The 132,986-nt window shown below is 36.7% G+C and overlaps 8 protein-coding genes and 2 long non-coding RNA genes across 17 annotated transcripts; 5 read left to right on the top strand and 5 right to left on the bottom strand.

Moving 5' to 3' along the window:
• The first annotated feature begins 48,082 nt into the window (after nucleotides 1-48,082).
• LOC110864252 (wee1-like protein kinase) lies at nucleotides 48,083-52,000 on the top strand. The gene is made up of 10 exons (XM_022113281.2): nucleotides 48,083-48,559; nucleotides 48,730-48,796; nucleotides 48,882-48,951; nucleotides 49,178-49,396; nucleotides 50,025-50,092; nucleotides 50,176-50,285; nucleotides 50,430-50,470; nucleotides 50,556-50,704; nucleotides 50,799-51,152; nucleotides 51,696-52,000. The coding sequence occupies exons 1-10, from the start codon at nucleotides 48,273-48,275 to the stop codon at nucleotides 51,792-51,794; spliced, it is 1,464 nt and encodes a 487-aa protein (XP_021968973.1). The 5' UTR covers nucleotides 48,083-48,272; the 3' UTR covers nucleotides 51,795-52,000.
• Nucleotides 52,001-53,406: 1,406 nt separating this feature from the next.
• On the top strand, nucleotides 53,407-57,075 carry LOC110864253 (vacuolar protein sorting-associated protein 28 homolog 2). Its single transcript, XM_022113282.2, has 2 exons — nucleotides 53,407-53,598; nucleotides 56,196-57,075. Exon 2 carries the CDS (start codon nucleotides 56,219-56,221, stop codon nucleotides 56,846-56,848), a length of 630 nt encoding a protein of 209 aa, XP_021968974.1. The 5' UTR covers nucleotides 53,407-53,598; nucleotides 56,196-56,218; the 3' UTR covers nucleotides 56,849-57,075.
• A 5,673-nt stretch (nucleotides 57,076-62,748) lies between these two features.
• LOC110864254 (rho GTPase-activating protein 2) lies at nucleotides 62,749-64,761 on the bottom strand. 2 transcript variants are annotated; one of them, XM_035974288.1, is made up of 5 exons: nucleotides 64,399-64,761; nucleotides 63,990-64,110; nucleotides 63,543-63,893; nucleotides 63,212-63,440; nucleotides 62,783-63,158 (listed from the first exon to the last, which is right to left on the bottom strand). In XM_035974288.1, exons 1-5 carry the CDS (start codon nucleotides 64,695-64,697, stop codon nucleotides 63,115-63,117), a joined length of 1,044 nt encoding a protein of 347 aa, XP_035830181.1. In that variant the 5' UTR covers nucleotides 64,698-64,761; the 3' UTR covers nucleotides 62,783-63,114. The 2 variants fall into 2 exon arrangements, with proteins under 2 accessions (XP_021968976.1, XP_035830181.1); XM_022113284.2 differs by having other exon boundaries at nucleotides 62,749-63,440.
• A 17,295-nt stretch (nucleotides 64,762-82,056) lies between these two features.
• On the top strand, nucleotides 82,057-88,996 carry LOC110864255 (nodulin homeobox). 4 transcript variants are annotated; one of them, XM_022113287.2, is made up of 18 exons: nucleotides 82,057-82,361; nucleotides 82,472-82,542; nucleotides 82,909-83,040; nucleotides 83,415-83,573; nucleotides 83,638-83,721; nucleotides 83,828-83,944; nucleotides 84,029-84,220; nucleotides 84,310-84,435; nucleotides 84,503-84,598; nucleotides 84,688-84,843; nucleotides 84,924-85,197; nucleotides 85,582-85,704; nucleotides 85,788-85,857; nucleotides 86,706-86,766; nucleotides 86,845-86,970; nucleotides 87,048-87,179; nucleotides 87,270-87,304; nucleotides 88,412-88,996. In XM_022113287.2, exons 2-18 carry the CDS (start codon nucleotides 82,498-82,500, stop codon nucleotides 88,827-88,829), a joined length of 2,346 nt encoding a protein of 781 aa, XP_021968979.1. In that variant the 5' UTR covers nucleotides 82,057-82,361; nucleotides 82,472-82,497; the 3' UTR covers nucleotides 88,830-88,996. The 4 variants fall into 4 exon arrangements, with proteins under 4 accessions (XP_021968979.1, XP_021968980.1, XP_035830180.1 ...); XM_022113288.2 differs by having other exon boundaries at nucleotides 82,059-82,361; nucleotides 82,912-83,040; XM_035974287.1 differs by having other exon boundaries at nucleotides 82,117-82,361; nucleotides 82,448-82,542; nucleotides 82,912-83,040.
• A 2,069-nt stretch (nucleotides 88,997-91,065) lies between these two features.
• LOC110864257 (putative E3 ubiquitin-protein ligase RF298) lies at nucleotides 91,066-94,284 on the bottom strand. Of its 2 annotated transcripts, none has more exons than XM_022113289.2 (3): nucleotides 94,032-94,284; nucleotides 92,298-93,661; nucleotides 91,066-92,226 (listed from the first exon to the last, which is right to left on the bottom strand). In XM_022113289.2, exons 2-3 carry the CDS (start codon nucleotides 93,651-93,653, stop codon nucleotides 91,780-91,782), a joined length of 1,803 nt encoding a protein of 600 aa, XP_021968981.1. In that variant the 5' UTR covers nucleotides 93,654-93,661; nucleotides 94,032-94,284; the 3' UTR covers nucleotides 91,066-91,779. The 2 variants fall into 2 exon arrangements, with proteins under 2 accessions (XP_021968981.1, XP_021968982.1); XM_022113290.2 differs by having other exon boundaries at nucleotides 92,298-93,655; nucleotides 94,032-94,228.
• Nucleotides 94,285-101,874: 7,590 nt separating this feature from the next.
• On the top strand, nucleotides 101,875-110,766 carry LOC110864258 (methyl-CpG-binding domain-containing protein 4). The gene is made up of 2 exons (XM_022113291.2): nucleotides 101,875-102,097; nucleotides 109,974-110,766. The coding sequence occupies exons 1-2, from the start codon at nucleotides 102,041-102,043 to the stop codon at nucleotides 110,457-110,459; spliced, it is 543 nt and encodes a 180-aa protein (XP_021968983.1). The 5' UTR covers nucleotides 101,875-102,040; the 3' UTR covers nucleotides 110,460-110,766.
• Nucleotides 110,767-111,374: 608 nt separating this feature from the next.
• Nucleotides 111,375-115,808, bottom strand: LOC110864259 (CSC1-like protein At4g02900). Of its 2 annotated transcripts, XM_022113294.2 has the most exons (12): nucleotides 115,548-115,808; nucleotides 114,593-114,932; nucleotides 114,353-114,514; nucleotides 114,132-114,267; nucleotides 113,964-114,065; nucleotides 113,755-113,874; nucleotides 113,597-113,677; nucleotides 113,155-113,495; nucleotides 112,838-113,083; nucleotides 112,095-112,419; nucleotides 111,783-112,016; nucleotides 111,375-111,714 (listed from the first exon to the last, which is right to left on the bottom strand). In XM_022113294.2, exons 2-12 carry the CDS (start codon nucleotides 114,904-114,906, stop codon nucleotides 111,466-111,468), a joined length of 2,310 nt encoding a protein of 769 aa, XP_021968986.1. In that variant the 5' UTR covers nucleotides 114,907-114,932; nucleotides 115,548-115,808; the 3' UTR covers nucleotides 111,375-111,465. The 2 variants fall into 2 exon arrangements, with proteins under 2 accessions (XP_021968986.1, XP_021968984.1); XM_022113292.2 differs by having other exon boundaries at nucleotides 114,353-114,932.
• A 2,089-nt stretch (nucleotides 115,809-117,897) lies between these two features.
• LOC110866028 (replication protein A 70 kDa DNA-binding subunit B-like) lies at nucleotides 117,898-122,878 on the top strand. Of its 2 annotated transcripts, XM_035974284.1 has the most exons (12): nucleotides 117,898-118,232; nucleotides 118,473-118,616; nucleotides 118,724-118,769; nucleotides 119,134-119,349; nucleotides 120,250-120,685; nucleotides 120,953-121,074; nucleotides 121,213-121,297; nucleotides 121,387-121,525; nucleotides 121,629-121,840; nucleotides 121,915-122,230; nucleotides 122,335-122,415; nucleotides 122,509-122,878. In XM_035974284.1, exons 9-12 carry the CDS (start codon nucleotides 121,632-121,634, stop codon nucleotides 122,593-122,595), a joined length of 693 nt encoding a protein of 230 aa, XP_035830177.1. In that variant the 5' UTR covers nucleotides 117,898-118,232; nucleotides 118,473-118,616; nucleotides 118,724-118,769; nucleotides 119,134-119,349; nucleotides 120,250-120,685; nucleotides 120,953-121,074; nucleotides 121,213-121,297; nucleotides 121,387-121,525; nucleotides 121,629-121,631; the 3' UTR covers nucleotides 122,596-122,878. The 2 variants fall into 2 exon arrangements, with proteins under 2 accessions (XP_035830177.1, XP_035830178.1); XM_035974285.1 differs by lacking the exons at nucleotides 117,898-118,232; nucleotides 118,473-118,616; nucleotides 118,724-118,769; ... (3 more) ...; nucleotides 121,213-121,297; nucleotides 121,387-121,525 and having other exon boundaries at nucleotides 121,629-121,718.
• Nucleotides 122,879-127,994: 5,116 nt separating this feature from the next.
• On the bottom strand, nucleotides 127,995-128,624 carry LOC110945122. Its single transcript, XR_002595041.2, has 2 exons — nucleotides 128,351-128,624; nucleotides 127,995-128,263 (listed from the first exon to the last, which is right to left on the bottom strand). It is a non-coding gene; the product is annotated as an uncharacterized LOC110945122 (long non-coding RNA).
• Nucleotides 128,625-130,838: 2,214 nt separating this feature from the next.
• Nucleotides 130,839-132,281, bottom strand: LOC110945123. Its single transcript, XR_002595042.2, has 4 exons — nucleotides 131,839-132,281; nucleotides 131,571-131,760; nucleotides 131,414-131,465; nucleotides 130,839-131,281 (listed from the first exon to the last, which is right to left on the bottom strand). It is a non-coding gene; the product is annotated as an uncharacterized LOC110945123 (long non-coding RNA).
• Nucleotides 132,282-132,986: the final 705 nt, after the last annotated feature.

Raw genomic sequence — 132,986 nt, 5'->3', positions numbered from 1 at the left:
CCCGAATCCCAAAATTGTTTAATTTTGTTTGTTTGACCCACATAACTTGTTTAAACTTGTTATTTAACTTTCAAAATTAACTTTTAAGTTGGTTTTGATCATAGGTGAATGTCAAGAGTGCCCGGATGAAGATCAAGCTCGATGAGGAACCGAACACGATAAAATACAAGCTTCCGCGCGGCGTTTCGTCGTATCTTTTAAACGACGAATTCAATTACATTAAGTTGTATATTCTTTTAAATTGTAAAAGTTTTAACTAACCTTATCTATCAAAATTACATGTTTGTTTTCGTAAACTATACGAAAACTGTAAAATAATAACAAGGGTGTTATAAGATCAAATTAACTTTTATTTTAAAAGCTCAATTACGTTGAAAATTTTCAAGTGACATTTTATGGAATCCTTTTTAAAAAGCTTATAGATAAAATTAGCTTGTATTTTAAAAGCTTAATTACATTAGAATCGCCAAGTGGCATTTTATGGAATCCTCGTCGAAGCCTCTTGTGCCCCGCCCTCCCTTATATACATATTCTTAAATTGGACAAATTAATTCAATATTATATATATTCTTTTTAAATGTAAAAATTATTATTATTTTGATAGTTTTATTTATCATTAGTGATTACTATACTTTTTATCATTATAAATTTATTATTTTTGTTTTTTTTTTCAATTAAAATAACTTTATTGTCCTTAAAGAAATATTAAACTTTTATACAAAATATGAAATAGCTAAACAAACCTTATGACATATGCAATGTAATTATTATTATTATGCATTATAATATTTATGCAAATATGACATATAAATATATATTATTAGTGAACTGAATAAGAAAATATCATGTGGCATTAATAGAACTTTTGAATGAGAAAATGATATGTGGTACTAATAGGACTCTTTTATTAGAATTAGATTATGTATATTTAAGGTAAAGTGAATTGGCTTCATCTCCCTTACTAACCAATCATAATAAGAAGTCATTGTACAAGTCATTTGATTTTGTGTCACACCCCGACCGCGTAAAACAACAAACCGCGGCGGAAACGTCGGGGAGTCGAGTAACAGAATCATTATTCCATAACACATGGTATTTAAAGTTTGGTTTTACCAGAAGTAATGTTTACATTGTATTCACTTAAACTGAAAACATAAAATAAATTAAATTGTCTTGCTTGATTTTAAGTCACTAAGGCCCAAGTCCGCCTAAGTGTAGCATGATCAACCTCAAACATTAGCTCCTGAAACACATGTGAAAATAGGTACGTCAGCATAAAAATACCTATGAGATACATAGGTTTTGTTGATGAGGATTCATGTAACACCTCGAAATTTTGTGTCCAATAATGTGTTAACACGTGTCATAAGTTTACACGTGGCATTAGATATTAAATAAAGGACTAAAGTTGACAAACCTCGGAAGTATGTAAATTCGAGGGTTATAAATGTCAACAAAGGGTAAATATACTATATAATAACCCTAAACGATGCTCGTACCTTCAAACGAATAAATCATGGATCGTACGGAAGCGAAACGCAGAAGAAAGTGAGAGATTACAAGCTGCAGGGGTTAACTGTGTCAACATGTTTAATTATACCTCTGAGTGACCCTTTGACGAACCCGAGGCTTTGTAACAGTAAAAATACGCTCACTAGAATGTACTATATAAATTTCTCGAAGTTCCGTTTTAAAACGAGAAAGTTATGATCAAATTCGTACGAGGGGGGTTAAAAGCGTCAACAATAAAAGTTAAGGCTTTCCGGATAGTAATTAAACTACCCGGGGACTTGACAGTGCGGGTAAAAGACACGAGGCCCTTAATTGTAATTAACCGAGGGCTAAATCGCAAAGTTACCCCTTCAAACCCGAAAGGTCAGGTTAATGATTACGAAAGATTCGGATAATCATTACAAAAGATTTAAAAATCTTTGAAAACAGGCCTCAGGCGGCCCGCCTGAGTGAAACTTATAAGTTGAAGCGGGCCGCGAGCCTCCTGCATATACGCGTTCTGATATTAAGATTCAGGCGGCCCGCGTGAGCCCAGTCTGAATCTTAATGCGGGCCGCGTGAACCACCCAGATGCAGAAACTTTGGACAGATGCATGATTTGAGCTTGTGAACGATCATTGCTGCATTAATTTAAGCATGGGCGCCCTCTACATGCCCCCTAGCACCCAGGGCCACCTGCTGATCATCCATGCTCCCTTGTAGGTTGAGTTGTAGTGATCTTGTGCTTGGAAATTCACTATAAAAGGCACTACATTGCACACTAATGAATCACACCTCAAACCTGCATTCTAACTCACTTCTAGAGCTCCAAAGCTTTCCTCTATCATTCTAAATCGTGCACTAAGCTTCTGTAAGTATGCCAACCCTTTTATGGCCTTGTTTTTGCTTAGTTTAGCTTAAAAGTCAATCCGTCGTAACTAACGATTGACTTTGCGATAAACCACGAATGGTCCATTGATTTGTCGAATCAAAGATAGTTATATGATGGTAATCATGTGGGCATTAAACCCCTAAAAGGGCACCCTCTGATTCCCACTCTAACTAGATCAAATATCGAGTCAAACGTGCTTAGAAAAAGTCAACAGAAATGTCATTTTGCGATTTCTTGCATAATCTGTAATGTAGATGATATCTGACCTGTTTGAACACTCATAAAACATGATAATAAGTATATAAACTAGTCTAAGCTTGTTTGATCCGACCATTTATTGTTTTGACCCGGTTCGGAGCCGAAAGTCGCAAAAGTTTGATTTTTGCATTGACTTCAGTTCTGACCCGTTAAAGTTTGAAATAGATATGCCTTAGGACTCTCTTAGAACCAGGTTACATGATGGTATAAACCTCTGTGACCGGTTCGTTGTTTGTCCGAGTCTTTTACACATTTCCGTTAAATGCTTAAAAGTGGACCGTAACGCCCTTTTTAAATTAAAACGAGAATTTCGGACACGTGAAAGGATCATGACCTTGGTTACTGATTTCTAAGCATGTCCCTAAAATTTCATGTCAATCCAAGGTCCAGAATAGGAGTTATGCTAAATAGCGCAAATTGCGAAACTTTAGTAAGTAAATAGCGCAATTAGCATAACGCCTATCTAAACCCGGATTTCGACACCAAACCTTTTACTCCCTGTTGTAAAATAATATTTTGGGATTTTTAAAGATTTTTAATTATTTTTAACCTGCTCATAACCTGCGGTTATGGCAACGGTTCGGTAAATACCGAATACGCCCTTTTCGGCCATAACTCGAGTTCTACAAGGTCTTTTGACCCGATTCTAGTTGCTACTGATTTTAAATAATAAATAAAGTATTTTAGACTTTATAAACTGTTCGGGAAACTCAGATTTCCTGTAGAACTCTAAAACCTCTTTTATAATCTTTAAAAAGACCAAAATACCCCTACGGGGCATAAAATGAACTTAAACTCGTTACGGGCATTACGGAAGGTATCCTACTGATACCACAACCTCTTTAAGGCATGTTGACTTAGGAAAACAGTGTAGGACTCTTTCGGTTACCCGTTGCGCCTTTTGCGCGCACGGTTCGGCTTATGTAACTAGTTTACATAAATTAGCCGAAACGGGTCAAACCATATTGTTTGGACCCCAAAATCCAGAGTATGATTATTATACCCATATAAAACAAGTCTTCAAACTTGTTGGGTCAAAATCACACTCCATTCACGGTTTTCGCCTTTCACGCGATTAAACCGTAACTATACTTTGAAACCAACCGGTCTAAGCTATGGCAAATATAAAGACCCGTTAGGATTCTAATAGGATATTTTAAAACCTTCGTTCCAGAATAGGAGACCAGTAAAAGCTATCTGTGATTTACTCAATTAAGGATTATACTTGCAAAGGTAAATACTTTTAACTTATTTTCCGTTATGCGGGCTTGGGTTACGGTATCTAAAATACCGCTTGGTCGGGCAATTGACCCCAACTCATTAGTAGTTGGGTATTATCAATGTGACCCGTTTAAAAACTATTTTGTTGGCTTAAAGCCTTTGGGGGCTTAATGACCATGTCCCGGATATCCTTGGCAGCATTTACGAATGGCCACGACCTTGACATCCCGGTGTAGGCGTACACCCGGCATTATGTCTATAACTATAAAAGTGTAGCCGTTGGTTACCCGCCACGGTATTATATGCTATGTGGTGTGTCTATTAAACTTAAACCCGACACGACTCGGGCGACCAAACGCATAGTAACATGTAATTCTTTACAAGATTTGATTATAAATTATCCCAAGTTATAAAGAGTTTGTGCCTTGAGCATTTAAACCAATTTTATCAAACATTTTACAAAAGTGTCAGTTGAATGTATTTACCAGTGTAAACTGACGTATTTTCCCCAAAAAGACTAAATGCAGGTACTAGGCGTAATTGGCTGGGATTTCTCCTTAGCATCATTAGAAGTCTCGCAAGCTTAAGATGCCTGAAGTCTGTTGAACAATATTTTTGATATTATTATTTGATCCCCTGTGGATTATTATTTCAACAATGGTGATACATTGATATTACACTTAAGTTGAAATATATTATCTTATTGCTTCCGCTGTGCATTCATATATATTGTGTGGTTTGACTATATTGTTGCCAACTATGTCACGGTAATCCCCCACCGGGCCCACCGGTGAGACACTTGGAAATTGGGGTGTGACAGGTTGGTATCAGAGCCAACACTGCGTGAATTAAACACTAGCCTTTGTGCTTAATCTCAGTTACACAATTGCATATATTTGAGTTTAGACAAGAACATAGGACAAATTCGAATTGTTATTCCAAGTTTGTCTTTTTATTGTTATTGTTATTTAAAGTTTTGAAAGCAGGAATATGCCACCTGCAATCAGACGAGGAAGAGGACGAAGAGGCAGAGGAACGATCATTACTCACAATGATCATGAAGCTGGACCTTCGAACACGCGAGCTCCTTCCAGTACAAGGAGTGAAGAACCACAGAGACGAAGAAACCTTTTTAAACCTGCGAGACATTCCACCTCGCATAGCTCAACACCCTCATACCGCCATTCATTTGGACCAGATTCGGAAAATAATCCCAATAACCCTCAACCATCCTTTTTACCTCTACAGCGATCTGCTTCGCAGCGATCTGCTTCGCACCATTCTTACGGCGATCCATCACCTTTCTTCGTAGGACAGTTTAACCCGGCGGATTATGTCCAAGAGCCTATAGGGTATAACCCTCTAGGACCAGAGGATCACTTTTCTGAAGATAATGCAGTGGATATGGACGAGGATACAGACCCCGTCGAGCCTGCTAGGGGAACTCCCACTCATCCAATCGAGATCTCGGATGGGTCATCCTTCCATGGAACGCCCTATCAAGGTCCCGATAGCTACCAGGCGAGGTTTGACCAATGTAATTGGTACTTTACACCTTCACATCATTACTCGCCTCATGATCAACAACAACAACAGGATCCTTCTGAGATTCGCGGTTTGTGGCCGTTACGCCACCACCACCGCCACCGGTTCAACCAGTAATTCCAGATCCGCCAAGGCGTAGAAGATCAGGCGCACGGATGTCTACCCGAGGAGGGGAATTTCATTTCAGCACCCCTCGCCACTCGAGTGCTAGTCACTTTCCGTCAGTACCTGAAGAAGGACCTTCAAGTCCAGTACAGGAGGCGAACTCCACACCAGTTGCACCATCTTCGCCACCATTTGGGTATGACCACCCAATACCTGCATACACGGGTCCAACGGCATTCAACCCGTTCGAACAGCCGTCGCACACGCATTACAATTACAACTATGATCGCGACCCATATGTGATAGCGGCTAGGTATAATGCCCGCTATCCCGACGGAGCTTTTGGAAACCTAGGGATACCAGATTACTCAGCTCATGGGTATCCAGCACCTCCTAGACCTCCGGTTCCGCAACCGGCACCACAACCACGTTTCTCTCCTCCTGAGCAAGAAGAGATCCTCCACCAATTAAGTTGTGTGGAACAAGATTTCGAGGAAGAACGAAAGAACAACAGGGGATTCCTTAAGGGTCTAGCGAACCTGTTGAAGGGTAAGAAGAAGAAACGTGACCATTAGTCTATATATGTTCTAATGTAATGTCTATTTTAAATAAGTCCCTGCGTGGACATTTATCACATTTCAGTCCTTACATGGACTTATCTTTTAGTCCCTGCGCGGACGTCTATCTTGTATTTGGTCCCTGCGTGGACTTGCTTTGCTACAAACCTCTGCGTAGGTAGTTATTTATTTAAAAGTCCCGTTTAGGGCAGCGTGTAATCGTATTTGAGATTTATGGAATGTTATGTTATAGATTTCATTTTGTTATTACTATATATGAAATAAATCAAAATCATTCCTTTTTTTTAACTTAAATCTGCCTAAGTAAAGAATCTAAAGAGTGAAACCTAGCCAGGTGTCTTTTAGACCCGGCCAAGATGGTAAGACCTGATTAAAAGATTCAGAATTCCAGTTAACCTCTGAAATCATGTTAACGTTCATGGCAGATGTGTTTCGTTAAAATCGCACGCGTCATTCTTGTATAAAAAAAAATCCTTCTGAGGATTCCAAAGCCCAAATAAATGATATAATAAATCATGGGTTAAATCATCAATAAAGATGATCATCTGTTAAACATCCATTAGCGATGTAGTGCCTACGGGCCAACCTTATTAAGCATCCATTAGTGATGTCGTGCCTACGGGCCATAATTATTGTCATATAAGACAAAAGACAGTGGTGGTCTATGACTCCCTGTCAGAAAGGGTAAAAGGACTATGGTTCAAACCTTCATACCTTGATTCTCTGTAATCTCGGCTAATATTATAATAACGTCCTCGTGACTAGGCTTTTGTGCCAATAGCAATATTATTTGTAATTATGATAAGTTATATTCAAATCCTAAATAAAAGTGAGTAGTAAATTAACCAGATATGGTCTCTGTTACCATGGTTAATGAATTGCCATAAAAGGCAATTCCATAATATACTCCTAAATAAAATTTTCGTTATCTTCTGTAACAGATTTAAGTTACCATGGCTGATCCCAGTGGAGAAAATAGCCACTCGAAGGAAGACGAATATGATAACGCCCAAGTTCATCTGACGGGCGCAGAGTTGAAAGCTCTTGTCGATAATGCTGTCAAGGCAGCTCTGGATCGACAATATGAGGAATATACTGAATCTCGGAGCCGAACTATATCCAAACCACCCTCAAAGCCAAAAACCCACACAAAATCTCACAGCAAACCACTGTCTAAGCCTAAAAAGGACGATGATAATCATTCGTCCAATGAAAACAGTGTCCGTCAAGAAAGGATATATACTGACGCATCTCGCGCCGGAGGCTGCACCTACCAGTACTTTGTGTCGTGCAAACCCCGGGACTTCACTGGGGAGAAAGGAGCGGTAGATTGTATGACGTGGCTCGACGAGATGGACACCGTAGTGGACATCAGCGGCTGTGCGGAAAGAGACGTGGTAAAGTTTGTGTCTCAATCTTTCAAGGGCGAGGCCCTGGCTTGGTGGAGGGCGTTGGTTCAGGCCTCGGGAAAGGCTGTTCTATACAGCATGACATGGGAGGAATTCGTTTCTCTCATCAAGGAGAATTACTGCCCTCAACATGAGGTGGAAAAGATAGAATCTGATTTTCTATCATTGGTGATGACAAACCTTGACTGCCAAGCTTACCTGACGAGCTTCAACACAATGTCCCGGTTGGTTCCATATCTGGTAACCCCGGAGCCAAAAATAATCGCTCGTTTCATCGATGGGTTAGCCCCCGAAATAAAGGCAAGCGTGAAGGCCTCTAGGCCAGCGACCTTTCGATCTGTAGCTGATATATCTTTGTCCCTTACTCTGGATGCGGTCCGACAAAGATCGCTAAGGAACAAAGAAGCTGAAAAGAGAAAGCGTGAAGATGAAACTTCACGGAGGTCGGGCAAGAAACACCGTGGAAACGGTGATAACAAGAGGGGGTCGGAGTCAAGGAAGGATGGGCAACAGACTGGTGAGAAGCCCAAGTGCAAGACTTGCAAGAGACATCACTTTGGAAAGTGTAGGCTCGACTCAAACTCGCAGACTCAGTCGAAGTCATATGCATGCGGGTTGTGCAAGTCCAAAGACCACAAGACCGTGGACTGCAAGAAGATAAAAGATGCTACCTGCTATAACTGCAGCGAGAAGGGGCACATTAAAAGCAACTGCCCTAAGTATGCCAAGAAGCCTGAAGAGGCCAAGAAGAACAATGCTAGAGTCTTCAGGATGGAGGCAAAAGAAGCAGTGCTGGATGACAACGTAATCACAGGTACTTTTCTCGTAAATGATATCTTTGCAAGAGTACTTTTTGATTCGGGCGCTGATAAGTCTTTCGTAGATCATAAATTTTGCAAATTGCTGAATATGCCTGTCAAAACCTTAAATGTGAATTACGAGGTAGAGCTAGCAGATGGCACCATAGAAACCGTCTCCACTGTGTTAGATGGATGTGTGATATCCATTAAGAACCACTCTTTTCCTCTATCTCTACTTCCCTTTAAATTGGCCGGTTTTGACCTAGTATTGGGTATGGACTGGTTATCTCACAACCAGGCCCAAATCGTCTGCAACAGAAAGCGGATAGTGATAAAGACTCCGGCTGGTGAATTGCTTACCATTCAGGGAGATACCCAGTACGGATTGCCTGAGCAAGTGACTATTCTCAAGGCTTCAAAATGTCTAAAGAAGGGTTGTGTCATCTATATGGCACAGGTGATTATTGAAGAGCCTAAACCGAAGATAGAAGACATTCCCGTCATTTCGGAGTATCCAGAAGTTTTCCCTGAAGATCTACCTGGGTTGCCACCAGATAGGCAAGTGGAATTCAGGATCGATATCATCCCTGGAGCAGCACCTATTGCTAGAGCACCTTACAGGCTAGCGCCAACCGAAATGAAAGAGTTGAGGACCCAGCTGGATGAACTACTAGCTAAAGGTTTCATCAAACCTAGTTCGTCTCCCTGGGGAACACCTGTCCTGTTTATTTAGAAGAAGGACGGATCGATGCGTCTGTGCATCGATTATCGCGAGCTTAATAAGGTCACGATAAAGAATAGATATCCCTTGCCGAGGATCGACGATTTGTTCGATCAGTTACAAGGGGCAAGTTATTTTTCGAAGATTGATTTGAGGTCAGGCTATCATCAACTGAAAGTCAGAGATGAAGACGTACATAAAACAGCATTTAGGACTCGCTACGGTCACTACGAGTTCCTAGTGATGCCTTTTGGGCTCACAAATGCACCGGCTGCGTTCATGGACCTCATGAATCGCGTTTGCAAGCCGTACTTGGACAAATTCGTCATCGTTTTCATCGACGACATTCTTATATACTCGAAGAACCGAGCTGACCATGAGAAACACCTTCGCTGTATTCTCAAACTGCTACATCATGAGAAACTCTATGCCAAATTCTCCAAGTGCGAATTCAGGCTACGAGCAATCCAATTTCTAGGACACGTTGTCAGCGAGCGTGGTATTTAGGTGGATCCCGCTAAAGTAGAGGCTGTCATGAATTGGCAAGAGCCAAAGACGCCTACTGAGATTCGTAGTTTCCTGGGGTTAGCAGGATACTACAGGCGATTCATTGAAAATTTTTCAAGGATTGCTGCGCCCTTAACTTCCCTGACCAAGAAGAAGATAAAATTTGTTTGGGGCCCTAAGCAGCAAGAATCCTTTGATATTTTAAAGCAAAATCTGAGCAACGCTCCTGTGCTGACACTACCGGAAGGTACCGAGGAGTTCGTAGTTTACTGCGACGCATCACACACCGGCATGGGATGTGTGCTCATGCAGAAAGGCAAGGTTATTGCCTATGCTTCAAGACAGTTAAAGGTGCACGAAAAGAATTACACCACTCATGACTTGGAGCTGGGTGCCGTTGTGTTCGCACTAAAACTGTGGAGGCATTATCTATACGGTATCAAGTTTGTGATCTATTCTGATCACAAGAGCCTTCAACATCTGTTTAATCAGAAGGAGCTAAACATGAGGCAACGCCGTTGGATGGAGACTTTAAATGATTATGATTGTGAAATCAGATATCATCCCGGCAAAGCGAATGTAGTCGCTGATGCCCTGAGTAGAAAGGAAAGGGTGAAACCCATCCGAATCAATGCCAAGAGCATTGAAGTCAAGAATAATTTGATTGAAAGGTTGTTAGCTGCACAGCGAGAAGCTGTGTTGGAAGCTAACTATCCTAAAGAGAAGTTAGGAGTAACTGAGGAGCAGTTAACTCTTAGCAAGGACGGAATTTTACGTTTGAATGGACGAATATGGGTTCCAATTTATGGAGGACTACGAGATGTTATCCTCCAGGAAGCCCATAGTTCCAAGTATTCTGTTCATCCTGGAGCAGATAAAATGTATCAGGATCTAAGGGCAAATTATTGGTGGATAGGCTTGAAAAAGTCTGTAGCCGCTTATGTAGCAAAATGCTTAACGTGTGCGCAAGTCAAGGCTGAGCATCAAAAGCCATCTGGCTTGCTACAACAGCCTGAACTTCCTGAATGGAAGTGGGAATGTGTAACTATGGATTTTATTACCAAGTTACCCAAGACAAGGAAAGGAAATGACACAATATGGGTTATCGTTGATAGGCTGACTAAATCAGCGCATTTCTTACCAATCAAGGAGACTTATAGCTCCGACATGTTAGCCCAGTTATACGTTGATAAGATTGTAGCCTTGCATGGCATACTTGTGTCTATTATCTCCGACAGAGATATTAGATACACGTCACATTTCTGGAAGAGCTTCCAGTAATCTTTGGGCACACATTTGAATTTTAATACGGCTTACCATCCTCAGACAGACGGTCAGAGTGAGCGTACTATTCAAACGTTGGAAGACATGCTACGTGCATGTGCTATCGATTTGGGTGGTAGTTGGGATAAGAACCTACCACTAATCGAATTCTCCTACAACAATAGCTACCATACCAGCATTAAGGCTGCGCCTTTCGAGGCATTATACGGTAGAAAGTGTCGATCGCCTGTTTGTTGGCGGAAGTTGGAGATGTCCAGTTATCAGGACCAGAGATAGTCTTCGAGACGACGGACAAGATTGTCCAGATTCGAGACCGTCTCAAAGCTGTCCGAGATAGGTAGAAGAGTTACGCAGATCCAAAGCGTAAAGATTTTCACTTCGAAGTAGGTGAAAAAGTGTTACTTAAAGTATCACCCTGGAAGGGGGTGATGCGTTTCGGTAAGAAAGGCAAACTAAGCCCGAGATACATAGGACCTTTCGAGGTTATCGAACGGGTCAGGTCAGTTGCCTATAAGCTAAACTTACCAGAGGAGCTCAATGGAATTCACAATGTGTTCCACATCTGCAATCTAAAGAAGTGCTTCGCTGATGAATCATTGGTGATCCCACACACAGATGTGCATATAGATGAGAGCTTAAAATTTGTGGAAAAACCTTTGTCGATTGAAGATCGACAGGTGAAAAAGCTTCGAAGGAAGCATGTACCTATAGTAAAGGTCAAGTGGGATGCCCGTAGAGGTCCCGAATTCACGTGGGAAGTTGAAGCCACGATGAAAGAGAAATACCCTTATTTGTTCGAGTAAATCTCGGGTCGAGATTTATTTTAAGGGGGTGAGGATGTAACACCTCGAAATTTTGTGTCCAATAATGTGTTAACACGTGTCATAAGTTTACACGTGGCATTAGATATTAAATAAAGGACTAAAGTTGACAAACCTTGGAAGTATGTAAATTCGAGTGTTATAAATGTCAACAAAGGGTGAATATACTGTATAATAACCCTAAACGATGCTCGTACCTTCAAACGAATAAATCATGGATCGTACGGAAGCGAAACGCGGAAGAAAGTGAGAGATTACAAGCTGCAGGGGTTAACTGTGTCAACATGTTTAATTATACCTCTGAGTGACCCTTTGACGAACCCGAGGCTTTGTAACAGTAAAAATACGCTCACTAGAATGTACTATATAAATTTCGCGAAGTTCCGTTTTAAAACGAGAAAGTTATGATCAAATTCGTACGAGAGGGGTTAAAAGCGTCAACAATAAAAGTTAAGGCTTTCCGGATAGTAATTAAACTACCCGGGGACTTGACAGTGTAGGTAAAAGACACGAGGCCCTTAATTGTAATTAACCGAGGGCCAAATCGCAAAGTTACCCCTTCAAACCCGAAAGGTCAGGTTAATGATTACGAAAGATTCGGATAATCATTACAAAAGATTTAAAAATCTTTGAAAACAGGCCTCAGGCGGACCGCCTGAGTGAAACTTATAAGTTGAAGCAGGTCGTGAGCCTCCTGCATATACGCGTTCTGATATTATGATTCAGGCGGCCCGCGTGAGCCCAGTCTGAATCTTAATGCGGGCCGCGTGAACCACCCAGATGCAGAAACTTTGGACAGATGCATGATTTGAGCTTGTGAACGATCATTGCTGCATTAACTGAAGCATGGGCGCCCTCTACATGCCCCCTAGCACCCAGGGCCACCTGCTGATCTTCCATGCTCCCTTGTAGGTTGAGTTGTAGTGATCTTGTGCTTGGAAATTCACTATAAAAGGCACTACATTGCACACTAATGAATCACACCTCAAACATGCATTCTAACTCACTTCTGGAGCTCCAAAGCTTTCCTCTATCATTCTAAATCGTGCACCAAGCTTCTGTAAGTATGCCAACCCTTTTATGGCCTTGTTTTTGCTTAGTTTAGCTTAAAAGTCAATCTGTCGTAACTAACGATTGACTTTGCGATAAACCACGAATGGTCCAGTGATTTGTCGAATCAAAGATAGTTATATGATGGAAATCATGTGGGCATTAAACCCATAAAAGGGCACCCCCTGATTCCCACTCTAACTAGATCAAATAGCGAGTCAAACGTGCTTAGAAAAAGTCAACAGAAATGTCATTTTGCGATTTCTTGCATAATCTGTAATGTAGATGATATGTGACCTGTTTGAACACTCATAAAACATGATAATAAGTATATAAACTAGTCTAAGCTTGTTTGATCCGACCATTTATTGTTTTGACCCGGTTTGGAGCCGAAAGTCGTAAAAGTTTGACTTTTGCATTGACTTCAGTTCTGACCCGTTAAAGTTTGAAATAGATATGCCTTAGGACTCTCTTAGGACCAGGTTACATGATGGTATAAACCTCTATGACCGGTTCGTTGTTTGTCCGAGTCTTTTACACATTTCCGTTAAATGCTTAAAAGTTGACCGTAACGCCCTTTTTAAATTAAAACGAGAATTTCGGACACGTGAAAGGATCATGACCTTGGTTACCGATTTCTAAGCATGTCCCTAAAATTTCATGTCAATCCAAGGTCCAGAATAGGAGTTATGCTAAATAGCGCAAATTGCGAAACTTTAGTAAGTAAATAGCGCAATTAGCATAACGCCTATCTAAACCCGGATTTCGACACCAAACCTTTTACTCACTGTTGTAAAATAATATTTTGGGATTTTTAAAGATTTTTAATTATTTCTAACCTGCTCATAACCTGCGGTTATGGCAACGGTTCGGTAAATACCGAATACGCCCTTTTCGGCCATAACTCGAGTTCTACAAGGTCTTTTGACCCGATTCCAGTTGCTACTGATTTTAAATAATAAATAAAGTATTTTAGACTTTATAAACTGTTCGGGAAACTCAGATTTCCTGTAGAACTCTAAAACCTCTTTTATAATCTTTAAAAAGACCAAAATACCCCTACGGGGCATAAAATGAACTTAAACTCGTTACGGGCATTACGGAAGGTATCCTACTGATACCACAACCTCTTTAAGGCATGTTGACTTAGGAAAACAGTGTAGGACTCTTTCGGTTACCCGTTGCGCCTTTTGCGCGCACGGTTCGGCTTATGTAACTAGTTTACATAAATTAGCCGAAACGGGTCAAACCATATTGTTTGGACCCCAAAATCCAGAGTATGATTATTATACCCATATAAAACAAGTCTTCAAACTTGTTGGGTCAAAATCACACTCCATTCACGGTTTTCGCCTTTCACGCGATTAAACCGTAACTATACTTTGAAACCAACCGGTCTAAGCTACGGCAAATATAAAGACCCGTTAGGATTCTAATAGGATATTTTAAAACCTTCGTTCCAGAATAGGAGACCAGTAAAAGCTATCTGTGATTTACTCAATTAAGGATTATACTTGCAAAGGTAAATACTTTTAACTTATTATCCGTTATGCGGGCTTGGGTTACGGTATCTAAAATACCGCTTGGTCGGGCAATTGACCCCAACTCATTAGTAGTTGGGTATTATCAATGTGACCCGTTTAAAAACTGTTTTGTTGGCTTAAAGCCTTTGGGGGCTTAATGACCATGTCCCGGATATCCTTGGCAGCATTTACGAATGGCCACGACCTTGACATCCCGGTGTAGGCGTACACCCGGCATTATGTCTATAACTATAAAAGTGTAGCCGTTGGTTACCCGCCACGGTATTATATGCTATGTGGTGTGTCTATTAAACTTAAACCCGACACGACTCGGGCGACCAAACGTATAGTAACATGTAATTCTTTACAGGATTTGATTATAAATTATCCCAAGTTATAAAGAGTTTGTGCCTTGAGCATTTAAACCAATTTTATCAAACATTTTACAAAAGTGTCAGTTGAATGTATTTACCAGTGTAAACTGACGTATTTTCCCCAAAAAGACTAAATGCAGGTACTAAGCGTAATTGGCTGGGATTTCTCCTTAGCATCATTAGAAGTCTCGCAAGCTTAAGATGCCTGAAGTCTGTTGAACAATATTTTTGATATTATTATTTGATCCCCTGTGGATTATTATTTCAAAAATGGTGATACATTGATATTACACTTAAGTTGAAATATATTATCTTATTGCTTCCGCTGTGCATTCATATATATTGTGTGGTTTGACTATATTGTTGCCAACTACGTCACGGTAATCCCCCACCGGGCCCACCGGTGAGACACGTGGAAATTGGGGTGTGACAATTCATGACTTGAAAGTTAAAATAAATGTTTAACAAAAACTAATCATGAACCTTATAAAATGTTTTCTTTTATAAAATCATATGAAAATCAATATGAAAACCAGATGATATAAAAGAATGATGTATGGTTAAATAAATAACCAAATGAAATGTATTGTATAAAATATGTCATGTCTTGAAATAAAATATCATGTCTTGTTTTGTATAAAAGAAGTCATGTCTTGTCCTTGTCGAAGTGGTTTAGATAACGTCACGATATGTAATATAATAAAAGCACTTATATATAGGAAGTACCAGTGGTGTATCCACCATACTTTTATCATATTACATACGTCTCGTTATTAAATCACTTACCAATAACCATCAAATAATTGTCTTGTTTAGACCAATGTCAAATGTCATGTATAACAATGTCTTGTGTGTCAATGTCATGTATAAACCATGTCTTGTATAACAAATATCAAGTAATAACTAATGTCTTGTATGGTGAATAAAAAGTCTTTACTCAAACCACATGTAATAATGTCATGCATAACCAAATGTCTTGTGTAACCAAATGTCATGTACAAAACAATGTCCTTGAATAAACAAATGTTTAAATCAAAAGTTATGTTTTGAAAACCATTGCTTTTATTGTTATGAACATTTATGTGGTTTGCTATCCGAATACACTCAAGCCTTGTGACTGTCGGATAAACCCTTATCAAGTCAAAGGTTTATCAAAATGTTCATCAGATTCTGTCGTTCCCTAAAATGTCACTTCCAAACAAACCTAGGAAGCGGGAACGGGATTTATCAAATCCTATGGTACCATTACATACTACCGGTCGGCATGATCAATGTTAATGAATGTATCTTGTCTCGTTAAACATACCAAATGTCATAATCAATGTAAGCATGTCATGTAAAATGTCTTTAAAACCATGTACTAGGTATGTTAAGTCAACATACGAAGTATAATGTCCATGAAATCAATGTGCTAGATATGCTAACTCGACATGTGTAGCAAAAGTATCTATGAAATCAATGTGCCAGGCATGCTAAGTCAACATACGAAGCAAAATGCAAGTTAAATCAATGTGCTAGATATGCTAAGTCAACATATGCAACAAAAGTATCATTGAAATCATTGTGCTAGGCATGCTAAGTCAACATACGAAGCAAAACATAATTGAAATAATGTACTATATGTGTACTAGATGAACATAGCATGTATATGTCATGAAAGCATGAAAGTAACAATAGGCACAAGTGTTTCACCCTAAAATATTTGAAAGCAATAAAAGAGGGGACTATGTACTCGCTTGAGATTGCTTAATAGTCTTGAAATAAAGATCAAATAAAGCTTGAGGAATCAAGGAATCAAACGACACCTAATATGGATAACTATGTTAATAATCGGGACACTGATCGGTGGATTGGATAGAATGAGGTTTCATAAATCAAATGAGTGTTGGAACTCATATAAATGATTTAATAAGCCTAACATTCTGATTAGAAAGCAATCCTAAGTGCTTGTGACCCATCACGACTCATTAGGGTAGTTTACGCTACTTTAACGTGTCGTTTGCGTAAATATAAGGTCGGATGGTTATATGTGTCATATGATAGTCTTACATGCCGAAACATGTTTGAAAATGTTATTATATCAGTTTAGATGTCAAATATTTGATAACATATGCTTAAAATGAACTTATGCGCAAAAAGGGCATTTTCGTCATTTTTAATGGGCATATAAACGACTTATCAAATAGCTAACCAAATGAAGTGGCCATAAGGTATAACCTCAGTAGGTTATTCCCTATGCAACTATGGTCACAAATATGTGTTTGGTCGGATCCTAAGATCGACCAAACAGGTCGGATTCGAAAGTCAAAGCGGTGGTCAAGACCGCTCGACTTATGATCCTAAATAAGCACTAAACTAGAAATGACGAGTTAAACATGTCAAAACATGTTTAACTAAGTTGGAAAACTGATTTGGTATCAAAGAAAGTGTTTTGATACCCAAAAATAGTTCCGTCATTTTGACCGAAACTCGTCACTTCGACTAGTAAATGTGGTAATCAGTAGGTATAATTGCAAGAGATTATGACCATTGTGATTACGATCACGTTGCAAAGTTTGATTGAACTTTGACTTAACCAATTCATGAGATGTCCCTTAGGGTACTTGTGTGTTGGTGGTGGTGGTGGTGTAGTTGTAACATTTGTTGTCACTTTTGTAGTGCCAACAGATGTTTGCACAATGGGAGCAGCGGTTTGAGTGGTGGGTGTTTGGATAGTTGTTGCAACGATGCTTTTTGGAACCTCTGTTGAAGAACCTTTGTTATCTTGAATTTTCTTTCTTTCAATGATCTCCTGCACTGTTATATGTAAATTAGCTTCCCTTGTATCTTTCCTATTTTCTTTCTCTACTGCCTTAGCAATCTCTTCTTTTCTTGCCTTTTTAAGTGCAACGATGTCAGACATTTTTCCAGCCTTTTTGACCAGAGGTGAGAGCTTTCTCATGCATTCTGCCTCCCCCCCTTTTGCCATCATCTTGATATTTAGGGAGAGTGAGAGTTTTAATAGTGTTTTTAAGGATAAAGTCTTTGATGGCTTTAACCTCTGCCTGAGTATCTTTGTACTTGGCATCCACCATTTGTCTTATCAACTATACATGCATGTTTTGTTTTTCTTCTGCAGCTTGCTTTTGAAGGTGAAGATATGGTTGAACATGTTCTCACGTTTCTTTTGCAATGTCTGCATTTATTGGTGGAGGTCTTCAGTTTTGTACCAAAGTTTTCACCATTTCTTTGATTTCTTCAACTCATGATTCCAACTTGGTGACTCTATCCGTCAATTCTGGATAGTTTAATCCATCACCTAAGTTAATCGGATTTTCTGAATTCCCACCAGAGGTGGTTGTACCTAGTTTCGAACTAGATGCCCCTTTTTCTTAGTACTGGGGACTTCCAACTGGTGAGGAGACTATTGTCTCAACAGTGGTTGCCTTCAAAAGGGTCGTAATGATGTAACCATTGTCCAACGGTTAAACTGTTGTCTCTACATTTGTAGTAGTTGTCCTACTTGAAATACCTTCCAATTTCTCTTGAGACACAGGAGGTGTTGCCTTCTCTTCTTGTGGAATAGCAATGATTTTTTAGTGTTAGACCCTAATACGTTTTAACCAAAAGTCGCAGCGGAAATTCGTGCCGTAAAATTTCTTTCATTACTGATGTGTGTAAAATGCAACATATAAATTACATCAAATGAGGCATAAAACTAACCATTTTTAAGTACTAATGTTGGAAAAAGAGTGTTTTTGTCTTCTTTTTTTATTTTCAGGATTAAATGAGCTCAAATTAACAAAAGAAGCAAAAAGACAGCTAAATCTAACATAAATACAAGAAAAGGAACATAAGTGGATTGCCCGACCCCTCAACAGCATCCTCCCACGCAAAATAGAGAAGGCAGAAGACTGAACACGCCCCGTGCTCAGCCAGCACGGGACCGTGCCCAAGAAGCAGCAGAAAAGACAAACCTATAGAAGCTTCTATTGCCCACCACAGGGCCGTGCCCAGTGAACACGGGGGCGTGGCGAAAGTACAACAGGCGCATTAATTGTAATTGCGAATTACAATTAATGAAGAGAGAGAGTGTCAGACAGGCACGGGGCCGTGTCCAGCGGACACGGGGCCGTGCCCAACCTTCTGTTCAGCCTATAAATAGGAGTGCTTGGTTTCATTGCAACTCATCCCTTGGCACACCACATCTCTCACACTTCATCCGCCACCCACCACCATCACAACACCATCATCCATTGTCCATCATAGAGTGTGTGAGTCGTCTCGGGATCCAAGATTGATCGTAAGAGTTCTTGACAATCAAGGCCATGTTTGCCTAAGTCTCTTACATTACTTGGTGAAGACAAGTGTTTAGTATAATACTTTTTATTTTTATTCTTTTGCAATTTTTATTTGGTTTTGTATTAATGAATTTAATAACTAGTTGCTTATGTTGAAGGTGATCTTTTCTTATCGTTTGTCCGTGGTGTCTTGGCATTATTTTACTGTCTAAATAAAATAAAAGATTTTCACCATTCATATCTCCACGGTCTATATGGAGGTATGTTGGCTACCTGGTCGGGGGTTAAGGGAACGGTTTGGTAAGGGTCTTGCCCTTGTTCAGCGTTTAGAGGTCCTGCAAGGGACCTGGGTCAAATTTAGTAGGGTCTCCTTCAATACCCATAGGTATTGGATGGCGGGGATCCAAACTCTTTGACCCCCTCATAAGTTAACTACTATTAATACTATAACCCGGCTATTTAGGACTGTATCCCTGCTGACTCAGACTACTTAGTCGAGGGTAACGTCACCTCCAAAAGAGGGGCCTACCATAATTTGCATTAATAACTTAATTCATTATCTTTCAATAATCCGACCCTTTAGGATTGTATCCTTGCTGACTCAAACTACTGGGTTGAGGGTAACGTCGCCTTCAAAAGAGGGGCCTACTACAATAACTAAGATAATCTCTTAAACAAGTGCAAAAGTGCAAAAATAACCAAAGGTTATACTAATACACGAGTCGGATCCAAGTGATTCATCTTGTCTATCTGTTTTTTATTTTTATTTTATTTTCAGCATTAGTTAGTTTTTATTTTCTTAGTTTAAAAATCTTTTCTAACATTTTGATTTGGTTAGACGTTGAGGATAAACCGGTACTAAAAGCTCTTGTGTCCTTGGACGACCTCGGTATCTTACCAACACTATACTACGTCCACGATGGGTGCACTTGCCCATATGTGTGTTTAGTGTTAGTAAATATCGTGTTTTATAAATTTAAAACTTGGCTAAAAGTGTAAAAAGGGCTTAAATATACATCTAAATTATATTACACTACACTCACATCAAGTTTTTGGCGCCGTTGCCGGGGACACAAGGATTTTAAGAAAGTTAGGAATCAACGGCCTAATCATATTTTTATTTTTCTTTTTAGCTTTTTTAGGATCTTCTTAGTTTTTCAGCTTCTGCAGAGCTTAGCACGGGCCGTGCCCGCTGAACACGCCCCCGTGCTCAATAATTGGAACTGACAATCCTGTTTTAAGTCAGACAGTAAGCTGAACACGGGGCCGTGCTCACTCAACACGCCCCCGTGCCCAAGATTCACTTACTGAAAACAGAACCGTTAGATCCCGGCGGTTGGTAATTTCTGACATAAACATGAGTGATAGTAATTCTTTTTACTTTCGGCACTCTTATGGTACGTGGTGTCAATTATGTGGAGGCGAACATAAAGAATTAGAATGTTACTTTCTAAATTATAGGCCCCACTACATAGACCCACCGATTCCTTATAACCTTAAGAGGGGCGAAAGTAAAAATAATCACTATCTCTCCCTCGAATGCACCCAGCCATATATTCTAGGAGAAATGCTCCTTGACGAGTTATTTCAACTAGAAGAGCTAATTTTAAATTGGTCAAAAGAGCTTAGGAAGGATTTTACTGATCCACCCCAAGACGATGACCATGAAGAAATGTTGGGATCGCATTCCGACAACCTCGTTGCTCCCAAAAATACCTTCATACCTAGCGAAGACTCGGACGATAGTCGTCCCTGTGCCGATTGTGTCGTGAAGGACTCTCCATCGACTTCGTTCGGTGCATACATAGACCTGAGCGATTCGGCATACACCTTCTTTAACGAGAGCCCGGGAAAGGGTTGGACTTGTCCACCTAGAATGAAAATAGGAATTACCCTCACCGACAACCTCTTGCGTTCTTGTCACACCCCAACCGATGGCGGAATCATCGGGGCGCGGCACTGAGCGAAACAGATTGTTCAGAAGTTTCCACAACAACTATCATACAATTCAGTTATATAACACGTCCCATACCGTGTCCCAAATAATAACAAGTTATCATAGAAATCAACCAAACAATATGGGAACTGTTCCGACAACTCATGTTCTTAATTATTACAGACCGAATGTAAATATTGTTTAAGACTTCTAGACGACTAACTGTAAATCTTACTGACTACAGGTGCCAGTACAAGATCTACAGATAATTATGGCCCTGGAACAGGCACGTGGACACTGTCCTAAGGTCACAGGCTCCTAGAAGCTTATTATTGCCTCGCTTCCCTAGCACGCTAGTAGCTTAAACACCTGTCACATACGTTAAAATAAAAGTCAATACATATAATGTAAAGGTGAGTACACAAGTTTGATATAGCATATAGAGTTCGAATAGTTTACGCATAACCATGCACGTACACAAGGGCAAACGATGCATGTAAATTATCAACATGGGACCATCGATACCAATGACTTCAAGTTGACTGTCCGAGACAGTTCGCAATACATGATTACCACCGTAATCCATGCAAGTAATTGTCCTTAGCAACCCCCGTGGGAACGGGTGCTGAGTCCAAACTATAGTACTACGTTGCTAAAGCAGGCAGATAGCACTCCACGTGTAAACATAATAAACAGCAATCATTTAGACAAGTAATACATGCAAGTAGGTTAGCGTTCAAATAGTTTGTGTTGTTTGTGAATTTGATAGATTACGTATGTAACACCCAAAAGTGCTGAAAGCAAAAAGGGATCGAGTATACTCACAGTGGTTGGTTATGGATTGAAGGGAGCACTGAGAATAGGTTAGCCTGAATAGTTCGATAACACAACGATGAGTAACGCGGAAAAAGTAAACAATGTACTTGGATCGAGTAGGCCATTCGATCGGACAGCAGTTCGATCGAGTGGGCTGTTCGATTGGTTTGAAAGTCCGTTCGAACATCCATTCGATCGGCTGGCTGGCTCGATCGGCTGGTTCCTTCAAGTGGATTGTTTCTTCCTTTGATGTGAAGGATGTGTTTGTGTATGATGGTTTGTACTACCTTTCAAGTTGGTCGATCGAACAGCTGTTCGATCGGTTAGCCCAACCGATCGGCTAGTACTTCATCGTTTTCAAATATGTCATTCGATCGGCTGGTATGCTCGATCGGGTGACATTCCAATGTTTCGAAAAGTCTAAGTGTTTTGAAGTATAGTATCTCATGATTCGAGCAGTAATGATTACAATCGAGTAGCGTAGTCGATCGAACAGTACCTCGTCAATACTACACTTTGTGAGTTGGTGGGTCTGAGTGCTAGTCGATCGGTTAGCCTAGCCGATCGGCTGGCATAGTCGTTCGGTTAGGCTGTTCGATCGAACAGCCTAGCCGTTCGGCCAGCTTCTCGATTCGGTTAACCTTTCACCTAACACTTGGTTATTCCCGTTAATTGTTGATGTTTTAGAGATATTTTGACTACGAGTTGAACCACAAAGCTGAAGTCCCTACTTAGTCTACTGACTCGAGCAGGAATCACCCAAACTCGGTTAGAGACGGTTTGGAACCCAAGTTTAACGTTTAACCCGGAATCGGTATATCTCTCGGTAAAACCCGAATCTTGAACCATGTGTTTGTTTAGATTGATTTGTAAGTCGGTTCAAGTCTCGTTTTCACCTTTTTGAGTGTAAAAGAGTTGAAAGATAGATGAAAACCCATCTTCCAATCCTTTTTCCACCGTGAAATGTTAAGATCTTTGGAAGATTTTAGGTTATTTATGTGGAAATCGGTTAGATCTAGCTTATTCATGGTTGAATGAAGTCAAGAACATGAAGTTCTTGATGAACACCAAGAACACCATGATGACATCACTCAAGAACACCTAGATCTTGGTGATTTCATGGATGAAATTCAGATTTTGAAAGATAGAAAGATGGAGAATCGATTAATGAACAAAAACGTACAAGGATTAGAGTGAAATACTTACCGGTTTGAGAGAAATCTGAGATTTAGTGAGAAGAAGAGGCTGGTCGGTCAGAGCTTTTCCAAAAGTGGAAAGTTTGACAAAGACAGCCCTATTTATAGGCTTCCAAAAGAGGAAAGGGTCAGCTGATCGAACAGCATCCCTGATCGAGCAGCTGTCCGATCGAGCAGTCCTGTTCGATCGGCTAGCCTGTTCGATCCGGTTGCCCTGTTCGATCGGCTAGCCTGTTCGATCAGGTTGCCCTGTTCGAACGGTTTGCCTAGTTTTGAGTGTTTTGCGACGATTTCTGATATTTCGAGTTCGATGAACGATGATTTGAAAATGATAGAATTCCTAATCAAATTACTTTTAGTAGTAGTCGAGACTATATCTAACATACAAGCATCCTTACAACCATTTCGGGTTCGATTTCCATTGAGTTTGATTCACCTTTGAGTCTTGATTGATTTGATTGATTCACCACACACTTAACATAAAAGTAAACATGCACAAGTAACACATAAGGCACACACACACGTATAAAAAGTACTAAAATCCCCACACTTGAGTTTGATGATTGATTCGGTTAGCTTGATTATTGATTGATTAGCTTTATTGCATTGTTACTTCCTATCATTCACAGTCGGTCGTTGATTCACAGTTCGATTATCGGTCGATTAGTTTGATTATACAACACTTACTCCAAATAATATGAAAATCAAAATGAAACTAAAATGAAATTAATCTTTATTAATCTTTAATTCCAATAACAGTCAACACTTGACTTTGACTTTGACTTTGGAAAACACGGGGTGTTACAGTCTCCCCTCCTTTAGGGAATTTCGTCCCGAAATTAGGCCGAGAACCGTACATCGCCGTGTGATTTTACCTATTTGATGCTTCAGATCTATCTGAACAACTGCGGGTACTTGGCCTTCATGTCACTTTCGAGTTCCCAAGTGAACTCCGCGCCTCGTTTGCCTTCCCATCGTACTTTTACAATAGGAATGCGAGAGCGTCTGAGTTGCTTGGTCTGTCGGTCCATGATTTCGACAGGCTTTTCCACGAAGTGCAGCGTCTCATTGACCTGAAGATCGTCGAGTGGTATTATTGCGTCGTGGTCGGCTACGCATTTTCGAAGGTTTGAAATATGGAAAGTCGGGTGGACATTGCTGAGTTCCTCCGGTAATTCGAGTTTGTAGGCAACCTTACCGATCCTTTCCAGAATCTTAAAAGGTCCAACAAATCGAGGCGCAAGTTTCCCTCTTTTGCCGAATCGAACTACTCCCTTCCAAGGTGATACCTTTAGGAGCACGTAGTCGCCAACTGCAAATTCGCGGGGCTTGCGTCGTTTATCGGCGTACATCTTTTGTCTGTCCCGGGCCTTTACCAAATTTTCCCTTATCTGGTGGATCTTGTCAGTCGTTTCTTGCAGAATCTCGGGCCCAGTCAATTGTGAATGACCGACCTCGTGCCATACAATAGGCGAGCGACATCTCCTACCATACAAGGCTTCGAAAGGTGCCATTTCGATGCTGGAGTGATAGCTATTATTGTACGAAAATTCGACCAACGGTAGGTGTTTGCTCCAACTACCACCAAAATCGATAACACACGCACGGAGCATGTCTTCAATAGTACGAATCGTTCTTTCAGTCTGCCCGTCGGTTTGCGGGTGGAATGCGGTACTCAAATTCAGCGTCGTACCTAGAGCTGCTTGAAAAGTTTCCCACAATCTCGATGTAAACCGAGCGTCGCGATCCGAAATGATGTCTCGAGGCGTACCATGATTCTTAATGATCTCGTCGGTGTAGATTTGGGCTAGCTTGGCCACCTTATAGTCTTCTCGTATTGGCAGAAAGTGGGCTGATTTGGTTAGACGGTCGACTATAACCCAAATACTGTCGTGACCTGATGGCGTGGTCGGAAGCTTAGTTATGAAATCCATAGCTATGCTTTCCCACTTCCATACGGGTATCGGCGGTTGTTCGAGTAAGCCTGACGGTCTTTGGTGTTCAGCCTTGACTTTTGCGCAAGTTAAACAGCTACCAACATATAAAGCAATATCCCTTTTCATCCCAGGCCACCAGTACTTGTAGCGAAGGTCCTGGTACATCTTGTCCGCACCGGGATGAATGGAATATTGGGATTTGTGGGCTTCGTTCATGATGATCTTTCGCAAATCTGTCCTCCTCGGAACCCAGATTCGGTCCAGATAATAGAATATCCCGTTGGCTTTGCTCACGAGCTGAGTTCCATCGTGATAGATTCGTTCTTTCTTCAACGTACGCTCGTTAAAGCAAGCGTGTTGTGCTTCGCGGATGAGAGCTTCGAGGTTATACTGAGCCTGGATGTTTCGAACACCTATCACGTAATTCTTTCTGCTGAGGGCGTCTGCAACTACATTCGCCTTACCTGGGTGATAACGGATCTCACAGTCGTAATCGTTGAGAAGTTCTACCCATCGGCGTTGACGCATATTGAGTTCTCTCTGGTTAAAGATATGTTGTAAGCTCTTGTGATCGGTGAAGATCGTACACTTTGTACCATACAGGTAGTGTCGCCAAATCTTTAAGGCAAAGACAACTGCGCCTAGCTCGAGGTCATGGGTTGTATAGTTCTTCTCGTGGATTTTGAGCTGTCGAGATGCGTAAGCTATAACCTTGTCTCGTTGCATGAGAACACAGCCAAGTCCAAGGTTTGAAGCATCACAATAGACAACGAAGTCATCGCTTCCATCCGGCAGTGTAAGAACTGGTGCATGGCACAGCATGTGTTTGAGGGTTTGGAAGGCAGTCTCCTGCGCGGTTCCCCACACAAAAGGCTTGTCTTTATGAGTAAGGGAGGTAAGCGGTACAGCAATCTTTGAGAATCCTTCGATGAATCGCCGATAGTAACCTGCTAATCCGAGAAAAGAGCGAACTTCCGACGGATTCTTTGGCGTAACCCATCCCTTGACTGCCTCAATCTTTGCAGGATCAACGTGTATACCCCGACTATTCACAATGTGACCCAGAAATTGAACCTCCTCCAACCAGAACTCACACTTGGAGAATTTGGCGTAGAGTTGGTTTCCCTGAAGCAACTCGAGAACCAATCGCAAATGCTGCGCATGTTCGGCCCTCGATCTGGAATAGATTAGGACATCGTCGATAAATACAATGACAAAACGGTCTAAGAACGGTTTACACACGCGATTCATCAGATCCATAAAGACCGCGGGTGCGTTGGTCAAACCAAAAGGCATGACAACAAATTCGTAGTGGCCGTATCGGGTTCGAAAAGCGGTTTTGGGTATGTCTTCCTCTTGAATCCGCAACTGATGGTAGCCTGAACGTAGATCAATCTTGGAGAAACACTGAGCACCTTGTAACTGGTCAAACAGATCATCGATTCTTGGTAAGGGGTATCGGTTCTTGATGGTCAGCTTGTTCAATTCCCGGTAATCGATGCACATTCGGAACGACCCGTCCTTCTTTTTGACGAAAAGGACTGGTGCGCCCCATGGAGAAGTGCTCGGGCGAATGAAGCCTTTTTCAAGTAACTCTTGGAGTTGGTTTGAGAGTTCTCGCATCTCAGATGGAGCGAGTCGATACGGAGCTTTCGCCACTGGGTTGGCTCCTGGAATAAGGTCGATTCGAAAGTCGATATCACGACTTGGAGGTAATCCAGGAAGATCATCAGGGAACACCTGAGGAAATTCTCGGACAACGGGGACATCCTTGACTTCAACTTTCTTTTTCTTGTCCGTCTCTGCTACAACAATGTTGGCCAAGAAGGCTCGATATTCCTTGCGGAGATATTTGCGAGCTTGAAGACAGGACATGAGCTTGAGATCTTTCGCAGTAGTTTCACCATAAACACATAGAATATCACCACTAGCTAGCACAAAACGAATCATCTTATCGGCACACACAACTTCAGCATGGTTTTCACGAAGAAAGTCCATGCCTACTATGACATCGAAACTTCCGAGCTGCATTGGAATGAGATTAATCGGGAATATATGATTGTTGAGCTCGAGAGTACAATCACGGAGCACAGAATTGACAGCAATGGTTCTTCCGGTAGCGACTTCTACTTCGAAGGGTGTCGAAAGATAAGAGCGCTTACGTCTAAGAAGCTTCTCGAATTCAAATGACACAAAGCAGTTATCGGCTCCAGTATCAAACAAACATGATGCATATATACCATTCACAAGGAACGTACCATTGACCACGTTGTTATCAGCTTGAGCCTGGCGTGCATTGATGTTGAAAGTTCTGGCGTGAGCGGCTTGTTGTTGAGGCTGCTGTTGTTGTTGCTGGGGTTGTTGGGCTTCTTGTTTCACCACCCTGTTCGGGCACCGGTTTGCGAAATGGTTAGGGTCACCACATGCAAAGCAGGTCCGAACATTGTTTGCCGGGGCCTGTGCAGCTTGAGGAGCTTGAGGAGCTGGTAGCAGGGCTTGGTTAACAGCGGCTTGAGCTTGCGTTTGACGAGGACCATAGCGGCAATTCGCAGTGAAATGCCCGTAAACGTTGCAGTGGACACAGAAACGGCAGGCCACACCCACCGGGTGATGATAAGAACATGTAGCACAGAGTGGGTGGGGGCCGGTGTACGCACGCTTCGCTGGCGGCGCATTGATCACTGGTGCTGTGCGTTGTGGTTGTTGCTGTTGTGGCGGTACTGACTGAAGAGGAGCAGCATTGGTTGCGGCGGCGCAATTCTTGTTCTTCTTTCTTCTTCTCGAGGACTTGGAGACTTGAGCAGTAGGGTTGTCGGTTGATGCGGTAGTAACTTGATGCAACGACTTGGATGGCTTATCCCAGACACCAGCCTTAACTGGCTTGTCGTTAATCTCGGCAGCGAGCAGGTAGGTTTCCTCGATTGATGCGGGTTTGGCGGCGAACACATAATCTGCAACACAATCCGGAAGAGCACGGATGTATTTCTTGATGGTCATCTCGGGAGTCTTGACCTGGTCTGGACAGATAATGCTCAGTTGTTTGAAACGGGCAGTGAGACCAGCGTTGTCGCCCTCCTTCTGCTTGATGGTCCAGAACTCATCCTCCAACTTTTGGCGTTCGTGGGGAGGACAGAACTCGTCCATCATGATCGCTTTCAATTCTTTCCACGTCAGCTCGTATGCAGCGTCGTTCCCGCGCTTGTTCCTTTCCGCGGTCCACCAGTCCAAAGCTCGCGACTGGAAGACACCGGTAGCATTGAGAGTACGGAGGTGATCTGGGCATCCGCTTTGACGAAGGGTGACTTCTACCGAGTCAAACCAATGAAACAGAGCCGTAGGGCCATCTTCACCGGTAAACTCTTTTGGCCCACATGCCTTGAATTGTTTGAAGCTAAAAGTAGCTTTGTTGGAGTCTTTGGGCGTGAGGGTTCGGGATTCCTCAGATGACTTGCTTGCGTTCTCGAACACATCACTGACGGCTTTTGCCACAGACCTTGAGATGATCGCGGCGAGACGTCGATCTCTCTTTTCCTGACGGGTAAGAGGTTGGCGAGGCTTTGATGATGACGACATGGTCTGCAATAGACATCGCCATAGGGCTCAACACAACGAATTCGAACCTCGCACGTCTTAGTTTACTAAAGCTTAGAATCACGTCGCATCTCACGTCACGTAACACATATAATCACATAAGCACATAATCATAGAGGCACATAAGCACAGAAGCAATTAGGGCACATAAGCACAGAAGCAATTAGGGCACATAAGCAATTTAGCAAATAGAGCACTTAATTTCCTAAACACGTACGAAATTTTATCACAGAGGTAATTAATGTCACGTAATTCCTCCTAACAGTACTTAGTAGCACACTTAGTTTCCTGACTACCTCTAAGTTTCGAATATAGCGGTCACATACAACACATCGAGTAGCTTAGTATGGCGTAGCGTAGCATACTGGTTTCGTTTAGATCACATCAACAGGGATTCGAATCGAGATAGGATAGCAACAAAAGTCACGCAGATCGATAACAAATGGAGTAACCAACAAATCTTAAAACACGTAAACAGGTAAATCATATAAAATCAACGAAGCAACACTCAAAATCGGAAAATGGATTGTCTGCGGCTACTAGACTTTGACTAACCATGGCAATTTAACTATTCACAGTTGACTTGTCGTCACTTTCGACTCTAGGGGACATGTTCCTGCCTCGATTCTTGGGCGTTATGCATGCGCATTCTAGGTCATACTCGTGAGTTCAGGTCGTTGGAGTACGTCAATTGCCTTGGCGAGATGAAATGAGGTCGGAATAACTGCCAAGGTTAGGGTTTCACCCCTAGCTCAGCAATTTCTTCCTTGTTTTAAGAAAATTTAGAGGAAAGTTTCCATCAAATTACGGGTTTCAGCCCTGATTTGGTATAATTCTCCCCCGTTTGTTGATAGAAATTTGCACAAAGTAATTGTCAAGAATTTGTAATTTAGGCAGGAATTTGCGGGTTTCACTCCTAATCCCGTCCAAATTACAAAATTTGGCTCGGAGTTCGGATGTAATGATAGAATAGAAGGAAACAACATAAAATAAGCACATAAACTTGGTCTCTTGGTTCTTAACTATAGTCTAGGTCTCTAAGACAGCGATCCGGACTAGACCGTGTCTAACCTAATTCCCTATAGTTATGGCTCTGATACCAATCTGTCACACCCCAACCGATGGCGGAATCATCGGGGCGCGGCACTGAGCGAAACAGATTGTTCAGAAGTTTCCACAACAACTATCATACAATTCAGTTATATAACACGTCCCATACCGTGTCCCAAATAATAACAAGTTATCATAGAAATCAACCAAACAATATGGGAACTGTTCCGACAACTCATGTTCTTAATTATTACAGACCGAATGTAAATATTGTTTAAGACTTCTAGACGACTAACTGTAAATCTTACTGACTACAGGTGCCAGTACAAGATCTACAGATAATTATGGCCCTGGAACAGGCACGTGGACACTGTCCTAAGGTCACAGGCTCCTAGAAGCTTATTATTGCCTCGCTTCCCTAGCACGCTAGTAGCTTAAACACCTGTCACATACGTTAAAATAAAAGTCAATACATATAATGTAAAGGTGAGTACACAAGTTTGATATAGCATATAGAGTTCGAATAGTTTACGCATAACCATGCACGTACACAAGGGCAAACGATGCATGTAAATTATCAACATGGGACCATCGATACCAATGACTTCAAGTTGACTGTCCGAGACAGTTCGCAATACATGATTACCACCGTAATCCATGCAAGTAATTGTCCTTAGCAACCCCCGTGGGAACGGGTGCTGAGTCCAAACTATAGTACTACGTTGCTAAAGCAGGCAGATAGCACTCCACGTGTAAACATAATAAACAGCAATCATTTAGACAAGTAATACATGCAAGTAGGTTAGCGTTCAAATAGTTTGTGTTGTTTGTGAATTTGATAGATTACGTATGTAACACCCAAAAGTGCTGAAAGCAAAAAGGGATCGAGTATACTCACAGTGGTTGGTTATGGATTGAAGGGAGCACTGAGAATAGGTTAGCCTGAATAGTTCGATAACACAACGATGAGTAACGCGGAAAAAGTAAACAATGTACTTGGATCGAGTAGGCCATTCGATCGGACAGCAGTTCGATCGAGTGGGCTGTTCGATTGGTTTGAAAGTCCGTTCGAACATCCATTCGATCGGCTGGCTGGCTCGATCGGCTGGTTCCTTCAAGTGGATTGTTTCTTCCTTTGATGTGAAGGATGTGTTTGTGTATGATGGTTTGTACTACCTTTCAAGTTGGTCGATCGAACAGCTGTTCGATCGGTTAGCCCAACCGATCGGCTAGTACTTCATCGTTTTCAAATATGTCATTCGATCGGCTGGTATGCTCGATCGGGTGACATTCCAATGTTTCGAAAAGTCTAAGTGTTTTGAAGTATAGTATCTCATGATTCGAGCAGTAATGATTACAATCGAGTAGCGTAGTCGATCGAACAGTACCTCGTCAATACTACACTTTGTGAGTTGGTGGGTCTGAGTGCTAGTCGATCGGTTAGCCTAGCCGATCGGCTGGCATAGTCGTTCGGTTAGGCTGTTCGATCGAACAGCCTAGCCGTTCGGCCAGCTTCTCGATTCGGTTAACCTTTCACCTAACACTTGGTTATTCCCGTTAATTGTTGATGTTTTAGAGATATTTTGACTACGAGTTGAACCACAAAGCTGAAGTCCCTACTTAGTCTACTGACTCGAGCAGGAATCACCCAAACTCGGTTAGAGACGGTTTGGAACCCAAGTTTAACGTTTAACCCGGAATCGGTATATCTCTCGGTAAAACCCGAATCTTGAACCATGTGTTTGTTTAGATTGATTTGTAAGTCGGTTCAAGTCTCGTTTTCACCTTTTTGAGTGTAAAAGAGTTGAAAGATAGATGAAAACCCATCTTCCAATCCTTTTTCCACCGTGAAATGTTAAGATCTTTGGAAGATTTTAGGTTATTTATGTGGAAATCGGTTAGATCTAGCTTATTCATGGTTGAATGAAGTCAAGAACATGAAGTTCTTGATGAACACCAAGAACACCATGATGACATCACTCAAGAACACCTAGATCTTGGTGATTTCATGGATGAAATTCAGATTTTGAAAGATAGAAAGATGGAGAATCGATTAATGAACAAAAACGTACAAGGATTAGAGTGAAATACTTACCGGTTTGAGAGAAATCTGAGATTTAGTGAGAAGAAGAGGCTGGTCGGTCAGAGCTTTTCCAAAAGTGGAAAGTTTGACAAAGACAGCCCTATTTATAGGCTTCCAAAAGAGGAAAGGGTCAGCTGATCGAACAGCATCCCTGATCGAGCAGCTGTCCGATCGAGCAGTCCTGTTCGATCGGCTAGCCTGTTCGATCCGGTTGCCCTGTTCGATCGGCTAGCCTGTTCGATCAGGTTGCCTGTTCGAACGGTTTGCCTAGTTTTGAGTGTTTTGCGACGATTTCTGATATTTCGAGTTCGATGAACGATGATTTGAAAATGATAGAATTCCTAATCAAATTACTTTTAGTAGTAGTCGAGACTATATCTAACATACAAGCATCCTTACAACCATTTCGGGTTCGATTTCCATTGAGTTTGATTCACCTTTGAGTCTTGATTGATTTGATTGATTCACCACACACTTAACATAAAAGTAAACATGCACAAGTAACACATAAGGCACACACACACGTATAAAAAGTACTAAAATCCCCACACTTGAGTTTGATGATTGATTCGGTTAGCTTGATTATTGATTGATTAGCTTTATTGCATTGTTACTTCCTATCATTCACAGTCGGTCGTTGATTCACAGTTCGATTATCGGTCGATTAGTTTGATTATACAACACTTACTCCAAATAATATGAAAATCAAAATGAAACTAAAATGAAATTAATCTTTATTAATCTTTAATTCCAATAACAGTCAACACTTGACTTTGACTTTGACTTTGGAAAACACGGGGTGTTACAGTTCTCGCCTTGGTCTAGGACAATTAAGGTATCTTAGGCACTTTGGGATTGTTCCAACCAGTCAGGAGCCACCCGATACTATTAGATTCCTTAAAAATTAGACAAACTTCATAAAACAGTCTCTCGACACGGGGCAGTGTCCAGCCAACACGCCCCTGTGCCCACCAAAAGATTCCCTTCTGATCCTTACGTTAGAATACGGACAAACTGTGTCAGAATTCCATCTGCACACGGGGCCGTGCCCACTGAACACGGGGCCTTGTCCAGGATGCTGTCGTTTTCTATAAATGCAGCCAAGAATTCTGCACATTTGGACCAACTTAGGACAGAGATTTGAAGGAATCTTCTCTCAACTATCCTAGGTAAGTTCTAAAAGAAGGTTCCAACAACCCATCTTGTCCTTTCCTCTCTTAACCATTTCATTCTTCTTCATCTTTCTCCAAGAACCTCCATTAAAGTTTGAATTTTTCAAGCTTTGTGGTAGGGAATTGATAAGTTTTGTTCAAGGAATCTTAGTAAAATATGTTGTATAACATTGTTTTAAATTACTAATGTTTAAAAAGCCCCCACAAGTTCAGAAAATAACTTAAAACTTCAAGTTTCCTTGCTCCGAAACTCTGCAGAAAGATGAACACGGGGCCGTGCTAATTGAGCACGGGGTCGTGTCCGGTCTACTGTTTCGGCAAATAAACTATCTTTAGTTTGTTTTTCGTAGAATGTCGAGTGAAAACAGCGAAACATCTTCCGTGCATTCGTCAGACAACCGAAGAGGAAGGAGGCCCTCCATTGAAGCTACACTTGTGCATTATGTAATAGCATTAAGGGAGGCTCTCGACGAAATGACGTCAGTAGAGGAGGTCTTAATCAACCGTATTAACGATCTTACGGTGGGACTCGAGAGTAGCTTCCAAGAGATTAAACTCTTGCACCAGAGGTTAAATATTCTTGTAACACCCCCGATGGAACCGGTCCTCCCTCAACAGGATTGGAACCTGGCGCTCGGAGTTAACAACCCTACCGGGTGGGACGACATTCCGGCGGAACCTCCCATGGAGAACCAACAAGAGATCCCAGTGGAAATCGCAACTCCTCAAACTGACGCTAATGAGCCCTCTTTTCTCCTTCTAAGGGAGGTGGAGGAGTGGCTCGCCGACATATGAGGAAAAACCACACCCGGAAGAAGGAGTTCTATAAGGCCATATCTAACCAAGATTACTAGCTTCTTGGAAATTTTGCTAATTAAAATAACGTGTAGGCTAGAACTCCATGGTTTAATGCTTCTTTGTTTTCTTATCTAGTTTAATATAAATTTAGGACTATGTAAGATCTCTCTATGGTTTTAATGGAATGATGGTTTTAAGGTTTGGATGGTTCATAATAAATAAAACACACTCATGGTGGTAAAGATGATAAGGGAAATGAGAAACATGGCCCCATGCACAAGAACAAGGCCACACGTCGACGATTTCTCCGTTACAGTAGGTTCAACACGGGCCGTGCCCAGCCAACACGGCCCCGTGCTGAACCCCCTGCAAGAAAATGCCCAGTTCAGGTAACTGGACACGGGCCGTGTTCACCAGACACGCCCCCGTGTCCAGGCTTCTGTTTCTTTTTCTTAATTATCGTTACTGGCACCTGAACACGGGGCCGTGTCCAGACTGCCAGTAACATAAATTTTTGCTTTTAAACACCATGTTACACATTCAATCAACCTAAAAATTTATTTTTGGGACACATTGAGGACAATGTGTAATTTAAGTGTGGGGGGGATGCTAAAACCTTGAAATTTTGCAAGTCCAAATAACAAGCCTTACATAAAACTCTATTGGAACCGCTAATCACCCCAAATTTTTTCAAAAATTTTTCATTTTTTTACTTGTCTAAAGTTTAAGTTGGGAATTCTAAGATTAATAAGGTTATATTTTTGCAAGTTTACAACCGATAGCGTCGTGATAAAAAGAACTAACATAAGAAAATTATGAAACGGCATGACAAGCTTAGTTAAAATTCGATTATATATACTTGATCACATAGAAAAACCCATTCACACAAAAAGTGAGTTTTGAGCCTTTATTGAGCATACAAATACACATATTTAGACTAAATGCTCATTTTTCGTTTCTTGTGTGAATAGCCGCTTGGTTCTTACGACTCTAGAACTAGCCACGACGATTTATTCCCGGTCCTTACCAACTTAAACCCAAGTAAGTAAATGATGGAGGCATTAGGACTAACCCTTTTTCTTTCAAAACCATTATTTTTATTTTTCTTTTCACCTACCCAAAAACTCCCCCTAGTTAACCCCTTTGAGCCTAAACCTTTCATTTCTTTACCCTAAAACCCTTTTACCCACCAAAACCCTTTTTATTTTTACCCTTTATTTTAGTAACAAGCTCGGTTTTCGTGTGACTGAAAAAAAAAATGATGAAGTTAGAAATAAACAAACAAAGCTCTTAAAACAAAAGCTTTTTGAAGAAATACTTCATTAAGAATAAAAAGTCACTAAAACAAAATGTTTTACGAAAACCGACGCTTTTTACGCTTTTCGCCCTTTTCTACTAACCACTAACCCAATTACCCACCTTTAGCCCAAGCCTCTACCCAAAAAGTCCTCTTGATATTTACAAAGGTAACAAGTTAAAAAAGGAGGAGGATTAATTGCTTGGCAAGCCTATGGTAGGGATAAGTTCCATGCCGCTCTCGAGTGATTCACTAAAAATACACATTCGGCCGAGTGTGAGTGATTTCTCCCGTGAGGTATGTGAACTTGTATACAAATGGAATTTTAAAAAGGCATGCTATGCCCAAATAAGTAATTTATCCTATGAAACGTTCTAAATAAATCATAACGAATAGGATTGTAAATAAATAAAAATAAAACCAAAAAGATCTTGGATTCCCGACACTCTATGACAAGCCAAAACCTTCTCTTCTACCCATTCCATTTGGGAGTGTAAGCCACGTATTAAAGAGTTTTGCTTGAGGACAAGCAAAAATTCAAGTGTGGGGGTATTTGATGTGTGTAAAATGCAACATATAAATTACATCAAATGAGGCATAAAACTAACCCTTTTTAAGTACTAATGTTGGAAAAAGAGTGTTTTTATCTTCTTTTTGTATTTTCAGGATTAAATGAGCTCAAATTCACAAAAGAAGCAAAAAGACAGCTAAATCTAACATAAATACAAGAAAAGGAACATAAGTGGATTGCCCAACCCCTCAACAGCATCCTCCCAAGCAAAATAGAAAAGGCAGAAGACTGAACACGCCCCGTGCTCAGCCAGCACGGGGCCGTGCCCAAGAAGCAGCAGAAAAGACGAACCTATAGAAGCTTCTATTGCCCACCACGGGGCCGTGCCCAGTGAACACGGGGGCGTGGCGAAAGTACAGCAGGCGCATTAATTGTAATTGCGAATTACAATTAATGAAGAGAGAGAGTGTCAGACAGGCACGGGGCCGTGCCCAGCCTTCTGTTCAGCCTATAAATAGGAGTGCTTGGTTTCATTGCAACTCATCCCTTGGCACACCACCTCTCTCACACTTCATCCACCACCCACCACCATCACAACACCATCATCCACCACCATCATCCATTGTCCATCATAGAGTGTGTGAGTCGTCTCGGGATCCAAGATTGATCGTAAGAGTTCTTGACAATCAAGGCCATGTTTGCCTAAGTCTCTTACATCACTTGGTGAAGACAAGTGTTTAGTATAATACTTTTTATTTTTATTCTTTTGCAATTTTTATTTGGTTTTGTATTAATGACTTTAATAACTAGTTGCTTATGTTGAAGGTGATCTTTTCTTATCGTTTGTCCGTGGTGTCTTGGCATTATTTTACTGTATATATAAAATAAAAGATTTTCACCATTCATATCTCCACGGTCTATATGGAGGTATGTTGGCTACCTGGTCGGGGGTTAAGGGAACGGTTTGGTAAGGGTCTTGCCCTTGTTCAGCGTTTAGAGGTCCTGCAAGGGACCTGGGTCAAATTTAGTAGGGTCTCCTTCAATACCCATAGGTATTGGATGGCGGGGATCCAAACTCTTTGACCCCCTCATAAGTTAACTACTATTAATACTATAACCCGGCTATTTAGGACTGTATCCCTGCTGACTCAGACTACTTAATCGAGGGTAACGTCACCTCCAAAAGAGGGGCCTACCATAATTTGCATTAATAACTTAATTCATTATCTTTCAATAATCCGACCCTTTAGGATTGTATCCTTGCTGACTCAAACTGCTGGGTTGAGGGTAACGTCTCCTTCAAAAGAGGGGCCTACTACAATAACTAAGATAATCTCTTAAACAAGTGCAAAAGTGCAAAAATAATCAAAGGTTATACTAATACACGAGTCGGATCCAAGTGATTCATCTTGTCTATCTGTTTTTTATTTTTATTTTATTTTCAGCATTTAGTTAGTTTTTATTTTCTTAGTTTAAAAATCTTTTTTAACATTTTGATTTGGTTAGACGTTGAGGATAAACCGGTACTAAAAGCTCTTGTGTCTTTGGACGACCTCGGTATCTTACCAACACTATACTACGTCCACGATGGGTGCACTTGCCCATATGTGTGTTTAGTGTTAGTAAATATCGTGTTTTATAAATTTAAAACTTGGCTAAAAGTGTAAAAAGGGCTTAAATATACATCTAAATTATATTACACTACACGCACATCAATTACACACGTCTTGACTTACTTGAAAGTTCATTTTAAAAATATTTGTTTTACAAAACAAAAGCATAACATCCGTTTGCTAAAGTACATACTTAATTAATACCGTACAATCTATCTTGTGACTCGGTCTTCGATGTCTATTCCTTGTGATAACCGCCCGTGATTTGCACAACCTGCACTCACCACATACAATCATACCATTAGCACACAATTCATAAACAAAAATTTATGCCGGTACACTCCCCATTTCGTTATCTTTCTAACTTTAAGCGTTTCATCTGCGAATCCGTATCCTGGTGAGGCTTCAATAATGTATCTGCATCACTCTTCCTCCTCAAGACACACCATTAATAACGTATTACTCAACATATCTAAATTATGCATACTTACATTCTTTCATGCATACATCCACAGCTACATACGTACATACCTTTCTATACCTCTACATATTTGCATACACTCATATGCACCTTCATGCATACATACATACACATTTATATACGTACTTACATTTCTACATTTCTTCATACATGCATATACTCCTACGTATCTTCATATATACATAAATACTCACCTACATACGTACATACACCCCTACGTACGCGTTCAATATCCAGCATACCTCTTACATACTCATATATTAATCACATGGGACTTAGATTTAGACTTATAACCCATATACATCAAAGGAACGTTAAAATCATGTTTGGGAGGCCCACCGTAGTCCACGGATAATGTGCCGAAGCCTACGATGCATAAATCACATAAATAACAAAATTTCAACTTTTAGGAAGGGGCGTCGGCGACGGCCCTTGCATTTACGCGTAGCCAAAAACTTCCGTAGGCAGGAAAATAACGCGTCGGCAAAAATTGAGTTTGTAGACCCCGTCGGCGACGCCCCTAAGGCCGTCGGCGACGGCCTCTAGATATTGCATTTTTCTGTTGTGTTGTTTTTGTCGTCCGTACGCACTAAAACTTGCATAACTTTTGAACCGTTTACCCTTTTAACCTCCCGTTTCTTCCTACATGATCGTAAATTAACATTCTTTCATATGAACTTGAAATTCAACATCCGGGTTAAGGAAATTCTTAACTTATACGTTTTCGGCTTATTATTCATTTACGAATTATTGACCCATTTATGCATTTACCAACATAACCTGTTTGTTTGACCTAAATTTCCCATGAACCTTATAATTTCAACGTTGTCTATCATATAAGGTCCCAATCACAGGTTTCTTACAACATCTTATCCCATTTCCGCTTATAAACTTATTTTGACCCGTTAAGGGTATTTACGCATTTTAAGGACTTTGACTTGTAAAGATCATACTTTCCGCTTTCATACTTGTCCAAAGTAATCATTTAATCAAATGGTTTATTTCTAAACAACTTTTAAAGGTCGTTACCCGATTTACCCACCAAGGGCGTTTTGGTCAACTATAGTCCCGTTCTTTGCAACGAAGGACTTCCATCCATTTCTAACCAAACCCTACGACTTGACCATAACTCCAATCTCACATACCTGGCTCGGGTCAAAGCTATGACCCGTTTTAGTACTTCATCCACTAAATTGCTAGTTAATAGCAATGCAAATCCTTTCGCTATTCCTCCTGTGAATTCATAATACTTAACAAAACAACCATTAGTCGATATCGCCAAATGGTGATATCTTCACCATTTGGCCGGTTTGGTCTAAAGGACCATTTCATCCTTATGGGGTTGTAATAATTCATTATTTCCTCCTTGTAACTTATTTCTTCGTTAACTCATAATCAAAATTACCATAATACCCTTTTTACCCCCTTTCAACCCACAACTTAGTTTCTTATCATAAACACATGTTCCGACCCGTATCAAAACTTGCCGAAACATCATTCTTCATATATTAATTTATCATGCTCTTAATTTATACAATGAATGAATATCCTACAAAAGGGGAGTAAGCTTTACTTACCTAACATCCGAATATGCTTCCCGTACGCATTAGTCCCGTTTGACCCGCTTCTTTCCCAAGTTTCCATGTCGCTTCTCAAGCATCAACTATCATATATCATTCTTAAGATATTTAGCTTGTTCACCATTCATCACACAGATCTTATTTCATAAATTATCATTCAAACTCAAGGCATACTAATCTATCAAATCCTAGCCGAAATCCTTTGCTTTTTACCACATTCCTAACTAGGTTAAATAGCCCAGTTGTTTATTTCATGATGTACCATATTAGAACATTTACCCAGTATAAACATTCGGGGTTTGGGGTGTTACATTTAGCTTGCCCTAGTCACTTGTTGAAATGTGCAAGTCAGTTGTATAAATTGCGTCAAGCAATTTTTGAATGACGATGGAATTGTTTTAGTGGGTGGTGGAGTTAGAAGAGAAGCAACCCTAGGAGAGGGGCTTGAGAAGAGATATTCAAGTGAATCATCCCCCTCTTGATTTGATTTGTTAAGTCTGAGTTTGCAAGGTTTGTGAAAAACTAACAATTAAGCTCAAAACAATTTTATATTGCTATAAAGATAAGTAATCACAAACGAGAAGTCATCATCAACAATTATTTTCATTAATCACATTGATTTAAATGTTTTACAGAAAGTTGATTCTACAGACTTCCCCTCAGACTGGTCACTATAACAAAGACCGCTCGTACAAAAGAAAAGGTGGTGTGTAGTGATGAATAGATCTCGAACAGGTGAGATTTGTTTATACCAAGTATGAAAGCTCTGTTTGAGATTGGCTGACATCACCCTGATAGTGACATCTAACATTTCTAACAGAAAAGATTCCACAGATATTGCAACATCTGTGCAAATCTAACATCTAATCTAACTATGCTAAACACTGATATAAACAAGTATTGTTACATTGGGAAACCTCTGTTTAGTCTATCCTCTATTGCAAACATCTATTTAGCCAGACAAATGTTTGGTCTTCTTCATCAGACCTTTGCTCCAACAGACTTTAGGCTTCAACAGACGTTTTTTCTTCATGAACAACAATTCCAAGGCTTTGATAAGATGTTTGTTTGTAATCAACAGATGCTCTATTTTAGGTGCTCAAGATTCAATATTTTTTAGGAGAATCTGGTTCAAGCTTATGTTTATTGCTTGACCACTTGATCATATTTTGGCTTTTGATTATCATTTGTTCTTTTATAGGTCCAATAACAGTTGCTTCAAAAAAAGGCCCAAATTTTTATTTCGCTTTAGGCCTCTAAAATCGTTGAGCCGACCCTAGCGATTTGTCTCCGACATTTTCTCCATTTTTTGCATATCGGTTCGGTCCGTACCACTTTATTTCTTCTTTATATATTTCATGCTTAGGATAATTTGGTCAAGAAAATTGAAGATGGTCATTTCTTAAACCTCGTGGCTCTTACAACTCAAGATAAACAATTTGCCATACCAGGAAAATCAGACTCGAGATATCAGATCAAATTGCCACTCAAGATAAAGAATGTGCATCCATCAATATATAAGTAAATAGATCCAATTGTCACTCAATATAAATAGTTTTAGGAGGTTTGTTATACCACGAAAATCAAACTCAACATTGCCATTGCCCCGCTGGGTATTCTTTATTTTTCGAGATCTTCAATCGCGTCTTCTTGTACGATCCTCTGTATAGCCTTCAATGAAGGCTTCAGAAGAGCATACATCATCTTATCATTGGGTATCAAACTAATAATGAATGATGCATTAGACTACATTAAATCAAATCAAGACAAAATTTACTTAGTTTTAAAAGTATTCCACAAAATGGGTTACCACCTCAAAACAACATCTAAAAATAATACCGAATACTTACAAATTACTTCAAATGAAAATGACAATAATATTACTCCTATTGAATCATACATGGTAGTGGGTAATTAGAAGTTTCTAGATAAAGACACATTCAAAATATGACATGACCAACTAAGTTGTGACATTCGTCAACCATCCATACTTGTAAACCTGACATGTTTTCATAACCGATTTACAAATTTTTTACTTAGAAGTAGTTTCGAGCAACTATCACACAAGATCGATCTCCGAAGAAGGGTGTAAGTTGTAGTGTTTTTAAAGGTGGAGGTTGTAGACAGTAAGAAGTTTCTTAAAGTTGCTTGAATTGATTTTGTCCTAAACTATAGGTTTGTATATTGAGATCTACTCTTAAGGTTTTTAATAAGGCATCGCAACTAATCCAATAATATCAATGTATTTATTCAGGTGTGTATTTATTCAAGTCCTAAAGTACCTAATTAACATTATCCTGAAGTATGTTGTTAACCATGTATAATAAGTGGTAATATATATATATATATAATAGAAACGGGGTCAGGAGAAAACGGCAAAAAGTGTGAGAACGCATCCTGGCCCAACACGTGGCGCGGGACATGATCAGGGTCCGAGGGTTTTTTTTTGTCTTTTTAGTATTCTTCTCCTTTCACGATTTTCGCGTTTGACATGCTGCTTTATTTTTTGCGTGTAAGATAATTTTGGCGTTATGTAGAATTACTAATTATTTGGCGTTTTACTGTTTTTCAGATTTTTTCTCGTTGAATTAATTCTTTTTGTGTCACATAGTTAATTTTTTGGCGTTATGGATTTTTCCATGTCATTTTTTGGCGTTTTGTATCTTATTGTTAATAATTGATTACCATAGACTAATATTTTATAAAACTACAATAAGAAGAGAATCAAAATAAACTAATAGTCTTCCGTAGGTGGGATTACATCAGAGATGTACCCATCTCTTTATTCATCACTTTCTTCAGATTCTTCATCATCAAATTTCATTTTTGCGTATAACGCCATTAGCTTGTCTCTTCTTTGCTGCAGCCTATTCTTGAATATCACTGCATCCTTGGATTTTGGATCGTTTGAAGGTGCTAAATCACAGAGTTGTTCAATGATAGATAGCAACCCTGTCTTCAACATTTCTTCCATTGGCCTTGAATATTGCACCCTGTTTTTATGAGTCACTTCAAGTGTTCCTTCTTCCTCATGCAATACCCAACTGCTAAGTTTTGGTATAGGAGCATCGTCAATATTATCATCATCTTCATCATCTTCTGCCGGAAATTTTCTCTTCAGTCTTTTTATTACAGTTCTCGTTCTTTCACAATCGTTGTCCATTGGAACCCCAAGGGCCAGGATACCCTTCTGTACCTTTTCATTCATTCCAAGCATGGCTTTGATTGTCCTTACCTTTACCCTTCTCCTATCAGAGAACTTTATGATGAATCATTTCTCTTTCCTCTCAAATCTCCATGCAATAACCTTAGCCATTTTTATTTTTTTTGACATTTTGGACAATATGTGGCGTTTTATTCAAATTTTTTGGCGTGTTTGAGCTTGGGTTCTCATGGTCTTCTTTTATATTGATTTTTTTACCGCGTATGACAGGTAATTATGGCGTTTTGGAAAAAGATAAATAAATATAATAAATGTTAGTAATTATGTTTTCTGTCGTTTCATTTTACTGTTTTTTGCAGTTTACCGTGTTTTGTTTTCAGACTCAACTGTTTTTATGGTGTAACACGTGAAATCTTTGACGGCTGTAATTATGGCGTTTTGTTTTCCAATGGCGGTTAGATAACGATTGGAATTCTTTTGTTTTATATTCTTTGCACATTGTTTCACGTTCTTTTTATAATATTAGTTGTTCAAAGTAATTTTATTATAGTTTGGTAGTTTTTTGGGGGGCGTTTTTATGGCATTATGGCGTTTTACACGCATTTGCTAATTTTGGCGTTTTATTATATTTTTCATTATAACATTAATATTCTTTTGTTGTTTATTAACTGAAATTACAAAACAAATAATAGATAAAGAAAATTAAAAAAAAATAAAGTAGAAGCAATTTATGATTTTAAATTTTCAGTGTCATCAGTCTCTTTTTTCTTTTGAAACTACAAGAAATGTGACAAATAAATGGCGTTGTGGGTTTGGCGTTGTTTATTTTCTTTGTTCATGTGTTGAAGTGTCTTTGTGGATGTTGGAGACATAGATCGACCCCGTGTGGGTGGATGCTATCTGCCTGTCGTCTTCATTATAATCATCGAGGCCAAAGTAGCATTTACACTGGTATATGTCTCCTATTATCATCCAAACCTTCTTCAGGAACAAAGATGACAGTATCACATATGGGTGTCATCAGTGCCTCTTTTTTCAATTTTGTCCATCTCATGCAGCAAAATCTTACTACACTCACCTAACAAATCATTCAATGAAGCTTCATGCAGAACATTACTGAGTATCAAAGAAAAGATGTTTGCCGTCGTTGTATTTTTTGGCGTTTTACATTGAGTTGTAAATTTTTTTAGCAACCACTGTGTGTTTTTTTGGTGTGATAAACGGAAGGTGGTGAGACGTTTCTATTTATAGAATTTTTTTTGGCGTGTAGTTTAGGCGGGATGTTATTTTTATAACAAAATTTGTAATTAACATTTATCCGGATGTAAGTTTTGGCGTTATATATAATGGCGTTTCATATTTTTTTGGCCTTTTTGTAGCCAGAGAGCTTAAATAAAAACATAGAAAAAATACGCAGTGATAAAATTGACGTTTTGTATTTATTTGGCGTTTTATTTTTCATTGGCGTTTTATGTGAGAAATGGTTTTTACCTTTTTACCCTTAATGAAGCGCGTCCACGTAATAAAATTGGTGTTATTTACTAAAATGCCACTGCGCCAATCTAGTCCATAGATTGTTTTGATCGGACGATCAATAAGCGTTCTCACCGTTCTCACACTTTCTACCGTTTTCTCTAAATTCTGACCCTATATATATATATATATATATATAGTAGGAGTTGGGTAGAAAATGGGTTTTTCCTAAAAAGTCTAGGAAACAATCAGAATGCGACATGTGGCATTGAAGATTTTTAACTAGAAGGGCAATTGTGTACTTTCACGTTCTATTTTTATTTTTGGAATTTATCTTCATTAACTAACTATACATGTCCATATTTTGTAATCGTTTTTCTCTATGATTTTCTGAATAATTTGTTTTCGAAATCTAAACCAATCGCATATTCCATTGTTCAGAAGATTACTGGAAATTATCAGCATGTTCTTGGTGCTGTGTTTTAACAGTTTACAGGGCTAAAGTCAATTTTTTTAATAGATCCCATAATATAAAGGTGGTTTTGTAATTGGCAGATTACTGTTTTGTAATCTGCTTGCTGTTAAAACACAGCGTCAAGAAATCCTCCAGCATTACCAGCATGGATGGTAAAACACAGTGTATGAATCTGCTTGCTGTTAAAACACAACTGTATGAATCTGAATGCTAAAACACAACTGTATGAATCTGCTTGCTGTTAAAACACAACTGTATGAATCTGCTTGCTGTTAAAACACAACCGTATGAATCTGAATGCTAAAACACAACTGTATGAATCTGCTTACTGTTAAAACACAACTGTATGAATCTGAATGCTAAAACACAACTGTATGAATCTGCTTGCTGTTAAAACACAACTGTATGAATCTGCTTGCTGTTAAAACACAACTGTATGAATCTGCTTGCTGTTAAAACACAACTATATGAATCTGAATGCTAAAACACAACTGTATGAATCTGCTTGCTGTTAAAACACAACTGTATGAATCTGAATGCTAAAACTATATGGATCAGCTTGCTGCTAAAACACAACTGTATTAATTTGCTTCCTGTTAAAACACATCGTCAAGAAAACGAAGATGATACGAACAGTATTTGAATGGTGATGATGAACTCGGAGATGGTGGAGATGGATAAGTGTTTTAATTTGATCTGGTGCTCTCCATCCTTTCTAAAGTTATCTTCTTCCATGATTGTAGTAATTTTTTTGTAGGGATTGGGGTTTCGAAAATGGGTTTGGAGAGAGAGAGGGAAAATCGCGTGAAATTAGAGATTGAGTTTGACTGACGGTTATCTAATTGATTTAAAACACGATATATCGACAAAATTGCCCCTAGTCTTTAAAACAATGAATTAAATAAACTAAAAAAACACAAGATTGCCATTGACTTCATCTTAACCATTAAACACACCCATTGGATGGCCCAGATCGCTTCCTAGACTTTATAGGAAAAACACACTTTCCACAGGATCCCTACTCTCTCTCTCCCTATATATATATATATATATATAGGGAGGGGCTCATGCGAGAACCACCCTTATTGTGAGAACCTTGAGAACCAATGTGAACACAACCTAAAATAGCTAAAAAAACCTAACCCCCACCCCCCAGAAAACCTAAATCCCCCACCCCCCCCCCCCACAAAAAAAAAAACCTAACCCCCCCCCCCCCAAGCTAAATGCTAAAAACTAAAACCCCAAAAAAACCTAAAAAAAAACCTACCCCCCCCCAAAAAAAAAAAAAAAAAAAACCCTAAACCCCCTCCCCCACCCCCCAAAAACCTAACCCCCCCACCCCCACCCCAAGCTAAAATGCTAAAAACTAAACCCCCAAAAAACCTAAAAAAATCTAAAAAAATAAAAAAAATCTAATATTTTTTTTTAATATTTTTTATGCTCAATGCTACTTTTAGTGGCCAAAAAAAAAATTTTTATTTATTTTTTTTTGGCTTCGAAAAGTAGCGATTTTTATATAAAAAATATTAAAAAAAAAATTTTTGTGTGATTTTTAGCTATTTTTAGGCATTTTTGGTGTGTTCACATTGGTTCTCGCGGTTCTCACAATAAGAGGTGGTTCTCGCATGATCTTCTCCCTATATATATATATATATATATATACTATATAATAAAAGAAACCTGATTTTGGACACGTGTCATTCGTTGAAGATGTCTACATTTGTAATTTCCTACCTTTTCATACTTAATATTATTATTTACCAAATTGACATTTTTTTATTTAGTTTATCCTTATCTCATATTTTATTTTATGAAAAAAAAATATCGATTATTCTATCTCTTATTTTCATATTGCAACAAATTTGTAATTCATTTGATGATATGTATTAAATAATAATCTGTTTTGATGCATAGATTAAATTAAAATATGTGAATCTATTTAAAAAAAAAAAAATATAACAAAGCAAAAATATACATAATCAAATTTGGTTTTTCGGGCCAGAATATACAAAATTCACAAACACGAACTTGATTAGAAAAATAGAAAACCGAATTCGAATTTAACACCACTATTGTAAATGGGTCATAAAAAGCATAGTAGCATTCACTAAGACCATAGGGTATGGTGCGGTTAGTCCCTAAAAAGACCACCCGTTATGTATGCGCTATCTCACTAAGGGTGGAGGACCATCCCCTTGGGGGCAGTGCCGTTCCTACGTTTTCGGAGGCCCTAATCAAACTACGAAGTGGTGACCCTTTTGCAAAATTATCATTTTCAACATATTTAGTAACAAAACCCTCCTCCTTTATCCGGGCTTGGGACCGACAATTATAAACTAAAAAATGTATAACCGTCGTAGTTAATTCTTTATTTTGAAAGTCATATGTTTTCTATAATTATGGTATATGTTTAAATAAAATATACTTTTCTACTTTTAACCGAGGCAAATTGTTTGATGAAATTATCGTAATCAAGTTCTTCTAAAAAATCTTTTTCGATTGGCATAATAGCTAAACCGTTTAATCTTTCATGTGACATTGTAGATCTTAAGTAATTTTTTATTAGTTTTAATTCGGAAAAGCTACGTTCTATGGTAGTTTCGCAGAGCAACCCTAAGTTGAAACGTTTAGACGGCAGAGTAATTTGATTTGATTTTCATAATGCGTAAATCAATTTGGCAGGGCCCAAACGAATATTATTCAATAGTTTATTTAACCCGTATAATATACGAGTTTCATAAAGATATAACTTTTTATTATTTAATATATAAAATTACATTTATTCAACCCGTGTAATACACGGGGTTCTAACCTAGTATATATATATATATATATATATATATATATATATATATATATATATATATATATATATATATATATATATATATATATATATATCCGTTATTTAGTCTTCTAGTTTGTTATATTTGTGTTACATATTTTGACTACGTAACTATATCTCTAGGTGTATATATTGAATATCGATGGATGAATGAACCGATCTTTCTCATATTATCACTTAATTTACTTCACAACTGATTTTTTTTTCAATTATCACTTAACTAGCTTATGCCCCGTGTATTACACGGGTTTGTTTTAAACCATGAGATCAATCTTTCAATCAAAACAATCATAAGTCCATAATATTTTACCGTAGGCCCTCCACACAAAAAGAATTAAGTGACAATGCCATATATGAATCCTTTACTTTCAATCACTTCATCAACCTATTGACTATTGTATATGCTTTTAACATGATAGTCCAGAGCGTTCATTAGTTCAATTACATTATAACTCACAACCATAAACCACAACCCATTAATACACGTACTTTTAAATACTAAGATAAAATAACCACTAAGTTAATAAAATTTTAATAATATTTCTCAATACATAACTTTTAGCACAAGAAATACAATCAATAATCATTTACACAGCCTAGAGAGAGATTAAAATCAGAACGGCATATGAAATCAAAGTAAAAAACTATACAACTTATGTATTCAGAAAACATACCACGATCAAGATGATAAAGATTGTAGATGAAATAGAAAGATGAAATCGCCATAGTGAAAATCAACAATGTAGAAGACGGTCAGAGATCTAGGGTTGTTGGTGATGGAGAATAAGGATTGACAATAAAGAGGGTTGATTGTAATTTTAGTGTTTCTCAATAGAAGAGAAGAGTGTGCAAAAAGAATTAGGTTTGATTGGGAGAAAAATTTGGCCCAATGAATATGGTTACAGACATCTTAATTAATGTTGATTATTGTTTAAAAAAGTAAAATTAAGTTAGTTATTTTTCTTTCTTTTGATTGTTTAAAATTCAAATAAAAGATGACATAATTGAAATAATTTTTATGAAATTACATCTTCAGATTAGGCTTCATGGGCTTTGAGTAGTTGAGCTGAACGGCCCACATTAGCTGAGTATCTTACACAGCACACTAGCTGAGTGGCCCCAGCAAGCAAAGGTTAACAAATACGGAGAAAACACGGACGGTCTCGATGATGATACAATTAAAGAAAAATCAACGATCGCAGATGATGTGCTCACACGTGCCTCGAAAAAGCAAGCCATTCACCCGCGTACATTTTGAATTCATTTCATTTCCATTTCATTCGCCTCCCTCCCTCCCAAAACACACAATAAAACAAACAAACACAATATTATTATAATTATATTTCTCTCATAAGCAAGCAGAGACCTCTCGGCGGTCAACGGTGCCCGGTGATTCATGAAGACCACAACCTTGAAGAGGAGAAGGGGCGGAAGCGCTAGCAGCAGCAGTAGAAAACAAACAAACAAACTGATGAAAGGTTCACTAGCAGGCCATTTATCTGCTCAGTTAGGTCAAATCACTTTCAAACCTCCGCTCAACAACAATTCCTCTCGATTTCAAACTCTTCTCGATCAGGTCTCCTCGCATGATGCATCGGAATCCGCTCCCTCAGCCACGCTTTTAGATTTCGATGTTGATGCCCAGGACGACAAAGATTTCATTCTCAGCCAGGACTTTTTTTGGTAAATTTCCCTTTTTTACAACTTTCTAGGGTTTATGACTGACTACTTTCATACATATTGTATTACAATAGCTTAATTAATTTTAGAGTTGATAGGTGGTTTAGTTGCTTGTTTGTTTGTTAATAACTTTGTGGAACTCTTTAACATATTTATGGTTGTTTGGGGTGCAGCACGCCAGACTACATTACTCCAGAAGTCCCACCTTTGCCTGTTACTACTGTAGGCTTCAATACTAGGGTAATTGCATACATACAACCTATTTCACTTGATAGTTTTTTATTTGCAGTTGATTTAGTTTTGCTTTCTTTTCTTTTCTTTTTAGTTGGAAGAGTTGCCATGTCCAAAATCACCAGAAAAGTTAAAGTCTGTTAGAAGCAAAAGGCAAAAACAAGGTTAGTTTGCTTGATTTATCAACTTTTCTTTGTAGCTTTGGAATTATCCTTTGTGTTTGTTTGATGAGTTTCATCAACTGTCTTTTCTTAATATTTTTATCAATTCATGATGCATATGATAGGGATGCCTGCTTGGCTTATCTGGTTTTATAACTTTATTTGCCCTTATTATTTTGTTATGCTGCTGCTGGTAAATTTAAATCTCAACCATTTTATGTTGCAACAGCACTTTTGGGACTGGAAGAAGATGATCTACCAGTAGAAAGTGAAACTGATAATCAAGCACCAACTGAACCTCACTTAAACAAGCAGGGTTATGTTTCCCAGTCTGCTGTGGCATTACGTTGTCGAGTAATGCCTCCTCCTTGTATGAAGAACCCTTACATTAAGGATGCTTCAGAAAATGATGCTGACCCATTTGGAGACCGCAGATCAAAATGTGCAGGTGAATACCTCTTAACTTGCTTATTTTGTTGGGTACATGAAATCAAGGTTTAAAAGAACGGAAACGAGTTTCGAGGCGTTTTCCTTTCGCCTCACGAGGCGTAAGGCCGAGGCAGTATTAATAAATAAATATAAAAATTATATATATATTATAAAAATAATAATACTAACTAATTTCATCATCAGATTCATCAAAGTCATCAAAAACATGCATAAAAAAGACATGAAATGATTGAAATTGACACAAAAGTCAAAAACAATAAAAACAACTATGAAAATCCCATGAGGCATACCTGAGGCGCAGCCTTTCTTAGTTAGCACCTCAGCCCCTCTGAGGCGCATATGCAGTAAAAATCCCATGAGGCGCGCCTCAGACTCGTTTTTTGGCCGTTTCGCCTCTAGGCGCGCCTTGAGGCGCATGCCTCAAGCGTTTTTTAAAACCATGCATGAAATTAATTTTTCAAAACAACAGCCAGAAGCAAGCCCACAACTGAAATACTGCAAAACTTTAACTAACTTTATCAGAACACCTACACTTGTGGTTTATATGTGTACTTTTACTGAACAAGGTTGAAGTTTGGAAGCCTCTTTAATTTTTCTAACTGTTTAGTATACTTTACAATGAACAGTTTTCTTTCCTGCTGCACTTGGTGGTGATGGTCTTTCTCGCTATCGAACAGATTTTCATGAAATAGAGGTAAATTAGATAGTACCATCTTTTTACCTTTCTATTAAAGCGTGGCACCTAGGGTTTTTAGTACTAAGTTTCTTACTTTTCAGCAAATTGGCACTGGAAACTTCAGTTGTGTATTCAAAGTCTTGAAGAGAATTGATGGTTGCATGTATGCTGTGAAACGCAGTACAAGGAAATTGCATCAGGACACTGAAAGGTACTCTATTTTTCCAGTCTAGGTTGCTTTAATATGGATACATTTATCTATAATGATGTATGTATCTATGTATGCACGTATATAGTCTGTGTACATCACATTCCGTTTGTTTTTTTATTGCTTATAAGGGACATTTCTTTGTAGGCAAAAGGCTTTGATGGAAGTTCAAGCTTTAGCTGCATTAGGTGAGTAATTTGAAAACCTTTTTCATAGTTCTCTGTTTCCTATAATGTATGCTGTATTTGAAAAAAAATCTCAAATGAATTGCAGGATATCATGATAACATTGTTGGATATAATACTTCTTGGTTTGAAAATGAGCAATTATACATCCAAATGGAACTCTGTGATCACAATATATCTATCAACCATGCATCTAAAATATGCTCAGAAGGTGAAGTGTTGGAAGCAATGCATCAGGTTTGTATTCTTCTTATCACTCATCTGTCAAGTTACATTACTTAAAACCTTACAAGTTCAATAATAATGATAATAATTATGGGTTTGGTTACAGATAGCCAAGGCATTGCAATTTATACACGAGAAAGGGATAGTTCACTTAGATGTGAAACCTGAAAATATATATGTGAAGAATGGTGTTTACAAGCTTGGTGATTTCGGTTGTGCAAGTCTTCTTGATGGGAGTTTACCTATCGATGAAGGTGATGCAAGATACATGCCACAAGAAATCTTGAATGATGACTATGATCATCTAGACAAAGTTGATATATTCTCTCTTGGAGCTACTATTTATGAAATCATAAGGGGTTCAACACTGCCGGATTCTGGACCCTATTTTCAAAATCTTAGGGAAGGGAAACTACCTCTTCTTCCTGGTCATTCGGTACAATTCCAGAATATACTTAAGGTATAACTTGTTTCCGTTTACATGTTTCTTTCTTTAGAAAGATTTACATAGTGATGGTTATGGGAGAGGTTCGTAAACCCAACCCTCTACTCGGTTATAAAACTGTGTCTCATACCCGTTAGTCAATACCCATTGGGTTTGCAGGTATACCTATGAGTTGTATTGAGCTTAGCCGTTATGGATCTTATGTGGTTAAAGAATACCCGGCTCATTACCCTGCCCGATCTTAAACTTACCTATAAAACCGACTTGTAACTACTCTTCTAAAGATTCCATAGTATTAATAATTTCAGGTTTTCAACCGATTTATTATATTCTTTAAAGTTATATAATATATTAATGTTGTAGTTAATAGAGTAATCGGACAGGTATCACTTAACCCCATACTCTGTGAAAAATCCCTTTCTTGGTCTTATACGGTGCCTGAATATTTCAGATTTTGGGTTTTTTTTTTCTAGTTGGGTTTTGTTTTGTTTTTGCTGTCAAATTGGGTATTATTTTGTACGTTTTATTATATGATGTAACCATTAACTGTTGCTGCAGGCAATGTTGGACCCTGATCCAGTTCGGCGTCCATCCGCTAAAGAACTAGTAGTGAACCCAATCTTCAACAGGCCTCACAGAACATTTAAACCCAAATAAACTCCATTTCTGCATCACATTCTACTGTTTATGAAGGGATTTGTAATCAGAACACGAAGAACAAAAATCGTAAATTTAAGAAGTGTATTTTCTTCAGTAGTTTGCACCAAATTTTGCATTCCAATGGTGCTTTTACTTGCCCTTTTTGTAAAAAGAAACATTGTGCTCTGATTGTTATAATATCAAGATTGTTACCTTCTTTGGGATGGTGGATTGAGATTGAAAGTGGTTGTGGTTGTTTGTTTGATACTTCGATAGGTTAGGATTAAAATACCAGTATAAACTTGTATGATTGAACAGGTGCGTATATATATTTATCTATCAATATAAAAACTAAGCTAGTAGTGTATATGAATGATATTCAAGATCAAATGCAACATTCAACATACCCATCCATAACAAATGCAAACGTTCGTAAGAGGTACATTTACCACCTATCCAAAATATTACTTTCCATGAAAACTTGTTTATAGAACTTGCCATCATAAACATATTCATACTTTTGTGCTGTCTTTTGAATATTGTAGCCAACTCGTCATGTGCCGTTGAGGCTCTATTTGGGACCCACCATGCTCCGGCAAGAAGGAGGCATTTGGAATGTTCCTGTGGTCAGGGACCCGACTCCTTTCCGGACACAATTTACACAAACCGAAAACGTACGCAAAATAAGCATAAAAACATATTATATTTGACTATATTCATTTCTGAATAAATTTACAGGAAAATTACCAAAATGGCCAAAAACCAAAATGACTTGCGAAAATAGCCAGCTCATGCCCCCTTGGAACGGGGCAGAGTTTTTCAACCATGTGATGTGTCTTTTGAGCAAAACTCAATAAAAAATGGACACCTGGCCACATGATGCGTCCTTGGAGCGAGGCATCATGCACGGAATGCGTCCGATGAATTTCTGAAACTTGTCCGGCGAGCACGAAGTGAAATTTAACCTCAAAGCCTGTAAAGATCATATATTACTTTAGTTGAAGTTTATATCTATTTTTTTTTATTTTGATTTGGTACAAAGGGTACGATGATGATTGATAGTTATTCAAAGATGCATGAAGTTTAATTCGCTGGAAACCTGCAACTCGTCGGATGCTTCAGAAATTCTCCGGACGCATCCCGTGCATGATGCCTCGCTCCAAGGACGCATCCCGTGGCCACATGCCCATTTTTTATTAGGTTTCGCTTCAAAGATGCATCTCATGCTTGAAAGACTCATCCCACGTATGAGCACAAACTAATATTCATGAACACAAATGGAAACAAAGGAACACAAACAATCGTTCATAATCAGAATATATAATACACTGACACGTATTAGATATTTAATTTGTCGTAATTTTAAAGTATTTAAAAGATATAAAAATTAAAAACACTAATGAACTATCGAACACAAACAAACACGTTACCAAACGTTCACGAACGTAAACGAACGAACACGACCTCTGTTCATGTTTGTTCATTTAACTAAACGAACGAAATTTCTTGTTCGTGTTCATTTGTTTAATAAACGAACGGACACAAACGAACTTTCCGCCGAACGGTTGGTTCGTTTGCAGCCCTACAAGGAAGGCATAGTTAGTTTTAGAGAGAGAAATGTGATATAGTTGAGGGGGTGGTTGTTGAAAATGAAAATAGATGGTTGAAACTTGAAAGCTTCCTTCCGGGGTGGGTGGGTGGCTGGGTATTTCTTTCTTTCTTTCTACTAGGTCTCCTTCCTTCCTTCAACATCACACACACACCGCGTATCATCATCATCATCGATCGTCGATTAACTTTCGTTCTTCGCTATTACTCGAAGGTATCCCCTCTTTTGTTCTGTTTATTATGTAGATCATCTCCTTGTGTGTAATTGGATCGCAGTTGCCTGCCTCTAGATTAGATAGATCTATATTTTATAATTGTTTTGTGATAATCGATTTTCTTATTATGCTATACCGACGATGGCTTTTCTTCACGGCATAAATAAATTTCTGTAAAATTGAGGTTTTAGGTTTATGGGTGGTGAATTAGGAATTGAATTTCTGCTTTGTTGCTTTACATTATTAATTAATTAATTAATTAATACTACTCCTGTGGTCTTTTTGATCCCTCTGTCTCCAGAAGCAATGTCTATTCTGTTGTTTTGGAGTGTAAGACTGGAAGGTATGGTTTGGCTCATCCCCACGGGATGAGCCTCCATGTAGGCGCCATGTAGGCGGCTCATGAGGGATGAGCCAAATTGAAGATGGAGGGGGATGGAGGATGGGGCCCCACCACATATTTTTTATTGTTTAATTCATTTTAATTGTTTAACTTTTATTTCTTTAACTTTTATTTTTTATAAAAAGTATTCAACATTTAAATAAAAATACTACATAAAGGAAGATAATAAAATCCATTACATAACATAAATAAAAATTACATAACCTAAAAAATAAAAAATTACGCTACCTAAAATTTGAAAAAAAAAAGACTAGATTTAAAAATTTAAAACAAACACACTACTCGTCTTCGTCTTCGTCTTCGGCTCCGTCACCGTCCACCATGTTAACGTTGTTCCAAATATGTTCTACCAAATCTTGTTGAAGGTTTGCATGCGTGAAGTCGTTTGTTAGCGAGAACGAGTTTAAATCCTGTTGTGGGGGATCAACCGGGACAGTGTTCCCCCAAGATGCATTCTCATCATACTTACAAATCGCCCGACCTTCGTCTTCAATAATCATGTTATGGAGCAAAATGCAAGCGTACATACAAAGACGCAACCTTTTTGGGGTGAACGCACGTGCCGGTTGTGCAACGATGGCCCATTTTTTTTGGCCGCAGTACACTTTTGTAACGTTGTAAACCCTTCATAATTTCGAGCATCAGGACGTTGCGTGAAAAACGGGTCTAGCCCCGCCAAATCATTGGCAATCCTTGTGAATAAGTGGCGACTCATTCGGAACCTGCGTCTAAAAATGTCGGCGTTGTAAAGTGGCTCATCCGAAAAATAATCGTTGACCAATTTCTCGTGCGCTCCTGTCGTATAAAATATATAAGTACGAGTTAAAAAAAAATAAGGACAATGAAATTTTGTAATGAAAACCTTGGCGGTCTCTGTTAATGCGTATTCGTCTGGTAATAACATTTTCAGACGAGAAGTCTTCCTCTTCGATTAGAATCTGTCCCGCCCGTAGTACAGCGTTTGCGAAAAACATCTCCTCTTCGTCATCCGAAGACGAGGGCCACCAAGGATTAGAAGCCATTGTGGGTAAAAAGATATTTTTTTTTTTATAAAAGTAGGGAGAAATTGGTATAAAAGTGAGAGGGTTTTGGGTTGAAAGTGGGGAAATAATGTTGAAAATAGGTGATTTTATAGAAAAAAGGAATTTTTTTTTTTATTAAAAAGAGCCGTTTGTAACGGCTAGTATTCAAAAAGTGGGCACGGCGGACCCGGCGGTGGGTGGCCGCTTGTGCTGAGCCGAGCCCCAGGGGGGCGGTGTGGGGGTCCGGCGCCGGGCCTAGCCGGGCATCAGCCGGCCCCCATACCTTCCAGTCTAAGAGTTTTCACTTCTCATTTACTTCAAGTTGTTCTTTTAATGGATACTACTTGCCTAGTTGTAGCCAATCATTTACTTACAAAACATTCAACTTGTTCTTTTTTGTGTTTTGAAGCTTGCACCTCTCCCATCCCATCCCATCCCATCCCATGATGTTCATCAAATCCTGGGGAAAAAAGATCTTGTTTATAATCTCTAACCAATTTCTAAACCATGAATATCTTTATTTTACAAAACATACAGATGGTTATTCTCACCAAAGTTTGCATCTTATCAAGTGTGATATAAAGGATTATGTTAGATATGAAACGCTACCACTACAAGAACCAGATATAGATGGTTTAAGATCTGATTTGTGATACTAATTTTTTTGTTTTTTTCTGTATGTCTGTTGATTCACTGAGGCTTATGGTTTCTCGTTTTGTTTTCACTTATTCATAGCCTTGACTGCTTTTTAAGTTGTATCTGTTTAGTTATTCATCTTCTGTCAGATTATGCTTCTTTGCAAGTATAATTGGTTGGCTCTAATTTATGGTTGGTAATTGATGATTAAGCTAGTTTTTGTTGTAAATCATATGTTGATTTCATCTCTACCACATGTTGTTTTTTTTTGTGAATCGATCCTGCAGTTTATTGTTCTATAGCGCTTGTTTTGTTAGATGATGTTACTCTCTTATATGTGTATGCATTTTTGTTGTCATTTTGTCCTTCATGGTCAATAGAGAAAATTTCAGTTGAATTATATTTATGTCTCAAATGATGCCATGTATTCACTTCTTCTGTTGGTGTGTTCTTATTGTACAAATACATAAACATTACTTTCTTTGGTAACATCTGCTGGTGAATTGACATCATTACTTGTGTCTGCATGTTTTAGGTTGCCAAATACAAGTCTAACCGATGGAAGTCAAACTATGGAATGACAAACGCGAGAGGGAAATGTACGACAATTTTGCTGAGCTGTACGCCATCATCAAGGCTACAGAAAAGCTCGAAAAGGCCTATGTTAGAGACATTATTCCATCAGCTGATTATGAAATCGAGTGTCAAAAACTCATAGCCCATTTTAAAACGCTATCATCAACACTTAAAGATACTGTACCCAGTATTGAAAGGTTTCATGATACTTACAAAATGGACTGCCCGGCGGCAATGAACCGTCTCATAGTCTCCGGAGTGCCTGCTACAGTTGAGCACAGGGCTGCTGCTGCGGCCTCTGGGGTGACCTCTGCTGCGATTGTGGCAGAATGCGTGCAGAATTTCATCACTGCAATGGATTCGTTGAAGCTGAACATGACTGCAGTTGATCAAGTTTTCCCTTTACTTTCTGACTTGTCAGGTTCGTTAAACAAACTGTCGATTTTACCCCCAGATTTTGAAGGAAAGACTAAGATGAAGGAGTGGATTGGGCGGCTGGCAAAGATGGGGGCTGCAGATGAGTTGACTGAGCAGCAGGCTAGGCAGCTTCATTTTGACTTGGAATCGTCTTATAATTCATTTATGGCTGCATTGCCAACAAGCGGGGCATGATTGTTCTTGACATGTGTGTGCAGGTAATCTTTTAAGTTCAAAGTTTAGGTCTGTTTGTAAGTATTAATTTTGGGATATAGATTCGTATAATGTGTTTGTGGACTCCATTGTTTGTAAGGTTATATGATATACATCTTTTGTAATTTATATTTTATTGTTTTGGAGTCATACATTTGAGATATTATGATCCCTCCTTGTTACAGTAAGATTGCTTGCAGTTGCATGGATAGGGGGTGTTTGTGATTAGATCCTTGTTACTTTTCAAAATAACTAACTTGTTTCAGTAAAGATCAACCTGACAACCTTAGAACATAGAAACTCAACTTGAGTTCAATCATCCCCTCATTCTTAACTTAACTCTACTTTATGCTTAATGAATTAATCGATACTTTTGAGCTTGGTTTAATGAATTAATTGATACCACTCTCAAGGTATGGTAAAATCCATAGTTGTTAAAAACCATCGCCTCTTACGCCTAGGCCCATTTTTCAGGCGAGGCGAGGCCGTTGCGCCGTAAGTCGAGGAAATTGCGCTTTAATTCTCCAGGTGATGGTTCAGGTGCACATTCCGGTGAGATTCCTAGATTCTGAAAAGTTTCCGGCCAACTTCTCTAAATTCCAGCAAGATTCTAGCCAAATCTGGACTTTTATCTAAGGGAAACTACTTTTCTACACTAATATTTTGGTACTAAATAGATGATATAAGGTGTTATATAATAGATTTTGTTTATTTTATTTAAAGAATAGAATACTTTTGCTAATACATAATATATATATTTTTTTCATTATGCGCTTTTTTTTTCTCAGGCCCTTAGTTTTTTTGCGCTTTGCGCCTAGGCCCTAGGCGAGGCTTGTGCGCCTTGAGTGCGCCTAGAGCCTTTAATAACTATGGTAAAATCACCCACACTTGACTACTTGAGTTGGTTTCAGACTTATGAGTTGGGTTATCTCGTATTTTTGGGATGAGTGATTTTACCATACCCGGGCCTCGAGTCTTTGTGTTTGGTGCCAGTAATAGGTTGTGGGACGATGTATGTTAGGTGATTGTTGGTTTGAATGCCTGCCTATAAAAGCAGCGAGGACTGCAACTTAGTAAACTAGACAGTACCTTGTGTATGTTATTCACGAATACTAATAGCTTTCTAATGTTTCCTTTGTGACAACTTACTACTGTGGTACCTTGGTCAGTATATGGCTAAAATGATGGGTAAGGGGTTAAAAGACTTGCATTGGACTATTGTTGACCTCAGTGTTGGTTTACTTTAATTTATTTCTAAAGATTTCTGTTTCCTTTTTTCGGGAACCTGTATTGTTGAACATGTTCAGAATAGAAAGTACTATTTCTACCTTATTTTATTTATTATTATGTTATAACACATACTTGTCTAGGTAGTATGACAATGACAAGCAACACAATATTGGTAGTAGGTGAATTGTGTGCTATTGTTTGTGGTGCCTGCCAAAATGTTAACAGCAAAAGCTCTAGTCCACAATAATTAGGATAACATCCAAAGTTTTGTTGATAATCAAGAAAATAATTCAACACTTGATACACCGTACACCATCTGCTTGATGCATGCATGTATATATTATATAGTTAACCTAACTAACTAATTCTATTACAAATCAAACTATTAAGACTTGTAGATTAAGCTAGCTATTTAAAATAAGCCAACTTGTTTAAACCTCAATGGGTTATTCGCCGACTTGTCAATAAACCGGTCCAACCCAACCAACTTGTTCATTGTTGAATCAATACTTAAAGCCCAACAAAAGTAAAGATGGTATTAATTAGTATGACATCTTTCTTTTCATGTTTTCCTTTTATTCTTACACGAAAGAAATAAGTGATTTGTTCAACCTAAAAATACTTAACAGTTCTACAACCGGAAAATAACTTTAATTTTTAAACTAACGGATGTGTGACTTATGTTTAGTTTTGGTGGCATAATTATATGCAAAATGAAGGGAAAAACCCTAAATACTATTGTTTCATTTAATCGCTTGTTTCATATAAGTATAATAACTACGTATATAGTTATATCCATAAAATTTATATAAACTAACAAAAATATGTGTCACTTATGTTTAGTTTTGGTGGCATAATTATGCAAAATGAAGGGAAAAGCCCTAAATACTAGTTTTTTTCTCTATGAATGTGCGCTTTATTTCTTTATATTTATATATATTAGCTGACATATATTTATAAACATTGAGATCATGCCACCTACACTAAAGGCTAAAGCACAAATATGCCACATCAGAAAAATTAAATAAATATCATTAGGTTATGTGTAGTGGGGCGCCATCTCTCCCTATAAAGCCCCATAACGTCCCTGAACACCATTACGGGGGGGGCGTTATGGGGCATAGTTATCGATAGCGAAGATGGCGTTCGCTATCGCGCGCTTCGTAGCGAATAGACCATATCTCGCAATATGTTACTTAGCGGCTCCATAGCGTGATTATCGCGGTATTCCGACGATGAATTCCGGCTCCGGTGCTGGAATTTCTGCCGGAAGCCAGGAAGAAGGAGAAGAAGAGAAAAGAGTGGCTGCGTGTTTTTTGTTTCAGCTTTTAGGGTTTAATAACTTTGTGGTTTTTAACTTTTACCCCCTATATCTTTTCACTAGTCAACATATAGTCCCTAAAACTTGTAAAAGTTTACATCAAAATGTAAAACTAGTTTGGGTATTTTAACACTTAACCCCCTCTATCATCACTAGTTTACATTTGGTCCTAAAACTTCAAAATTTACACATAAAAACTGGAAAATTAACATTATATGTATATAAAAAAATTATAAATAGCTATTTTTTATTTCTAAATTTTTTAACTACCTTATCGCTAAATACGAAATAGCGGGCGCTATTTCGTCGCTATCGCTACGTAGCATATAGGTACCTCGTCGCTATTTGTCGCTATTCGCTATCGATAACTATGTTATGGGGGGTTGAAATCTTCAAAGCGCCATGTCCATAACGGCGTGAAGAATTTTCAAATTTTTACCCCCCCTCACACACATATATATACATGCATATGTATGTATAATTGAAGGGGTTATTAATGAGTAATGATGAGGTGGGGGTTTTATGACTACAGGCTCTAGTGATATAACGCCCCATAAATCCCTTGTGTGACGTGGCACAACACGTGTCGCATAACGCCCACAAAGGGGCTTTATGACTACACATGGCCTTAGTGTCGTGTAATTATTTTGTATCATCTTTATCAATGCAAAGTAAACATGGTCACTTGTTTTTGGGACAAAAGATGCTACTGTAAATACAACATGCCATGAGCATGGCTCCTGATCATTTACACGTCTAGATGTTTTATCTTATGAACACATCTTGAAAACCATACTAAGATGATTGAAAATTGTTTTTAGTTTTTTAGTGTAAACTAACTGAACATATATAGTACATCATAGACGTAAGAGCATTTACATCACTTTCATTATCTAACTCTATAATTTAACCAAAAACTGTTATCCGTTAAACTTATATGTCTCAGTTAAACTTATCTGTCACCAGAAGAAGGGTCGACCCTGACTTATATGCGGGGTGGGTAACTGTACAGAGCGGCAGAGTCCCCTTTTTCGGGGCCTATAAATGTTAAAAAGATCTCATATATTTTATATATACATTTATTATAAAACAAAGACTATAAAATGACCCTATGGTGCAATGGAAAAGTGCTGATGTATGAAATTAAAGTAGTGTTTAGTATGCAAGAATGAGAGGCGGAGTGAAATGGACCATTAAGAGGGAATAAATAAAAAGGTGTTTGGGTGGTCGATATAATGGAATCACCCATTACGTAAGACATTTCATTCCCTCAAAATCATTCCATCCGACCCCCATGTTTTTTTTTTCATTCCATCCCCTCTTACACCTTTCATTAACAGCACCACAACCCATTACCGTTGCCACCACCCACCACTGACGCTCACCGCAATCGCCACCGCGGCCCCCGACGGCCGCCGCCGCCACCCATTCGCCACCTTCGCCACCCACAACCACCACGACCGACTGTTGCCACCCGTCACAGCCTCCACCCACATTCACCGCCACCGCCACCGCCACCCACTGCTGCCACAACCTATCACCACCCATAATCACCGCCACCGACCACCACCCACTCACCGCCGATTTATTTTGTTTTTTATTACCTACCAAACAATACACTGTAATAATTCATTCCATTCCCGATTGTAACCATACATGGAAATGGAATGGTAATGATCCATTGACAAGGCAACTAGTGTTAGCAAGTGCTTTGGTATATATATTCTGCCTCTAATTAGTCTCTTGTTAGCAGGTTATGACTCCCCAACTGCTGCAGAATCTGCAATGAATGGATACGTGGTAAAAAGTTGAAGGTTCAACTTAAAACAAGAGACAAGAAACAAAATAAAGCTTACTGATTTGATGGTAAGCAAGCAAGCTATGGAAGGATGCAGAACTGTATTTGTAATTTGCATATACTAGTTTCTGCAGTTGAACTGAACTGAACTGAACTGAACCCAGTTGTAGGCATAGCCCCCCTGACACTTGTAATACTTTACTTTGTTCATTTATTGTGTGCCTTGGTAATCTGTAATTCTTTAGTGAGTCATTGACATTCAATATATTCATTCATTCTTTTCTCTACAACATTGTTTGTTACCTACTTTCATTTTATTATCTAATATCTGTTACAGAGCCGTCCCCGAAAACTCTTGAAAAAATTTAGGCCTCGGGCGACGAAAAGTATTGGGCCCAAAATTATGGTTAAGGATAAATGAATTACAAAAATAAAAACTTAGTGATGGAGCAAAGATTCGAACTTGAGACATTTCCATTATTTTAAGATGGTTTTTGCCACTACACCACCAATATTGTTTGCATTTTAAATGGATGAAGATACTAAATATGTAATTTAATAAATATATACAAGCTTATAAATATTTTTCGGGCCCTTTGAAATTTTGGGCCTCGGGCGTCGGCACGGGCTTGCCGGGCCCAAAACCGGCCCTGATCTGTTATGTGCCGACTGTTTGTCTTCTTCACTCATGCATGTCCTGGTTGGTTGGTAGTTAACTGTTTTGGCTTCTGGGAAACTTGGCGGCTATGCATGAGTGGGTTTCACTTTACATTGTGAAGCGTGTATCATCTGACATTAGTGTGTCATGAACATTCTCTTCTTTGCCTTTATTTTTAGGCACGGAAATCCCCAATTGGTGTCACGACTGACTCTATCTAACTGTAAACACTCCCGGTGGGTGCTTCATGCCAAATTCCACCAGTAGTTTGTATCTGTTTATTTGGTTTTGAGAATGAACAATTAGGCCATTTTCTTATTTCATGACCTCGTGTATTCTTCCTGATAAGTGGGCAGACGTTCGATGGAGCTGGCAGGTTTTTCTTATCAAAAACAATAATAGCAAGTTTAAGTTAGGTAGGTGCTTGGTTTTTCTTTTATATTTTTGCACAAGAGGCATTGGATGCATTCTCCCCCACCCCACATGTGCTTTATCAAAGAGATAACAAAACCGTCTTCTTTCCATTTTGATTGGATTCCAGGAAGCCATGTCACCACATCAACGATTAACATGTTGTTGTACATGAAAGTTGAAAAAGGGTCCTTCCTACATGAATGAAGAAAGTCGACCAAAGTGTATTTTTTTTAATGCTTACTACCTCTTAAATTTTTTATTTAGAGTTTGCATATTTATATAAAACTTATGGACAAAGAAGTGGTTATATATAGGTGACCAATCCCATTTTACCACCTCTACTATTGTCTGATTTTATTCTTTAGATGTTTTTCTACATGCATTTACTTGGTTTTGATGGGTCAGCTGTTCAGTTGAGAAAGTTTCACTGCAAAAAAACCAAAGATTTCCTGAAGAGGATGTTCAAGTCATTCCGCTGCTGCCATACACTTGCAGTTGTAAATAAAAGTTGCAACTACGGCAGCACATAGTGCCTGGATTAATTATCCAATGTAAAGTTACAAATCATCACCAGCTGGTAAACAACACAAGTTCAGCCCCCAGCTGAACCACAAACAAACTCAAGTCAATCCAAACACTGCTCAAAAAACTTACACTACACTACCTGCTGCTGCTGCTACTAATTTACAAAAGAAAAAACAAGCATACAATCATCAATCTTCTTCTTCTAGGACTTGACACATTCCACAATCTTGTTCACCCCGGGACTCACACTGACGCTCGTGTTTACAGATGATTCCTCCTGGAAATCAAACCCACTAGTAGGGCTACACCGTTGCTGCTGCTTCACCAGATTTCCTAATTCTTTCTTGAAACAATCTTTTGCGTTTTCGTTTTCAATCAGTTGTTTCAAGAAGCTTTCTTCCATTTCACTTAATGATTCGACTTCATCCTCATCTTCTTCAATGTCATCTTCTTCTGATGATGCCTGTCTTGTCAGTTCACAGCTGGTTTCAATTTCTTCAGAACGGTACGACATAGGGGAGTACCCACCATCTGCCTCTTCACGTTCTCTTAGTGTTTTTGTAATCAGGGTTTTCAGCAAGTTCATGACTTGCACTGCGTGCATTAGGGCTGTTAATGGATCCGACATCTACAGGCCAAAAAGAAACAACACTTGTGTTAATAATAATAATAATAATAATAATATATGTGAAATGAGAATAATAATAATCAATCATGAAGATTTATTTACCTGAGTCATGTTGGGGGCGAAAACCATGGCAATGTTTCTGGCATTCATTTTATTGGATTCTTCATGCTCAACAACATCAGACATAAGATCAACTGCCCAGTTAAGCAATGCAGTTTCAGTTGGCTTCAAGTGTTTGACGAGCTCAGCACAATCGTCTTCAGTGTTACACTGCAGCACCTCTTCAGGAGAAAGCCCGTCAAGCACACCACATGGCAGCTCTCTGAACCACGCTTTAATCAACCCTGCTAGACAATGAACCTCTATGTCTTCAGGTACAGTGCCTCGGTTTAGCTGCTCCCGCACCTCTTCCTCTTTGCTGTTTTCCGCATTTATACGAAATATGCCCTCTGCCTATAATAATAATAATAATAAAATCTCCCATTAATAAAGACTCGGACTAGGAGGGAATGTAAGTAAAAGTGTTGTATAATAATAAGAATAATATACCTTGAGACCCCCTTGTGCGTATAATCTTTCCTGCATTAGCAAAAGAATGGTAGGGACGCTGTTGCCTCTTGAATCATAAGAGCATTGCATCGATTCTGCTGAGACACCAAACACACTAACACTGCATAACAAAAAAAAAAAAAAAAGATATTCTACTTGACAGCTGAATGAATTGTGAATAATAAGGGATTTTGAAGTAAAATTTGAAAACAGATTTTGTCTCTTCACAATGAATAGAAGCAGGAGTTGTTAAATAAATCTAGCACTTAATTAAAATCCACATTTATCATCTTCACACCTTTCTCCTCCTCCTCATCATCAATAATCAGAACCCTAGCTAGATCTGTAACAGTGTACATTTATTTAATGAACCAAAAATTAAAAAAAAAAAAAAAAAAAAAAAAGTCACCTGGCACTTGGAACACGACAGGGGATTTCAACTTCAAATTCAACTGGAAGCCCTAGAAACCCATGAAAGCGATCGAAAGTAACATGAGTCAAATGTTGCACATTGGTCGGCCATCCTATTTCCATCTGATGTAGAGCTGAGTTCTGGTCGTCTCGATGGTCAACGCGACACGCCACCATTGATTTCCTTAGAGCTGCCACCAACAACGCTACTAACGACAGCTGGTTCTGTTCTTCCTCAGCTGCATTTTCACCACCGCCTCCTCCTCCTCCTCTTGTTAGCATCACCATCCCCGTCATCTCTCTCTCTCTCTCTCTCTTTCTGAAGAAGATTTTGAATGTATGTGTTGTTTTTATTATGAGGGTTTCAAACGGCCACCCGTTTTCAAATTTTTGCTTTATCCTTTCTTTTTTACCAAAATACCCTTGCTCTTCTCACTATTTTACCACTAATTTATTTATTTTCTCACAACAATAAATTCCAACTTCACAACACTTGTGTTTTGGTGGCTTCTACTATCATATGTTAATTCACTCTTCATTTATTTACTTACATATGTATATTATATATGTTCTTTTTTACTACTATTTATTTTTTCTATAAATTACACCAATAAATCTAAATTATACATTTGTTTAGGTTTAAACCTTAGATTTTTCCTATCAAGTGGGTTAGCCTCACATCACATTGCATCTGTATTATGTAAAACTAATATCTTATAACTGTAATATCATTATCTTCTTTAATTCTTATATTGAATTCCACTTTTATTGCCTTGTTCAGTGAATAAATCACGATCTTTTATAGTTAACGGAAATTTGTATTTTACTATTATAATATACTGTATCCTGATTAATCAATATACGATCATATAGAGTTCCCCTATCAATCACTAAAGTGCTATGGACATGCTAGGGTAATGTGTCACATTGTCCCCTTGTTCACGCACCATTTAGTTAGCAAATTTTCGTTTATTTTGCAAAAATCTAAATTTTTTTACATGAATGAATCCAAGTAAATTCATTTTAGTTTTTTTTTTTTTTTTTTCATTTTAGTTTCATTTATTTCTCAACCAACTAGGTCTGGCAAAGCCAATCCGAATGTCTAATTATATGGGTCTTTGGGTGAGCTTCTCCTATGTCATTTTTAGACAGGGGAGACTTTGAGAACGGGTTGGATTAAAACTAGTAACCTTTTAAGATGGTTTAGATTTGGTTAAATTAAAACTAGGAAAGGGTTATGGGTTGTAAACACTAGCAAATACAGTCTACAACTAGCTCAACTACAACAATAGCGATGAGTGAGTATGAGAGTAATGTTATCTACTCATTTATTTTGTATTTTCGTTTAGATACTTTAATTATATTTATAGCTCTTAATATCCATTAAAAACAGACAACACAATTTATTAAATGGGGGATAAAAATAATAAATAGCACGTGATAAGTTAAAGACGAATAAGCCCACATAATATTCATGGTTAGTTGAATATCAAATAACCATCAGTAGTGCTCTAGTGGTGGCCACGAGTATTTAAGTTCCTCTCTATGTCTCAAGTTCGAGTCTGTGTGATACGTGTTTCTCATTGAGTGGTTTAAATTGAGGATCTATTGTGCGAGGGCTCTCTAGCGCGGATCCAATTAAAATAACGTATACTAGACCTCCCGACATTTACGAATAATTCACACCTTAAAAAAAGGTTAAGAATATCAAATCATTACTTAGTTTATTTAAGAATAATAAATATGAAGTGTAACGATCTCTCCACTTCACTCAAATTGAATATAACATTTAACTATTCTTTATTTTAATGCTCCATAAAGAAAACTCATTGTTGATTAAATAACATTATGAACGTCATTAATGATAAAGTTTATTTCAACCTCATCACTTATATATTTCGGAGGGTTTTCTCAGATTTATTCTCGAATTGGTGTATAGGCATTATAGCTTAGTGAAGACGGATATGATCGGTGGTTCCGTTGGTGACCGAGGATACTCTAGTGGCCCGTCGGTGCTTCAAATTTGTCATTCAAAATTTAAAAAAAAAAAATAGCAATACCAACTTAGTTTTAACTCGTAAAACATTTACTTTTAGTAGTTATAATATTTTTAAAATATATAGCATTTGAATATTTTTGAAATATATAGCATTTCTTATGTTTGAAAACAAAACATAGCTTAAATTGAACAATATTTTATTGAGAAGCATGCAAATAAAAAAATAACGAGAGTTGGCTTTTTCTTTGGTGAAGCAAGGCCCAATATGATATAAATAGATAAAAAGATATTATTACCGTTGGCAAACAGAAAATTTGAATTTGAGTGGACGACCGTTGGGCTCACACCAAACCCCACCCGTGAACAGTGGGTTGGACCGACATGCGGGTCAAGACAATATCGAAAGATCCATTTACCATCAATGGTTTTTGCTTTTTACTAAATAAATGCAAATGCAATCACCTTTTCCACACGTACTTTTTTATATTTTTTACTAAACTTTTTCTTTTGCCTTCCTTCTTAATTACAAAGCTTAAGGCCATGGGATATGGGGCTTGGGTTAGGGCGTGGGTTGGGGGAAAACGCTCAAGCCACCACCCCGGGTGGACTTGGGTTGGGGCGTGGCCCTTAGGGCTTGGGTTTCAAGCCGGGCGTGGGGCGGAGGAGCAAGCTGACATGGCGGGCTGTGAATGGTTATATATATATATATATATATATATATATATATATATATATATAGGTAAAGGATCCTATAAAAAGTGCCCAAAGTGTGAGAAGGGTAAGAAATAATGTGGTGATGACAAGTGTCCTATATCTAAATTAATTCAAAAGGGTGAATTAGTAATTTTCTATTTTCTTTCAATTAATTGATTTAAAGATAACTGCCCAAAATAACTTCCACCCTTTATTATAGGAATTCGATTTTAGGATTTAATCTACGAATCTGTGTAGTGTTATATAATTTTGTAGTGCAACAACCATTCAGAACTGCATAGTGTTATATATTTTTTATATAGTGTTATATAGTGTTACTTGGTGTTATATGGTGTTATAATATGGTTTTTGGTGTTATATAGTTCTGTAGTGTTATATAACTCTGTAGCGCAACCATCAAAAAACACTATATAACACCATCAATTATTAATTCTGTAGTGCAACCACCATTTAGAACTGTATAGTGTTATATATTTTTTATATAGTATTATATAGTGTTACATGGTGTTATATAGTGTTATATGATAGATGCATAGTGTTATATAGTGTTATATTTTTCTGGTAGCATGCCTATGATGGATATATAGTGTAGTATATTGTTATATAGTGTTATATGATAGATGTATAGTGTTATATGATGGATGTATAGTGTTATACGTTTCTTTGCAGCAGTTACATATTTTTCTATTTTTAGAATTTAGGATCGAGATAATTTAGCAATTAAATTTGAATAGCTAGTTTTTAGGAGATTGATGGCGGTTACCATATTTGAAACATTGGAAAAGACACTATTGCCCTTTAATTTTACATAAGGTCCTTCTAATTAAAACACAATTTACATTTTATACCCTATTGATCTCAACCATTAGATCAAATATCCAATGGTTTAAAACACTTCTTACCCTTCTCACATTTTAGACACTTTTTACCATATCCCTACCCTATATATATATATAGGGTAGGGATCCTAAGAGAAGTCCACCCTATTTGAGAAAGTTGAGAAGCATTCTGGACCACACATTTTTCTAAGCTTTTCGTAATATACACATATGTATAGTTTAAAATTGAGTATATACATATATGTATATTGAATTATACACATATGTATATAGTCAATTTTAAACTATACATATGTGTATATTACGAAAAGCTTAGAGAAAATGTGTGGTCCAGAATGTTTCTCAATTAGCCTACTACTTCTCACATGATCCTTATCCTATATATATATATATATATATATATATATATATATATATATATATATATATATATATATATATATATATATATATATATATATATATATATATATATATATAGGGGAATGTTCATTTGAGAAGAAAATTTAATTGAGAAGAAAAAAACAAAGGGTAATTTTGTAAAACATTAAATAGTTTTTCACTTATCTCATTTATTATCATTTTTGACTAATTAATTGGTCATAAAGGCTGTTATCCTCCACACTAACTTTTTTTGCCTACACACATCAAAAAGTTGTTCTACATATTTCGAAATTCATCCTACACGTTGAAATTTATCTTACACAACTCGTAATTTATCCTACACAACTTCTAATTTATCCTACACTTTAAATTATTTTATTTTATTTTTTTGAAAAAATATATATTTTGAATATAAGTTACAAAAAAATTAATGTATTAGCTATTAAAGAGCAAGACTACAAATTAATTACCTATGTAGATTTACCAATGTACCCTTATAGTAACATTAAATACTTATATTAAATGAAGTAAAATAAAGGATTCTTATTGGTTGAAATTTGTTCTTTTTTCTTCTTACAAAAAATTTCTTCTCATTTGAACTCTCCACTATATACATATATATATTAAATAAAAAAAAGCTGAACCCAAGCCCCACCATACCCCCTTCAAAGTGGGTTGAAGACTTGAGTTTTGAATTTCCACGTGTCAACCAATGCCCCAACCCAAGCCCCACCATACCCCATGGTCTAACCACGACAAACAACTTGATTATTATACAGACCCGTCCTTTAGAACTCAAAAAAGAAACAAAAAAGTATGTCTCGAGTGAAAAAAAAATTGGGCCCAAAATTATTGTTAAAGGGAAATGAACTAAAAAAATAAAACCTTAGTGGTGGAGCCAAGACTGGAGTCCCTTTAAATTTGGAAGCCTATCCTGCTCCGCTCTCCATCCAAAAATACATACCTTCTTCGAGATCTATGTGATCCATTCAGAAGGGTAGAACAAGACAAAATGTTTGGGCAGATAAGCGAATAGTAGCTTCAAGAGTGACAGGGTTGTTACTGAGAAATGAGTCTTGAATTAACATTGAAAGACCCCCAATATATCTCTTTATGGTTCGAGAGAGAGGATCGGATAAGTAAGGAACCAACAGTCTCAGTTTCTATGTTTTATTTGTTTTTAAACAATATTAAGGTAATAAAAGTTCGTTTATCGCATACGGGGTATATTTAGGAGCGTTTAGGGGTGATTTTCGAGGGTTGTTATACAAGGGGGCGTCGGCGACGCCCTAGGGCCGTCGTTGACGCTTAAAAATGGATACGTAGGCTGAAATGCGCGTAGGCAGCCAAAAATCGCGTCAGCAGAAAACCTCACTTTCTATGAGGCGTCGGCGACGCCTGCTCCTGATGGCCGACGAGATTTTCACTTCCGTTTCACTTTTTGACGAATTAGAACGCATTCTTGGGTCTGTTTCCGAGGAGTTACGGGTTAGAGGAGATAAAAACACCTCCTTGGAGTCATTCCCCATTATCTAACTCATCCCTAACCCATCTCTAATGTGACAACCCTCATAATTACATGTATCCGTACGATGTATCAATGTTAATTAAAGTGCTTGATGACTGTGTTGAACTACATAACTATTTTCTGATTACTGCATTATACTTACATGTGTTTGTTAACATACTAGTCTTGTGCAGAAAATTGACTAAATGGTCCTAAATGTTTTCCTAAGTGTTAGGAATTAAAAGTGTCATAAAAAGATATATAAAAGACACTTTACGGAATAACTAAACACTTTAACGGAACGGTATCTAACCGAACAACCGGACATTACCCGGGACCCTAAATTTTTGTCAAATACATTGTTTTATTATTTTTGGCTAGTCATGATCCCCGTACACCATAACACCCACTTATTTCCCTAGTAACTAACTATGGAATCATATTACTTGGATTTGAACTAAAATTAACTAACTATTTACAAACTTACATCCACCCCCCCCCCTCCCCCATACCCGAATTCGGTCCCAAGGGACCCACCATATTTCACCACCCATGCCTCCAAGATTACATCTTATTATTGTATTAGATAGTTTGCTTGTGGTGTTGAACAAGATATCATAAGAAGGGTTATAAGTATGGCCAACATCTCTACATATCTTCACAAAGATCACACTCACTCTCTCACTCTCTTCTCTCCCTCTCTTGGCCACACATAACCGCCACCATCATCACCATTTCACCACCATCTTCTTCCATTTTAGAGCTTCATCTAAGTGCTAGAAGGTAAATCAAAGGTGCTTGAAGTTGTAGATTATTAAGGAGCTTCATACATTGCTTTTTCACCATCATTTCTTCATCTTTTCACTAAAGATTCATCCCTAGCCTTTGTGCTAGTAGTAAGTCCTTATGAAACCCTTATTCATCTTGTTTTTGTAGTTAAAAGTTGAAGTATGGTGAATATCAAGAACACCAAGAACATGAACTAAAAGATTTAAACATAAACCTTTACATAAAGTTTACATGAACATGAAACATAAAGAAATGATGTTCGTAGGATGTTGTTATGAATATGTTGTTGGTTGTACGATGATTCTTGATTGTATAATGTTAATCACCGTATGGAGATTGTTAAATGATGTATAGAAACATGATTTAACAAAACTAAGAAGGTGATTATGTGAAGCATGAAATAATCATCTTCTAGTTTAATCATGAACTTGAATGAAAATGATTTTCTTAAAATATAAGTGAACAAGTAGATTAATGATCATGTAGATCCGGGTTTTTACAAAGGACTTTTCTAAATAAACCAAGTTAGAGAGTCGGTTTTTGGAAAAATCATGACTCTTACATACACTTATACTATTTTTGGACATAAAATAAGTGTGAAAACATTTTATTTACAAGAAGAGTTCAAAAGATTAATTTTTGCAAAAATGGTTTACAATTTGTAAACACTTAATTCTTTTAAGAAAACGATTTTTAGAGAAACAAATACACTTTGGAAGGTAACTAGGACCACTAAACACCTTACCAAGTTACTACGTGTTTTTACGAAAACTCAAGTTCATGTTACTATGTAGAGTGCATTGTTTTTTTTTTTTTACACTTGGTGAATGTAATGTTGTTTAATGAATGATTGATGATTTTTGAGTAATTTTTGGAAAAGAAAATAATATGCTTAATAGCATGGACACCTCCATTTACAAAGGAAACTCTGGCGAAATTTTCTAAAAATTCCAACACTTAGAAAATACTTTTCTAAACAAGCGTTACAAGCATATTTTATAACTTGTGTTTCGAATATAAACTTCGCCATAATTTTTGTAACAAAATACAAAGTGTCGGAGGTTGGTTTTTGTAAATAAAAATGGGTAAATATATATTTAGAATATATATCTTATACTAGAACACTTGTGTGGATACTTGTTTATTTTGTGAGATAGTTATATTATTTTAGGATAAAATAATGTAACTTAACAATATAACTTGACATTTGAATTGTGTGGTATGTGATAGAAGTAATGAGTAGATAAACCGTACGTATGATACGTGTTATACATGAGAAACTGATTGTTATCTGTACCTTATTAGACCATGTGTAGTGGGGCGTGATTTTTTAAAAAAAAATTGAAAAAAAACGCCCCAAAACGCCCCTCCCCCACTACACCGGGCGTTTTGGGCGTTATAATTCAAAAAATTTGAAGCCTGGCGTTTTAAAAATCACGCTAAATTGGAGGCAAGCTGGGCGTTTTAATATGGATGGGTCAAATGCATGTGCATGGGTCAAATGCATGGGCCAATGGGAGACTTCCAAGTGTAGTGCCATTTATTTTTTATTTTTTTCTTTTCTCTATAAAAAAATAATTGTTTATTGATTGGAAGGGGCATTATTGGATAATGCACCACTACGCCACTTTTGCTATAATGCCCTAACGCTGACTAGGATGCCACGTGTCGGATAATGCCCCATGGTGGGGGCATTATGTTAGTTCACCACTACACATGGTCTTAGGACGTGCTTGATTTCCTGATTATTTGAGTAATTAATCTAACCGAGCAAACCGAGGTGAGTTCACACACTTTCTAAGGCATGGGATTCCCGGTGGTTGGGAATGGGTTAAAGAATTTAAAACGGAATCTACGTATCCTCCTTGGGTAGGATATGTACGGCCATCCTCCATAGGTAGGATGCCAATATTAATCCTGCGTATTCTCCTTGGGTAGAATACGTGCGTTCGTCCTCCTTGGGTAGGACAACAACCTTAAAACTTACTAGACAAAACTCTATCATTAAGTCCCTCATTTTATATCGACTTAATCGCTGAGGCCGATGGCGAGCGGGTCATTAGTTAATAGCGCTATTAGGTTTAACAAACCTCACACCGTGCCAGTCGGACGGGTGTGTACTAATGGACTATGGCAAACTGTCAGTGATGATAGACACTGATGTAGGGCACAACTTATTTTCGTTAGTAGTCGATATGATACGGTCTAGTGGTTTACATGGGGAAGCCCCCACTGATTATGGATATGGTTTGGGTAATAAAGAAGGAACCGGTTAATCATACTTTCAACTATGGGGTAACCCCCACGACAAATAAGCCAACGAAAGACAAACCATGTTTTCGAAAACAACTTAAAACTAAACAACCAACCGTGAACTCACTCAACTTTGTTGTCGACTCGTTGTTACATGCCTTACAGGTCGCTAGATGTTTATGGAGCTTGCACGAGGAGGAGGTTGTTGTGGAATATGGACTATTATGTCCCGTGCTTAATATTTGAACTTTATGAACTTATAAGACTTATGTTTTGGTTTCACGTTTTATGCTTCCGCTGTTAACTTAAAGATGGTTACTTTATTTTGGTCACCAATTGTATTGTGGTTGGTTTTATTTACTTAGTTACGTCGTTCAATATGATTGGTGGCTCGATCCTGGTCACGTCACGCCTCCAAGCGGTGATACTCCGCATGGTGGATTTGGGGGGTGTGACATCTAACACCACCATTACTCTCCTTCACCTCTAACCCTAACCGAATCACCTTCACCATTATCATCAAACCCTCTACCATCATCCCCAATCGATTCTCCACCAAACCCTAACACCTACCCTCCATCATTCCTCCAAGACTCATGGTCATGGCGTCGTGTTCGTGCTCGTCATCCGGTGATCGCGCGTCCATTCAACCATGAGCGGCTAGTCTCGTCGGTTTCACCCCGGTGTAGATTGTTGTAAGATTTCTAGGGTTTGTACATTTGTATTTGATTTGATTTTGTGACAAGTTGTTTAGTATTTGAAACCTTTGATAATTGTCTTGCATTTATTTCAATTCGTAAATTGTCGAGTGATGATAAAATTTGACTTTGCGAAATGGTTATGTGCAATTATGCCTTATCTTAGGTTAGGATTTACATGTCTGAGGTAACGAAATGCATTGCATTGCGATCCATTGTTTATGACGTTGATAGAAGTTAGCACCTAAGCTTCGTGATAGAAATCCGTTAATCACTATATGCAAATGAATCAAGTTAAAAACATGTAGAAACCCTAGGACTGACAATTATCGAACCAGGTGTGAACCTTGTTCCCAATTCTTGTTTTCAGTCAAGTAATTTATTGCAATATCAGTTAGTAAGTAGTTGTTTTAGATAATATCAATTTATCGGTTCACTCCGAGTTTTTTTTCAAAAATCAAACAAACTTATAAAAATTAGCAAACTTCATAATCACATTGTACATTTTTGTAAATAGTCTAACTAATCGAACAGGTCGTGCGATACTGACCACATGCTCTTCGTGGATACGATACCCGACTTACCCTAGCTACCTAGGTTTAATTGGGTTTTTGACTGATCAGGACGACATGGTCACGTCACATATGAGATTAACAAGTATAACAGGTTTCATGTTTAATTGTGGATAGAGTGTGATTAAATAAACATGTTTAATCGTGTTGCGTGTTTTTGTATAAGTGTACATGTTGCACCCAAAGTGTATAAAGATGAAAAGGGGATCGAGTATACTCACTGTTTCGCGTAGGGTTCCACGAAAACCGAGAGTTGAGTTGATGAAGTTCGGAACACTGAAGTCACCCTGAAATGGGTAAACAGAAGTGTAAGTATTCTCATGTGAGAAAGGGCTTGGATCAGATTGTAAAATACGGAGAAAATACGGAACAAAATGAGTAACAGAACCTTTTGGACGAAAGGTGTCACACCCCGATTTCCACGTGTATCACCGGTGGGCCCGGTGGGGGATTACCGTGACGTAGTTGGCAACAATATAGTGAAACCACACAATTATATGAATGCACAGCGGAAGCATAAAGATAATTATATTCAACCATTGATTGTAATATCGAATGTATCACAAATAGTCGAATGGTATCCACAGGGGGATCAAAATAATAAAAAGTATTGTTCAACAGACAAGGCATCAAAAGCTTGCGAGACTCTTTAAGATGCTAAGGAGCTATAGCCAGCCGATTACGTTTAGTACCTGCATTTAATCTTTTTGGGAAAATACGTCAGTTTACACTGGTAAATACATTCAACCGGCACTTTTGTAAAATGTTTATTAAAATTGATTTGAATGCACAAGGCACAAACTCTTTTATAACTTGGGATAATTTATAATTAAATCTTGTAAAGAATTACATGCTTGCTATGCGTTCGGTCGCCCGGGTCGTGCCGGGTTAAAGTTTAATAGACACACCACATAGCGTAAAACCGCGGTGGGTAAACCAACGGTTACACCTTTAATTAATATAGACACAATGCCGGGTGTACGCCTACACCCGGATGTCGAGGTCGTGGCCATTTCGTAAAATGATGCCAAGGATATCCGGGACATGGTCATTAAGCCCCCAAAGGCGTTAAGCCAACAAAACAAGTTTTTAAACGGGTCACATTGATAATACCTAACTACAAATGAGTTGGGGTCAATTGCCCGACCAAGCGGTATTTTAGATACCGTACCCCAAGCCCGTATAACGGAAAATAAGTTAAAAGTATTTACCTTTGCAAGTATAGTCCTTAATTGATTAAATCACAGATATCTTTTACTGGGCTCCTATTCTGGAACGAAGGTTTTAAAATAACCTATTAGAATCCTAACGGGTCTTTATATTAGCCGTAGCCTAGACCAGTCAGTTTCAAAGGATATATACGGTTTAATCGCGTGAAAGGCGAAAACCGGGAATGGAATGTGATTCTGACCCAACAAGTTTGAAGGCTTGTTTTATATGGGTTTAATATTCACACTCTGGATTTTGGGGTCAAAACAATATGGTTTGGCCCGTATCGGCTAATTTATGTAAACTAGTTACATAAGCCGAATCGTGCGCGCAAAAGGCGCAACGGGTAACCGTAAGAGTCCTACACTGTTTTCCTAAGTCAATATACTTTAAAGAGGTTGTGGTATCAGTAGGATACCTTCCATAATGCCCGTAACGAGTTTAAGTTGATATTATACCCCGTAGGGGTATTTCGGTCTTTTTAAAGATTAAAAAGAGGTTTTTAGAGTTCTACAGGAAATTTGAGTTTCCCGAACAGTTTATAAAGTCTAAAATACTTTATTTATTATTTAAAATCAGTAGCAACTGGAATCGGGTCAAAAGACCTTGTAGAACTCAAGTTATGGCCGAAAAGGGCATATTCGGTATTTACCGAACCGTAGCCATAACCGCAGGTTATGAGCAGGTTAAAAATAATTAAAAATCTTTAAAAATCCCAAAATATTATTTTACAACAGTGAGTAAAAGGTTTGGTGTCGAAATCTGGGTTTAGATAGGCGTTATGCTAATTGCGCTATTAAATTACTAAAGTTCCGTAATTTGCGCTATTTAGCATAACTCTTATTCTGGACCTCGGATTGACATGAAATTTTAGGGACATGTATAGAAATCAGTAACTAAGGTTATGATTCCTTCACGTGTCCGAAATTCTCGTTTTAATTTAAAAAGGGCGTTACGGTCCACTTTTAAGCAATTAACGGAAACGCGTAAAAGACTCGGACAAACAACGAACCGGTCACAGAGGGTTATACCATCATGTAACCTGATCCTAAGAGAGTCCTAAGGCATATCTAAATCGAACTTTAACGGGTCAGAACTGAAGTCAAAGCAAAAATCAAACTTTTGCGATATTCGGCTCCGAACCGGGTCAATATAGCAAATGGCCGGATCAAACAAGCTTAGACGTGTTAATATACTTATTGTCATGTTTTATGAGTGTTCCAACAGGTTGTATACCGTCTACATTACAGATTACATGTAAAATCGCAAAATAGTTTTCTGTTGACTTTTTCTAAGCATGTTTGACTCGACATTTGAACTAGTTAGAGTGGTGATCAGGGGGAACCCTTTTAGGGGTTTATTACCCACATAGATACCAACTTATAACTACTTTAAATTCGAGATATGACTGAGCCATTGTAGACTAATCTCGAAGTCAAACCGTAATTACGATGGTTTGATTTCTAGCTAAATAACTAAGCTAAACTCAATATAGAAAGGACTTGAATACTTACTGAAGTCCTAAGCTTGATTAGAGAACACTTGAGAGGAATGTTGAGCTCCAAAAGTGATCAATGAAGGCAGAACAAGGTGTGAGGAAACTTGTTGCACAATGAGGCCTTTTATAGGCACTTTGATCCATTGTGATCATGACAACAAGGCCTAAAATGATTCTAGATCATGTACAAGTGTCCCTTGGGTCCTAGGAGGTGTTTAGAGGTCGCCCATATCTTTGGAAGATCTCTACATTTATTGTTTACCGTTTTACACAGCCAACAGCCAACTTTCTGTCGCTGGGCATCGCTTACGGACCGTATGGCTTGGGCCTTGCGGTCCGTAACTTTTACCCCTTCACCCTCCTTACGGTCCGTAAGGCATAACCCTTACGGTCCGTAAGCGATCATCAGTGGCAAAAAAATAACCTTTCATGCATTGAACGGTCAACTTGCATTATATAATTTTGGGTATGGGATAAGTCAGTATGAGGCCCTATTTAACCCATGCTTGGCCAGATATTGTCATGTAACATGGGCTTGCATATTGGGGTTTTAAAAAGAACAATTATTTGGATTGTGTTACTTTCTTAAGCACCCAAGGTTAGTAACTTGGATACTTATGATTATTATTAATGACCCGTTTAAGATATATTTGGTGCTTATAAATTTGCTTGGGGTCTCGGGATTTATAATGTCGAAGTCGCTCAGAGGTATAAAATTAACATGTCGACACATTCGAAAATCCTACCGTATATCTTAATTAAATCTGGGTTTATATTATTTTTGTCGTATTCGACACGTGTCATTTATTTATTGAACACAAAATTTCGAGGTGTTACAAAAGGGCCTTTCGCGCGAAAGGGCAGTGGCCTTTTGTGCGAATGGGTCTTTCGGGCGACTGGTCCGATTTAAAGCGCGTAAAACTTAATTGTAAACTGATTTAAACATAAATAGTAGAGTAATTGTTAAACCATTTGAAAGTTGAAAGTAAAATGGCCAAACAGCCAAGTGAGGACAACCCAGGTGTGCCAACAGGACATGGAAAGAGTGAACTAAGTGTCAGAGGCGGGACGGGGTTAACTCACTTTGTGACTAGCAAACTGTTTGGGGTTCATCACTGATGAACTGCTGTAAAATAGAAACAAAATCGAAAACAAAACTTATGAAAATTGTCCCTTTCGTACGACGGGTACACCCTGTCGCGCGAAAGGGATTCCTTTTGGGACGATTGGTGATTGTTGCGACGAAAACATATGTTAGATCTGCCCGAAACAGATCATTTCTTGATGAAAATTAACCCTAAAGCAAACCCTTAACTATAGAATAAGTTGAGGGTCTGATGGGTTCCAGATTCCATCCAGGTTGTACAGAAAATTAGAGTGAAAGGTATGAACAAGCTGTAAAAATGTTAAAAGTTCTATAGATCTTGATCTTGAATCTCATATGGTGATGCTCCAACAGCGGTTTGCCCAAGCAAACTAGTGGAAACCATCCCTGAGATGTGTTGAATAAAGAAAGTTGAAAGAAAAGTTTAAGAATTAGAATCAAAATGTAAAGAATATGTTGAAGAAATGAAAGGAAAACATATAAGAGTGCTTCTGATCTTCTAGAGAGAGTTTAGAGCGTTCTTGAGAAGTTTGAGAGAAATGAGCAAGTAAAGAAGTGGAGTAGTACACCTATTTATAAGTGTAGGGTGAAATTAGGGCATCAGACGAGTTTGGACGAGAGGGAAGTATGAGCGACAGGCCCCTTCGTGCGAGAGGGGGTTTCCCTTTCTTTCGAGGTTCAAGCTTGATTATGTTATATGTTTTAACCGGTTTTATGTGTAAGGAACATAAATGCGTATTGTGCAATTATGAAACATGTATAATAGTATTTAAAATGCCAGTTGTGAATATACATATGCAAACAAGCCTAACGTGAATATGAATAAAATACTTGCGTTTCCATTACGATCAATAATCTCGGATTACAAATTGAAATGAAGTAGAATACAACATGGGTACAAGTTTCTGAAAATATAACGTACAACAATACTTGCTAAATCGGGAAGGTACAAATGTGCGAAACGTTACACATGGCAGTTGAAGCAGGCTTTCCTTGAGAGGCTCTATGCTTATGGTATCGATAAAAACAAGTTGAGAACTGATAGGACTTCTTATTAAAGCACCACTTGCCCCACGGTGGGCGCCAAATTGTTTTGGTCAAAAACCATTTTAAGGATAATGTAACCAAATCTGTTTTGTGAGGTAGAGTGCTTATATGAACACGATGATTGCAAGACTTGAAATGTAAACGAAACACATGGATTTGTACGAGGAAAAACCCTTGATCACTAATAGATCGCCGGCATAAAAACCTCGGGTGGTGAAAACTTTCGACCACCAATTATTAACAATAGAAATCAAGTACAATTTCGGCAATTGGTTAAGTTTGATACAATGGTGAGTGTATAGTAGCCGAGAGTGATGAGTTGTGTATGCTAAGTGTGTTCTGTGTGCATATGTGTGTGTGTGACTTGATCAATCCCTTTCAAAATAGAAATAACTAAAAGGTGCGATAATTACGCTAAACCCATGTCTTCTCCCCATAACCATTGTGGAATAAGCATGTGCAGCCTCTTAACGACTTCCTAGTGAGATTTCAGCTTAGACTCAATCCACCATTTAGTTTACCTGCATATAAACACAAGAAAATATCAAGAACAATTATTAGTAGCCATAGTAAACATTAAGAATCCTTGATCCTCTAAGGTCCCTTAATACACATTAATGATGTTTGATCCAGAATATGTCTCATGATATTGGATCCATAACAAGTAAGGGGCTGTTTGGCAACATCTGAATGGTTAAGTGCTGAACCAGTAAGAGGTCTGAACCATTAAGTGTTGAACCAGTAAGAGGTCTAAACCATTAAGAACTAGTATAAAGCTTAACCGTTCAGAGGCAAATTTCTGACCAATTCAGATTAGAGGTCTTAACCATTCAGACTCAGTATAATGCTTAACCATACAGAGGCAATTGTGTGAACCATTTAGACATCTGCTCGTGAAACAAACAATCTGAACCATTAAGTGCTGAACCAGTAAGAGGTCTGAACCATTAAGATCCCCATTAAAAGGCAAACAAACAACCACTAAAACTTAGGCCCTAACACTATGTATCATCAACAAACTGACGGTCAGTCCGAGTACACTATATAAACGCTTGAAGACATGTTGCATTCGTGTGTTATCGATTTTAAGGGAAATTGGGATATCCATTTACTTTTGATTGAGTTCTCCTATAATATGCTTTCTTGATGTTTTATATGTTTATGTTTTACTATGCTACTATCTCATCATTGCTTGTAGGAATGGCAATGGGTCGGGCTTGGGCCGGGTATTGATAATCCCAGGCCCATACCCGGTTGTAATTTTTTGTCCCATACCCGGCCCGTTACCCGTCGGGTATTTTTCGGGTAATTACCCGTCGGGTAACGGGCATACCCGCGGGTATCCGGTATACCCGTTAGTTTTTTAAAAATACCCGTTGGGACAAATGTGCAATTTTTACTTTGATTTTATATGATTTACTATTTTAATGACTATAACAAATGAAAATATAATTAATAACTTACATATCATATTCAGACCATTAATACTAAACTAAATTAAAACAATTACTTAATAAGTAATTGTATCATGACCACTTAATTGCATAAAACATCCACATAATAAAATGTGATAGCTTCCATATCCAATATACATGTTTAAAAATAAGTTATATGTTCACTAAACACTTGCCAAATACATACCCACATATGACTATAGAGAAGGTAATAAGGGTGTCCGGGGCGTACAGCGGGGACCTCATCGGTGACCACATCCACCGATCGGGAACACCGCCACCAACGGTGCGGGGACCCGAATCGGGGGGTGGTTGCGGCACTTGTTCACCGCTTTGAAATGGCACGCATATTGATGAACGGTCGTTTAAACGGTCGACTTTTTAAAAAAAAAAATTCACTTTTTAAACAAATATAAATAACCACATCCACTTCACTATTTTTTATACTCTCAAACCACACCCACTTCTTATTTTTTATACTCTCAAACCACACCCACTTCTTATTTTTTATACTCTCAAACAACACCCACTCCACTAAAAATTGTTGGTGACGTCGAAGCGAACGACGAGTAGTTTGTTTTTATATTTTTCTAGTTTGAATGTATTTTTTTTTCTAGTTTGAATGTATTTTTTTTAATTTAATGAAATGTCTTTTATTTAATTTTTATTTTTATTAATATTTTTTTAATTTGTAATCATGCATAATTTTACAAAAAAAAAAAAAAAACCCAACTCCCCTAAGAGGGGAGTGCCGCCATCAAAATGGGGTATTAGGGGAGTTTAAGAGGGGAGTTGACGTGGCACTGATTGATTGGTTGGGCGTAAGAGAGGGGACTCACCTCTTAGGTGAGCACCCCTTACACCCTAAGTACATGTACTAAGTTTATATATATATGGAAATCTATAATATGATAGTTTCGGGTATTATTCGGGTAAATGGGCCGGGTATCACTAAATCCCATACCCGTACCCGTACCCATACCCAAATTTTTTCTATTTTAAAGCCCGTACCCGACCCATACCCATTGGGCTTCGGGTATACCCGGCCCATATGTTTCGGTTTTCGGGTATACCCGTTGGGCTTGGGCTTTTTTGCCATCCCTAATTGCTTGTGTAATTTGGTTGCTTTTTTTTATTATGGTCTTGCAGTTTAGTTTGTTGTCTGTTGTTTGTTCTCGAGCTAGGAGTCTCTATGGAAACAGCCTCTCTATCTCTAGGGATAGATGTAAGGTTTGCCTACATCCCACCCTCCTCAAATCCTACAGATAGTTTTGCAATTTGTGGGATTTACTGGATACCATTGATTAATTGATATGGTGTTTTCACGTAACTATTCTTTAATTAAAATACTTATTATTATGATTAACTAAGGGTGTAGGGAGTGGTTAGACACTTGAAAGTGGTAAACTTCAAAACTAACCAATGAGAGTGTGCCATGTTATTCAATGAAAAGTGTTTAAACTATGCTCAAAAGTGTTGACAATGGTTAAACACTTCATGAATTGGTTGAGATGCATGGACCCCACCACACTCACCTTCCCCTTTCACCGTTCGGCAACCTATCACCGATTGAGAACTTCACCGTGTGGCAAAGGAGGGTAGGCGACGGCGTTCCTGAGCGACAAACTGCCTTTGTCGATCCCCTTTGCCGCCCACTCCGTATCCCCTAATGATCCATAAATAACATGAATGAAATAATAATAATTCGATAAAGAAATAATATGGCAGCTAAAATTGAATAAACATATGATATTTGCACAACAAGTTGATTCATTTTCCCGACGATTATATGCAGCAAGCAAGCAGCAAGTCTGTTGGTTGGGGGGGATATGCATTTAATATACTCTCGCTTTCCCATCCATCCATCCACAAGTAGTCAAGTGCAATTATCAGGTATTTAACCTTCAATCGTCTGTCTGTCTTTTGTTTTATTTAATCACACCTGTGCTTGTAATTTGTGTAACAAAACAAAAATCTAGGGTTTATTGTATGTTGTGCGTCAGGTGTGGTTGATTGAGGAAAGGCAAGAATGAATATGGATGTAGCACTAGCATGCAGGAACAACAATATTCAAGTAAGATTTTGATTTTCCGACTTCAAATTTGTTTGTTGTTGCTGCTGCGTTATTATCGCCCCGGTGTATATATATAGAGAGAGAGAGATAGGTCTTTCTACAGACAGTTGTTGAGTTGTTTCTCAATCTTAATTAATTAATTAATTGTTCACTAAGAAAGAAAGAGCATATGTGTAAGTTACTAAACCCCTGGACTGGATTATTCTCATTCGAATTTACTCTTCTCCTTTCACACACAAACTTCTCAACACATATCTTGTATCACCTGTATATACATACATATACATATCTACCCATTAACTCATCCATCACACACACACACACTTATTATAGGCAATTTATCTTTTTATTTTCTCCTCTATGCAGCAGCAGCCTATCGATTTGGTTTCAGCTGTCAAAGAGTTGCATATGCTAACTTCTGAGGAGCTTAGCAAGTTAATCAGGGATGCTAATAATGATATTATTCAGTGGACTGCCCATGATGGATCTTCAAAACAGGTTGCTACATTTTTATTTCAATGGCCTATTATCTAAAAACATACCCAATATAATATAATCCCACTTATAGCAAAAGCTATTGCTGGGGTCTGGGAAGGGTGCAAACCTTTCCTCTATTCCAGGGGGATGGGATAGAGAAGCTGCTCTCGCGAGACCCCCCCGGCTCTAAAAATTCCTCTTCTTCTTCTTCTTCTTCTTTTTTTTTTTTGGAAAATACAAAGTATAACTATACCAGTTAGTGTGGATTTGGGTTAGAGATCCACTGAAGTGGGTAGCCTTAGCCGGATGTGTAATAACAGGGTAAGCTCGAGAGTATATCTCCTTCTTACAAACACTTTTGCCTCAACTAATGAGATGCAGTATTGATATTTCAGATTAACGTGGAAACCTTGGCAAGATATTTGACGTGCCACCTACTTGCAAAGCTTCTGGAATCCAAACGAGATGAACAACTTTTCAGATACCTATTAGCAGGGCTTAGACTTTTGCATGCCTTATGTGATATTGCACCACGCAATTCCAAACTTGAGCAGGTAAAACAATTAATTCTTTTTATAAATGTGTTTTTTGTTTATTAACTGTTTTTATACAATACAGGTTTTGCTTGAGGATGTGAAAATATCTGAACAGATATTTGATATGATTTTTTTTGTGATACTGGTTCTTAGTGGATTTAGACAGGTTAATGAAGTTTTATCATTTACTTGATTTGGGCTTTTTTTTTTTTTTTTTTTTTTTTTTTTTTACATTTAGTGTTCTGCTTTGACATTTATATTTATTGACTCAGGAAAGTGGGCTGGTTTTACTGCATTCAGCTATGTTGTCCTGCAGTCTATATCTGTTAACAGCATTTGTTTCTACACAATGGAATGAGCTTGCACTAGTTCTGCTTGCACACCCTAAGGTGACATGTTAATGTATAAAGCAATAGGCTATTGTACTAACTATGAGCTGTAGAAAAAAGTGTTGTAAAGCTGCGTTGTAACAGGTTGACATATTTGTGTTTGGAGCCTTTTCTGCTGTTCATAGGGACATTCAGTTTCTTCAAGTGAGGCTATCAGGTCAATATTCCAATACTGCTGAAATCAAGGGTCTGTGCCAGCACTGTGAGGCATCTCTACAGTTTCTTCAGTCACTTTGCCAACAAAGGTTCTTTAGGGAGCGCCTCGTTAAGAATAAGGTTTTAAACATTCATAACAAGTATTCCCTTTTTGATTCTTCGTGTTATGTTGGATATCATCTTATCTATATGATTGTTGTTTCCTTCAGGATGTATGTGAAGAAGGTGGCATTCTTTTATTGGCTTATGACATCATGAAACTGCCATTCTGTGAAGAGTCTTCTTCTTATCTGATGGCTGTGGTTTCTAGGCTGAAATCGAAAGTCTTATCTATTGTAAGATGTTCATTTTATAAACCATGTTTAATGGTTTTGTTAATTTATACTATTAGTGTTTGTGCAGCTGTTGCATCTTTGTGAAGTAGAAAGTGTTTCTTTCTTGGATGTGGCTGCCAGCACTAGCAGGGGTTTGAATTTAGCAAAGTCTACTATATTCCAGGTCCCATTTATATATTATCATAGTATACATACCATTTCTAGTCGTCTTGTATCAAGCTTCCATGCTTACTGACAAAAAGAAAGTAATAGGTTCTTGAATTGCTGAGGACCATGTTTAGGGGAGATCTCAATGCTTTGTCAGACAATACCACCTACCCAAGGGGACTTTTGCAACTCAATGCAATGCGATTGACAGATATTCTTTCTGATGATTCTAATTTTAGATCCTACATCACCCTCAATTTTGTAAGCTTTTCACAGCTACATGTTAATTGATTCATATGATTGGTCCTCATGTTTACGATTCGTTTATTTATTCTATGCAGACGGAAGTTTTGACGACAATATTTTTGCAACCACATGCGGAATTCTTGTCTAGTTGGTGTTCTTCTGAATCTGAAGAAGAAGAAGATGCTACTCTGGATTATGATCCTTTATCAGCATCTGGATGGGTTTTGGGTGTGCTTACATCATCAGATGTTCCAGAATCCACTTTCAACGCATCTCCTGTTCCTCCGACTTCATATGCATTCCAAAGAACATCTTTACTGGTTAAAGTCGTCGCAAATCTCACTTGTTTTATTCCTGATCTATGTAAAGGTGAAAACTTAACCATTTGTTTCCCGTATGGGATATCCTATGAATGGGTTGATTTGGTTTATTGTTTTTTTCTTAACGGGTCAGATAGTGAAACAAGTCAAGCAGGTTCATAGTCTTCCAAAGCTTATTTTTAATGCTTACAGTCCTAAATCATTTTTATAAATGTAGATTGTTATTGTAATAGAATTGTTTATTTAATCATATAAAGATTGGATATAATGGACAGAAATATGTTTGCTGGTCAACCCAGCCTGCACTGGTCCTTTTTAACCGTACGAAAAAACAACCCTTTTCAACCCGGACGCGTGTTGACCCCTAATACTAAACTTGGTATCCAGTGTGTGTGCTTAGAAAAACTGTTTTTTCTTTATTTTCTTTTCACAGAGGAGAAGGATCTCTTCTTTAGCACATTCCTGCAATGCTTACAGAAGGAACTTCCTAATTTACCATATGGAGTTCCAAATGATTCTAGAACTGAACGAGTGGCTATCATTACTCAAAACCTGCGTATCTATCGTTTCAATAGCTCTTCTAGTTTATTAATAACATTTGCTTTTGCTTACATAAATGACAATGCTTTGTGTATGCAGGTTCTCTGTTCATTCATGCAGAATCTTTAGTTCCTGGATTCCTTAATCAAGATGATGTGCAGCTGTTTAGGTAAAATGAAATTGTTTTCGTTAGTTTCTTGGCTTTAAGAGGCGCTAATAATGCACGGGGCGCTGAGGAAAATGTATCAGGGTAACGGAGGCATGCCTCTTGTAGTTCTAGGTCAATATTAGAGTGCGTAGGGGGCTTATATGTAAAAACAACCTAAGGGATGCAGAAACTATGAAAGGTTTTCTTGATAAATAGGTTTATATGTAAAACATATGAGAGATATGTAGTTTCTGGTTGTAAATAAAGCTTATTTGGTTGTACATAGATGCGTGCGCCTCATGCCTTGGCTTTTGGGACCAAAATTCCTTGGAGCACCTCATGCTTTTTAAAAAATAAGCTTAGCTAGTAGCTTTTGTAAATTGTTACACATTATAATAATTTTTTTATGGTAAATTGGTAATTACATCCCAGACAATAACTTCACAGGCTAACTTGCAGTAAACAGGAGAATGTTTTTAACATCTGGCACACTAATAAGTTCTAAGTAGTGGTCTATTATTAAGCCTGCTAAGTTATCCGGAACATGTATCCATCTACTTATGAATTATGTAAAACAAAAAACTAGCTCAGAAGGGGAAAATGTTAAATGGCTTGAACAGATTAAAAGTCACCCATAGTCGAATTTTTAGTGCATACTTCCTTCTAGATCGTTTTATCTAAAAAATTCGGATTACTGCTGTAAATTGCTTTTTCAATCGTAATGCGCCAACCTGGCAGCTGGACCGCCGCCCCTTTTAGACGCACAAAATATGAGCATTTCATCTTGAACCCAAATCTGATCTGTTAACCATGGCTCCAAGTTATCATTTCAACTTAAATCCGACCTCTTCTCATTTCTTATGTATTAGGCTGTTCATTGCACAGCTGGAGCCACTGATTACTCAGGAATTCAGTATCGCCCGAGTTACTGTAAAGTCTTCATCCCTTGTCTTTATTTATTTATTTTTGTAATAATTGTCACGTGTAATCTTGGATGTCATTGTGTAGGAGGCCAATTCACCTTTGGAAGAATCAAACCAGTTGAATATCTATGGACCTCAAACTTTTAGTGGTAGGGGTGTTCATGAAAGTGATGGAGATGCTCAAAACGTTGAAACCAATGGATTGGTGCAGGTAAAGAATTCTGTTGAAATATTTGGATTTTTCCAGTAACCGATAATGAGATGAGAGTCTTGAGAACATGCATGCAGTTTAGAAAAAGGAAACGCAACATAATGAATCACTTGCAAATAAGCATGATCGAACAGGCGTTACAGAACGAACCTGATATGCAGAGAAAATCTGCCTCATTACAGTTATGGGCTGAAAAAATTAGTCTTCATGTATGTAAGAGTTGCATTTTCTATCATAGAAAAAAAAAATCCTTCACATTTTTTAAGTAATAGTTTAAGTTTCCTAATTCGCTTTTGCAGGGTTCAGAATTATCTTCCTCACAGCTGAAGAATTGGTAAGCATGCATATTCTTGCTCTAGATTTCATGCCTCTATATAAAGGTGTTAATTATGGAATTAATCAATAATATAGTTTACACTTGGCATTTCCTGCTCTAAGTCATCAAAGATAACATACGCGAGACATTTTGAGTCAGCTATTGGGTCACTGTGGGCCCTGGAACGGGCAGAAGTGTAATATATATTAAAAAAAACCAAGTGGGTGAATTTGTTGGGTCATGTTGGCCATAATTTGACTGATGAGGAAGCAATGTTGGCCTTTTACGACAACCACTGATTTTCTACTAGTAAATAAACTTTATATCATTATTTGTGCGTTTTTATTTACTAGTAAATGATAATTTTCATGCAAAAGGTTTTCTATAAAATCGTATTGTATTCGTTTTTAATCACAATTAAAGAATATGATACACAAATTTTCCATAGAATCAGGCATTAAAATTTGATTTCCATTAAAAAATAATAGTTTCTATACTTACTGTAATATCTGGCCTCTTGTACCACCAATATTGTCCGCTTTGCCCACTAGTAGCCCACGGATTTGGTTTTGGTTGCATGGGTGCAGATTTCCCAAACCCATCTTGGTACTGTGGAGTTCTCATCTCATCCACAGCCATTGCGCCCAAAACGCGTTGGTGATATTTGAGGTGGGGCATGTCTTATAAACCCATCATCTCTTCTGTCCACGACCGATGTGTGATTTGCCTACGGTGTTACAGTTATGTTCATTGTATTGGTTATTTTGAAATAAAGAGACAAGTAAAAAGGAAAAAGAACAGGTCAGCCTGACCCAATCCATGACCCGTTTTAAAGGTTTCCTGTTTTGACGGGTTACCTAACTTCCACCTCGTCTTGAGAATTGTATAAAAAAATTGTGTATGAGAATTTTATGGGCATCTAGTGTTAAAGTTGCTGTCTTATTTTTATAGAGAAGGCATCTTTCACAATGTTTTTGTACCACAAAAACTTAATAGGTGGCAGACAGGCGATAAGAATATTATTTTAGTTTTTGCTATTATTAATTACTTCACTTGTTATGTAAATGGATATCCATTATATTATAATAATTTTACTGTTGTTTCTTTTATGATTGTTGTCAACAGGTTGAATAACCGTAAAGCCAAACTAGCTCGTGCTGCTGCTGCCAAGGACATTCGTGCAGCTTCTTCTGGGGGAGACAGGCAAGGTGGGTCAGGAACGGACCCTGACCCTGATGAATTCTTTGACCAAGGTGTTAGGTATGAGGCAGGGCAAATTGTGGGGCTTAGAGATGGTGAAGGAGAGGAGATTGGTAAGGGTTGTGTGCAGCAAGCAAGGGGCTCATGGTGTGGCACCAACCTTGATGAATCTGGGTTGTGTGTTGTGGATGTTACTCATCTTAAAGTGGATAAATGGTCAAACCTTCCACACCCATGTGATGCTACTGGCACATCGTTTGCTCATTCTGAACAAATTACTGGTGTAAAGAGAGTGCTCTGGGATTCCAGTAAACTTGTTCCACAGCCCCCCAAGTCTAGATGACAACTTAAGCACCTTTTCTTGTTGGTCAAACTCACAGCATGACTTTTTTCTGGCTGCACATATACTATAAGGTATAAACTTGCTTAGATTGATGGTTGGCATTGCCTTTTTAGAGTTCAACACTATGCTCATGGAGTCAATCGCTTGCCTGATGAATTTGTGAACCAGATTTTGGACCAAATGAAGGTATTTCGAATTTCCACCTAAAAAAAAAAATAAAATAAAATTCTAATGCCTTGGACCCTGCTCTCCCTGGGGCATTGCTCCCTTGAAACCCCTGTAACCAATGAGGTTCAAAACACTTGGAATAATAATGAACTCAAACAAGCATACACTTGATACTCTCCCAACTTGTTTCATTCATCATGGACTTTGGTGAACAAGTAGTCAATACAATTACACATCAAATTCTTATTGTTCAAATACATCTACGAGAAACATAAAATTGTGGCAACGTCGAGGAATGTTGGTGGAATCGACAATACGACAGATGAATAGAAAACAGGGATTTATGGATTTGGCGGCCATATGGGGGGGGGGGGTGTATGGACTATGGGCATTTAGGTCTGCCATCATGTGTTTTGCGGTCTCTATAGCAAGGACATTCGTCTTTATGGCCAAGAAAGCCTGAAGGAACACATAAGCATGCTCGGCAACAACTATTACATGCATCCAAACAATTTCCACGATGATGCGTTTTAGAACACCGAACTGAGCATGCATGCGGGCATTCTGTACGTACAATTAATTCATTTACATCTACATGTTAGATCCAACTTCTTCTTCTTCTTCATCGACAACAATTGAGAACAAACGAATGAATACTTACGAGCTCGTGTTAAAGATCCTTCTCCTCCGGCATAAAACAAAACCAACATACACTTATTTATTAGATCATAAATAATATCCTATTTTTCTTCTAGAATCTTTAAAGAAATTAAAACAGATAAGAAAAGGAGTTACTTACATATGAAAGGTCGACGATGATGGTGAAGGAGGCAACAAGGAAGATGAAGAACAGGAAACTTGCTTCAAGTACCTTGCCCCCCATTTATTTATTAACACAACAAAAAATAACTATAACCCTTTTCAATTGCTCACAATCTACCTAGCTAGCTTTCTGTCTGGTATATATATATATATATATATATATGGATTTACATTCTAGTTATTTTCTAGGTTAAAGTCTTATGACATTCACTAGGCTAAATTTTAGCCAAGGGTTAAAATTCAGTATCTATGTATGTATAATTAGCATCGAATGAGAACCTGTTTGTATATATGAAAGAAGCATTTTGTTATGAATAAAGGTTTTATTTCAAGAATTTGAATTTGTCACAATCTATATAATTTTATACATAATTTTTTACGTCTAGTAAATATTTATACACAAGATAAATGTTACTCTACACCTTAAGGGTGTAAGTGGTGCATGTCTAGTTATGTCATTTCCCCTCTTATTCTTCCCTTTTGTCCAAAAAACATAAGGGGTGCATGCCTAAAGTGAGATTAGGCAAACTAATTAAAAAAAAACATGTGATTGGTTGAGAAGTAGTGGGCCTCACCTTTATTCCCTCTCTTCGTCTTTGCCGCACGCGGCATAGTTTCCCCGAAAAGACCCACCCCGATCGGCAAGTCGATGTTGGCGGTGGACATGCCGTGCGGCAAGGGGGTTGCCTAACCCACCCCGCACACCCTAACAAATTATTTTGATATGTTTGTAAAGTTCAATGGAAGGAGACAACGACAAAGACAAGGCCTGATCCTTTTTGTCAACATCTCTAATTAACAAAAGACCAACGACTAGGAGGGACTAAATACAAAAAGCCATGAATTATGTTTGTTAAACCACATCATCTTGTATGCTTTGCCTTGTGGTTTTAACTCATACTATTAAATAATAATGTGTGTGTGATCGTGATGATAATCACAAGAAAAATAACAACTTATTGTTTTTAGGTGGAATGAAACTTTTTGTTTTTTATCTAGAATTTTCAAAACAATTTATTAAAGGTCATGAAGATGACAGACACAAAATGTGTTATAAGAGTTGCTTTGCCAATAAAAAAAAATATATATAACATCGTTCGTCTTGGTGTGAAGGGAAAGCAACCCGACTTAGACGTAAGGCAGGAAAGCTATGTGGTGTTTATAGAGAGAGAGAAGGTGGAGGAGGTCTCAACCTATTTAAATTTGTCTCCATCCACATTTCTTACTTCCTCTCTATCTATTGCTTCCTATTAACTGACTGGTTCCTTTATCCACAAACACCTTATGAAAATAGCAAATTCATGAAAATGTTAAAAGCTTGCAGTGAAAAATCAATTTGAAGGCAGATTCAAGCACACAAATCTATTAGCGGCCAGGCTCTTCGAAAAATAACCCAACGCTTCGAGACGTTTTAACTTAGTACACCAGGTGTCGAACAATCACAATGAAGTTTCATGTAAAAGGGTATTAAAACTTACAAAGTAGTGGAGGACTCGGTGAGCAGCAGCAAATGGAGACGGAGACTGCAGTGGCCAGCGATGTGGTTCTGCAGTGGAGAGGGGGAGGGGAACGAGGAAGCTACACTAGTAGTAGTAGTAGTAGTAGTCAATGGTTCTTGTCATCAACTTCTTTGTGTGGCTGGCACTGCACTGCTCATTTCACTAAATCTGATTTCCCTTTTTGTTTGGATTTCATTTGGGGCATATTTGCCAAGAAAGAATAATGCATTTCAGGGGATATAACAGAGGTCAACTAGTAACAAACTGCATTTGCTTTCATACATTGATCATCAATAAGCAATTTTCACCAGACACAATTTTAGATGTAAAAAGAAATAACTTGAATGTACATACATGTTTCTTCTGTTCACTATCTCAAGAAGCCAGTTGTTGGCCTCTGCTATACCATCTATTTCTTTAACATGAAATGGAAAGCCGACTTCATTCTTTGAAAAAACAAGTCAAAAGTTAGCGTTAGATTTAGCAAACAAGCAGTTGATCCTCTTCTGAATTGGAGTCCTGCAAGACGGACACTCCTTCATTCCATTATCTTCATGGATCACATTGCATTCATCACATAAAACTTGATGTCCACATGGAACAAAAAGCACTGTCATTTCTTCGCTCAAACACATCACACACTCGTCATGACTCAAACCTTCACACCCTAATTGCCAGCTCATGCCGCCTGCAATTTTCTTGGTTTCTGCTTCTAAGTTCAGTGCAGCAATCTCATACTCAAGTCTCTTAATTTCAGTTTCAACTTTTTTCAACTCTTTTGCGGCCCTTTTCATAGCCCTCTCACCACCTGCCTCTGCCAATGCCTCCAGCCGTTCTCTTTCATTTCTTATTGATTTAGCCTCTTCATAAAACTTAGCTGCTTCCCGTTCTTCCTGTGCTAATCTGGTCTGAACATTTACAATTTTGTGTTAGTTTAATTAATATCAACTTAAGTTAAGCTAAGTAAGCGAGGAGTTACCTCTGTCTCTTTAAGAAGAAGTTTAGCCTTGTCAAGGTCTCGTTGATTTGGACCCACTTCCTGTTTCAGTGATTTAAGCTCTTCCTCCAATAACTTCTTTTCAGACCCACACAATTCAGACTTCTTTAACACTTCCAGCTCTTTACACAGGGCTTCCGCCAAACTGTTAGCTTCAATCAGGCTTCGTTTTTCAGCTCTTTCCTTGTCACGTTTCAAGACTGAATTTTCAGACTCCAGCCTCGCAATAGTTGAAGTAGACATCTTAAACTGGCAATCAGTAGTAGTCAGTGCAGCTGTCATTTCTGAGAGCTTCTTTTTTGTACTCTCTTCCGTAGCTTCTTTATCTTTCTTTAAATTCTCTGCTTCCACCTTTTCTGCTTTCAGTTTTTTTATTTCGGGCCCATCTTGACTAAGCCTGTTAGCTACTTGCATCACCTTCACACTAGCCCAATCATCCCAACTTTTAACTTGTTTCTGCAATGATTGAAGTTGAGCAACTGCAGTCAGTATCATTTTATCCTGGTCATCTTGTGGCACATGCTCACCCTTGGATTCATCAAACGGGATTCCCGCCAAATAATAATCAGCAGTTTTAAAAGGCTTTGGTGTTGTGACTTTTGGTTTCTCTTCTTCGATTTCTTTTAAAGGGTTTTCCTTACTTACAGATGGTGACTGTTTGTTGTCTACCAGATTAACGATTTTTGCCTTTAGGGCTTTCTTTGACATTTGTCCCTTAAATGCCTTTTCAAAAGAAGTTAAATTTCTTTTGTTCCCCGAGCACCATTTTTTACAGCATCGACATTTTTCATCACTTCTCCCGGGGGGTTTAGTAAGGTTTAAGGCCGCTATGGTTTCTTCTTGATCTGGAGATGGGATTTCAGTTTCAGTTTGAGTTTGCGGTTTTGAAGGACTACGACGTATGAAGCACTTGTGAGGGTCAAATTCAGCCTCACTTGCAACATGTACATTCAAATCGCATATCAAAAGAGTCCACATTGCTTCATGAACAGATAGAGACGGTTTAATATATGTTAGCATAGTCACCATCTCCAGCATCATATACTCCACCAATCTGTGAATATCATCAAATCTGTACCATGTATGACAGTTTCTGATTTGAAGATAATCCAAAGCACGATCGGCTATAGATGAGACCATGTCGTCATTGATGCCGCCATAAAATGGACCACATTTCAAAACCGTTTCCTCAGCAGTGTCCTTGCTGTAACCATTCTGGCTGATCTTTTTAATAGCGTTACGAAAACACGCATGTAAGGTGTCTGAAAATAGTTTTGCAAGATCAGCTACAGTTGTATTATCCCAACCAGAACCAGAATCCTCCTCCTGAGTAGTCATCACTTTTACTTGCAGCATATGAAAACAACATTGTTTTGTCAGAAATAATACTACATTCATTGTGTAAACAAAATAAATAGCATCCTCTACAAGATATATATGTCAAGAATAATGATTCTTCACCCTCAAATATCATAGAAATAATAACCCTAATAGTTAAGCATTTCATTGATGGAATAAAAGCAATTGAAAGAGCGATGAATGCTAAAATGTATACCTTTACGCATTTGATTTGATAAAGGGTCAGAAGAAGAAATATATATAAAAAAATAAAAGCTGGTAGGTTGAGTTAGTAAATTTAACAAACAGTTGGGGGACATAATAAGATTCTAGATAAACAAACAGCAATAAAAGATGAAACGGAAGAAGCATGCTTACCAATGAATGATGTTCTGAACTGGAAGAACACAATTAAGGGAGGTGGATTTGATGCGTAGAAAACGCAAGCGTTGAAGAAGCAGCCTGCACTGCACTCTGCTCTGCTCTGCTGAAAACCAGAAGGAAGGAGGGGGGTTTTATAGGAACTCAGTCAGAAACCTCATTACATTACATTACACCAGCCACCCCACCCCACCCCAGGGTTTAACTTCAAAAGGGCACACTTTTTCTATGTTTTATTATTATATCACATAACAAATTTATTACAGATATATTACAATAATACTTTCAACAAAACCAGCTCTCTATAATAAATCAAACTGATTCCGACTAAGGGGTTATTTGGTAGCCTCTGAATGGTCATTAAGAGACTACCTCTTAATGGAACCATTAAGAATTTTATCAATGAGAAGGTAGAAGATTGTGACATGTGATGATTTCCCATTCAGAGGTTATTTCTTAACCATTCAGACTTGAGGTTACCTCTTATACATTCAGAGGTTTTAATTAAGAGGCTAGCAAACAGCCCCTATATATTAGTTATAAGGCACCATAATCCTGTATATACATAAAAAATGTAAAATTTAAGATTCATTTTTTTTGAACGGAAAAAATATAAATTAGTATTAACTATATAAAAAGTATAATTAACCCACCCAACCACTAAAATTTTTACGAGTAAATAAATAATAATTATCTTTTTACTATAAATAACATTAAATGCTCGATATATTTCAAAGAATATGTGTCTAGATTCTTAGAATATTGTTAGGTAAAAATATAAGATACAATTAAATTACCTAAATATATCACGGAGTTACAGAATTTCTCTAAATGAATAAATACTAGATTGATTTATTTTTCAACTTATTTATTATACAAGTTTATGTAAAGATTTAAACAATACTGCCAATACCTACATCAAACATTACACTAATTATCACGATTTCAGGAAACGTTCTTAAAATTGTAAAAGAGAAGAAAACAGTTTTTTTTTTAAACTTAAATTTATAGTTGTTACACAACTAAGAAAGTAACAATTTTTTTTTTTTTTTTTTTTTTTTTATGCTCCCTAGTAAACCACACCTTTGGCCTAAGAAGGAAAATCATGTGATCGATTAAACATGTAACTCCTGACACAAAAATGATCACTTTTTAATGTCAAAATAAACTTAGTTATCTTTTAAATTTTCGGTTTTAAGAAATAAAAAACTTATTTTGTTTTTTTTTTTTTTCATTCAAGGAATATAATTAAATGTTGGGGCATGCATTAAGCTAATGAAGCGAATTACTTAGGTTATTTAAGTATTTTGTTATTTTATTTACTCTTACCAGAATCTATCTATATATACAATATAATAAAAGAAACTAAAGAGTGACAATGTCATTTATTGAAAACGTCTACTTTTTAGGTTTCCATCTTTTTTTATACTTATCTTATATAAACTAATTAAATAATAAATTAATAATAAATCTTATCTTACTTTGAATATCGGATAGAATCATTATGTTTTTCTAGTAAAATATTATCTTCAAATTTAAATTATAAATTTAAGATATTTTTAAAATAATAGCACAAAACAATAATCTTAAACTTAAAAAAACAATAATACGTACATGTCAAAAATTAAAAGTACAAACAAAATATACAAAATAACTTATTACACATTAGACCAAACTTTAAAAAAACACTAAATAGGAAAAGAAGCAAATAATTTAATTCTGTTTTTGATTTTTCAAATTGGGGTTGTAATCAATTCGAATTAAACTTAACCAAGTTTATGATTTGATTCGAATTAAAATGAACCAAATTTATGATTTTTTAACCGAATCCAATAACATATTATTTACTATACAAAATTACATTTATTTAATCCGTGTAATACACTGTGTTTTTAAAGATATAATTTTTTTTATTATTCAATATATCTAATTAGATTTATTAAACCCGTACAATACACGGGATTTAATAAAGGTATAACCTTTTTATTATTTAGTATTTAAAAATACATTTATTCAATCCGTGTAATACACAGGGTTTTTAAAGATATATTCTTTTATTATTTGGTATATAAATTACATTTATTGAGTACAATACACGGGTTCTTAGAGATATAGTTTTTTTATTATTTAATATATAAAATTAATTTTGTTCAACCCGTGTAATAAAAGGGGTTTTTAAAGATAGATTGTTTTAGTTTTGTATATAAAATTACATTTATTCAACATGTGTAATATACGAGGTTCTAACCTAGTTGTACATAAAGTAAGAGACGGTATTACTTTTAATAGAAAAGAAAAACAAAGAAATTAGAAAGTATAGAAAAAAACAAAGAAATTAGAAAGTTGTATTAAAATGACAAATCTTAGAACCATAATGTAACTTACACTTTTTTTTTTTTTGATATAGGCTAAGGGGTATAAAATGCTACACCACCCCCTTAAGGAACCATGATTAGCATGGATTAAACCATAGCAATCATGCACCTTTCTTTTCTTAGTTAATTAAATTTATTTTACACAAAATAAATTTAAAAAAAATGAGGATGATGGTTTGGGTCATGACCACACCATATAGGATGGTGAATGAGAGTGAGGTGAAATAGCACTGATATGGAGGGTAATGGTGATCTTGATGGTCATGAACACACCCTATAGCCTAAGTGCATGTTTGGCTAAGCTTTTCCAACCAACTTATTGACTTAATCAAAAAGCCAATAAGGAGTTTTAGTGTTTGGCAAATGCAAAAGTCTTTTTCAAAATGATTTTTTGAGAAGGAGAAAAAGTCATTTTTGAAAAGTTAAAATGTTGTGACTTTTTGAACTAACTTATTGACTTATTAGCTTTTAGTCATTTTACATCAATAAGCTAAGCCAAACACTTTTTAAAAAACAACTTATTGACTTATTAGATTTTCCCACCCCATAAGCTAATCCGAACACTTTTTTTTTAAAACTTCTTTTCAAAAAGTCATAAGTCAATAAGTTCTTTTCCCAAAAATCCTTTTTAACTTAAATAAGCTTAGACAAACATGCCCTAAGTGGCAATCCTCACCAAACCATATGAACCAAAACTAAAGTTTACTTTATAATTTACTAGTTTAGTTTCCCGTGTGACACACGGGTATAACAAATAATATTTATATAAAGTTTAAAGCTATAACTAAATAAGATAACATATTAATGTAAATAAGTGAGAAATCTATACAATATATTAAAATTCACAAAACATATAAAAAATTCATGGATCTCTAAATATCTCCTTACATACACCATAGACCATTTTATTTGTAATTGTTGTATCCATAAGCATTGTCGGTAGTACAAACTGCAAGATAATAAAAATGGTTAGAGTGTTAGACACAAAAAAGTTCCAAAACACGTTAATAGTATACATATGTAAGGTAATATATATCATACCATTTACAATGTCATTTATTTCATTATAACGGTCATCACCTACATAAGAATTAGCCATTTTTATAGGTTTGTTATTTCATGTTTGTTTTATATTTTAATAAAAATAAATCGTGGAGAAATAAAAACTTGCATTACTATTAATGTGAAATATTTCCTTTTAAATGTTTTTTTTCTTATGATATTTATCCTGGATAAATCATAAATCTATATTATATAATAAAAGAAACCTATTTTGAGACACTTGTCATTCTCTCATTTAATTGATTAAATTTATTAATAATACTAATAATAATAATAATATTTAATCTAAATTAATACAAATTCTTATTATTAATAATATTTAATCAAATCTAAAATCTAATATAATACAAATTTTTAAGTTATCTGTCAAAATTGAAATTACTTATTTAATTTAAGTTATTGTTATCGAAATTTAAATATTCCTTATCTAATCCTACACGGAAGACAAGTATTTTTTTTCTATTTAAAAAAATTATAACCATATTGTTGTTAATTATCATAATAATTTTTACATAGGTAATCTTTCTATACTATATAATAAAAGAAACATGTTTTGGGACATTTGTCATTCTCCTGATTAAATTTATTAATATTACTAATAATAATAATATTTAATCTAAATTAATACAAATTCTTATTATTAATAATATTTAATCAAATCTAAAATCTAATCTAATACAAATTTTTATTATCAATAATATCTAATCAAATCTAATAAGAATTCACACGAATTCCAAAGTTGATATTAACTTTCAGATAATTAAAAAAAAACCACCTAACATCACAAATGTTTCTGTTAAGTTCGATTAATTAATTTGTTCAACAATCACTATTATCTTTATCATTCAGTACGGTTAACCGATTTATCATCATACAACCTCCCACCAATTCAATCATATGATTTTTCAATCTTATATTAACTAAATAAATAAAGATTAATATTCAATCTTATCCTACTTTAAAAATAAAAAAATCCGTTAGTTCAGATTAATATTTAACCTTATCCTACTTTAAATATAAAAAATCCGTTAGTTTTTTAAATATATTTTTTTATTATTTGGTATATAAAATCATATTTATTCAACACATGTAATACACGGGGTTTTTTTAAAATATAACTTTTTTTTATTATTTGATAAACAATATTACATTTATTCAACCTGTGTAATACAATGGTTTTAAAAGATATATTTTTTTTTTATTATTTGGTATATAATATTACATTTATTCAACCCGTACAATACATATGGTTCTTATAGATATAACTTATTTTATTATTTAATATATAAAATTACATTTCTTCAACCCGTGCAATAAAGGAGATTTTTAAAAAGAGAATGTTTTATTATTTGGTATATAAAATTCATTTATTCAACCCGTGTAATACACGGGGTTATAACCTAGTATGTAAATAATTTAAATACATGTAAACAAAAAAAATATTTTTTCATTCGCATGAATGGTAAATAGGAATCAAGCTAACAAATCATCTATGTTTGGATTAAATTCATATATTTAAACTATTATTTCCAATTTTTTCTATATATTCGTAACATAAAATTATTTTTTTCATTTTTATTTGGATTTGAAAAATAATATTTAGATTAGATTAAATTCATATGTTTAAACTATTATTTCCCGTTTTTGCTATTTATTCGTAACATAAATTATTATTTTTTTATAATTTTTATTTGAATTTAATTTGAAAAATAATATTTAGATTAACTGAACTTCAATGTGTTTAATTGAGTGTGGTCTATATCTTCCTGTGATGCATTGTGTCATATCTTTGAAAAATATAATTATGTAAGTGCGATAACAATTTTTTATTTTAAATTTTGTCATATCGTTGAAAAATCTAATTAACTAAGTATGACAACAATTTTTTAATTTTAAATCTTAAAAGTTTCTTGAAATCGTGAATTATGTATTATAAGATTTAATATTGAATAATTGTTTCTCTTATGAAATTTAAAGGATTTTATTTTAAATTCAAAGTAGGATAAAATTTAATATTAAAGTAGGATAAAATTTAATATTAATTTATTATTTAATTCATACAAGATAAGTATGAAATTAAGGCTAATAATTTAAATTAAATAATAATTATCTACAATCTTCCTATAGTAATAAACACAAATCTTTTTTGACACGTGTCACTTTCTCATGCTTTCTCATCTTGCTTTTCTATTTATCTATGTTAAATAACAATAATAATTTTAAACTAAAAATTAGATAAAAATAAATATTTATTTTTCTATAAATAATTTTAAACAAAAATTTAGATAAGGATACACCTTTTTATAAAAGATTTTCATTTACTATATAAATGATAAAATAATAGTAATAATGGTAATAATAATAATAATACTATTAATAATAATAACAACAATAATAAAAAGTAAACAATACTAAAAAACTTTTTACGGCTTAAAAATTTAGATAAGGATACACCTTTTTTTTTTGTAAAAGATTTTCATTTACTATATAAAAGATAAAATAATAATAATAATAATAATAATAATAATAATAATGTTAATAATAATAACAACAATAATAAAAAGTAAACAATACTAAAAAACTTTTTACAGCTTATCATTAACAATATAATTAAATAACATTAAATAATAATAATAATAATAATAATAAAGATAAAAGATAAAGATTATATATCAACAATATTAGTTTGATATAACAATAATAATAATCTAATATATCATTATTAATAATATTGTTATTAAATTAAAGGAGAGAGCGCCAATGACATTATTTGGATTTCTTTATTAGAATTAGATTAAATTAGATCAGATTGCATTATTGTTTTTTCTTTCCCTAGAATTAAATAATTCTAGGTCCAGGGCATATGCTTTTATCAAACTATAAGTGTTTTTAAATGCATCACTATAATGGTTTGGACTCACCGTTATAGTCGCACAATTTTTTCAAATGTCAAATTTAGACAAATTAGTTTCACCTTTGTAATGTTAAACGTGGTGTTATAATTGGTTTACACCCATCATTCATCGCACATTGCATCAACATTTAGAAATAACATCATTTTTAAAAATATAACAATTCTATACTCCATTCAAAGAGAATTTATTTCTTACGGTATAATTCATAAAAAAAATGATGAAATACATATAAATGTGGGGATCGATCTCCACCTTTTTGTACCATAAACTCTCTTGAATACAAAATTGAGACGAGTGTTTTATCTATCAAAATAAACAAACAAGCATGAAGGTCCTTAAAACTAACTAAAATAATTGTATCTCATAATTTGAATGCATCATGAAAATATTATTCAACCCATGTAATACATCTGTTTTTAAGCTAATAGTAAATATAAAAAAAAAAGTAAAATGTTATAATAAGTAAATAGTACATCAAAGTTCATTTTTGAAAGATAAATCATGACGACGGTATGTATTAATATATTACATTATATTTTGTTCAATACGTTCAATGCACGGGTTTTTTAAAGATAGATCATTTTTTATTATTTATTATATAAATTTACACTTATAGAACCCGTGTAATACACGGGGTTTTAACCTAGTTAAGTAATATTAGATGATCTAAAATAATGACAAGTGTCCTTTTATTTGTTTCTTTTATTATATAGTAAGATTATTATTATGAGTCAATGAGTGTCATCATAAGAGGCAAATCACACCCTTTTTATTTAATCCACGAAAATTTCTCATTCACAAAGAGGATGCGGATCAAATATGGGCACATGGATGGCTATTCACGGGTGCAATATGACGGTTCTTTCTATTCATTCATGTTAAAAAGTATTTACCAAGCCAGCCTTTGGAAGAATAGAATATTATGTTAGTGAATCTAATGAAAATTCTTGCTTAAGTAAACATATCGAAAGATAAAGATAAGTGGAAATGCAAGAATGAGGAAGAGGGAGAGGGATGTTCGATGGCTGCGTTCATTAAGGAAATGACTGCAAACACCAGGACAATGTCAAATAGGTTTGTTTGTCCTGACCAACCTGTAGCGGCTATGAGCCGTTTCAGGCGTCGTTTTTCGGCTGAAAGTTCTTAGCCGAGACGTTTCCATTGGCTTGTCCCTTGGAGCCGGTAAAGTGAATGGCTTGTCCCTTGGAGCCGCTAAAGAATCTTAGCCGAGACCTTTTAATCCGGCTCAAGCCGTTTCAGTACGTATGAAGCCGTTCAAGCCAGTTCAAATATCTAAGCCGGTTCAGTACAATTCTTAAGTCGTTTCAGTAGTTTGACTAAGCCATTCACTTTACCAGCTCCAAGGGACAAGCTAATGGAAACGCCTCGGCTAAGAACTTTCGGCGGAACAACACATGGCATTTGAGGATTGGTTGACTTCGAAAGCTCTTTTAAAGCCGCTGCTACATGTGGCTAATATTGAATGTTTGACTGGTCAATTGTTATTTTGGTTATTTTCCCAATAAAATAATGTATTAATAAAATAGATTTGGTATGGTGGTATTACATGAAGAAGTGATGTGTCCAAATGTCAATATAAGTTACAACTTACAATAATAAGCGGAGGTGCAGCTACAGGTGCAGGTGGCGGAACATGGAGGAGAAAGGGTCTGCAAATGGGTCACCGGCGGTGACGAAATCGTCGGCTAAGGTTAACCATTTTGTTTCCTTTTTGTGATTCATTTAATTTAGGATTTGTGATTTTAGGGTTTAATGATTCCGATCTGTGTTTTTGATCAATCGCCCTGTTGTTTGTTCTGATACTTTTTACTATTAATTAATTTAATTAATGTTCCTAGAAATGGAAGGATTTTTTTCTCATCAATTAATTTGTTTTCTCATTTTGTTTCATCAGTTACTGGGGCTATTATTATTATTATTATTATATTTATGTTTAGGATAGGAAAACATGCTCCTTTTTGTGAAATCAACTGTAGCTCTCTTCATTCTAAGGCCATGTGTTATGGGCTAATGCCCTTTAACCACATGGTGTGGGCGTGAAAATGTGGCGTACCCACCACCCCGCGTATGCCACCGCAGGCGGCATTGTGGGTGGGGCTTGAGGATCTCCACCGGGTGGAGGGCAAGTTGATTGGTGGTTTGTGATTGGTGAGGTTTTTTTTTTTTTTTTTTTTTTTTTTTTTTTAATTTTAAACAAAAGGTGGGCCCTTTCCACGTCCAACACCACCCATGCTATTTTTACCACGTCCCCTTTCTGACGTGGTTGCCACATTGCGGTTAATGCCCCCCTCTTCATGCCTCCCACACCGTATAGTCTTATGCATAGTTATCAAAAGCGCTCGCCTTTCCCGCCTAGGCGACCTTTTTGGGCGAGTCGACCTTCAATAAAGCCACTTGATTTTTTTTTGAAATCCTATCTTATATATGTATATATAGGATTAGGTTCAAGAGTGAACGCTAGTGTATTTGCGAACTGAGCGAACTAATTATGGCCATACACGTGTGTAAATCAATGGCCAGGATTTGATGATGAAATACACTAGTGTATTATACTATTTGATGATGAAATCCTAGCCATACACGTGTGTAAATCAATGGCCAGGGTTTGTTCACTCAGTTCGCAAATACACGAGTGTTCACTCTAGAACCCCACCCCACACCAGATTATATTTATAGATATTTATATACTTTTAAATCATATCTCAATCAAATCTTATATATCTTAAAAAATATATTTGAATTTTAAAAAGTTAAGAGATATCATATCTTTTTATTACCTATTCTGATAAACAAACGTTCATACTTTTCTGCTCTTTTTTTGCCCGCAAAACATACAATACTACAGGTTATTATTGCTTCATATAAATTATTTATGATTTAAATGTGTTTATCATTTAAGTTTTGATTCATATTCTCCAGGACTACAGGTTTTACTATTTTTTTTTTACCTTTTTAACTTTATTTGTTTTCAAGTCTGAACCACTTGATATTGGGATATATTGGTGATTTGAAATGATTGTGGTTTTATTATTAGGTATTGAACCGAGAGTTTTCTAGAATAATCAGTTATTCTAGTATTATAGTTTGATTATGATTTAGTTTCTATATTTATCTCTTTCCATAGTTATCGGATATTAGTCTATATATTGATTGTAATCTCATTGTTGAGTATTCAATAAAAATACCATACCTTTTCTTGTTATTATGGTATCAAGAGCCAAATTTACCTCCTAAAAATTTTTCTAACCCTAATCGGTACTCCTCTGCCGATTCTAAAATCTCAGCCGACGCAACTTCCGGCCTACTCCCCTGCTCTCAATGGCGGCTATACTCTGTTTTTCCAACCCGGAGAAGACGACCCATAACTCCCACAAGTTTCCCTTCACCCTCAAACCCACGAATTATGGTTATTGGCGGCAGATGCTTGAATCGTTTCTCACATCTCATAACCTATTTGGTTATATCGACGGAACCGTCCCCTGCCCAGAACAGAAGGTACAAACTGGTGAAGCTACGACTGACAATCCAAGCTATGCTCCTTGGATCTCGAATGATGCCCACATTCGAACCTTGTTGATCTCAACCGTCTCTGAAGAATCGTATCAACACATCCAAGGGAAAACATCCCGGGATGTCTGGCAATCTCTGGAACGGGCCTATGCGCCCAGTACAGCCTCCCATGAGTTTTACCTCAAAAATCAACTTTCTTCGCATCACCATGAAGGGTGATGAAAAACCAATTGACTATTTATGCAGGGCCCAAGCATATGCTACTGCACTCGCTAACATTGGAAAACCGGTATTGGACAGCGACCTCGTTATGCACACTCTTGCAGGGCTTCGTGAAGAATACACCGGCTTAAAGGGCAGCGTGCTGGGAAGAAAACCTCCCATCCAGTTTAACGAGATCTACTCTTTGCTGTCCGATCATGATTATGCTGTCACCAAAACATTCAGCCCCAACCCATCGGCTTTTCTGGCCGCGGCTCAACCACCCTCTCAGCCTTCGGCTGTCCCGAGCTCACCAAACCTAGACCAATTGCAACAACAAATCCAAAATCTTCAATTGGCTGCTTCTCAGCTGGGTTATCAGTTGCAGCCCAATCCATCACAACCTCAGGCCTACTTTGGATCTCGATCCAACAACAACCAAAACCGAACTGGCCGAAACAACGGGGGCAGAGGTAATTCTCGGGGTTCATTCAATCCGCGTTCCAGAGACAACGGTGGCACAAGACAGTTCTCATGGGCTTCAACTCAAAACACCGTCTATGGTCATTGCAATCGGTGTGGAATTGCCCATCTACCATCCCAGTGTCCGAATCAAAACTCGGGTCAGTCAAAGTCAAGGTCTGCTCCTCAGGCCAACTTCACTGCTTTTACGGATGGTGCTTCTTCTTCCGGCAGTACTTGGGCTGGGCCGAGGGTGTAGGTTCGGGTGTAGGGCTGTTCGGTGGAGGGTGTGGTGGGAAACCAGGAGGTGGGTTAGGAAAAATAGAGATGTAAGGAGAAGAGGGTGGTGGTGAGGGTGGCTTGGGAGATGGAGCGTATGGAAAGACTTGTTCGTTGAAACGAACATGGCGAGCAATATAGATACGCTCGGTATGTGGATCGAAACACCTATAGCCATGATGAGAAGGGCTATAGCCGAGAAACACGCAAGGCGTGGAGCGAAACTCAATTTTGTGGTGATTGTAGGGGCGAAGGTAAGGAAAACATTGAGAACCAAATACCCGTAGGAAGGAATAATCTGGTTTGCGGCCGTAAATGTGCTCAAATGGAGATTTGTTTGAAGACACACGAGAGGGAAGGCGGTTAATTAGATAGACCGCGGTCTCAAAGGCAAAGTGCCAAAAACGTTGAGGGAGATGAGATTGGGCCATGAGTGAAAGGCCTGTTTCGACAACATGGCGATGTCTGCGTTCCACAAAGCCGTTCTGTTCACTTGTGTGAGGACAAGAACGACGGTGAAGGATCCCAAGGTTGCGGCAGAGAGTTGCAAGTGGACGAAACTCACCACCCCAGTCCGATTGGATGGACTTTAATTTTGTGTTGAACTGGCGTTCAACCATGGTGATGAAGTTGGTTAAGATGGCATAGACATCGGATTTTTGGGATAAAGGGTAAAGCCACATGTAACGAGTATGGTGATCAACGCATAGTAAGAAGTAACGATGACCATCAATGGATGGTGACGGGGTAGGGCCCCAAACATCACATATATAAGATCTAAAATATTGTTACTACGAAAATTGGAATCAGACAAATGCAATTTGGATGACTTTCCCATTTGACAAAAAGGACACAAATGTTTGAACAATTTATTAGAAACTGGTAAAGAACAATAAGAAACAATGGAATTAAAAACTTGAGCATGTGGATGTCCTAAGCGTTGATGCCAAACATCCGATGAAGCTTTGACAGCGGTGAAAGCAACCTTGGGTAGAGTCTTTAGTTGAGGAAGGCGGATAGAGTATAAGCCGTGCTCACTGGGGCCCGAAAGGAGGATAGTGCGGGTAGACTCGTCCTTCACAAGAAAATAAGATGAATGAAATTCAAAAAAGACATCATTGTCAAAGCAAAACTTTTGAACAGATAAAAGATTTTGTTTAAGTTTTGGAACATGAAGAATGTCAGAAAGATTAAAAATTTTATTAGACGAGTGGATTTTTGAAGACCCGATACGAAAAATAGGAATAGAGGAACCATTGCCAACAAGTAAGGAGTCATTACCAAAATATGCCTCAGAATTGTCCAGGTTCGATAAGTCTGGTGTTGCGTGATGAGTGGCGCCAGTGTCCGAAGAATTGAACGCGCTCTATAAGAATGGTACGTGGACCCTTGTACCACCTGTCCCAAACACTAATGTGGTTGATTGTAAGTGGGTTTACAGGTTAAAAACTGATGAAACTGGGAAAGTTAGCAGGTACAAGGCACGCTTGGTTGCAAAGGGCTTTCATCAACAACACGGTGTTGATTATCATGAAACTTTCAGCCCCGTTATAAAGCCAGTTACTATTCGGACAATTTTGTCTCTGGCTGTGACAAATCGGTGGCCCCTACGGCAGTTGGATATTCAAACGGCCTTCCTACACGGAAACCTGGAAGAAACAGTCTACATGCGACAACCTCCAGGCTTCACTGACCCGAACAAACCGGATCATGTTTGGGCTTGCTCAACAAAGCTATTTATGGCCTTAAACAGGCACCCCGGGCCTGGTTCAATAAACTGTCCACTGCTCTTTTACAGCTGGGATTTCATGGGTCCAAAACGGATCCTTCGCTGTTCATTCTTAACTCGTCGGGCCTACTTGTCTATCTTCTAGTTTATGTTGATGATATTATCATCACGGGGAATCACTCAGGTGCCGTCTCCAACATCATTGAGCGTCTTGACTCACTTTTTGCTCTAAAGGACTTGGGTCAATTACATTATTTTCTTGGAGTGGAGGTTATTCATAAGAACTCAGATCTTGTTCTTTCACAACGAAAGTACATTAACGATGTTATGCACCGTGCCGGCTTGACAGACTGCAAGCCTATCTCCACTCCGATGAGCACTTCCCATGTGCTTCTTCCCGATGATAGCCCTCCACTTGATGACCCCTCTCGTTACAGGCAAATTGTTGGAGCTCTTCAATATGCCACACTTTCCCGGCCTGACATTGCCTTTGCTGTAAACCGGGTTTGTCAGTTTATGCATGCTCCTACGGAAAATCATTGGTCTGCTGTCAAACGTATATTACGCTACTTGAATGGCACAATCAACATGGGTCTTTGGATCCGTCACAACATGGGGTATCGATTACAGGCTTTCTCTGATTCTCATTGGCAGGCTAACCTACGGGCATTTTCAGACTCTGATTGGGCAGGATGTCCTATTGACCGTCGATCAACGGGGGGATTTGCCATTTATCTGGGTTCTAACCTTGTTTCCTGGTCGGCTAAAAAGCAGAAAACAGTTTCTCGCTCTTCAACTGAGTCAGAATACAAAGCAATCGCTGATACTGTTGCAGAACTGATTTGGCTAAAATCACTCCTTCGTGAACTTGGTTTGGACAGTGGAGCTCCTACTCTTTGGTGCGACAATCTTGGTGCCACCTACCTCACCGCTAATCCAGTATTTCATGCCCGCACCAAACACGTGGAAGTCGATTACAACTTTGTTCGTGAACAGGTCTCACAGGGCAATCTCACCGTGAAGTTTATATCAACGAAGGAACAAATTGCTGATATTTTTACAAAACCGTTGCCCGCGCAAAAATTCGATTTCTTACGAACCAAGTTACAGATTGCTGACCGCCCTGAACTTGCGGGGGAATATTGAACCGAGAGTTTTCTAGAATAATCAGTTATTCTAGTATTATAGTTTGATTATGATTTAGTTTCTATATTTATCTCTTTCCATAGTTATCGGATATCTATACATATAATAAAGTAAACCTATTAAAGACACGTGTCATTCTCTGGGGTGATTTCCATAGAGTTTTCCCGCCTAAAAAAATATATTTTTTTCTATTTATCTCTACTTATTTTTTTTTTTTTTAAATTCAGATAACTATCAATTAAAATTTACATATGTAATTTAAATTTATATTCTACATGCTAAAAGATAATTTCTTTTATTCAAAAGGAATTGGCCAGTATCTCTACTAATTAATTTGCTTAAAGATAACTATAATTTGCTTAAAGATAACTATCAATTAAAATTTAGATAAGCAATTTAAAATTATATTCTAAGTGCCAGAAAATATAATTTCTTTTATTCATATCGAATTGGTCAATCTTTACAAATTAATTTGCTTAAAAATACGTGTGATAATCTCAATGTTTAACAAATGGTTCAGGGATAAATCATTTTTCTTAATTTAGTTGAATTTAATTATTTTATTGGTTTTTAGAAGAATACAACTTATTACAAGTGTTTTTATATTTTTATTTCCAATTAAATTTGAGATATTAAATTAATAAAACAATTTCTGTTTAGCATAAACATATTTTCTTTATAATATGATGACATCTTTTCATTTTAATTCAAAAAAACAAAAGTTAACTATTTCTTGCAGATTGTATCATCAACAATGCTTATACCAAGGCTACCTGTTGTTGGATTATCATAGATCCAAAATGATACTTAAAACAATAATTCTAACAAGATATTATCATTATCAAATTTGTCGAAATCTATTACGTATGATCTAAAAAATATAACACCAACAACACCATTTACCAAGTAAACAATATTTACAAATTTATGAATTATTTCTATATTTTTGTAATACATTCATATTCTCACCGAGTTAGTGCCTTAATTCTAATGCATTTTATGTCTCTCGGTTATTTAAATTTATAAGTAATCTCGATTACTTATAGCTTTAAAGTTTATACAATTTTTATTTATTATACCCGTGTGTCACACGGGAAATAACCTAGTTAGTCTATATATTGATTGTAATCTCATTGTTGAGTATTCAATAAAAATACCATACCTTTTCTTGTTATTATTAGGATTATGTTATTTGAATATGTTTGGAATTTGGAGAAACTGTTTTTTTTTTTCAATACATAATATTATTTTTTTTAGTTTTTTATTTGCTTGCGCTTTTTTTTTCTTAGGCCCACGCTTTTTCTGCGCTGCGCTTCTCGCCTAGGCGATAGGCGAGGCCTATGCGCCTATAGTGCGCCTAGCGCATTTGATAACTATGGTCTTATGACATGGAAAGTTAAGGGGGGATTTCGTGAGTGAGGGAAGACTAGTGGGCCCCTTGGAAATCAACCAATCACATGCTTTGTTGTTTTTTTTAATTTATTAGATGTATATTATTTTAATGGGTAGTGGGTAATGAAAAATTGTGAAACCATTACACTTAAAGGTGAAAAAAAGTGAGTGAGAGCTCATGGCTATGTGGCAATGATGTGACACTTATTTTGTGACGTGGAATGGATTAAATCATTACTCATAGCCTAAGGACATTCACTATGGAGTCACTCCCATAGTGACATGGCATCTAAATGGGCGTGAGGGGGGGGGGGCATGTGTTGGCGGGCCATAACTTTTTCAACCAATCACAACTTTTTCTTTGTTTTCTTTAACTTATGGTAGTTGGTAGTGAAAGTGTCAAACCATAGTGAAAAAAAGTGAATGGAAGTAGTGTAGTGAGGTGGCATGTACTTTATGACGTGGCATAGTGAATGGTCGGTCTAAGTGGAAGACATGCCTCATCCTCAAAAACTAACTCATGGATGTGTCTGTGGCACTCATAATCTTTACAGACATACAAAAGTAAGAATCTAGTATTAGAATAAAATCGGACAGTTTGTGCAAACAATATCAGGAAAAGGTAAAATTGAGTATTAATCAAGGGTACTAGAGGTATAGCTTATTCTTTTGTTTCATGAAGTTGGCTTGGCACATAATATATAAGGTTAGTTATTTATACCTACAAGTAGCATGAAATTCCAATTATCACCCAACATAATAAAATTGATATCTCTTAAGTATTGTATCCTCGTTCAAAATTTCATTATAGATACTTCCATGTGATCCTATTTATTTATTTATGCAGAAATCAAGGGTCCCACCTCAGAGTTCGGTTGACACATTTGCTGTGCAATGTAACGAGTGTTTCAAATGGAGGACGGTAGCAACTGAAGAAGAATTCGAAGAGTACAGAAGCAAGCAAAGTGAAGATCCATTTGTTTGCAAGAAACGTGAAGGAATTGAATGTGATACTCCTGCTGATATCGAGTATGATTCTTCTAGAACATGGGTGATGGATAAGCCCAACATCCCAAAAACCCCAAAAGGTTTTCAGAGAGTAATTGTCCTCAGAAAAGATTACTCTAAAATGGATGTGCAGTATATCACACCAGATGGCACAAGGATAAGAGCTACGCCAGGGATCATAACCTATCTTAAAGAACACCCAGAATACAGTAGTCACGTGTCCCCATCTGATTTCTGCTTCGCATCTCCTAAGGTAATGAGTGACACCGTTCCAGATCACGTCGAGAAAAAAAGCCCCGTCAAGAAACAGAAAAAATCAACTTAGATAGAAAGGAGGAGCCTGAGTTGATTTACGTCAGTGTCAGTGTGTGTTTTCCTTTCGTATCGTATCGTAGGTTTGACTTTTTATGGCACAGCCAAACTGTCTGTTGTAAAGTGGGGCCGTGGCCGTAGGTAGGAACCGCTCTAGTATGCATTCTGCTGACCCTGCAACTTTATTAGTATAATTTTATTCCAAAACTGGACCTGATGATGATAAGTGGGAAATATTTCATCGTCCTTCCAAGTTCTAATACATTGTCTGGGTTTGATTTAAAATTTAATAAAAATGATGAATATCATTCTCCAAGCTATATATATTACTTACGGGTTGGTTCTTTTTATTTTACATGTATGGGAGTTACTCAAATTTTGAAATTGAATTCATGTCACATTCAAATTCGAGTTATGCTTGTGCATGAAAAATGATAGTTTGTAAATTTAAAACAACACAATACAAAATTACCAATATCTAAACCGTACATCTGAAATACAAATTTAATCTGGTCACTCACATAGTAAAAAAGTTGGTGGTAATTGGCTGGCAGCATCCAAGCCAACCTAATTTTATACATATGTAACTAGCTAACATAAATGATAAATTGCATCATTCAATTCGAATGAATGCAAATTAAGATGGAAAATTCAAAAATATAATTTGAAAATCAATTTCGATTATGAACACCCCTAATTGCATCTACTAGTAGTTGCTTGACAGACAACAAATAAATCAGTTGAATATTATTACTAAAAAAGGTAGTTTAGTCATTTTATAAATAAAAAGGTAACATTGATCCACTTGTGTAATTTTAGAAATATGGGGAGCAAATAACCACCTTTAAGACCTAGCACATGTAATTAACTCTATTCTTGTTTGAATTTCCCCACCCATTTCATCTTCTTCTTCTTCTTCACGTAAATGAATCTAACTCATTTAATATGAACAAGTAAACTAACTCATGTAACACTGAAAAGTTGACTTATTTATACAAAGAAAGAAAGAAAGAAAGAGATTAAACAGCAGCATATATACCCCCCGTTCTATCCTCAGGACTACCTTCCTGAGTTCCAGCTTGACTTCCCCTACGTGAAGACCTCTTTGTAGCAACTAAATAATGATCATCATCATCTTCTTCCTCAACATCCATCATTGCAACCTCTCCCCCTTTAAAAACAGGATGCATATAAGCATCTTTTAAATACGCTTTCAGATCCAATTGCGGTTCTGTTGCTCTTTCCAGAGTATCTTTGATCATTGCATCCTGCAGTGCAGTGCAGGCTTAGTACACACACACACAGGGTTGGTTGTTAACAAAGAAACATGTCTAACCTGTAATGGGAATTTACTGAATGCAGATTCAAACCGCTTCTTGCAAAACCTATGGAACCACAAGGTTAGGATCGGGAGTGCCAGTAGCAAAGGTGTCGAGTTGGCTGCCTCTTTTGTGCTCAGCAATCCTAACAACGTAATCTGTGATATTATCAAACCAATTAAAATACGATGATGAACACCTGGCCAATATGATGCTGCACTCTCGTACTTCTGGTGGTATACATTGATGACCTAACACCATACATAATCCAACCGTTAGTCACAATTTTACTCCGTCTACCCAAAACTGAGACCTATTGTGTTTGTTACCTGATGACGGAAAACCAGATAGGCAAAAGCAAAGAAGACGATAATGAAAGGCAGGAGTATAGGAGTGACTGTAGAGTAGACAAGTCCAAGCAAGAAGTACAACTGTAGACGAGGCTCGGTTATAGGCCAAAGCAATGAACCAGGATCCATTGCCTCATCTCTGTCCTTTTCCGTTTTCACCAAGAAAATGTTCTTCAAGTGATAAATAACTAATGGAACAACTCTCAAGATCTCAGCAGCCACACCAGCCCATCCATCAACCATAATGTATGTAATAAAAAACGTTGCTTTCATTGGAATTGACACACCCACCGTTTCTGGCATCCTGCAACCGAGTACCAAAATCTATTTATTTTCACCTATTTACTTCAACATTTGTTTTAATCCAACAGGTCAAATGGACAAAATTAAAAATTTAAAATTTTTTAGTGGAGTGGGAGACTTAGGCTGGGAGTCACCAAAAGTCCGAAACTGTTATTTGAATGTTTTCAACCTACGCAATCAATTATGTACAAACAAACTACACATTCTTCCAATAATACTGTTATTTCATGCTTTGAAAAATTGTAAAGTTCGAAAACCAGAAGCCTGTCAACCCAATCTGACACACCTTTACGCAACCCACCTATTTTGACACATTACCTAACCAGCCAATGTTGACGCATAACCCAACCAGCTTGTTTTGACCCGCCATTTAGCCACCCCTACTACATATAAATCCATGAAAAAGGGTAACAACATACTGAGATGGTGACTGTTTCAAAAATTCTTTAAGTTGTTGAAGAGCGGTTCCTGTAATAATGCTTCCAAAAAACACATTCACAAGCAAAAAAAGATGATATTTTCCAGCCGATCTAGCTTCCAAAGCCGAAAATGCAACATAACCTTCTATCTTGGACATTTCCATTAAAATCATTGGAAGAACAAGCAGAAAGATCTTCAACACTATCCCGGGAAGAAACCCTTGAATGAAAGACTTGACGGATCCTCTACAACATGATCAAGAATTCAAGATTCACAAAAAAGGTTTAAATTTGATTTTTATGATAATTTTACTTACTTATTGATAAGGGGTTTCAGAAAGGGAAGAACTTTTCCGATGTATTCGATGTTGGCTAAAGTTTGAACAATGGCAATTGGGACCATGAAACAGAAAGTAAGACCAAATAGAGCAACAGCCATGATCAGTTTTCGCACATTGAGTTCCACAAATGGTATGGCTAAGTTGTTCCAGTAAACATCGCGTGGTTCAGGAGCCCAATCTGTGAGCCAGCGGGTCGGGTTCCTTGTTTGTTGGGTTTGAGCACAAACGGCTGCACCCCACCGTGATCTAAATGAAACAAATGCAGCTGGGACTACCGATTTGGGGTCATCAATCACCCGCTCTCGTTCTGCTAATTCCTACTTTACAAAATCATTTCATGTAAAAGCTAAAATCAGTTAAGAGCGGCCACCTATATACTTGAAAATCAAATTGTAAATCTTTGAAGATGAACACTTACTTCTTTGCTCAATTTCTCGATTTCTTGGGTATAGTAATCAATGGCGTCGATCTTCTTCCCCCAAAGACCCCAAAAACCTGCCTACACAGATAACTAAACAACGTCAAAAGTTATATACAAACTAAAAGTAGAGATTTAGAAAACGTGTAAACACAAACCTTCGTTGTTGGCCTTTTATTGGGGTTTCTCTCGTGCTTATTAGTGTAGTAAATAAGCCGATTCTGCAAATCCTTTTTCTGTTCCACCATTTGTGCAAGCTTGTTTGCGTTGTGCACCACCTAACGTTGAATCCACCAACAACTCACATTCAGTTCGATACAAAAATCATTACTAGCTTTAAAAAGCCGCTATAAAATTGGAAACAAACCTTATGTAGAAAGTATTGATCAGGGTGATTAACACGAAAGAAATGGTCAACATGTTCACTAACAGATTCATCAGGGTCCGAGGGGACATTTCTCACAAGAACCTACACAAGAAATAGAATCATTAAAACCCCTTATCTTTCTTTTTCAAGAAACCACTTGAAACGTACAGTAAACTGATCTGCACGACGTTTTTGAGAAGCAAGGAAATGTAGTCTCATGTCCGTCACAATTTTGTATTCCTTATAAAGAACGTAACACGTCCAAAATGTGAAGACATATGCCATTAAAATATGTGCAATTAACCTGATAAAGATAAAGATTCAATGTTTCAAGGTGATAAAAATTGACAGCATAACTAAATAACTTGAACTGAAAATTACAGACCGACCTTTTTGATGCAGGCGGGACATTGGATATCGAAAACTTGTCTATCTCACCAAATGCTAAGTCTTTCATATCATCGCTCATTGTATTAAAATTTCGGCCTGTATAATTGACAGGTAACAGCACACCAAAAGCAAGTAAAGCGATGGGAACAAATATTTTCAAGCTGCAGAGAATTATCAACATGGGTAAGTGAAAATTCGAAATAAGTGAAACGGGTGGGTCAAGACAAGTAAGTAGTAACCCGAGAAGATAGATTCGGATGTAGACAGCAGAATCAAGGCCAGCATGATCTATAAGCTCAGGTTCTGGCATTCGTAAAGCAGCAGGCACCCAATTCAAGAATCTTAGATACATTCTAACATCTAAATTCAGAAATTTCTTTACATAAGGTCCTGCAGTGCTTGGATTTTCGCGTATGCCTTTGAGATACCATTTTGGGAAATAAACCCGATCATTGACGGGCTGAAGACGTAAGATTGCAAATGCCACAAGAAATAGTAATGCAGATAGACTGTTAATGGCAGCAGAAACAGTAATATCCGACACAGTGGCCATTGTCTTTCCTCAACACCAAATGCTACCTATGTATGATTCAACATTCAAGAGTAAAGTCAAACCGTAATCTCTTAAACAACAACGAATGATAAACAACCATAGCATAGCACTTGTGATTGTTTACCAAGTGTAAGAAAATACTATGCAATAAATACAGTGGTTATTCATTCTCATCTTTATTGTATTGTAAAAAATCACTCATCCTTACTAACTAACTAACTAACGTGTAGTAACGTTTGCAATGAAAAGCAGTAGGTCGGTTAGTTTAGAAGAAGATGAATCACTGGACTAATAATAATAATAATAGGAAGAAGAAGAAGAAGCGCATAAGTTGGATGAAGCAAATATCATATTCTAGTGTGTTTCTTCAACAGTCTCTCTTTGATTTTCTTTTCCTTATAACACAACAAGTGGGAAACAAAAAGTGAATAAACAATCTCAAGAAAAGACTGAAATTCGTGATCATACTCTGAAAAAGATCCAGCCTTTATTGAAAAAGATTTTAAATGGGTTTAATCATAAAATAAGAACCGCCCAGGCCAGAAATTGGATCACAAACAAACAAACAAACAAACATGATCTATATTTGCTTGCATTTTAGTAATAAAAGAAAGAAAGAAAGAAAGAAATGAATAAGATACCCGAAAGAGTCCCAGGATTGGTGTGGGTGTGTCTGGGTGGGTTTCCAAAGACAAGATGATGTGGGCAATATATATATATATAAATAAAAAGGGATGAATGGGGCAATAGACAGTTGTTGTTGGAGTTTAATGGGTGAAAGACGGCGTCCGGAGAGGAAGAAGGACGGCAACGACGACTGTGCCTGCCTGCCTGCCACAAAGATGTTGTTAGCGTATGTACCAACAATGAATGAACATATAGATTTGCTTTTTAAATTCCCACACTCCATCACCCTTCCTTCCTTCCTTTCCTTTTAATCTACAGTATTTTTTAATGTTTTTTTCTTTGATTTTATCTAAGCTATTTTTTTTAAGGGCCAACATAATCAATCCTGAGCACTCTCGGTACACCCACTAGACCAAATGGAGTATTCCGAGACTAACCCGGGTCCACCACCAATTCCGGGGATAACCCGGTAACCCACCCGCCCGTAGACATGACGCTAAAATTACCGGTAAAATCGGTTTGGCTCAAGGATCCAACCCAGGTTTCCCTGGATCTCATATGATTGCCCACCAATGCCTCACTCTGCACCAAGTGGGAGTTAAACTTGCATCTCCCAAGAAAAATGCAAGTATTCCATCACTTGATCTAGAGATCATTGGCTATCTTAGCTAATTCTATTCTATTATTTTCGATGATAGAGACCAGATCGTAATTTTATGGGTCGAATAAAATAAATATTAATTAGTTTATAACGAAGATTTTGGAATTATACAATTATATTTTATAGAGTAAAATGTAATCTGTATCCATATGGTTAGATCACTTTTCATCCATTCTTTTTATTTTTTTTGCTATCTGAGTCCCTCTGAATTACAACTTTTTCTTTGCGTTATCTTCCCGTAAGTTAACCATTAAAAAGAAGGTGGAAAGACTTAGTTACCCTAGGGACACAAATTGTCATTTACTTTTTTTCCGCTTTCTTTCTCGACACCACATGCAACTACTGGTTACCACACAACTGCTACCACCATGACCCTCTGATCCCCGCTCTACACCACCGTCTAAAAGTTTGAGGGGTGGTTTGGTGAAAGATGGAAGGTATGAGGGACGGATTCTGAAAGAATGAAGATAATGTGGATGTGTATCTTTCTTTCTTTGTGATGACCGATGTTATCGAAAATAGTTTATTGCATTATGCGCCCATGTGTCACGTTGTGCGGAGGCACTTTCTTTGAGGGGGTCAACTGTGACCAACTCCAATGCCAAAGTTTATGAAACACAGACATAACGGCTAATATAGTTTTTTTTTTTTTTTTAATCCGCAAAAGTTCGTTCATTCGTCACCAAAAAAATTATAAACGATGGAGGTTACCAGTGAAGTTTTAACAACATACTTTCATCACCTTTGATATTCACCCAAAAATAAAAATAAATAATGATAGTTTGTTACTCTTTATTTACTTATCTTTCACATTCATCTTAGTTATAGAAAATATAAAGTTAGTCTTAGAGACCTTCTTAACTTACATAAATTTATCAGAAAAAATGAAAAGTTATTTGTGGTATTATTGTTGTGGGTAAAAAAGCTACATCAGTCGCTAGAAATGAGGCGATCTTTGCAAACAAAAAGGTTCCGGCATTGAATAGATTGAAAATATCCAATGAAGAGAGGTGTGTAATTTTATTTTCTTGTGATTTTCTTGTAATTGTATTCTTGTTGGTGTGTTTCCTCGGCTTTGTTTTGTTTCATTTGATTGTATTTTAATTAAAGAAGGTTAAGCATATCCAATGGGGTATTAAGTACGTGTTTCTCCTTAGTTATTTAAGTGTATTTTGTTTTATTACCTCATATTTTAGTGTTTGTTTGTAGCTTGTACGTGAGTAATTTTGTGTGGGTTTGAGTTATGGATACAGAACGGAAGTATATATGTGTGTATCCTAAAGAACGACTTTCATGTTTCATGTAATGCATAGGTCTTGTTTTCTTCTTCTTTTTTTTTCTTCACATTTTATCTAGTCATATAAATTTAACATTTGATTTTTAGATAAGAAAGTAGTTGATGAAAATTATAATATTACCTGAGTGCTTTGAACATTCGCTGACGTCGGAAAAGCTTATGTATCGAACACATAGCTATGCCAACTCAGTTTTTCTTATTTTATTATTACATTATAAATATAATTTAAAAATATCACTTTATTTATTTAAAATACATAAATTGTTTAACCCTCTTTATTTGAATTTCAAAATTCAAAATTCAAAATAAAGATAGGGGGTTTTTAGTAGGGGCCCAATTAATAGGCGCTCAAATTTCTCGTTTCACCAAATACTTTTCTTTCCCCATTTTCTTCATCCATCGTTCCCGTCCACAAACCCTAAAACTCATCTAATGTGGCGATATCATCTTACAATCTGATTCAGTCCCTATCAAAAGCTTTTCCTTTCATATATACTCCATCTGCGATCCACCTCTATCTGCGATTCATCTCATACCGATTCAGATAGTTGATAGATTTTGTGGTTTCTGTAGACTGTTTTAGGTAAAGGTCGATGATGATTGGATTGGTGTTGGCCGAGAACCCAGATGATGGCAGCCAGGGTTCTGCATTATTAGCAACAGCGATGGTTGTTCTTTTGAATTCGGCCAACGACTGTTAACCCTCATTCAACTCCAGTATGTGTTGCCTCTAATCTGCTGGTAAGAAACTTAGTAAATTATACGTTTACTATTGTATTTTGATTCAACAATGTTAGATTTAGATATTCTTTTGATTTTATTTGTTGATCTGTGATGTTTGTTTGTGATTAGTGCTTTTATGTTTCATAGTGTCGCTTTTAAATCAAAACTGATGAATTATGTTTCAGATTGGTGTGTTATTTGGATATTAATATTAATTTAGTTAATTTTTAGGGTTTTACTTGTGATTTGTGGATTTAGGTATCATAATTTTTAGGGTAGTCGGAACAACGAGAAGTGGCTGTGCATATCTCTAATGAACAAGAAGAAGAGGATGTGCTTCTCTACAGTCAATAAGAAGAAGAGGTTGTGGTTCTCTTCAATATAGTTCAGCGGTAAGAGAAGGTACTTATCTCATAATTTTCATTCTTTCAAATGCATTTATTTTTTAATTGATTTTACATAACTAAATGTACTTGGTTTGCTATTTTGTGTTATTGTTGATGGATCAGTAAGAAGAGTAAGAGGCTGGCATCTTCAACATATAAGAAGAGAAAGGTAAGAATACTAAGTAGTTATACATTAATTGTCATTTTTTTGTTTTAATTAGTCATCTGTACATCTATACTATCTATAATAAGAGAACTTTCGCTTATGTAAAACTGCCTATGTGTCAACTCCTAAGCTATGCCACATGTACATGCTGATGTCATAAATTCGTTTTCAATATTTATATATATATATATAAATCTATCTAAATTATACAATCTGATTTTATTATTAGGATAAAATGGTTTTGTTTAGGAGGGAATTTTGAAATGCATGGGGAGAAGAAATTGGCATTTAATGCACCTGTAAGAAGTAATCATATCTCAAGTCTCTCTTTTTCTTCTTCACACTTTCTTCTCATTTAAACTTCCAGGCGATTCCATTTCACTCTTTCTTCTCATTTCCAAATCTCCTCATCTTCTATACAAACCATGTCATCCGGCAAGAAATCTGTCGGTGAACCACCATCTTTGTCACTCAGTTTCATTGATGATTTGAATCCGTCCAAAGATATGTGGAATCTCAAGTGTCGAATCATCCGGAATGGGTTCAGTCCTTTCGGATGGACCTGATCTTGCTCGATGAGAAGGTATTAGTATTTGTCAAGCATTTGTCCTTTTTTACTCTTTTTATCATTTTGAGTTTGAGTTTTGTTTCTCGGAGGTGGTTGTATGATTTATGGTTGTGTTTTGAGTTTTGTGTAATTTAGGCTTTTTAGTTATACGCTTATATATTTTTTGTTTTGTGTAATTTAGGGTTAGATTTAAAGAAACAAAGATGAATATTTGTTTGTTTGTTTTTTCATCAGAAATAGATGATTAATAGATGATTATTGTAAACTTACTGTTTGTTTGTTTGTTTAAAGAAAGAAAGGTTGTTTTTTGTTTGTTTTTTGGATCCTTTATAATTTAGGGTTAGATATAAAGAAACAAAGATGAATATTTGTTTGTTTGTTTTTTCATCCGAAATAGATGATTAATAGATGATTATTGTGAGTTTAGTGTTTGTTTCTTTGTTTAAAGAAACAAAGATGGTTTTTTGTTTGTTTTTTGGATCCTTGATAATTTAGGGTTAGATATAAAGAAACAAAGATGAATATTTGTTTGGTTCGTTTTTTATCAATTTACTGTTTGTTTGTTTGTTTGTTTTAGGGTTAGACATAGTGAAACAAAGACGAATATTGTTTATGTTTTGAAAGTGTTTTTTGTAATTTAGGTTTGTGTAATTAAAGTTACATGGTTATGTATTTTCTGTTTTGTGTAATTTAGGGTTAGTTATAATGATAAAAAGACTAATATTTTGCTTGGTTTTTGATCCTTTATAGATAGTTACTGTTTCTTTCTTTGTTATAGGGTTAGGCATAATGAAACAAATATGAATATTAGTTGGTTATTGATCCTTCATATATTATCATAGCTGAGTATCTTTTATATTTTTTTGAGGTACTGTTTGTTTGTTTCTAAAGTATGTGGTTTCACTTATTTGTCAGGACCGTAAGATTCAGGCAGGGATTAAGGCTCCATTGATACCTGTGTTTATCTCACAGCTTCATGAGGACGAAGTTGTTATTCTCTCCAGATTTGGTGTTGGAGAAAACACCGATGCCTACAAAGTTGTTAACCATGGTTATAAGATTAACTTTACCGGTGTACGGTTGTTACACGTGCGAATGGTTGGCAAGGTGTTGATTACGGATTTAATTTTTGTTAAACATTCAGACATTCTTAAAGGAGAAGGAAAGAATCTGCTCACTGTCGGTATGTCTGTTTCTGATAGTCTGATATATATTTTGCCTCCCTTTCGAATCCGATTACTGTTGATATGTTTACCATTTTAGATGTTACTGGAATTGTTGTCTGGTGTGGAGATATGGAAATCTTTCCTAACGAAAGAAAAAAGATGAACTTGGATCTTCAAGAGTTCCAGTAAATTCTACTTTGCCATTTATATAAATTTGTTTGTGTGTTATGATTGTATTTAATGTACTGAAGATTCATTAAATGATTGTTCTTATTTAATACAATAGCAATGATTAGGTTATTTTATATATAAGATTTTTCATTGCATTTAATGGTATATTCATAGTAAATCATTGTCATTATTTAATGTAAATGATTAGTAAATCATATACAATATTCATAGTAAATGATTGTTTGAACTTTTAATGCTTTTTTTTTATCTGTTTCTTTTAGGGGAGAAGTAGTCCGTTGTACTTTGTGGAATGGTATGCACAAGAATTTAATGATTTTTTGTCTCAAAACTCTCCGAATGAGACTGTGATGGCTGTCATTCAGCATGCGATGATTAAGAAGTGGTAGGATAATTTATATTTGACTGATTTATTTAGTTTAGTTTTTCCAATATGCCATTTATTACATTTTTTAAGAACATTTTTTTTTATTTTTGTAGTCATTTGTAATGAATTGTTGGATATGTATATTGTTTCTTGCAGGACAATATACTATTTAGAATGATAAGTTTGGATGTCGTCTATTTCTCAACCAAGAAATTGACGAGGTTAATGAACTTCGTAGGAGGTACTATCACTGATTTATATTTCATATTTTTCATATTTTTATTAACATAAGTGTGAGTATTAACGCTAATTCTATTTTTATTTTTATAGTCTTTTACTGAAACAATTTGAAGCTGGTGCTTCTTCTTCTCAAACCATACTTTCATCTCAGAGTGTATTTCCAGTCCGTCAAGAATTTCTAATTGAGACTCCTAAGAGACATGTTGATGAAATTATTGAGATTGAAAGCGTATGAATAATTCTATATACATTCATAGGCATTTCATTTTGTTAATGTTTTCTATGTTTTATCAATTGAGCATGTTAATAAAGCTTTATCGGTGATATCGTAGGTAATGTCATGTGTGGTAGTTGCAACGATCAAAATTGTTCAACAAAACTATGGCTGGTTTTATCCGGCATGTCGAGACTGTAACAAGAAGGTGTTGACCAAAACTGAGTACTTACAATATGCTAAAACCATTTCTGATGAGGTCATGAATCTGTCACCTACTTCATTGGTTTATCCGAAATGCTATAAAAAATGCACATCGAAAACCATAAAGTAAATTAACGTCCGATCTTTTTATGTCCACAACTGCTATGTTCGGACTGTAATTTAGTTGACATTTATTACAGGTTCAAAGTACATTTGAGAGTGCAAGATGAAACTGGCAGCGTTTCTTTTGTGATGTTTGATAAAGATGTAATGAAGCTTATTGGTTCAACTGCGAATGATATAAGGGAACGCCAAGTGAAGGTCAATGATCCTGAAACTTTTCCCCATGAAATATCTCGGTTGGTCGAAAAGAAGTCGGCGTTTAAAATTGAAGTTTCTGATTACAACCTTAACCATGACTACCACGTCTACACTATCCAAAAAGTATGTGATGATCCGGACATAATCGCTGAATTGGTTGCTGGTAATGTAAATGCTCTTGAGGTTGCTGATGAGGTAAGACTTTTTGTATATCTTATGTTGGTTTATTTTTTGCTTTCCAATTTTTGTAGTTTAAATATCTTAGGTGAATTCCCTTTTTGGTAATATTTTGATATTAGGTGTTTAGTCAAGAAGGTTCAGAATTCAAAGCTGTTCAATTATCTGAATCCTCACAGATGGCCGGTACTGCTATTTCAAAGGTGAATAAGAATTTTACACTTTCGTTTTCGCTTGAGTGTAGATTATATTACATTATTTGATACCTTAGTAGTTGTTTTGTGATTTAATTGAAGGATGTTGTATCTGTTACGGCCGACTCTTCCGTTGTCGAAGCCGAGAAGGATTCGGACACCAGTCCTAATGGTAAACGTTCGTTGTAGGACGTGGAAGGTCAAAATGTTGGGGAACTATCTTCTAACAATAAAAGGAACCGGAAGAAGCCATCTGGGCTTAACACTTAGCTCCTTTCACGTCCTTATATTTTGATGTTTAAGCAAACCTATGTTTTTGGTATGTACTTAAGTATGTGGTTGTTTGAAGTTGGGTTGTCGTTGGTAAGTGTTAAACTACTGAAACAGTTGTTTTGTATGTTTTAGATGTTGGTAATTTATGAACTTGGAAGATGTGGTAAACCGTTATGTGGTTTACTTTTTGGTATTATAAACTATGTTTTTTGCTGGGAAATATAATCTTTGCTTATAATGTGTGTTTTGATTTGTGCAATATAGTATACGAGATGTGTAAATTAGTTTGGCGTAGTCTAAATTCTACTTTTTTAATATATTGTTTGAATGTATGTTTACTTTATAACCGCATTACAAAGAAATTGTTAATATCCACAAATTATGTGAAAGAAGTTATATTCTTTGAGTTAAATCAATTTTCGTTATGATAGGATATAATTCATAAATATTAACCTACCCTTTTATAAAGTAATGTAGGAACCAATAGATTGATAAATTGGAAAGCCTGTTCCTAAGCGGACGAACGAATTCCTAATAAAACCAAGACAAGGATGGTTAGAAAACATGTAATAGTTAAATCTATATAAGTTTCTTTATGCACATAAATAATGGGACAATGTGACTCGCTAAAAATCTATCATTAAACTTCAACTCCAAATATAAATCGGGTTAATCGCGTTATAGTAACTTCATTGTAGTAACCAATAGATTGGTAAAACCAAGATAAGGATGATTAAAAAATATGTAGTATTTAAATCCATATAAATTATGATGTTCCTAAGGGGCCCAACGAATTCCTAATAAAACCAAGATAAGAATGGTTAGAAACCATGTAGTTTTCTGAGAGTTCTGATGTGTTGTGGCTGGGTGACAAGTTAAATCCATATAAGTTTCTTGGTGCACATAAATTATGGGACAATGTGACTCGGTAAAAATCTATCATTAAACTTCAACTCCAAATATAAATCGGTAAAAATCTATCATTAAACTTCAACTCCAAATACAAATGTATCATCTAAACTACCATAAGTAATCAACATATGAACATACATAACATGTGAAACATCCAAAATATTATAATTCAATCTATGAAAGACTAAAATTATATAACTATACTAAAAATCATAATCTTATAAAATCTTTATATGAAAAACAGAAGTATAACACATCAAGATCTACAAATTGAAACTATACTAAACATTATAATCTGATAAAATCTGTCAAGAACACCAACTGAAACTATGCTAAACATCATAATCTTAAAAAAATCTTTATATAAGAAATGATAAACAATCATTTTTTACATAGCCCTAAATATATAAACCTCAATCGAACATCAATACAAAAGTATAAACCTCAATCGAACAACAATACGAACATTCATATGATGGAATCTGAAATATAACAAAACAAATAAACAAATATGATCACAAATTACAGTTGATATAGAACTACAAACCTTTGATCAAAAATCAAACATACAAGCGTGGTATATAAAATTATATGAAGCAAAGATTTCAGAAGAACAAAATCGAATCAATACGTTTTATATTACCTTTTGCTGATAAGTGAAAATCTTGAACACTCCCTGTGGTTTCGTTGTCGCTCTTTGAAGAAAAGAGATGGAGATGGAGCGGTAGAAGAGTGATTAGAATTTGGGGCCGTATTTGATATAAGGGTTTTAATGGGCCTTCAAAATCTAACCCATTATTAATATTAATTGGATCAAATATAAGGGCTTTATTTTATTGTTCAATAACATTTGGTTATTTAGAGTAGGTAATGTTTTAATTATTAGACAACATAAAATTAGGTCATGCTTTCATTTTAGACAACATATTATCAATTAGTTAGCTAATTTCTATATCAAACATGAACTAATAATTTTTTCGTAACACAGTAATAAATTTTTTATGTCCTAACACATATTGTCTTTAACATTGTTTTATAAAGATATGTAACTAACTACAAACAATTTCAATGATGTATTATAATCTATTTTTATGGTTATTAAACCTACCCGTGTGGTCACACGGGTCCTACAACTAGTTATTTGTTTATAGGGGAGGTTCAATGTTGAGTTAAAGGACATGAGGAAGGTTAGTAGTAACGATGAGGTATAAGTATAGATTCTCTTCCTGATTCAGCATGTTATTGTGTACGGTAAAGTAGTTATGTGGTTGTTTGAATGCTTAACTCACACTGGTTTGATCCATGGTGTCCTCTTTTTCCTTCCTCATTTTCTGCTTTTACTGCAAAATATGTGTCGTTTCAGGGTTTAAAAGAAGAGTAGCAGCAGAAGGGAGAGAATGCGTGTAGAGTGAGAGCACGATAGAGAAAGAGAGAGGGAGTGATCATGATGAGAGAGGGGGTGGTGATGATGGTTCTTAGCGTCCCCTGATGTTAAAAAGACAGTCAAGGAGACTGCAAATGACCCTTGAAAGGTATGTTTCATCGGTTTTAATTTAATGCATGATTATATGTCAATTGTGTTGAGTAAACCTTTTAAATTTATCTTTCTGAATTGATAATTGCATATGCAATTTGTTGTTGCATACCTCATTGCCTGCATCTTTTATGGATCAGGTTTTGGTATTTTTTGCTGATTGTGTTTTTGAGTGCTTAAAAAGTTCATTTTTAATCTTTTTTTGTTTATTTTTTAAAAGAGTAAACTGCCATTTTGGTCCCTGAAGTTTGGTCACTTTTGTCACTTTAGTCCAAAACTCAAACCTTTTAAATCTGAGTCCCTGTGGTTTCACTTTTATTGTCATTTGGTCCAAAAATGAAATCACCTGATATTTGGCTAATAAAATCCTGTTATTTTGTCCTTTTCCTCAGGGGCAAAATGGTCAATATAAATTTATTATAACACATTATTAATTAAATTAATTAATTTCTTGATCTTTATACCTTCATCTTGTTGCACATTAACAATTTCTTGATCATGATCCAAGATCATGACTTTCTTCTGCCCCACTTTAAGATTTTCTTCCAAATCTTCTTTGATTTTATCTTCATTGTCAAAAGGTTCATCTTCTTCATCAGTTTTCTCAACATTTGGTTCATAAGATCTACTAATACCTTAAATTTTCATGGGATCAGATCTACTCAACAACAAAGCATTCTTTGGTGGCACACAAACACTCACTCTTGCTTCATCTTTATACCCTTCAATTCTATCACCAACAATCTGCAAATCATCAAACACATGTCTCCTTTTCCCAACACTTTCTCCATCATCATCATCTTGTTCTTCATCTCCAATAACCAATTCAATATCTTTTCCACCGTCCTGCACTGCCACCAGCCACCGTGCGATCGTTGTTTTCTCTTCTCTTCGGCAAGGAAACAAGCAACTGAACTCTGATCCAAACGCTCTCAAAGCATCACAAACAGTCACTGGAAAATGCACCCATTTCCTCTGCACCTGTGAACATTCTTGATCTTGATGGTCATTTTGAGCACCCTTTGATCCAAGATTCAAACTTTCTTTATGTTTATGACGTTTTGAAGGAAGCCCATCAAGGGTATGATCAAATTTTCTAAAACTAACATCATCAGCTGATTCAGCACTATGTTTTCTTGATAAAGTTTTGATCTTTTTGGCATTTTTCTTATTGCTTCTAACTCTAACTTGACCAATGTAGGTGACTTTAGGGGAAGATGGTTCTGGGAAGTTCCTCTCTTTTTGACGGTGGTGGTGAACACACGCTTAAATTAATTAAATTAAATGGTCAAGGAGGATATTTAATTTAATTAATTTAATTAATAATGTATTATAATAAATTTATATTGACAATTTTACCCTGAGGAAAAAGACAAAATAACAGGATTTTATTAGCCAAATATCAAGTGATTTCATTTTTGGACCAAAATGGCAATAAAAGTGAAACCACAGGGATCCAAATTTAAAAGATTTGAGTTTTGGACTAAAATGGCAAAAGTGACCAAACCTAAGGGACCAAAATGGCAGTTTACTCTTTTTAAAAACATTTGTGCTCTAAATTATGGTAAATCTTGGTTTTCGAATATATTAACTTGAAAATTAGGGTCTAATTTGTGTTCAAATATATTTGTATTGTTAGAGGCTAGAAGAAAAGGGAGTTAATGGTATGATTTTTAGTTAATTTGTTGAATTTTAGTACCCGTTGTTCGAATTATTCACCTGGTATTGTGAATCTAATTTTGGTTGTTGATTTAATGAGGAAAGTTTTATAATTGGGTTAAGTTGTGGCATAATAATGCAATGAGTGTAGAGGTGTGAAAATTAGGGTTGATAAAACTTCCTCTTCGTTGTTACCTCATATTTCGCTCTGATTTGTGTTAGTAAAATCTTAATTAGTGTTTGGTTCATCAATTTATGGTTTGGTTCGTGAATTGCGTTTTCTTTGATTTCATATGAAAACCAAATTTTAGTGTCAAGTCCATGTTCATTGTTGACCAGTCGAATGATTTTACGAATTTTACTCTTCTGATTTGTCATATCCGCTTAATCAATATGTTTCTACTTATTTTAGGGGTTTAATGAATCAAGTTAGCTGACGATGTATTCCATGAAGACGACTACCAGTTAGAAATAGGTTGTTGTCAAACCTTATGCAGCAACTGGGTGGTCCAAGTGACGATTGTTGTGATTAAGCGAAATGAATTATCTTTTATGTGCAATTTAGATTAAGAATGCAAGTCGCAATTCCTTTTTTTTTAACTTTTAAAAAATTGTTGTTAAATACATTATAACAATATAATCTTATTAAATACACGAGTAAATTACAAGTTTTGTCCTTCATGTTTGTACCAAATTGCAGACGGTGTCCTTTGCCTTTAAAATTGATGAGTTTTGTCCTTAACGTTTCAAAATCCTGCACGTTTTGTCCTTTAGCTCTAACTCAGTTAGATTTTTTTGTTAAATATGATCATGTGCCTTGCACATGAGGGTATTCTTGTCATTTACCTATCCAGGGACTATTGAGTAAATAACTTATATCAAGAGACTAAATGTGTAAAAAGATAATAAAATAAGATATAAATAAAAAAACCTAATTAAAAAAAATCACTCTCTCTCTCAAACGCCTCTCCACTATCTCTCTCTCTCTAAAAACCCTGCAACTCCAGATGCAGATAAACTCCCGGAGCTCCACCGGAAAATTTAATCACTAATTAGACAACATAAAATCTCAGAAATAGAGTATATATATATATTATCAGTAACTGTTCTTATTTACGTATCGATTTTCAATTTCTATAAAATTGCAACAACCTAAACAATTAACCAATCGGCAATCGCACCTGAAAACCTTCCGATTTAACTAGGAAAATATCTCAAAAACATAGTAAAATATCAATAACTGTTGTTATTCACATATGAATATTTAGTTTCAATAAAATTGTGAAATAACCTAAACAATTAAACAATCACTGACCTAAAAAGTAAAATATCTCAAAAACAGAAGTTTCTTCTCCGCCGTCTCCGGTGGCGATTGAAATACCGGCGTCTCCGGTGGCGAGTGAAACACCTCCCACCACCACCATTAAATACCAAATACAAAACACACACAGTTGGGGCAGATGATGGGAACCTCTACACCTGGATTAACAACCAAGTATAAACTCAATCATATGTTCGATCTCAGTATTTATGTTTGGTATCTTTACTACATTACAGGAATCATACATGGTTGCAAACACCCACCCACCACTACCGCCCCTAACACCCACCGGCCACTGCCGCCCCTAGCACCCACCGGCCACCGCCGCCCCTAACACCCACCGGCCACCGCCGCCCATGACACCCACCCACCTGCAACCAAATCCACAACCCGCCACATCCACCCTTAGATCTGTGATATAAAGAGAGAACAGAGACAGAGAGGATGGTTATAGAGAGAGGGATGAGTTCAGATCTTGCAAGAGGAATATAGAAAGAGAGGATAGTTTCTTTTAATTATTTATCTTTTTAACCTTTACAAAATAGTCTCTAAATATAATTTATTTACGTAATAACCCCTGAAAAGATAAAATAACAAGAATGTCCTTATGTGCAAGGCACATGACCATAGTTAACTAAAAAATCTAATTGGGTTTGGCCTAAAGGATAGAACGTGCAAGATTTTGGAACATTAAGGACAAAACTCGTCAATTTTAAAGGTAAAGAACATCACCTGCAATTTGATACAAACATAAAGAACAAAACTTGTAATTTAATCTAAATACATTAACTATATAGGAAAAATAGACAATTTGATCATGCTTTGGCCCGTTATCCAACTCTCTCACATTTAACGTTCTATTTTTAGATACTTATATGCGAGTGGGCTGGAACCAACCCGATGTCCCTGATTTTTGGATCCTTCCTTATTTCCTACCTATGTATCCAGGTTAGTTTTATAGCACCATTTGCATCAAAATAACAATTTTTGATAGTATTTAGGTTAGTTCTGTAGCACCATTTGCATCAAAATAACAATTTTTTATTGTATTAATTCAATACGATCTAATGAAGCATATAAATAACTAAGAAAATATATACAGTTGAGATGATTTACATTTTATACTACTCCCTCCGTCCCATTAAAAGTGTCATATTTTGAATTTTCAAAGTCTTTATTTATAAACTTTGACTTTAATTATATATTTTTGTGATATATAAAACTTGATGAAAATTAACCTGATAAAAACACTTGTAAAACACACTCAAATCATATAACTTTCATCAAGTATTATCTAACACAAACAAAATTATTTAAGGTCAAAGTTTATAAATAAAGACTTTGAAAATTCAAAATAGGACACTTTTAATGGGACGGAGGGAGTATTAATTAGTAGAATAAATAGTAGATTCGCAAACCCATATCTGATATTGTTTTTTTCCCACATACAACACCAGGTAAAATTTGAACTATAAATCCCTTAACATGGTTTTATCAACCGTTTCAACTTGAAAAGTTTAAGATGCTTATATAGTTTGAAGTCTAAAGTGTTGATTACGATGGTTGAGATTCAAAAGGATCAGAAGTTGTTTGTGGTGCTTGATTTTTTTGGATGATTGAATAAGAATTATTGATTCCACAAAGAGGTATGTGGTTACATTAATGCAAGTTGGGTTATACGATTCCAAAAGTATGTCTTTATGCAGATTTAAAATACTATTCAATCTAAGGTTTTTTTTACACTACGTCAAAAAAGGCTTACGGCCGCACAAAAAAAGTGTGACCATACGCCTTTTGCCACACTTTTTATTTTCAACTCAAGTGTGACCAAAGGTCGAGTCATCGTAGGTATCATACAACCACACTCACATTTAGTGGCCGTAGCAACTTAAAAGTGTGGCTAAAGGGTACCACTATTTCTTGCTAGAATCAGACAAAACTGTGGCTAAAAGGTAGCAACGGTCACATGAGTTTATTTTACATGTGACGATTTCTATTATCTGGTCACATATATATACTAAAAAGTTTGTTTTAGCCATATCAATTAAAAAAAGTTGGCAAAAAGGGTTGTTATAATCAAGCATTTTGTCCATTAAGTGTGGTTAAGGGGCAGCAACGGCCACATGAATTTATTGCAAGTGTGACCAGTTCTATTATGTGGTCACATGAATTTATTGTAAGTGTGTCTAAAAACCTTAACTAGACACACAAAACACTTCTGTAATTTTAAGTGTGACTATTGTCTAACATTTGGTCACACGTATTTGTTTTCCCATGACGTTTGGTACCATTCTGTCACACAAACAAAAATCGGTGATGATGGTGTGACTATTGTCTAACATTTGGTCACACATATTTGTTTTTCTCATGACATTTACTACCATTCCGTCACACAAACAAAAAACAAAGTGATGAAAATGTGGCAAATGGTTATATATAGCCTCATAAATTCTTGTAAATTTAAGTGTAGCTATTGTCTAACCTTTGGTCACACATAATTTTCTTTTCCAATGGCATTTGGTATCATTTCGTCACACAACAAAAAAACAAACTAACTATGGCGTGGCTAATGGTTATTTATTGCCACACCGAATTTTGTAATTTTAGGTATGGCTATAACCCAACATTTGATTACACATATTCAATAGGGTTCCATGTGACCATTTTCATGTAATTGCCCATTTTGTTTTCAATTTTTTTTGTAAAATGAAAACTGCACTAAAACACGAGCAAGCCTAAAAACAAATGATATTAATAACCATAACTGAAAATCCGTACATAATTTTTCAACTCGAATACTAATGAAAGACAAACTTCTAATCAATACCTATCTACGAAGTTGCAAAAAGAAATGACTGTACAAATAAACTAAAAACTATTTCTAGTATGTTTTCTTCAAGTCCATAAACTCACTTTTTCTGAACGTGAAAGTGCTGCAAACTTGCATCCATAGGAATGGTGGCCATCTTGTTATTGTTGTGGTGGAGAGTGAACTTGTAACTAGTGGCCAGTTTTGATGCTTCTTAACCCATCCATAATATCCTGTCGTTGACATGCATTACCCAAACCAAAGAGGTATTTGGACTCAGCCTCACCCTTAGCTCTCTTGATTTGTACAACTATGCTTAAATTTGTAGCAACCAGCGCTCTGCCCCTTGCCGGTACTTTTGTATCACCTGCATTACATCATATAAAAAACTGAATAAAAATATCAGCAACTATAACAAAATAAATACCTATATAGTTCAGAAAAGGCCACAAGTTCTGTTTTAGTACAATAATTGTTGTCTGTTTGAAAGGCAAGTTACCTGTGTTTTAGATCCGTAACAAGCATGTCCATATAGACCAACCGAAAGGTGCCTATAATGTATAATATGATTTTAATTCACTGCCTTTAAGAAGCCGTTCAATGGAATATGATGGATCACTTCTAACATTGGCATCAACAACAAAATTCACACCTACCTCAGCCATCATGTCAACCCGTCTTTGAACCAAGTTGTTTTGTCAGGCTTCAAATTAGGAACCCCATACAACATGAGTCCTCTGTTTCAGTCAGCGCGCTCAAACACGATGACTGTATGGCCTATCCTATTTAGTTGATCGGCAGCTACTAATCCAGCATGACCACTTCCAACAACAGCTACATTTTAATCTGTAGAAAAATGGAATAGTCAAAAAATAAATGAAAATGCAAAATTTGGCAAGTCAATGCAAAGAAATTCAAAATTACCCAGTTCTCTTGAGGGATGGTCGAGGCACCATCAATCCATCCTCAAAATCCTTGTTTATGATCGATTGATGCGACTGGATTTTCGATTATACCGAGCACACAAGAGCCTTCACATGGAGCAGGGAAGACACAGACCGTGAACTCTGGGAAGTTAGTTGTCTCAAGAAGTCGGTCTAATGCCTCACACCATCTGTTCCGATAAATCAGCTGGTTGAATTCAGGAATTTTGCTAGCTTTTAATAAATAAAACAAAATGAAGGTTATTGTATTACAACCAAGCATAAGGAATTAACTATAATGACTAATTATAAAATTATGAAAAAAATTATATATAAGCTAGCTTTACACGTTTGCTATGGGTACAAATTAGGTGAACACAGGTATGAAAAACAATGTGTCAACAATGGGTCCAAATGGTTGATGTTGTTTATCAAGTTCATGCAGATTACAAATTATTAAAATGAGTAAACTGCCAAAATGGCCCTTGAGGTTTGCTCACTTTTGTGTAAAACTCAAACCTTTTGAATCTGGGTCCCTGTGGTTTCAATTTTGTTGCCATTTTCATCCAAAATCAAAATCTTGTCAGACTTTTCAGTTAATATCTAGTTTTTTCTTGTCCTTTTCCTCCCTTTTAATGAAGAGCAAAATGGTCAATTTTTTTATTTGTTATAATAAAACGTTAAAAAACCATTTTATGTTTCACTAAAAAAGAGGACAAAGACAAAAAAGCTGGATGTTAACTGAAAAATCTGACTAGATTTTGATTTTGAATGAAAATGGCAACAAAACTGAAACCACAGGGACCCAGATTCAAAAGATTTGAGTTTTGGACTAAAGTGGAAAAAGTGACCAAACCTCATGGACTCTTTTGGCAGTTTACTCTATTAAAATTGTTGGGGTCCTCCTAAAAACTGTGTCGATGTCATAACCGATTTGGTTTTATTGCTGCTATGGATTAACTTAAAGATTTGACAAGAGTTTTGATCTCACGTCATGCATATTGGTGTTGAGATTTTTAGATTTGGATACTAATTTCTCAAATTAAAATAAGATTTTGGCTTTGAGTCAAAATGGACTTGTTTACCTATTCTTTCATGCAGCAACACAATGAATCAAAGTTTTTACCCTTATAAAATTAGATTTTTTTT

This window comes from Helianthus annuus, chromosome 6 (assembly GCF_002127325.2).
Source record: "Helianthus annuus cultivar XRQ/B chromosome 6, HanXRQr2.0-SUNRISE, whole genome shotgun sequence".
Classification (NCBI taxonomy): domain Eukaryota; kingdom Viridiplantae; phylum Streptophyta; class Magnoliopsida; order Asterales; family Asteraceae; genus Helianthus; species Helianthus annuus.
The sequence above is the reverse complement of the archived record's forward strand: the minus strand, read 5'-3'. Positions and strand labels throughout refer to the sequence as shown.

Bases quoted from the DNA above. Each gene is read 5' to 3' on its own strand.
- LOC110864259 (XM_022113292.2), bottom strand. From the start codon at position 114,906: ATGGCCACTGTGTCGGATATTACTGTTTCTGCTGCCATTAACAGTCTA. The intron at 113,084-113,154 runs GTAAGTAAAATT...ATCATGTTGTAG, and splicing joins CTGAAACCCCTTATCAATAA to AGGATCCGTCAAGTCTTTCA. The intron at 112,420-112,837 runs GTATGTTGTTAC...ACTCGGTTGCAG, and splicing joins TTGAAACAGTCACCATCTCA to GATGCCAGAAACGGTGGGTG.
- LOC110864257 (XM_022113289.2), bottom strand. From the start codon at position 93,653: ATGACTACTCAGGAGGAGGATTCTGGTTCTGGTTGGGATAATACAACT. The intron at 92,227-92,297 runs GTAACTCCTCGC...GTAAATGTTCAG, and splicing joins TTCTTCTTAAAGAGACAGAG to ACCAGATTAGCACAGGAAGA.
- LOC110864252 (XM_022113281.2), top strand. From the start codon at position 48,273: ATGAAGACCACAACCTTGAAGAGGAGAAGGGGCGGAAGCGCTAGCAGC. The intron at 48,797-48,881 runs GTAATTGCATAC...TTTTCTTTTTAG, and splicing joins CTGTAGGCTTCAATACTAGG to TTGGAAGAGTTGCCATGTCC. The intron at 48,952-49,177 runs GTTAGTTTGCTT...ATGTTGCAACAG, and splicing joins AAGCAAAAGGCAAAAACAAG to CACTTTTGGGACTGGAAGAA.
- LOC110864258 (XM_022113291.2), top strand. From the start codon at position 102,041: ATGGAGGAGAAAGGGTCTGCAAATGGGTCACCGGCGGTGACGAAATCG. The intron at 102,098-109,973 runs GTTAACCATTTT...TTATTTATGCAG, and splicing joins TGACGAAATCGTCGGCTAAG to AAATCAAGGGTCCCACCTCA.
- LOC110866028 (XM_035974284.1), top strand. From the start codon at position 121,632: ATGTCATGTGTGGTAGTTGCAACGATCAAAATTGTTCAACAAAACTAT. The intron at 121,841-121,914 runs GTAAATTAACGT...CATTTATTACAG, and splicing joins TGCACATCGAAAACCATAAA to GTTCAAAGTACATTTGAGAG. The intron at 122,416-122,508 runs GTGAATAAGAAT...ATTTAATTGAAG, and splicing joins CCGGTACTGCTATTTCAAAG to GATGTTGTATCTGTTACGGC.
- LOC110864254 (XM_022113284.2), bottom strand. From the start codon at position 64,697: ATGACGGGGATGGTGATGCTAACAAGAGGAGGAGGAGGAGGCGGTGGT. The intron at 63,894-63,989 runs GTATATTATTCT...TTATTATTATAG, and splicing joins ACGCACAAGGGGGTCTCAAG to GCAGAGGGCATATTTCGTAT. The intron at 63,441-63,542 runs GTAAATAAATCT...TTTGGCCTGTAG, and splicing joins TCGCCCCCAACATGACTCAG to ATGTCGGATCCATTAACAGC.
- LOC110864253 (XM_022113282.2), top strand. From the start codon at position 56,219: ATGGAAGTCAAACTATGGAATGACAAACGCGAGAGGGAAATGTACGAC.
- LOC110864255 (XM_022113287.2), top strand. From the start codon at position 82,498: ATGAATATGGATGTAGCACTAGCATGCAGGAACAACAATATTCAA. The intron at 84,436-84,502 runs GTAAGATGTTCA...GTGTTTGTGCAG, and splicing joins AATCGAAAGTCTTATCTATT to CTGTTGCATCTTTGTGAAGT. The intron at 86,971-87,047 runs GTAAAGAATTCT...ACATGCATGCAG, and splicing joins AAACCAATGGATTGGTGCAG to TTTAGAAAAAGGAAACGCAA.